Source organism: Cygnus olor, chromosome 1, assembly GCF_009769625.2.
Source record: "Cygnus olor isolate bCygOlo1 chromosome 1, bCygOlo1.pri.v2, whole genome shotgun sequence".
NCBI classification, from domain to species: Eukaryota; Metazoa; Chordata; class Aves; order Anseriformes; family Anatidae; genus Cygnus; species Cygnus olor.
The window spans coordinates 33,435,371-33,579,549 of record NC_049169.1 but is presented as its reverse complement, the minus strand read 5'-3'; the positions used below and the strand labels follow the sequence as shown (position 1 = coordinate 33,579,549).

Sequence of the window (144,179 nt, the reverse complement as noted above, 5' to 3'; positions counted from 1 at the left end):
ACAGAATAGAGAAACAATTTCCATAGGCAATATATAACTTGTTCTTATACAAGTACTGTAAAATTTGTAGTGTCTTTCATTCAAAGAGACTGACAGCCAGAAAAATGTTTCATGCTTCTAAATGAAATTCATGTGTTAGGCAATTCTTTTCAGCTTAGTGGACTGACAATCTTGATTTTGATTTGATTTTTATTCTTTATCCTAACTTACATTAGTAAAAGACTCATCAATTTTCCACTGTAAACCATTGATATTGGCGACATTAGCACAACACATTTTATAGTTCTGGCTTGTAATTGTGTAAAACATCATATGTCCATTCCCTGCCAACATAGGATTTGGCAGAGAAGCAGAATAGGCAAAGTATGGTCAGGCACTGGAAATCTGTTGTACTTTCAAGATTCCCAAGTTCCATCCACTTGTATAGGCGACCCTGTTGAGCTGCAGTCTGTTTATAGATGCCCATAGGACCTAGCTTCTGGGTACGTGTTCATATCTAAATCATGATTTCCATTAATGGAAAAAAAAATAAAAAAATCCTTGAAAACAGAAAAGTCTTTCCTTGAAAATAAAGTTAGCAAAGTTGACAAGGAATTTCTATAGGCAGAAAGAAACAACAGCAGAAAGGTGGCAAATGTATGATGTATCTTCGTTAACTGCAGGACCATCACCCTCAAGGGATCACAGTAAAAGAATATGGAGGGACCAGTATGCCCAGCAAAGAAAGTAGGCATGCCTTCTGTTCTGAGATAGTGCAGGCCCTTCTGATCTCAGGGGAAACCCTCCTAATTACTAGAGGAAAGAAGTCAGCCCCTCTCTCCTCATCTGTTGCTCTAGAGGGAACAGTGGTTTTGTCTCCAGCACATTTGAAGACTGGCAGAGGAGTAAAACAGACATCTATTCTGTGTTTATTTTGGGGATATGATTAGGTTTTGTGTGTTTTTTTGTTTGTTTTGTTTTGTTTTTGTTTTTGTTTTTCCTAGTTATTACCACACCTCACGCTTCTCATGGCCTCTATAGAAATGTTTTCTGGATACTTGATACCATCACTTGGCAGGGTTACCCCTCTCATTATATTTGCTTTATTGGTTATTTCTAGCACAAATGGAAAGTCAGCAGTGTCACAGGATTTGCATACAGCTTGCTCTTCAAGTTTAGCCTCTAACAGAATAAAAAAACGACCAACATGCAAGAAGTGATCAGAGGGAACATAGAAATACAGCCTCCAAATGCACAGGCACGCACTGCAGCTTGATAGAGGGCAAAAGTCACAGTGCAATGCAGTGCTGAGTTCCTACAATTCACAGCTAATTCAATGAAATGTTACCCATAGGCAAGTTAGATTTGTGCCACAAAAATTTCTTATTGTTTCTTTCTTTTCCCCTCCATAGTCTCCAAGAGCTGTATTTAATACTCTCGCTACACTGGGGACCTCGCTTTTAAATAGCTTTCAGATAGCCTCCCCACACTCAAAGCAAAGATTTTCAGCCTTCCCATACCACAAACTGAAGCTGTAGAACTATCACCTTTCTCATGGTCTCAGCATCTCAAGTTCATCCAGATACAAAGATGAGGAATAACAATGGTTCCTTAATTCTGTTGCCAACTCTCAACTGAAAAAACAGTCACCAAGCAAAAGTAGGATTCTGCAACCCGCAGGATACCTTCACTGTACACAAAGCATATTGCCAAGTGAAATGTTATTTCCTAGAAACTGAGAATCCCCCTTGTTCCACTGGAATTTTCTGTGTCCTTTTTTAATATTTCTTGAATAACTCTTATCACAAATAAGCATTCAGAAAGTGTCCAGAGGAGGACAACAAAGTTCATAATAAGGCCAGAAGGCATGTCCTATTAGGAGAGGCAGAGGACACTTGGGTCATCTGGTCTGGAGAAAAGGAGGCTGAGAAGCAACCTCATTGCTCCCTACAGCTTTCTGAGGAGGGGAAGCAAAGAGGGAGGTGCCTGTCTGCTCCCTTGGAACCAATGAAGGGATGCACACGAACAGCACAAAGCTGTACTAGGGGAGGTTCAGGCTGGGTAACACAAAAAATTTCGTTACTGTGAATGTGGTCAAACACTGGAACAGGCTTCCTGTAGGGGTGGTTGAACTCATGCCTTTCAGTTTTCAAGAGGCATTTGGACAATGCCCTCAATAATATGCTTTAACGTTTATGAGATCTGAGAGGTCAGGCCGTTGGACTAGATGATCTTTGTAGGTCCCTTACAAGTGAACTGTTCTGTTCCATTCTAAACATTCAGTCAATAAAGCCATTACATTCTGAAACCATAAAATGAATATTTTATCTATACAGTACTAGATTTTATGTTGGGAGAAGGTTTTTAAACAAGCATTTCTGATTTCACTGCAGCTAGAAACCTCTGCCGCTGAGTCATGGTCAGTAATACGCTTTGATTACCATGCCCCATTTGTGGCAACCTCATATTCAGAGTTAAAATAAAATGCAAGAAAACAGCAGATATTTGAAAGTCTTCTCAGGTTACACATCAGCACTTTTGTGTTTCCTCCAGTCACAGCTAATTGGCTCATTCCTCAATTCTCAAGATGAGCCTTTGGCTTTTCACTTGCACCGATTCCCCCTTTTCGCATTAAACATGTTTCTGGTGTAACTCTGTCAATTTAGACACCATGGACAGATTCAAATAAACTAATTTCCACACAGCTTAGCCTTGTGTGTAGTGTATCCTATTGACCAGACAAGAAAATGAAAGAATAATATCTATGCAGAGGGACAGAAGAGACATTTTGACTTTGTGATTATGAACCATGGTACAAATACGGGTGCAGGATGAAAGATTGTAAACAGGTAAATTAATGACACACTTGTCCTGATCCCTCACAGCTGATTCCCTGATTATTTAGTACTAGTATTACCTCAGTGATTCAAATGTCATTACTGCTAGCAATGGCTGTTTCTAACTTGCCATTCTCTTGCCACTTGATCTGTTTTGCTATAGCACTGAGTGCTGATTTATTAAATCTAATTTAAATATGTTGATCATTTAGTCCAGGCTAATCAAGTGGGTTTTTTCATAACCAGTGAAGTATATCTAAAATATGTATATAAGTATTTTTGAAAGACTTGCTCTGTGAAGGTGTCTTTTTCTCTCCACTTTTATGATAGAAGCTAAATGACTATCTTTGTTAGTTTGGATCCTCTGTGTGTCCTTAATTTAGTTTTGACAGCTAGAGTTAGGCATGACAGATTCCATACTAAAACATTAAATTGACTTTTACTCTTATATTCAGTGATCTGTTATAATTAGCACATGTAATATAAGCTTTTCTTTTTTTTTTTTTCTTTTTCTTTTTTATTCTTTTTCCTAAAACTAATTATCCTAAACAATCAGTTGCTTGGGTAATTCATCCCTCTACATTGGTCTTCCAGAGCTATGCCACCCCTTAGTGAAGTCATGCAAACAAAGAATCAGGTCCAGAGGCATATTCTGTGATTCTAAGACAGAGACAGCAAAAATAGACATTAGACAACTTCTTGCAGGAATGCCAAGGGAAAATTCAGAGCAAAGAGTAGTTCAGAAAAATGTCTCCCAAAGGTGGGACCTCCATCAGCCTAATTTCTTCTCTTACTGCTGCTCTCATCGATAACATGAATTCAGACTAATATTATATAGAAAAAGTTTCACAGTATATGAAAAGGTGCTATATTATAGCTACTTCCACAAGGAAAATCACAAAATCAGTTGTGCTGATTTAGAGCTTCAGACATATTTTTGAGAAAGAAAGAACATTCAGATCATTTTTTTACAGCACTAAAATAGGCTCCTATGAAAATTTTCTCCCAAGTGGTATTATGTATGTACAAATCTGCATATCCATCAGTGTATTATTTGTGTGGTTCTTGTTAGTAGTATTGGATAGAATGAGTCAGGACTTACCCAGACTTCCAGTTGTTTTGGCTACTGGTCCTGGCTTCACCATTGAATAGGACACATTTGTAGCTATATGGGTAGCATGGATCCCTGCTAGATTTTTCTTGCAACATAAAGGGGTTGAAGAGCACACCAATCCAGCACCCAGCCAAAGCTCAGCTCACTTCTCCAGCCCCAGTCTTCTCTTTGGGTGGCTAAGGGGAGACCTGAGTTATCAACAACATCAACAGGAGACCTGTGAGCACAGCACAGCTACCAGAAAGGTTGCCACACATCAGGTTTCTAAAAGTCACAACAAAAACATGGCACAAGAGTAAGGCAAAAGAGAATGAGGTCTTCACTAATCCCTGCAACAGCAGAAAATGTATCAAGAGGGTTTGGGGTCATGCTGGGGACAGTTGGGATTGGAGATGGACACGGAATGAGCCTGATGTGAAAGGCTCCCTTGAGATACTACAGCATCACTGTTATGCACAACCAATATTTACCCCAAATAATTAGTAGGCATTAGTTAGTAATATATATAACACAATATTTCTATAGTAATAAAAAGCTATATTAATAATTAAACGTTATTGGTATTCCTATTTAATGCAAATAATAGAGTAAATGTTACTCATCTGAGATGTTTGCACGCCTAGACAGTTCTACCCAGGACTATTTTTTAAAAATAATTGTGTTACTTTAAGGAACACAGATGTAAAACCAAATTAAGGCAATCTTGGTCCAGAACACAGGGTGACTGGCCCTCTGGTCTTTGTGCAAGACCTTACCCTGCATTACAAATACACAGCTCCTGTTGCAAATAGCAGAGTTAAACATGTTCTTTGCAAACTCTGAAACAGCTGGACCATGGAAAGGTCAAGCCTGTGTGCAGTGGGCCTTACTGAAAGGTCACAGGAGGTGCAAATATGAATCGCCTTTAATGTGGTCCACACCATTTCTTCCTTTGGAAAATACTAAGTCCCTCTGGCAAACCTCTCCCCCAACTCCCCGTGTGCAGAGCAAGCAAGATGAGTAGTCTGTACACTTCTCAGGTGGCTTTTCCCACAGGGCAGTGCTCCAAGAGGTGCTTCACACCAGTACGGGCTGCTGGGAGGGTGGTATGGCACAGATAGGTCACGTTATCTGCAAAGACATTACAGGAGTAGCCAGTGTGTCTTCTTTATCCCTTTCCTGGTTTTCTTTACATTTTCACTTTTTTTACTTTTTTTTTTTCAAAATGTGTGTGCTACTCACATTCACTGAGGCTCTGAAGACAAGTGCATTCATACAGATTAATATGACAAGATAGTGGTGTTACACTTGTTGTGCTTTACCTCATTGCCTGCAATTAGTCATGCCTCTGATTAAACGCTCTAAAATCTAACACATGGGCTGAACAGTATAAACAATAAACACATGGGTGACTAGTTCAGAATTGAGGCTCAGCTCACTGAACTCTGCTGACCGTAGTTTTTCAATCATGCAGGAGTGCCTCCAAGCACTGCACATCAGTGTATAAATAAGAAAGGGAAAAAATCAAAATAGGTAAAGAAATATTTTTCAAAATAATATTGATATTGGTGAATTCCAGGGAATTTCACTTTGCTGTTAGAATTCAGTACCCTACCATTTAAATCTGCTTATTATTTTACTAGCTGAGCGCTTTAAAATAGGAGGACAACAAGCTACTGAAGTCAGATCTTTCACTCTATTTCAGCAAAAGTACCTGAAATCAATGACACTTTGTTCAGGGAACACAAAGGCAAACAGTCTGTGGTGCCCTGTGGTGCAAACACCCTCTGAGCCAGAGCTGAGCCTAGACCTCGTTGCGGCTGGGTGTCCCAGGGCACCAGGCGCTGCAGTCCCAGCTGATCCCTGGGCATTGCCAGAGAGATCACCCCGGCATGTCCATGGCCTGGGGCTGCTCATCACAATAACATTATTCTCCTAGCAAAGATGTGCTAACCCCACAGACAAGCATCACCTTCTGCATCCTATTCTGCCTGCTCATAGAGCCACCAAATTTATTGGCCCTTCTGCCTGGTGATCGCTACCTGTCCACACAGATGAGAGGGTCTATCAAGAGGCCAGAGCAGGTGCGAGTAATGGTACGATGGTCTTCTGTTATCAAAAGAGCTATTTGCAAATGATATTTTGCATCTGGCTTACTGGAAACGCAAGGTGAGCAAAAATGTCTTTGGAAGCAGCTGATGCTTTTTGATCTATTTAACCCTGCCCAGTGCTCTATAAGCACCCTTTCTACCAAGAAAATTCCTTGTGCAACCATTTGAAAATTAAGCTCTAAATGAGCAATTGTGAACTGACTTCCCTTTTACAATAGATAGAATTAAACAAAATATGTAATTATATATTACACAACAGTATATATAGAACAAACTATAAATGGTTGCATTGAACACAGAAAAATATGGAAATAGATAAAAAAAAATCAACCCCTCTGTGTTAATTAAAGAATTCCACCAATAAAGGAAGATTAAATATATATATATATATATGTATAAACTTTCTTTAAGTGCTTACAAAAAGCAATGCAAACCGGACAAATTTCCAAACAATATTTTCCAAACTAGTAGTTGTTCTATTCCCTAAGGCAGGGAGCTTGAGAGAAGAGAAGGAGAAGACTTCCATCTGAAGATGTAACGGAGCATTTCTGTCCATCTCCAAACCTGGATGTTGGGCAGGAGCAGCTGAACTGGAGGTGGCCCTCTGCTCTTCCCTGCACATCCAGTGGCACTTACACGAGCAGTGCAGAGCATCAGCCATGAAGCCCAGCCACAGCTCTGTGCCTCGTCTTCATCCCATTGAGCACCAGTGGCAGAAGAGCTATTTATCTTTACATTCCACATTCAGTCAACAAACATGCAGCTACTACATATGGCTCACAAGTTGGCTGGACACAGATTTTAACTTCATTGTACTAGATGGAAATGCAAGCTATTTCTATGAGCTGTTTTCAGCAGCAGACAGCCACCCCACATGCAGTCACAGCTAGACTTGTTTTTTTTTTTTATTATTATTATTGAATAAGGCCCTGAAAGATAAACAACTTTGCTATTAGTGCGGTGCAATGAAAATAAAATCGATGGCAGGTGGTCTCCAATGTGTCTTGTTCAGACACTTCAGATAAACATAGGGAATGGCAGTGAGACACAACAAGTGTAGAACATAAATTAGTGGAAATGAATAATGTTGTAGATTCACCTCTCTTTTATAGACTCCTTTAACCATGGAAAAGCCAAAGTAGTTGGAGATTTATCATTTTTCTGCTTTCTCAGCTGTCAATATATATATATTTAATTGTATACAATATCCTTTGCATACTAGATAAAAACACTGAATAAAGAAAAAAAAAGGCATATAGAAGTCTAGAAATGTGAAAAAGAAGTACAACATAATATGTCTTCTGCACAGAAAAGAAAATAATAGAAAAATGTGTATTGCTATTGTAAGAGTTTATTATTGTCATCTAAAATACTGGGGAGGATGTTTTTTTGAGTTGTCTTGTCCTATTGTTTGAACATGTATTTTAAGCAACAGGCTTGAAATTAGAGCAGAATGGAAAAATAACTATTTTTGTAAGCTTTTCACACAAACAAGGACTAGCTCCATCAAAGGGCAAACAAGGACTAGCTCCATCAGTCTTTTACTGATTTATTTTATTTTTCATTGAAGGCAAAATCCATTTGCCTTTGTTAATAAGGAGATTGTAAAACACAGGAATGTTTGATTTAATATTCACTAGTATCTATGTATTTAAGTGCTGATTTTATTTCAGCATTTTACCATCAGCTATCTCAGTGTTCCAGCAAGCTATGGTTAGTCCAGCCAAAAGCTGCCCATGATGGGGATCACGAGGAGTACAGGCCAACAGTGTGCTGTGTAACAAGTTTTATCTTACCAGTTTTAAAAAGGCTTTTTTTTTTCATTTTCACAATAAGTTTCCTTGTTCTTGTACTATAGAATTGAATCGAAGTGCTATTCTTGTACCTTGTGTTATATAATATTGTCAAATCTGTTCTTTAAACTGGATCAGTCCCACTCTTCTGAATTTTCTACTTGCATTTTCAGATTTAATTACATGTCAAACAAATTTCTAGATATTGATCAAAGATTTCTTAGAGTAGCTTTTCTTCCTGTAACTCCAACTTCCAACAAGAAAGTATATACAAGTATATACAAGAAAAGTATATAGGAACACTGTTCCTTCATTTCCTTCTTTGTCAACCTGCCCAGCTTTGTGTGGGAAAAATCCCATCAAAATATCCTAGGTGTTCCACTGTCTTATATTTTTAGGAGAGAAAAATCATGACTCTAGGAAAACCATCCTATACAGGAGGGAAAATTTTCTTCTCTGAGAATTATCTAATCTAATGTTACCTTGTAAACCATTATAATAATAATAATATATATATATAAATATATATAAATATATATATATATATCCCACAGGTTTCATAAAAGACCTAGCTGCATTAACTTTTCTGATTTCCCACAGGTACAGAGCACACCCATCCAGTCAGCATACAGACCACCTATGCCACTGTGTCACAGAAATAAGTAGAAAACAAGAAAGCCCAACAGTAGTGAAGGCTACTCACATAGACAGACAGCATGTAAGACTTCAGAAGACGACACTTCTTACACCACTGCTGTCTGATGTCTGTGCAGTGTAAGCTGCAGTGGTGGCATGCAGTGGGGACACTATCAGCTCTAGGCTGCAATAGGGAAACCACTTCCAGCTTCAGGTCCCTTCCCACCACATGAAAGGATGGGACAAGACAAGAATTTATTGTCAAGAGATCAGAGAATCCCAGAACGGCTGAGGCTGGCAGAGCCCTCTGGAGCCCACCTGCTCCAACGCCTGCCTGAGGTGGGACACCCAGAGCAGGCTACTCAGGGTCACGTCCAGGTGGCTTTGGAAGAGCTCCAAGGAGGAAGACTCCTCAACCTGCACTGTGCCAGTGCTCAGGAACCCACACAGTACAGAAATGAGTCCTAGTGTTCAGAGGGAACCTCCTGTGGTTTTTTGTGCCCATTGCCTCTTGACCTGTATCTTTCAAGAAGAGTTTTCATGATTTTTATTTTTTCATATTTTTTATTTTAGTTCTTTTTCCAGTGCTACAAAAATCCTGCAAAGGCTGTAGAAGATGGCCTTGGCTAGCAAATATGGAGACAGCTACAGAGAACGTCCTGAGCATTCCCCTTTGGACCCTAGGTCACAAAGCAAAGTTTTCTTCCCTGGTGCAAGCATCAGGGTCTAGGAGAGGTTACCACAGACTCTGTCCTTCCTCTTCTAGTAATACTTTCCTTATCTCAGGGTACTTTCTTGTTTTCACATTTTTACCAGTACTTTAGCCAAAACTTTAGAATAAAATTCCTAGTTCCTGGCCAACCTGTTAGGGAAAGTAAGAAATTACTGGTAGAAATGTTTTTCTTTTTTCTGTTATTTTTGTTGTTGTTGTTCTTGTTCTTGTTCATTTGTTTTTGTTGTTGTTTTTTTCTCAAAAAAAAGGATTGTTGATGTTAGTTTTGTACCACTTTTATCACTCTTTTCTTTATGTTACCTTCAAAATCAGTGCAACTGTTTTTCCTACCACACACTTGATTACTATCAGGCTTTATGCTGAATTTTTTCTATGTATTTCCATGTATTTTCCCCTTTTTAATTCTGAGTGTACCTTGTTTTATTCTTCATGACAATATAAAATGTTACCACCTAACATTAGCAGCTAAGGAAACAGCAGATTTACTTTTTTTAATTCATTAGCAGCTACAAAATGTGGTGTTTTCTGGCCAGATTAAACACTGAAACTTTTGAAAATGTTGCAAGATCAAGAGTTTGAATTATTACTAATTGAACAGTTATGTGTTTTTTTTTTCTTCCAGAAACAATAAATCAATGTGCTTTCAGTGCTGTCCATTTAAAACAATGTAGTGGTTTTGATGAAGTCAAAGGACAGAAAAATCATTTCAGCTTGGAAAGTAAAAGATTTCACTTTAAAAAAAAAGTTTAAATGAAGTATTGTGACATGTGCTTTTGATTACTGTTTCAAATTTGCCAAATAACACAAGTTCAGAAAATCTCACAATATCTCTCATTTCATTTTCCCTCAAGACATTTTTCTATATTTTTAATTCAAAACATATTCTATAACTCTGTTTCTGTATTCTTATCCATACAATTTATTGTATGGCTATTTTTCTCCTAGCTGTTGAGAGCAGCAAAGGTTAGCTATGGATGCCAAATGAAAAGCATGGGCTCAATAACTTTATCAGGAAAATTAATTATAATTGTTTTCTTACCTTCACGCAGCACTGCATTTTGTTAGACAAAGAGAAAAGAAATCAAACAAGCTGGTGCTAGTCCCAAATATGTTTTCATGATAGAGCACTGATACCATCAGTTCCTGCAAGTGAGGTGACTGTGGTTTGAAAAGCCTATGGTCCACGGCAGAAGCTTTTTTTTTTTCTTTTTCCTTTTTTTTTTTTTTTCTGTTCTAGGAGAAGCATTTTTCCACAATGTCTCATTCTTCAAATTACTGAAAAATTATATATTTTTTTTCTCAAGTTATAAATGTACTACAATTGACATTCTGTCAGGGAGAACTTTAAACCCCATACATCTTAAATACAGCTCAGACCCTTTACCATTATTGAACAATTTTCACTCTGTTGGACTATCAAGTTTATTTGTCCTTTGCTTTCCTGATCTTGCATCTCTGTTGTCAGGTCTCATAACAAGAAGTCCAAGCAGACACTAAGTTCCATGTAGAAACTTAGGCTTTCTTCCACGAAGCCTATTTGTCCTGCTGTTGTATCCATAAGCACCTAAAGTCACAGCCTGTGCACTTAGTATCCTGAGAAATGTAAACTTTGCAAATTGCCATATAAGCCCATTTCAAAGAACTCCCAGGGGAGTTACAAGCCCAGGGGGCTTGGGAATAAGCCCATAGGGTCTGCAGATTGGGCTGAGAAGGTGCAAGATCATGGCAAATCATTATCAAGGACATCTAAAAGTGGTCTGTAAAAGTAAATGCCTGCATGAGAACATTTTTTTTTACTAATTGTGCACAACAGTGACAGCCTATTAAAATCAATTGAGTTTAACAAAAGAATTAGACCACAGCTCTTTGAATACGATACTGCATACTTCAGTAAAATGTAAGAGAGATTGAAAGCATCAGTACATTTCTGAACATCTAGCTGTGTGCTCTACTTTAATAGACCACAGTTTCCATGTACATTATTTTATCCACTAAAGCACTTTGGGCCTCTTTTGTCTGCTATTATTCAATGAGACCACTTGAATAAAAACACAAATTTGGTGACACTGAAAAGTCTTGTGAATTTATATTGATTTTTCAGAATTTTGATGTCAGAATGTACTTTAGCTAATTTCTTGAAGTGTTTTCAAAGTGACAGTTTTTGAAATGAGAAAAAAAACCCTCACACGGACTTTAATAAGAGCAGACTCTTGTTCCTTGTTACTCTGCATAGTAGCAACTTTTTTGTGATTGTAAATTCTTACAGGTTTTCCTAGTTTACTGTCTATAGCCCTATTATCTTTACAGAAGCTACAGATTTCATTAACTTGGCATGTAAGTCTCATATCTCCTTCAGCTTTGTATTGGAACAAACACAGAAGTAAAATTCATCCTTCAAGGCCTTTATTGCCTAATCGGGCTGAGAGGAGAGGGCATGAGAAAGGGAGCTTCCTCCCCACATAAATTTTCCTCTGTTCTTTTTTTCCTGTTTTCATCCACTTGCTTTCTCCTACTTTCTTCAGGTGGCTGGAGGCAAAAGTGCCTGATGCTCTGAGGTAGCAGAGAAAATGCTTCAGGTGCTTGGCAGATGCTATTTCTTCCCCCGGAGAAAGGCAGATGGCCATGGCTTTGGGTCTGTGAGACTTTCCAGGGCTCTGTGGCCACGGTTCACCCCATAGCACCTCATGGGTGACCACGCTTCTACATTGCAGCAGTGCCTGATATTGCCCCCGGGGACAAGACCTTCCCCTGAGCTCTGGGAATGCAGCTGCATGCCTGGAGCAGGAGGTAGTTCTCCCCATACTTCTGGTGTAGCTTAGGGAGGGAGACAGCTTCCTCCTCAAGGAAAGGTGTCAAAGCATCCCAGTTAAGAACCTAGAGTGAAATCACCCTCCTAAGATGCAGGTACCACCTGATGAGGTGGGGAGCACAGGGACACCAGGGACTGGACAGCCACCAGCAATCTTCCCTTGAGGGGATTACTGTTTAATTTGGGCCACACACAGTTTTGATCTAACCATTGACTGTAGTCTTGATACCATGTTCCAGTAACCTCTAAATGGGTTTGGCAGCTTATTTGCTTCAGTACCGGTCACACACAACACCATGGGCTGTTTTTAAGCCAGTCTGAGAAATGTGAGTAGTTATGTGGTAGCACTTAAGACTAGGCAGCCAGCTTATAGGTATGTGTCAGTCTTTGGATGAAAAGTCCCCAGTGATCTTTTTCTGTGTCTTTAGTCGGAAAGTCAGAAGGAATTGTAGAGGATAGTGGGTTGGGGTGTTGTTAAGCATGGGGAAGAAAAGACTGAGGGGTGAATGGCAGCAATCTTGCAAAATGTGTTAGTCCCTTCAGAGGGAAAGTGAATAAACTCTGCCCAGTGACCTCTGTAGTGAGAAGTACCATTAATGGTCTTCTAGGGCCAACAGTCACAGAAATTTTATTTTGACATCAAAAAACTCTTTCCAGTTGGAAGGATCATTAACCACTTGAAACATTGCCAGGAAGAATTTAGGTACATCTAACACTGCCCTGGGGCAAAGAGACAGAGTACATAACCTCTGAAAATCTTATTTCACTATTAATTCATTTGGTCTCAGCATTATATGTTTTAACATACAGGGGATCAGACTAGATACCTATTCTGTCCATTCTGGTCTTAGGCTCTATTTAACTATGAAAAAGAGAAGATGTTTCTATCTCTGTAATTTGACATAAAACCTGTTTCAAAAACTTATGTCTGTGCAGAAACCAGAGCAGCACCAAAACTGGTTGTCCAGAGCCTCTCCTGGCTCTGTTAGAATCATAGAATTAGCAGTGAAAGCACAGAAGGGCTGAGGCTGGAGATGGTCTAGTGCAATCTCCCTGTTCAAGCAGGACAACCTAGAGCAGCTGTTCAGGACCATGTCGAGGTGGCTTTTGAAGGTCTCCAAAGAGGAAGACTCCCCAGCTTCTCTGGGCATCCTGTGCCAGTGCTCAGTTACCCTCACAGTACAGAAGTGCTGCCTGGTGTTCAGAGGCCAATTCCCATGTTCCAGTGTGTGCCCACTGCCTCTTGTCCTGGCATTGGGCACCACTGGAAAGAGCCTGTCTCCCTCTTCTTTATTCCTGTGCACCAGGTATTTATATACAATGATAAGATCTTTCTGGAGCCATCTCATCTCAAAGCTTAACATTACCATCTCAGCCTCTCCTTCTGTGTCAGATGCTCGCATCCCTTCAAGTCCTTTTGATGGACTCCCCTCAGTACGTCCATGTCTCTCTTGCACTGAGAAGCCCAGCACTGGATCCAGTACTCCAGATGTGTCTCACCAGCGGTGAGTAAAAGAGGAAGAATCACTTCCTGCCACCTACTGCCAACACTACTCCTAATGCAGCCCAGGATTCTATTCATCTTCTTAGTGGCAAGGATACATTGCTTGTATCCTTAGTCCATAGACTTGTTCACTGCCAGGTGCAGAACTTACAAGGTTCCTTTCAGCCAATTTCTCCAGCTGGACAAAGACCCTCTGTAGTGGGTTTACATGGCAAGGTTTTGGTAGCAGGGGACTGCAGGGGTGGCCTCTGTGAGAATAATCCAGAAGCTGCCCCATGTTAGATAAGGACCAGTTTCAGCCAGCTCCAAAGGGACCCGCTGCTGGCCAGAGCTGAGCCAATAAGAGATGCTGTTTGCATCTCTGTGAGAGCAGATTTAAGAAGAAAAGGAAAAGGGAAAGGGAAAGGGAAAGGGAAAGGGAAAGGGAAAGGGAAAGGGAAAGGGAAAGGGAAAGGGAAAGGGAAAGGGAAAGGGAAAGGGAAAGGAAAAGGAAAAGGAAAAGGAAAAGGAAAAGGAAAAGGAAAAGGAAAAGAGGGGAAGGGAAAAGAGGGGAAGGGAAAAGAGGGGAAGGGAAGGGAAGGGGAAGGGGAAGGGGAAGGGGAAGGGGAAGGGGAAGGGGAAGGGGAAGGGGAAGGGGAAGGGGAAGGGGAAGGGGAAGGGGAAGGGGAAGGGGAAGGGGAAGGGGAAGGGGAAGGGGAAGGGGAAGGGGGGGAAGGGGGGGAAGGGGAGGGAAGGGGAGGGAAGGGAAGGGAAGGGGAAGGGAAGGGGAGGAGAGGGAAGGGGAGGGAAGGGAAGGGAAGTGGAGGGAAGGGAAGGGAAGGGAAGGGAAGGGAAGGGAAGGTAAGGGAAGGGAAGGGAAGGGAAGGGGACGGGGAAGGGAAGGGAAGGGAAGGGAAGGGAAGGGAAGGGAAGGGAAGGGAAGGGAAGGGAAGGGAAGGGAAGGGAAGGGAAGGGAGGGGAGGGGAGGGGAGGGGAGGGGAGGGGAGGGGAGGGGAGGGGAGGGGAGGAGAGGAAAGGAGAGGAGAGGAGAGGAGAGGAGAGGAGAGGAGAGGAGAGGAGAGGAGAGGAGAGGAGAGGAGAGGAGAGGAGAGGAGAGGAGAGGAGAGGAGAGGAGAGGAGAGGAGAGGAGAAACGAGCGGAAAGGAAAGGAAAGGAAAGGAAAGGAAAGGAAAGGAAAGGAAAGGAAAGGAAAGGAAAGGAAAGGAGCGGAAAGGAAAGGAGCGGAAAGGAAAGGAAGGAAAGGAAAGGAAAGGAAAGGAAACTAACAAAGAAAACCTGCTTCACAACAGCAGCTACGAGAGTGAGGAGTGAGAACCAGCCCTGCAGCCCGCAAGGTCACTGCAGAAGGAGGGCAGAAGGTGCTCCAGGCACGCAGCACAAGTTCCCCTGCGGCCTGTGGAGAGGCCCCTGGTGGAGCAGGCTGTCCCCCTGCAGCCCATGGGTCCCACATGGAGCAGATCTCCACGCTGCAGCCTGTGGAGGAGCCCCCGGTGGAGCAGGTGGATGTGGCCTGGAGGAGGCTGCGGCCCATGGAGAGCCCCCGCAGGAGCAGGCCCCGGGCCGGAGCTGCAGCCCGTGGAGAGGAGCCCACGCAGGAGCAGGGCGTCTGAGGGGAGCTGCCGCCTGTGGGGGACCCGTGCTGGAGCAGTTTTCTCCTGGGGGATGGACCCCATGGTACGGAGGCATGTTGGGGCAGTTCTGGAAGACCTGCTGCCTGTGGGCAGCCCCTACAGGCTCAGTTCAGGAAGGATGGCATCCCGTGGGAGGGACCCCACGTGGAGCAGGGGCAGAGAGTGACCATGAAGGACCGGCGGAGACGAAGCACCAAGGACTGACCACAGCCCCCATTCCCTGTTCCCCTGCACCGCTGGGGGGGAGGAGGTGGAAGAGGGTGGATGGGAGAAGGTGTTTTTAGTTTATTTTCTTTGTTTCTCACTTCTCTAGTTTGTTAGTAATAAGTAATAAATTTCTCTAATCTCCCTGTGCTGAGTCTGTTTTGCCCACAATGATAATTGTTGAGTGGTCTCCCCATCCTTATCTCAACCCTTGAGCTCTTTCCAACACATTATCTCCCCCTTTCCGTTTGAGGGTGAGGAGTAAGAGAGCGGCTTTGGTGGAGCTCAGCTGCCCAGCAGGGTAAAACCACCACATCCTCTGAATGACAGCAAAGCCATCTGATGGCCATTTTCCTGTCATCTGCCAGCTGGCTGAGAGTTAACTCTGCCCCATCATCCAGGTCATCCATGAAGCTGTTAAACAGTACTGGCCCCAGTATAGGCCCCTGAGGTACACCACTAGTGACTGGTCTCAATCCACCTCACTGTCTACTTACCTAACACAGACTTCCTCAATGTATCTATGAGGATGTTATGGGAGACAGTGTCAAAAGCTTTGAAAAAGTAAAGACAAACAATACCCATTGCTCCCCTCATCTGCCAACCTCATCACCTCATTGTCAAAGTCTATCAGTTTACAGCCTCAGTGCACATTGCACAAAGACCACTTAGGAAACTGAGCCCCAAAATGGCAACAAAATCTGTAGTGTTGGAGATATGTGTTGCTCTCTCTCTGGCAATGAAAGAAATAATCAAAAGAAATGTGATGAGGATGTGAAGTTCAAGGAGAGACTAGTTTGTACAAGAATGTCACAAGCGTCTTGCTTACTGCATGGGAATCAATCAACAAGATTTAGCTGTGATGATATCATGTTTCTAAAGACACCTTTTGCCAGTGGAATATATTATCATTCATTAGCCTGAAGGAGAGTGAGACAAACTTCACTGCTATTTCGGAAAGCTTTCTCTTTTCCGGGAATGCAATTGTAGCTTTATTCAATGTGCTTCTGAGTTTTTTCTAGACATCCCAGGGGCATTATTAAAAACAAAACAAAACAAAACAAAAAACACAACACATAGTAGACACCCATTACTTGAAGGAAAATGTTGCTCCTCATACAATATTGAATGAACTATACAGTCAGCCACTAAACTGCAGTATCTTGCCCACGGATATTTTATGTTATATTTAATATCCCACTGTAAAAACACCTCTTCCATATCCCATTAACGCACTTGATGTCCACAGAGTTTTTTTTAGTTTGTAAACCACTTACAATTGAAATGACAAAATGAGTTCCTAAATGATGAGTGCGGCTTTCAAAAGAACACGTAATAGTTCCTAAAGAACAGGAAGGGGATCCCAAAAGCATATGGGAGCCTAGAGGAAGCAAGTCCTTCAGAAAACCCCTTTTTAAAATTGGACAAGAATGTTTAATTTTCTCTCAAGGATAAAACATTTTTCATGCTGTCAACTCAACATATGAGCTATAAAAATAATAGATATTCTGTCATCCTGTCTGGCTATGCCCCAAAACACAAGGTTTTTAAGAAGAAAGCTACTTGGAGCTAAGGCACATATTTGGTATGAACATCCCTCAAGACCCAAAAAGTGTTTGTGAAAGAAATCCAGAAGGAATTAAAATATTATAAAGCACTTTATAATTCCATTTATGCACTCTTTTTATATATATATATATATATATATACATATATATGTTCTGAATTACTGCTAACTCAAACCAATCCTTAGTAGGAAAGCTTTATTATTTTCAAAAAATACTATTTACTCATAAGACAAATAGAACAGTAGGGGACTAAACAAGAAAGGAGACAGTACACTAAACTACTCTCTGAAGAGTGACAGTCTATTTTAAACGATTTACCAGAGCTCTATTTCCATCCTTCCACTCCCTCCTGTGTCACCCTCCTTGCATACCATGTGTCCCAAGGCAGGCAGCTGGGCAGAGGGCACTCATCACTCCTTGAGGGACTGAGAATCCAGGTGGGATTGAGAAGGGCCATGAGAGGGAACCCAAAAAAGTGCCTGTGACATGAGAATGAGTTACCATGATCCAAGCCAAGCTTAGGCAGGTTCTTCTTAGGCCTCAGCTTGGCCATATTTCACCTGGCCACATAGTTCCTGCAAATACTCCATAGCTGAAGAATGATATTATGCTCCTGAATCTCCAAAGATTCCTAAACTGGGAAAGGGATCTACTTTGAAATAACTGAGCTCTACCCAAATAATCCCAGCAGCTGCAGTTTCTCCTAAGACCCTATTTGCTTTAGCTGCTTGTGCCTGTCTTTCCCAATTATTGCAGCTACCACATACACAGCACAGAGACTGTACTTAGAAATTTAACACAAACAAATATGAGATTTGCATGACCACATGGACAGGGCAGGTGGGATTCATCTTTGGCAAAGGTTAGATGTATATTATGACCAAACCACATAGGCATCTAGACTTCTTTTGTTGTTAAAGGACAGGAATGTGTACTTCTAATGTGTAACTACATGATGTATTTTAACCATCCACATTAAGATGAAGTGAATCATTTCTCAGAAGTTCCTTTCTTTCTATATTTACCATAGAAGGAGTCCAGGTGACTAAGTCAGATGCTAAAGTTACCTGAGATAAATCCCGTCCATTTTACCTTGCTGGAGAGTTAACAAGTCTTTGTATATGGTAAACAAGGTGGTATCAGTCTACTCACATATACGTGAGTGTCTTCCATATCACTGCTAATGAGGAGAAGATTTGCTTAAAAAGAACAGGAGGGGACTTTTATCCTTTAGCATGCATTCATTCATTATCATTAATCACAAACACTAGCCTGGCAGCCATACATTTGTCTGAAACGTACTTTCTTATGCAAATATGTAACTAGTTTTCTCTGGAAAGACAAAATTAACCCTGAGGGAAAGCACATAGTTTATGCCTCATTTGTATCCAGAAACATACCTCCAAGAAACTGGGCTATGTATCTACAGTATCTCAAGTGAATAAGTGAGGTTTTGAACGGCTACTTTTTACTCCAGGATGAAAAGGTCACTGGTATCATGCAGGTAATTTCAAGCAAAAGTCACTAGAGCCATTCTACACTGTAGTATGTCTCTTTATGTGTCACAGGCAAAATACTGTAGGAAGGTTTCTAGCAATTTTAACATTTTATTATTGGTACCTGCTTTGCCCTCTTTGGATTGTGGAGTCAGCTCCTTTAGCTATCATCCATCAGATGATATAGGTTTCGGCAAAAAAACATAAAACTCACTGTGACGTTTTTGTACTTCAGTGCCCAACACTCCAGGACAGGAAAGAGTGAATGGTTGGTCCCACTGACATCCTTTCTCTTCATATCATCCAGCTTTCAGTTTCAGTCCTGAAAGTGTTGCCAATAATTTAATAGCATTTTACAACTCCATCTAAATTTCTTAGAGCTGAGACCATGGCAAGTGAGACATCAGGCCTATTTAATAAAGGGGCTGGGAAAAAAAATGGAAAAAGGAATAAAAAGGACAATTTTCTGGAATTATTTTTAAACCATTTGTTTCTGAGAATGTTCAAAGGCCTGGGTGTTTCTCTGGATTGCAAGGAGACAGAGCACAAGGCAGTAGTCTTCTGACAAGAGGACCAAAGACACAGGAGAAATTCTCTGCTTGCATACATTAGCCTTTTCATTGCACAAATATAGAGCAGATCATCATGCCCACCCACCACATTCAGTTCTTGTTTCTTTAAGCATTCACTCTGTCCATTCCCCATGCTCAACAGCAAGGGCAACCAGACTTTTTTGCTCCTCCATAACCAAAAGACAAGCTATGGAGGAAAGACTCAATGTCAGGCAAACATCTTCAAAGGGAGTAGTATGAAACCAAGGGCCTCCTGCGCACACACAGAGTGTGCACTACTACACATATGTCTGGCAGTTAAAAAAGAGAAAGGACACAGGTGAAAGCCTGGTGCTGCTAAGAAGATACCTTCTCCACCAAACTCCTGAAAGACTTGCTCTTTCCTAGGGGGTGGAAGTCATTTGGTGATGCTACGTTCAAGGCATCCTTGTCCCTACATCCTTATTTTCTTGTAATTGTATTCACCCTACACAGCAACTGCGCTGGAAAGAGCAACCCCTAACCTCTAAGAGATCTGCACTTGGTTTTCAAATGGTGTTTTCAAGAACGCCAACTAGCCAAGCCAAGTTAAGGTGGACTTCGGGGCCCTCTAGTGGCTTGGGAGAGTAGAAATTCCAAGAGAGGAATGACGGACCTCCCAAAAAGCTGGACACATTTTCTACTGGTTTTGAGCCAAAACACAAAGCAGAATTCATCCATTTTTTCCAGTAGAACTGAAAGTCTACGTTAGCCCATTTCCATGCTTTGCTCTTCCCATCAACTTTTCTTCTGTGAAATAGGACTAAACTGGATTGCCATAATTTTCTCTTTAAAATGCCGTGCTATTTTGCAAGAAATCAGGACAGCTGACTTTGTTCACCCAAAAACTTTGGAAGCCAGTGTTTTAAATATTTCTGAGATCTTTTTAAAGACCTGAAAGTGATGTAAAACTGTAGGAAGACTTAAAAATACTCAGTGAGAATCTGAGGTAGTTTCCATAGAGCCAGTTTCAGTATTGTTCACCCAGAATGTCTGAAGTTCAGGGTAAATGTCTTTCACTGCTGAATCATATGATTTTTATTTAATCTTGACAGTGTAAGAAAGGCAATAGGGGGTTCTTTCTGCTTAATTTCTGATCTTCAACCTTCTCTATAGCACATTCTGTGTAGGATTTCCTTTAGATCCCAGGTGGAAACCTATTTTTATATAAAAGCTGAGATTTCCACAGGCCTCTTGGAGCCCTGAAGGAAAGTAGCTGCTAAGCAAGACTCACAAAAAAAGTCACAGTTGGCAGCAGAGTAATTTACTGTTGCAGCCTTGCTGACAAACATATTTGCAGCATGTTTACATGCAAGCAATCTAAGGTCTTTTTTTAATCAAGGAAAATTTTATGCCATATTTACTGTTAGGTTTCAGAAGATATTTTACAGCACACACAAGCACAGGCAAAGTCATACAGACTGAGAGACAACAGAGAGGTCATGTTGTGCTGCAGCTGAGTTTATGGGCTGTACCCAGGTGACTTTCAGCAAGTTTGCCACGACCTGAAGGGCAGGTACTTGAAGACACCCCAAAAGCTCTGTTGTGGTCTCTGCGAAGGGGAAGGGCATGAACACAGAAATATCTTCAGCTGACCAGTTCTGTGACTGCTCAGTAATCATCGCAGACTCTTGAGACCCAAACGTTTTGTTGACACGATCCCATTTAGAGTCCACACACTCTCTCTTCTTCTGTGAAAGCTTGATCTCCTGACTTGGCCATGTTTCAGAACTTAGCAAGCTGTAAACAGCAGCAGACAACACATCTAGACAACACAACAGCATGTCATGCCCCTAGAAACTGTCTAGCTGCACGTACAGTCTTTTCTTAAGTATCTGAAATGAGGCCAGCACTGCAGTAGGGCAGCAGCAACTGCTTCTGGTAACACTTACCTCTGCTGAGCACAGCGTCATGCTGGTCGTCTTACCTGAAGGGTGAATCAGTAGCTCAGGAGTTCTCCCACTTGAATAAAACATTATTCAAATTGGAGAATAAACTGAGTAACTGCTTCTTTCAATTCATTTCCTGTTCAAAGCCCAGTTTCCTTTGTTGTTGTTGTTGTTCTTTTTTATTTCTTGCTGATTTCACACCAATTATTTCCCCTATGTAGATAATAAAGCACGCTTGAAAGTTAAAGCAGATTTCTATTGAGTGTGAATTTGTACCACCACAATAGCTTTTTCTGAATAATTTCCTGTATAGACAGGCTCACTGCTATTATAGGGTACAGGTAAAAAAAACCACTGATCTCTTCTGAGTATTGCATCAGATCACAGTTAAACCGACTCATCCTATTTCCTGTAGGCACACAGGGAAGTAGTCTCCAAGTGTCCCAAACTACTTTCTTGAACAAGATACAGCTTAGGAAAAGGGCTGTAGCTAGAGCACTGAAGACACCCAAAATGTTGAACAGAAGCCACAGGGCTGTGATATTTGGTGCCTTCAGCACTGATGGTGGCAGCTGTTCTCCACCTCCCACCATGCTCCCACCACTCCTTTCCTGAGCAAAACCTGAACCAAGCAGAAGATATGGCTTTGTTTACCTTACATTTGATCTGCCATCTGAATGAACTTTTCTTCCCACATGCTGTCTTAGTGAATTAGCAGTTCATCTGTAAGTCCATTCTCACTTGCACTCTGATAAGCTGGAACGAAACATACTATGAAGATCCCCAAAGGATCAAATTAGTGGAGAGTAGATTAAATGTGCAATGTTATCTATTTCTCTAATATTCACAGGGAAAGAAATGCATCTGTGGGATATTAGGAAATGTTGTGCTAATTGACATTTCAACCTGCCTGTGACATTTCCTTTTAAGCCATCCTCTAAGTCACAATGTGCTTAGTCAGTACCTGTAGCAATGTACTGTTATTGTCACAATGCTTCAAATATTTCATCTGGAGCATGCTACAAGTAAAATTATTGCATCTGCTTGATTTTTTTTCCTGTATCATTTCATATTTTTTTCTAAGTCTCTGGTTTCCTTAGTTTCACCAAAAAAAAAAAAAAAATCGTGGTAATTATTCTAGGTGGAGACCTACAAATGCTAGGGTTTTATTTTACACTTCTCAAAGCTGATTATGGCATTTAAACCTAAAATAATTAAAGTGCTAAATCGAAGAAAAGGAAAAACTTGGTGAGTAGTAGAAATGATTTCTAGATAATTGGTATATTTTTTAAAATAACTGGCATATTTCTGAATAATATCCACTCTGTATGTTCTGGTTCAAAGCCCAGAGAAGTCAATTGAAATTCTCTTTTTAATTTTCTGCTTTTCTTCTCCAAGAGTCTCTGCCCAAAGTATTGTAGTATCCATTTTCAGGGAGAAGGTATCTGGTCAACGGCCTGGTGTTTTTAAAGACCCCTGTGTTTTTGAAAGTTAAACATTTGTATTCTGCTAAGTTTACTATACAATTTCTTCAGACACATGGTTTTCTGATAGTTTCTGAGCTCCAGCACATCTGCAATATCCAGCTGGAAAACCCTGCCCAAAGTGCAGTGGCAAGTGAAACACAAGAATGGTAAGGTAGTTAAATGGAAAATAACCTAAAAATATATTTATATGCCTCTATGCCACTAGACGTGTATATCTGCAATACAGGGTGTAAGTCTGTAAACCTCACCCCAGTAAGAAATTACTCATTATACATGAAGCGTGGAGAGGGATCATAAGAGGTAGCAAATAATAGAAAGATCTCAGGAGAAAGATCATTTTATTAGAAATAATTTAACGGAGACATTAAAAATCAAGAAGAGAGAAAAAAATTAACTAGACTTTCATGCTTGGTATTTTTATAATATAAAGATGTAAGAAACTCCAGTAAAATGCTACAATTTATAATGGAGAAAGAGAAATATTTTTATTTATTTACGCATTGTTTAGTGTTAGATGTCTGTCAAAGACCTATAGCTGCCTCAGCAGATTGGGGTGGGGAAAGGATTAACTAATGACTCTGGTTACGAGAGCTTTCCATCATACTTGTGAAATGATGTTAATAAAGAGATATAAAGACTTATGTTTTAGGACATAAGGCAACTGTTAATTTGTGTGAAAAGAACAGCTACCTTAATGGGAAGTTTTTTGTGTAACTCTTTATTACCCAATGTCATGCTCCTTCCTATAAAGTACATGGCATGAGATGGTTCCTGCGCCAGAATTCTGATGGATGGCTGCACTGGGATCTTTTATGATGACCCTGCACCGTCAGAGACTAAGGACCTCACACCAGGGCAAGGTAATCCTGAGGGTATATCATCTCATCAGTTCTCTAAAATAAGGAGGTGGGAAACTGAAGCACAGACACTGGGTGGCTCATTCAAAATCACCAAAATACTTTTCACAAAGTTGTGGAAGGCTGTCTTAAAGCTCAGGTCCTCAGAGAATGTGAATTTGGGATACAGAGGACCTTCCAGCTTCCTTAAAGCAGTCCAGGGATCTGACCTGGGGTTCTCAAGAGCTGCGCTAATTTCTCAGTTCATGGAATATCTGTTTCCCATTGTTAATTAAATAGGCAGTTGTTCACGGTGTAGAAAGGGTTTCACCAAAATTAACATGGGGTAATGCGAAGGGATATGAACACTGAACACAGACTGCTTTTTTCCTTGGGTTACATTTTCTTTACTCAGTAGAAATCTTTATTTCCTTTCATACCATATCTAGATACATAATTTGGTTTACTATTCCCTTATTCTGAACCAAAAACACAACTAAAAGCCTCACTTGGGATTGCTTTCCACCTTTGGTCATCTGTCAATCACTCTAATCCTTAGGCTAGTCCTTCAAACCCTTATAAATAAGTCACAGGCATGGAAAGGTGAAAAGAAAATAGCTTGGTGTGTGTTTAAAAAGTGCTTACCGATACACTTGCCCAGTGGCATTTCAGCTCAGAGTTTTTTTTCCTCTCATTTCTCCATCTTGTGGTGTTTTCCTGACAGCTATCTATGAACTATATGACTCACCAGTCAAGAATAGAAACTTTTGAAGATTTAAGAGAAATAGAAAGTGTCTAATGGCAGACACATGAATTTTAAATCATTTCTGCCAATGAAAAGAGTGTAAAATATAGGGACATGCACACACACAAGTAAAATTTAAAAAAATTGGACAAACAATAAGATTTATGCTTTGTGCCAGGAATGGAGCAGACAGATTTTTGCCAGACTGGACTATAGAGATTACAAATCTGAATACATGACTAAAAATATACATACAGATGGGAGGGTACTAGAATCCATGTTGCTTTTTTCAGAGCAGATGGAGACGATGTTGTATTGCAACTAATATTTGGGGAAAATACTAAGCTGTGCAACTCCCATATTAAAGTGTAAGTACAACAAAGCAGGCAGTATTTTTTGTGACAGTAATCAGATGCTTTTAAAGACAATACGTTAATAAAAATAACAAACAAAAAAAAAAAAAGCAGCTGAACCACATAAATAGTTCTGTTGCTTTCTCACAGGTGCTCAAGCTGCAGCAAAACAATGACTAATCACCACTTTCCTTCTTTGTAATTAATAAGACAGTCTAATCCACTTTTTCATTTTCAAAAACACTGTTCTGTGACTCAGAGTTTTCCTATAAGCATTATGGGGTAATTTTAGGGCATTCGGAATGATATACTTACATTAAGACAGGAAAAAAAAAAGGGGGGGGGGGGGAGGAAGCTCACAAATAATAATTCGGCAGAACATCAGGAAAAACTTCTTTATAACTCTTGGATGATTAGAAAATAATCACTCACTGGAAGAAGTGGAGATGGTATCCCTTGGGACTAATTCACTGTGATGCTGAGAAATAAATGACTTAATAGGTTACTGATCCCTCTGAGTTCTGTGACTCAGCAGTTGCAATTTCAAACTGAGCTTCAGTGCAGAGTGCTGTAGAAGTATTTGAACTCCCTAAAGATTTTATAATGAGCTTTCAAAGAAACCAAGGATAGCAGAATATGGCACAGATTTGTTTTTCTTTAAATCAATGGAAAAGCCCCTTTGACCCAAGGCCACCAACTTAAGCTGTGTGAGTCCTCCCAAGTGTTTGTCGCTTGGGGGTAAAAGTGTCTCACCAATACACTGTGATCAGGTATCTCAAGTTGCTTTTCTACTTATCTTCTTAAGAACAGTATTTCAGATTTACAAACTACTTAAGACAACTGAATACAATGGGGAAATCTGACAAAATTAGTCAAGGATTCCCAAGACTCCTCTCAAATAAACATATTGATATAGCTTCTGTTCTTTTCCATCATCTCTCTCCTCAGCCTGATCATTCCGACCATCTAGTGTAATTACAGCTTTTTTTTTTTTTTTCTCTGCCAATAACAGTGCTTACCACTGAACCACTACAAGATTAAAAGACACAGCTTAAGGAAATAGCAGCCCATGCAATTTATTTGTTTTCTTTCCTGCTGCTTTTCTTCCTCTGTAAGAGAGGTCAAGATGTATTCAATATTTCTTCAGTAATTCCAGAGTTTCAGTGTTGAGACATAAGCAGTTAGTAGGAGATGCACTCTGTCAAAACTTACAGTATTTGACTTGTATTAAGGCAGCTCATTGAGTAACGTAGGATGAGAAAGAATGTAAGAAGACAATGACAGACATAGTTCAGAATAGACATACTGAATTTGATAGCTCTACAGCCATTTTTAGCTGGGGAGTAGCAGAGTTAATGAATAAGTTATATTATAAATATGATTCTTCTCTCTTATAGCCTTTTGGCCTTTGTACCTGCTAGTTTCACCTTGAATATATTTCCAGTCTTGAAGGTTTGTAGTATAAAAACTTTAAAGGTTTCTACCTTATTCTCCATTTAAATTTTTGCCCCTGCACCGAGATAAACTGCAAATGGTGGTAGGTTTGGTTACTGTTGTAGCTAGTGGGAACCTGCTTTTCTTCCTCTGGGTAAGGCAGGGCAACCCAGCCCATGCAGGTTCACCTAGCTGCCAAATCAGCCAACAGATATAGTGCAATAATGTCAACCCCCTTCCTGGCTGTGGTTGTGAATCTGTTCCCTGCCACGTAATAGGTATAGCAGTTTTATTTTACTGTTTGCCCTTCACTAAACCATGGCTGTTATCTCAATAAATTTTCAGAACACTGAGCTCTCTCAACTGTGCTCTGAATATAGATATGGGTAAAATACCTTGGAAGTGTAAACTAAATGCCTTGTTCTTCTGTATTCTGCAGTTTCTGTGGTATGGACACCAAGATAAGATATCTTCATTACCCAATGCTAGATAAAGGCTCATTCATTAATCAAATATGCTGAGTTGTGAAGTTTGTGTGATCCAACAATCACTATACATCACAGAGAATTTTTCAGAAGAAAATGAAGAACGATAGTGGCAAAATGGAGGAACAAATTGCAAATAAGCAATGGTAAAAGAAGCATCTTAACAGTAACTAAACTACATACCATATAAAAGGTAATATATATGTGTGTTAATTATACATGGAAAAGTTTTTGTTTTACAAATGCTTTTTAGCTAAATAGAATCTTTGCATATTTAATATGTTGCCGTCATTGGCACCAATTTAAAAATATGTGTGCTTGAAAATAATGAATATACTTGGTAGCTCTGTTCATATGTCTGTTTTGGAAGTGACAGTATTGATTGGTCAGCTTAGTCATATACTGGGAATATCTCTAAAATACAATAATACATTATGTACAATAACCTAAAAATATACAAAAATAAATTATATGACTCCAAAGGAAACATTTTCATTTTATTCTCATTTCCATACTGCTATTTTCAATCAGGTGGAGAATAAGTCAAATGAAATCGGCAAAGGACAGGCTTTCACTTATTACCTTTCAATTTCCATCCTTTATGAGTGCATTTTGCTCCGCAAATCTCAGAAGCATTTTAAAAGCAGTGTAGAAGACAGTTATCAGTTCAATGCAAAAAAATTAAAAACAATTATCTGAATTTTTAAGAAAACTTCTGTCTTCCTCTCCACTAACAAGAATTACAAAAAAATCCAAGAAAACAGAATGAAGAAATTCCATGAAGAGGGTTTATACATACTTTTTTTTTAATTTGACCAGTCCCATTTTATCAATCAGTCTACTCATATGCCTAAAGCCTATTTACTAAGGTAAATACCCTGCCAAATGGAACTTTCAGAGCAGAGCCAGGTGGACAGATTTGTATATCCACACTCCAAGGTTGAGCAGCATAAGCCCACACCTCTCCAAAAGAAATGACAAGGAAAGCCCCATTGACCCCTTCTCTTTTTCATAAAAAGCTTGATGACTTCCTCAAATATCACTGTATATATATTTTTACAAACTTACTGTACAGGGAGGCCAATTAATTAATTCCCTTTTTTTGGGGAGAGACATTTATGCCACATATAACAGCTGCATTTTCTACCACTTCTTGCCATCACCAGCTCTTCCAGCTGTGCTCTGCTGGGATCTTGCCTAAGGGACCTACCCTAGATTTTAACACTGTTTAAAGTCGTTAGCACTGTCCCTTGTAAATTAGGGTATTTCTGATGGTGCTACATCAGTGTGGCAAGAAAAATTTTTACTTTCCATCTATCACCATGTTCCTTCTGTTCCTTCCAGGAAGAAATTGTGCCTGTGTTGAATCTGTTTTTCTTCTTTGATTGTTTTTTGTTTTGGTTGGTCGGTTGGTTGGTTCTCTATCTAAAATTTTGTGCAGTGTACTTCCCCTGTTTTGTTTATTTGTTTGTTTGTTTCCCTGCAACACCGTCTTAGTACTCAAGAAATGATTTGGACTGAAAAGGAAAAAGGAGTAGCATACCCCAACCAGTTTTCCATTAACACAAGATCTACAAACCATTGCTCTCAGCTCTGAAGCTAAATATCCTATAGCACATCAGTCAAACCTGTGTCTCCTTTGCCTGCATTACCACCAAACAAGTTTGAACTGTCTGCAATATTACTGAAAATTTCTTGTCCTCCTGGGTGGCTCAGACTCCTCAGAAACAGTCTTTCTGATGATGATGCTGCCATTTGCTCTTTCAGCCTTTCTCACTACACTTTAATTGCCCCTTTTAAAAGCTAACTAAAACTACTGAGGCAAATTCCTTTGTATAAAACCTGCAGAATAAATGAGCCCATATAAACTGAGTTTGTCACAGAACTGAAATTTTCCCCTTCACTTTACAGTGCTTTCCTAAAATGGCTCTTCCAGCTTCTCTCTTTCCCATCTTGCTCTCTAGCAAGTCCTTAACATGATAGAAATAATTTCATACAACAGACCTAGCATCACTTTCCACCCGTAGCCTCAGTTCTGCTGTTTACAAAACCAGTCTCTTCCAGCCCTTCCCGCAGTCAGGGTGAGAAAAGTAAGTTCTGCAGCTGCTGAAAATGGTTATTTGCCATTTTGGGTACAAAGAGATAACAACAACAACAAAGTCTCTCTCACCAGTTTTCCCTTCCCTGTGGAGTTTCACATCTGAGACTTTTCACAAAAAAAAAAAAAAAAAAAAAAAAAAAAAAAAAAAGTCCTAAGCAAGGTTCCTTTCTTCTTTCATGTCATTTGTTCCTTCTGTATTTAATCTGAAATGACTGGCTGATCAAAATTGCCTGAAGCTCTCAGTGGCCTGTTCAACTGAGCATACTGCCAGGTATTGAAACTCCTGTGACTTTATTTAATAAAATAAAATTAAAACTGAAGACAAAGGCTTCAGACAGTAACTGGCTGGCAGTGACAAACTGGGATTCTGTGGTCCATGTAACAGTAGTTCGTCTCTTCCCAGCAACCTATAAGTAGTACCAGCAATTACCATCTGTAGCGATAGTCCATGCACCCCTTATATTGGAAGGAGGAAAGGGTATGTGGCTTATTACAGGAGGTGAAAATATTCTTATCTTTCTCTTATGCTCGAGTGAGACAAAAACCAGGCACTACATAGAAGTGTCATCCAAGCCCTGAAATGCCTTTTTAATATTTTTCAGTTCCTATAACTGCAGGTGATGGATTGCCGGTTATGCCCAAACCCAGCTTGACTCCCTGCATGTTTTAACCTTCTTCAGACTGATCAGGGAAGCATTTGGCTGGGATGAGGTTCCAGTCCTACAGGCGATGGGATACTTGAAACACCGAAGAAGTTTATAAACTTTTATTTGCCCTTATGGTAGAAATTGTACTTTTGTGCATATATAGATTATCCCAGAGCAATGATCTTGGAAGAATTTTGTTTTAATAAAATATCTGTTCTCTAATGAACAGAATATACTTGAAGAGGTTGACAGTGAAATTAAACTAAGAAATGCAAATGGACCTTAAGGTCTGTGCAGCAGCAAGTTACTTGCACATACAAGACCAAAATCTGGTAAACTATATATGGGGTGTCTGTGAAAAAATATCCACACATGGAACATACAAGAGACTGTCAGAGGATGATCATAAGAGATTTTTAACTTTCCTAATGAATATTCATCCCTGAAAAAGGCATGCTCATAGTAGTCTTAACAAGACAGATAGAGAAGAGGGTGGTTTTTTTGTTGTTGTTTTGGTTGTTTTTTGTTTTTTTTTCCATGATGGGATATTCATTTTCATTTGGCTAAGTAGTGATGCTATGGTTTTTTTGAACCTATGCTTTGTTAATGACCAGTTAATTAGAATAAATAAATAAATACATTTTTAATTTCAAGAAACTGGTGGAGAAATTGGGGAAAATCTGTAAGACAGGAAAAAAATTATTGAGGATTTAAAGAAAATAACTTGTTAGAACTGTATCTAAATGTAGAGAAGAAAGGATTAAGATGCACTGTAACAGTTTATAAGTATGTAAAAAGTAGCTGCAAAATGGGAAGACATGCACTGGTTCTCTATGTGCATGATAGATCAAGTTTTACTCCCCACTGTGGGCATTCAGATGTTAAGATACACTTGCCACTAGCAGTGATTTTGATGTACTGGATCTGTGCCACCCAGATAGGTTTATGAAACCATCAGAACCAGAAAATTTTGTGGAACAGAATGAACAATTATCTGTCGGGGGCTGCTCAGATCTCATTCATCCTGCCTTGACGTGCCTTCTCCTTGAAGGTCCATTGTCATACTCACAATGCTTTCTGATGTACCAGATTCAGATTCTACTTTTTGAGATTCCTCAATACTTGTATAAAAATAGGCAGGTTTGTTCTCAGGGCCTTACAGAAAACTAGGGTAACTCTGAAAACAATAAGGCCTAAGATGGAGATCAGCAGTTGGGTCTGTACAGCAGTTTTCCTGTGGAGTCTGAAAGTTGTCCACACCTTGATTCAGCATCTGCTCTTAAAGAACCAAGTGCAAAGTCTAGGAATAAAATGTTAATTAATGACCATTGAGCAGAAGGTATTGGACTTTCTTCTGCTAACAGATTACTAAAATCAATTAGCAATAAAATAAATAAATAAATAAATAAATAAAATTAGTTTTTGTTTTGGTTTGGTTTTGGTTTTGTTTTGAGGGATCTTTACACTGAGATGATGAAATATGATATAAAATAAGTTTTTCGGTATGCCACTAGATGGCAAACTAACAGTGTGATAAACATCAGACTTGTTATCACATAAATCTCTGCTTAGGCATACTGTAAAAAACGCACGCTATCTGTATGCAAATAAACAGTGGCTTAATGTGGTGCACGCTAACAGCAAACAAAGAATATTTCAGCTTTTATGTTTCAAAATAATTTGTGACCTCCCAAGGTTGGACAATGCAGATCTTGTTGGAATCACAGAGGTCTCTACAGCAAATGCTTTACACAACTTTCCTTCTCCTGCCTACAGCACAGCCATGCACCCCAGAGTTGAGCAGGATGAAATGTCAGACAGCTCCATGGTGGGCTTCATCTGGAAACATGGGGGGCTGTTCAAATAAAATTATCCCAAGGCAGTTGAAAAGGCACTGTGACATGGTACAGAGATGTAAGGAAGTACCCAGAGGAATGCTGTCAGTCTCTTTCATAAAATCAAAGAATCATAGAAGGTTTGGGTTGGAAGGGACCTTGAAGACCACCCAGTTCCACCCCCCTGCCATGGGCAGGGACACCTCCCACCAGACCAGGTTGCCCAAAGCCCCATCCAGCCTGGCCTTGAACACCTCCAGGGATGGGGCATCCACAGCTTCTCTGGGCAACCTGTTCCAGTGCCTCACCACCCTCACAGTAAAGAATTTCTTCCTAATATCTAATCTAAATTTTCCCTCTTTTAGTTTAAAGCCATTACTCCTTGTCCTATCACTACACTCCCTGACTAAGAGTCCCTCCCCAGCTTTCCTGTAGGTCCCTTTAAGGCACTGGAAGGCCGCTGCAAGGTCTCCCCGGAGCCTTCTCTTCTGCATGCTGAACAACCCCAACTCCCTCAGCCTGTCTTCATAGGAGAGGTGCTCCAGCCCTCTGGTCATCCTCACGGCCCTCCCCTCCGTTCACTCCAATGGGCCCATGTCCTGTCAGTTCTGGGAACCCCAGAACTGAATGCAGTACCCCACGTGGGGTCTCACGAGAGCAGAGCAGAGGGGAAGAATCACCTCCCTCAACCTGCTGGCCACACTGCTTTTGGTGCAGCATGTATCCCATGCATCCATTTTGTAGGGGCCTCATCAATAATATAAGCATAAAGATCTTCACGGCATTTGAGCAGCCAACACAGCATTGACTCAGAATAAACATTCATCCTTTAGATAGCATCCTGCATGTACAAACATTTATTTCCAGTATAACAGCCCAGGGAGCTATGAAACTGTGGGGAAGCTGCAAGGGTAAAGCTGTTGTAAAGCTGTTATTTAACATTTCATTTCCTTTCCACCATACTCCAGCGACCACTTTCAACAAAACCCACTGGAGAGTTATTTACGCTGAGTAAAAAGTCATTTGCAGTAACTCCAGGAAGGTATCTTCTCTGTTCTTCTGGTCAGGATCATGGCACTGCAGGTTCAGAGGGGCAGCTGTCCCACATGCCTTTGGGAGCAGTGGCAGCTATATGGACAGGCATAGCAGGTTTCAAGGGCTGCTGCTGCTAAAGCTGCTGCTGCTGCTACAGCTGCATTCTGGGGAGGTCTGCAGAGGCACAGCAATTGGGAACAGTCCACTGAAGACAAGGGAAAGGCACCAAAATGTCTCCCAACAGCTCCTTGTCATTGCACCCAGTGCTGAAATTATGTCAGCTCAGGGTGTAGTTGCTAACAGCTGGTTTTCCAGCTCAGAATATCTCTAAATTACATATTAAGCACAGGGAATGCAAAATGCTCAATAAATAAACTAAAAACTATGGAATATTGGGAAGAGAAAATGTGTTCACTCAAGCCCAAATGCAACCACATAGTGACTCAAGGACGAAACAGGAGTGGATGCTTGGAGAGAAGCAAGTTGCTTGACTTGCTGGTAAATATGTAGTTCTCTGCAGGTAGTTTGTATCAGGAGGAGAAGATGACAATGGAAACAGATATCTCCTTGGACATAAGTGATGATTTGCAAACTATGGATAAATTTGGAAAGTTCATGCCACAGTTTCCAGCCTGTTTTTTCCATAACTACCAGGCTCAAATGTCTCCCGAGTGCTCATAGGGCCATAGCTATGAACAAACACATTTGGGCCCTCTGCCTGGTGCTGATTCACAGAGTGGTTACTCCTCAACCCTTATTTTAATTATAAGCTCTCACAGGAACCCCAGTGCCAGCATATCCCAGCATTTGTCTGAACTTTTGAATAGTGTTGCTTCTAGGTGCTAATTTTCATTATTTCAGCTATCACTGAACTTAACCAAGCCCTCTCTTTGCATAAGAGGTTTTCAGTGGGGCTACTGTTTGTCTTGGGCAAAAGAAATCTACCTAGCATTCAGAAAGTGCCCTATGGCTTTCTTCATAATGACAGAATCTAAAATATTCTATTGTTGTTGTTAATATTGTTATTATTAGTCTTGGAAGTGGTTATTTCTGTTTCCCTTTTATTCACATCTGGAGGATCAAGGCAGAACCAATAGACATGTACACAAGTTTTTGGGTATACACTTTCTTTTGTAATGCAAAAAACATTTTTACAATTTTGGAGCTGCTGGAAAACTGCTCAGAAGTAAGCCACAGCATTTGCTTGCATTGCATTTTTTTCTGCTTAGCCTGTGTATTTGAGTATTAATTTATCAAGACTAGGTGTTATACTGCAAAACCTTTGCATGCCTTTGTATGAACTAGACCCTCTATTGTGTTTAGTAAGTACCTAAAGAGTTAACTAGGAGATACTGGGGATTGCAGGCTGTTGAGGGCAGCTTCCACCGCCTATTTTATCTAAGTCTAACTTCTGGAAAGCTGAGAGGCATGGGGGTACCTTGGGCCACTGGCAAAGGTTAGGTCAACCTCCTCCTCCATTCATAAGATAAAGTGGCTGCTGCAGTCTTTCCTCTCTCCATTTTGCTCCCAGTCTTAGCCCTTGTTTTGCTCCTTTCCCTTCCTTTTCAGTAACAGAAACAATCTAGACCCTGCCAGCCTCTTGTACCCCACCCTTGAGGCAGTAAAATCATTATTTTAGATATTTTCCAGAAGTCATTCAAATTGTCACATACACACAAATACCAGACTACATTAGCTGAGCTTCAGTTACATTTCGGAAAGCAATTTGATTATAACAGCTTTAAAAGACAGGACAGCCTGCAATTAGCAGAGGGTTTTTCCTAGTAATTACATTAACCTTTAGTTGAATGTTACTCAACACATCATGATGTTATTTTTATGATCCCCTACCAATGTAACCCTCTGCAGGATTTTGAACCTGTCTTGGTCAGTGGAAAATTCCATGTCCTTGCATAAATCCTATAAGTGCCTTGCTTTGGTTGAGTGCCACCCTGCATTGTGCCTGGTGAGGATTTACAAACAATGGCCTTCCTGCCTGGAAGGAATCCAGCCCTGTTAGTAGCATTTTCAGTCATTCTTTCTCTGTGCAATGAATGAAGAATGAAAAATGCAGCTATTCATAGAAGCAGTTTTGTGAGATAGTAATGGCTCAAATACTAATGTAACAGAATTTGTCACACGCTATGCTCTGTGCATTGTTATTTTCCATGGGGTTTGCTTGTCTTCATGTTTTCCAAGCACAGAATTATATATAGGGCTCAACAGAGCTCTAGAAATGTACAGATAAAATGGGTGCACGACTATAGCACAGAACAATTGAGCTGGATAAATATGCAAACATTCCTCATAAAAATCCAATGAAGAGATTAGCTGCACAAATACACAAAAGTTGATGAAAGGTGGTCTGGCACTACGAAATTCTTCTTTTACTTATTTAATCTGCATAAGTTTATTCCATATAATTGTAACCTACAATATAGTAAAAACACTAGCTTCGTTCATGTAATAGTAGCAACTTCATGAGTGCAATTATGATAACAGAATAAGACCTTGGAACAAGCTGAGTGGATAAAACATGAGAAAATTAATTTTCATTAAAAAAATTAAAAAATAGTTTTGCCCAGTTTTCCTTCAGAACTGTTAAATTGATGGCCCTCATGCAGGTCTGTGGGTAAGGAGAAAGAAATTATCACCTGAAATAGACATGTAAGGATGGAAGTAACCCTTGGTAGCTCAGGTCACCCCGGTCTGGGGACATTCTTTGATGTATCTTTGTCTCAGTTTCCAGCCAGCTAACTGGGCATATGTCTTTCTTTCTCCCAGCCTGCTTTTGTGTTCAGATCATGATACCATTGGGGCAGTAGGTTAGCTTGCTGTAGACCTCTGGGTCTGCATTTGGCAGGACTTCCAGTCTCAAAAGTACAGCACATAGATGCTTACATGCCCAAGAATCACACCACTGAAGAACATCAGAATAATGAGCAAGTGGACTAGGCAGTTCTGGAGTGCTCAGTTCTCCTATATTCAACTTCTACACTAATATTCATGAACTGTGATTAGCATGATTAGATGTGAATAATTAGATGAACTGCATCTTAGAAGTACTTAATCATGTTTTAATGACTATAAAAGAATAATCAGCTCACTTACAGTTATCTTTATCATGGATGTGTACATTGAATAACATGAGTCCCATGCAGGATGTCCTAACTGCCAGTAACTTCTGGAACCCAGCTACCCCTGGAATGTAGAAAAACCTGCAACCCAGTACAAAAATCTCAAGTTATTAATGTCAAAAAATATTTTGAAAAGACATTGAATAAGTCACAAACTCATAGCCTTCTCTTTGAAGCTTGTAATGAGCTCAATACTCTACAAATTTAAAGCTTAAGTATATCAGTTTCCACTCCTCCTTTGTAGACACACTCCTTGAGATGGAAAGAGCCTTATTCTGCCACACTTTTGCAGAAAAGAAAGGTCATTCTGTGCTGCAATGCTGATGTGATACAGGAGTGGAAAGCTGTGGGGGTTTCCCGCACTGCAGTACACCTGGGACATAGGATGACAGCTTCCATCTGGAACAATTCCTATCTCCCACCTTCCTGCAAACTGACTATTTTCTCCACCAGATTGGATACATACAAAATTCTCTGAGGTTAATTTTTGCTCCAAAGGAACGTCCTTCCAGAGCCAACCCAGGGAGTTAAACTTCTACAGAGGCCAAGTCAAAATGTCTAATGGCTGTCCCTTTGGAGTCTCTAAATTACCCTTGTCCAGACCGTCGATGGTTAGAGTATCCTCATTTCTCATTAACGTTTTCTTAGGACAAACTTTAATTCACAGCACTAAGAGTAAAATCTGGAAATTTCCAAAGCAAATAATAGCTAGGTAGTCCCAGGTAAACCTAAGCTTTCATAGGACATCTGGCTCCCCAAAATTAGCTATTTAATGTTCTTATGGAATTTGGAAGAGCAGTCTATCTTTATTTTCTATCTTTATATGAAAATGGCAAATCACCCAAAGCTATATCACAGAAAGCCTTCAAAAGGCCATAATGTTTGCAGAATTTCTATACAACACTTTAAGATATATGCTATTACATCAATATTCATTGTAAAGCTGCAGACATGGTGCTTTGGTATCCTTTCTATTTCTACAAAAGTTTTACCATGACTGTAAGGAATATTGGACTTCATAGCCTATACATAATACCATGCATAAATAACATCAAAGCTAGAACGGGCATCCATGGGATAAATTTTGGCTTGATAGGATAAGAGCAAAGTTCTTTTCAGATAATCCTGGCCAATAATAATAAATCTTCACATAAAGTTAATACGAGGCCTTTTCTTGTCCTTCCCTTCGTCTTTTCTAGAAGCAACAAAATATCAAGTTCTAACTCTCCTAACACTTCCTGGGCTAAAAGGAGTTCTACCATAAATGCTTCACTCTTCTTCATACTCTATTTTTATTTGCATTTGTATTTTTATATTTCAGAATAGTTTAGAAGTAGTCTTCCGCATCACAGATTCACCCAAAGCTGTTTACATAAAAAGAAAAAAAGCACAATTTTAGTCAATTCATTACTCAGAAAATTTGCATCAGGATCATAAAAATACATGCCATTATCCCACTAAACACCTATCGTTCCTAGATGCTCAAGTCATACTGGAGAGCACTAAAATCTTACAGCCTTGTTTAAAATACAGCTTCACTACTCTCTCTATTTAATCTTCAGAGATTCAAATCTCTTATTCAAAATCCAGTCACCATCTGAATGACTACCAAAGACAAAGTATTCTTTAAAATTTTCCAAACCTTCTAACAGATCAACATTAGGTGGCAAATTCTCTTGTTTGTTTTTTTATCCAAAAGATTGAACTACACTACTAAAACAGGTGCTTTGAAATAAATTATGGGAACTCTTAATGCTCATGGAAAGAAATGCTTATTTGATTGTCAGTAGATTTTTAAACACACTTACTGACTTCCTGCTGAACACCTCACACAACCCTCATATACCTGTGATGGGTCTCCATTTGTTTTGTTTGGTGTAACATTGTTCATGTGCAAGCACATCTGACTCTGTATTTCTTCAAGAGCCTGCTTAGATGTCTCCATGTGCAAGATTAGAGACCTAAATTCAGTCTTGCAATTCCTTGCAGTTTCAGTGCCAAATCTGCCTGGCTGCCTTGGAGCATAGGAAAGCCAAAACCGCTACTGGTTCTGTCTGGTCACACCAACATAGCTGTAGCCTCATCTGTGTGGAAAACACATTAAAAATAATAATAATAATCTGTAAAAAGCAAAGCTTGAGTGATTTTTTTTCCCCCAGGATAGATATTACTCAGTATTATCATCTCCAGTGTCTACTAAAAATAAAGATTAAATTTTGCTATGCTTAGCTAGATACTTGATATTAGTATATTTCTCAGATTAAACCAGAAGTCTTTGTAAGTACAGGGGCAACCTTGGTGCAACATACATCCTTAGATTTTCAACAAAGCCAAAACTTACAACTGAAAACTGAAGATTTTCAAAGAATGCTAAAATTTGTGAAGTTTTTGAAAATTTTTTACAGTTTTAAGAGAGAAAAAAATATTTTTTCAGCCAAAAAAAAAAAAAAAAAGATAATAATTGTAGCGATCTTCATAAAGGAACAATGAAAATCCAGAAAGCATAGCAAAAAAAAAAATTAAAAAAAATAAAATAGCAGGGATCAACTTTGAAGAGGTCCTTAACTACCACTAAGAAATTAGTTAAAACAGTCATTTTGCTGTTTCATGCTGAGTCTTATTTATAGCCCAGTCCTTGATAAGAAATACCAAAGTTCTCCCACTTTTGTCCACTTTTGCTACCAATTGTGTTTATGTGTGTGGTCACTGTTGATACACTCCAAGGCAGGCATTGCACATATCCTGATGGACTAGAAAAGAAGGAAAGTATCATGAGGACCCCAGAGGACGCCAGGGACAGCAGAGCAAGAATTGTGGCCGTGGGGAGAAGGGCTGAAGAGTTTCTATGTAGATTCTCAGTGGTGGAAACATAACCAGTGCAGCTGCCAAGCTACAGCAGCCCACACAAGCACATACTAAATGGATCCCACTCTTTCCATTCTACTGCAAACAATTATTTTTCTCTTTATCTGTATTTTTATCTCCACCCTAGCACTCATTCAGTTTTTTATAGAAAGACAATCCTTGGATAGGATTCAGATTGAAACTTTCCTTTTTTTTTTTTTTTTTCTAGACAAAGCCTTTTTACAATTGTGCAGGCATTACACAAGATCACTTTTTTCTACATTTTCACTCAAGTGAAATCTCTTTTTCTTGTATAATGAGGCATTATAAATAATTCATCACGTATAACATCTGAACTTCAGACAAAGTTTGAGAGTATAACTCTCCAGCACCCAAAAGAGGGAGCAGGATGCTACCATCACTAGTGGAATATCAGACCACAATTGGATTTTAAATGCTTATGCCAGATTAATTAAAATTTGTGGGATTTACTTATCCCCATCAGTTACATAATTTTTTACCTTCTTTATTTTTTAAATCCCATAGGGCTGGATTTTTCTCCATGGTAATTAGTCTCTGAAAATCCAAATCAGTTATAGAAACCCCCATTACACTACACAGTGCAGCCACACCAAGAGGTAAGAGCCAAACTTGCCCCAGCAAGCTCAGTTAACGAGGAGAAAGAATAGCATACAAAACAGTAGATGAGGCTAGGAGTAAGTACCAAAATGCCAAGTTAACTCTCCTACAGCTCTGCTTTTCTCTGTATTACCATTAAGATCAAGTGAGCTGCTCCTGAAAAGGCACACACATAACACATTCACCAAACTGCACTGCGACAGTGACCACCATTTGATAATCTTTGGTAATGATAAAAGACAAGGGTGGGTTACCATGCATTGATACTGCATATGTACCATCACCTTTACTTGCTTTTGCTCCAGGCCATACAGTTTGAGGTAAACAAAATTCTCTCCTGTCCAATTTCTGTTCTTTCATCTTGGAAGAGTTTCACATTGAGGAGTAACTGGTAAATAATTCTTTCAGCTTGGAAATTTTGTGGAAATTGGATACTTGGTGGAAGTTTTGTACCGTACACACCCACTCATTTTCTTCTGTTTTCTCTGCAGCTGAGAGGCTTTAGATAAATAATCAATGCTGGTCTGAAACTACTGAGTAAGATGGTCAGTCAGATAAAAGCAGGTAAACAGAGATTAACCATTTTAAATTTGAATGATTTGAAGTTTGCACATTTTCACTGCCAAAGTGGTTTTACCCTGCTGGGCAACTAAACTGTACCACAACCACTCTCTCACTCCCTCTCCTCAAAGGAAAAAGGGGAAAAAAAAATGGAAAGGGCTCAAGAGACTCAGTGGTTATCGTCACGGGCAAAACAGACTCAGCATAGGGAGATTAATGTAATTTATTGCCTATCACTAGCAGCCTAGAGCAGTGAGAAATTAAAAGCAAACTAAAAACACCTTCCCCCCGCCCACCTTCCTCTATCTCCTCCCCCCAAGTAGCACAGGGGAACAGGAAATGAGGGCTGCGGTCAGTCCCTAACGGTTTGTCTCCTCAGCTCCTTCACGGTCACTCTCTGCCCATGCTCCACGTGGGGTCCCTCCCACAGGATGCTGTCCTTCCCGAACTGAGCCTGCGGGGGCTGCCCACAGGCAGCAGGTCTTCAAGAACTGCTCCCACATGGCTCCGTACCATGGGGTCCATCGCCAGGAGCAAACTGCTCCAGCACGGGTCCCCCACGGGCGGCAGCTCCCCCCAGACCCCCTGCTCCTGCGCGGGCTCCTCTCCACGGGCTGCAGCTCCGGCCCGGGGCCTGCTCCTGCGGGGGCTCTCCATGGGCCGCAGCCTCCTCCAGGCCACATCCACCTGCTCCACCGGGGGCTCCTCCATGGGCTGCAGCATGGAGATCTGCTCCATGTGGGACCCATGGGCTGCAGGGGGACAGCCTGCTCCACCAGGGGCCTCTCCACAGGCCGCAGGGGAACTTGTGCTGCGTGCCTGGAGCACCTCCTGCCCTCCTTCTGCAGTGACCTTGCGGGCTGCAGGGCTGCTTCTCTCACATTTTCTCGCTCCCAGCTGCTGTTGTGCAGCAGGTTTGTTTGTTTGTTTGTTTTTCCTTCTTCAATCCACTCTCCCAGAGGCCCAACCAGCATCACTCACGGCTCGTCTCCAGGAAGCAGCAGGTCCCTTTCGGATCTGGCTGGAGCTAGCTCTGATCAGACATGGGGCAACCTCTGGGCTCTGCTCACGGAGGCCTCCCCTTGCAGCCCAGCCTGCTACCAAAACCTTATTACGTAAACCCAATACAACTGCCCACCTCTGAATAGTGTGAAAGTGAGTTTACTCCATCATATGTGATTACATTCCTGGTTTGGGTGTTCAGTATGGAATGATACAGTAAACATCCATATTGAGTTTACTTTATCTTGCTGCCCTTTCTCTATCTGATGGTAGCAAAGGAGACAAAATTGTCTAAAATATGTCATTATGACAAAGATAATGTCCCAGCAATAAGTCCTTTTTTTCTGGTCGTATAGCCTATTGCATGTTACAATGACAGCAGGAAGAAAAGCAAGAGAAGAACCCAAAACCCACCTCTGTGCCCTATTTGACCCCCTACTGGGGGGCTACTGTCCGGTAGCTTGGAATGCAACACTAGCCTAACAGCCAAAATATTAGTGAAGGGTGGCACTCAGCAACTACATTTTTTGAAACACCACTGTTGGTTTTGTTTGTTTGTTTGTTGTTTGTTTGTTTGTTTGTTTGAAGGCAGGAAACCATATGTTTTTCTATAACATGAAATACAGCAGTTTGCTTTTTTTTTTTTTAATACCATTTTCTTCTAATGGCTTTGCACATGTATAAACTAGGTTATTCATGTGCTTCTGAGAATATCCCTGTTCTTTTTTAAGTTATCTGTTTATTAAATGGCATGGGAATGTCTCAGAAGTATTGAAATTCAAAAGACAGATTAGAAAAAGCACGTTTCTCAAACTGAGTTTTCAGTTCATTTTGAACTCCATAGCTATAAGGTACTTTTAATAATTTCACTTAAAAGACATTTTGAGGAAATCAGAATTATTTTCTTGTTAGAAACACCTCATTCATTTTCTCCAACGAGGTGACAGCATGTCTCTTCATGTAGTTATTAAATTAAGGCCACAAGGAATTGTTGGATATGCAGAAAATAACAACTTACCTTTTAAAAAAGCCCTTTTCCCCAGAAAATCATCTAGTCCTGAAGTTAACATGAGATGAAGAACCCACCATTTCTTATGGCAGATTGACCCCAACAGTCATCAACAGTATAAATATATGTCTGCCAATGAAGATTCTTACAGAGCACAGGTAGAAACATTTTCCCCACAAGGATGTCATTGGAACAGGTTGCCCAGGGTGGTTGTGCTCTCTGTCCTTCGAGATTTTCAAGACCTGACAAGATAAAACCCTCAGCAAGCTGGTCAGAGCTCAGAGGTGACCTTGCTTTGAGAAGAAATTTGAATTAGTGACCTTCTGAGGTCCCTTCCAGCCTAAATTATCATGCAATCTTCCAACACTATAATGCTAAAATTAATTTGCCTGTCTCCAGATTCCAGGCACTAGTCTTAATTGGGCCCTTCTGAGCTGCCAGGCTTAGCTCTGCTGAATTATCTCTGCTGGAACTCTCAGTCCCTTGCCCCCAAGGAACTAGAAAGCAAGGTGCAACAGAGCTTTTAGCTTCCCTGCTCTGAGGCTTGAGGATCTGGCAAACCCATAACCAAGGAGTTTTCTACTCCTGGCTCTGCAGCTGAGATCTCCAGGCTCCTAAAATTCCTGTTGCTGAGCCTTCAGAAAAGCTCTAACCTGCATCAGTGAACAGCCCAGGTTCTAAGATGTTGTCCTTTCTTTGTTCCCCACCAGGCACACTACCAGAAATCCTATTGACCAAAAAAAAAAAAAAAAAAAGATAATTTCCAGCTATCCCTGTGCTCAACTGCAATGAACTAATTTCAAAAATATTTGATTATATTGTTTTGTTATTAAAGATGATATCAAAGCTAAATAAGTCACAGAATTAAGAATAAGGGACTCTTCAGGACATGATAGGAAATCATGCCAACCCATGAAGTGCTTTCTTGTTATAGTAGAAATGGTAAGTTTTTAAGTCAAAATGGCATAATCATTTCCATGGAATTACTAACAGGGAGTACAATTATATAAATTTCAGGTCCTTTAGTTAAGGATTACAACAGAATTCAAAACAAGGGTGGTTTTTTATTTTTTGTTTTATTAGGAAGCTAGAAAATGATAATAGGAAAAGGGGAGAATATGGAGAAAAGTTAGCATATTCTCTTTTTTATGTAGCAGACATTCTTTACTGCTTTGGGGAAATTAGTCTAAGTAAATTTAAATAAATGTTTAACAATATTTTTAAGAAGACAAGGCTGAGAAAAGGTAAATAAGTCTAGACAAAAAGTCTGTTCAATGTCATTATTCATGCTACCTGTGAAGTATATGACTTGCAGTGACCAAGCTCTTTAATCATTTGAGCATGATACAGATCTTCATTTGAATGAAAAAACTCAGTCGTTTGAACATTGGGGTGTATAATAATTACTTTCATAATGGAGAGGTTTTTCAATGTGTTGAGATTAGTTTGAAGAGAGAAATTGTTTCAGTTTGCATTTTTTATGTAGTTTGCCTTTAGTCTTGGAATAAGATATGCAAGATATCTCCCAACAGTCAGAAAGCTTCACTCAAGAAATGTGAGAAAAAATGTGATTTTACTGAAAGTACATACTATAGTTAATACTTAGCACTACTTCATTTATTGCTCTGTTAATTTCTGCAGTTTCTGCTGACAATTCAATAAAGCATTCCATGCAGCTATTGCAAGGCACAGATTTTCAGTATTAAGTTTTACATTCCAGTCATGGAGAAAAAAGTAGAAACTGCTCTATTATCCAGGATGAGATCAGAAGTGCCATAGCAACAGGACACATAGATTTGCCAGAAAGTATGTTTTTTACTGGATCAAAAAGTGATCAGGAAAACCCCTAAGTTAATGTAAGCATGAATCAGAATTAATTCACTTCCTAATTCCCACACCATTTCAGTGGTTTGACCCACCATTTCAAAAAAAAAAAAAAAAAAAAGCATTGTCATTATTTTGGAAGCTTTGTCACCCCCATCAATGATATTTTAGCCTCAAGATCATAGTTCTGATGTCACCCCTGTGCTTTACCTGACCATATATATCTTCTTTCAATAAGCAGTGAGTTTTTCCTAGGTCAGAATGACATTTCTTCTTCCTATTCTTCACTTGTAGGTTTACAACATGCAAAAGACAAGAAAAAAAATTGAGGGAAAAGAGATGGAATATGACTATTATCTAGGGGCAAGATTCTGACCGTAGTCTTTCACCATCTCTTCAAATGCTTTGCAGGATACAGCAGACAAACTGGATTTCATATAGGAAATGCTAATCATTGTCAAACCAGACAAAAAATATAACCATTTTTGTTTTCAGTCTGTGAGTTACCATGGATATCCCTGGAAAACTTTGTGCTTCGCAGTGCTATAATACTATGCCATTGACACCACAATTCAATTAGGAAATGATATCAGAAGAAAGAGTAGGTGCCTTGGGAGTGCCATCTAACCACTAAACCCTACACCATCTCCTCCCCACCAAATAAAATAAAATAAAACAAAACAAAACAAAATAATAAAATAAAATAGAATAAAATAAAATAAAAATAAAAATAAAATAAAATAAAATAAAATAAAATAAAATAAAATAAAATAAAATAAAATAAATAAAATAAAATAAAATAATAGCTTGCCCCTAATATGGTAAAAAGATCAATAGTGTAAACAAGAAAATAATCTTCACTGTGTAGCGAATCAGAACACAGTTTGGTCACGTTAATTCCTAAAGGGTTGGACTTCTAGATAAGATATAAAACAAACAAAAAAGACGGTGGTTAAACCAGGAACAAGAATGATATGTTTCATTTCTCCTTCCTTTATATTTCTAAATGGCAACTTTAGCATTTCCTCTTTTTCTAGAACTGAAGGCTACAGCATCTTGAATTCTTTTTGCTCCGTCTCCTGATGAGAGAAGTACCTTGGTTATCAGAATTTTCAGTGTTTCTTTGAAATCCTGCTTTTTCAGTCTGTTCCATCAGTATTGTTAAGACAGGAGAGATGGTTTTGACAGCAATCTTAACTAAAAAAAAAAAAGACAGAAGAAACATCAAAGAAAAAAAAAGTTTTATTCACAGAGCTTTGCCATTAATCAGACTCTTGAAGAAAACAAACAAACAAACAAACAATAAAACAGTAATTGTTGTGCTCTAGTGGATTTACGCCTGAGACTAGTAGAGTACTACTCATGGCAAGGTACATACACTAGGCAAGGTGACAGGTAGGAGGCAACATCCTCCCTAGATTATATGGAGTCCGGCTGTGGCATTCAGATTTTATAATTTTTGCAAAGTGCGTAGTAAGTGCTGATCTGGAACATGTCCTCTTAATCAGCTATGACTGCTTTATTTGAAAACCTGTACAAGGCTCCACAGTTATGGTCACAAGAACCATCAAAGACCTCAGACCCAATTTTTACCTCCCCTGACTACCAATACTATCACTAAAGGGACAAACAATGGTCACAGAGACCTGGAAGCAAGACTAAGAGCACAGCAGATGTCCCGGAACACAACTAAATAATGGACAGCTTCATCATCAATTCCAACACCGTGCCATGATTGGGAGTTTCCAGTTCAGACCACAGGATTCCAGGCTTCTGAGCAAAAAGTGAGTAACTGAAAACTCACCTATCAAGTGGCTACTAAGTTAAACAAGACTTAAAGAGAAAATTTCTGTATGATATATTTTGAGGTGCTCTGGATAAAACTAAACAATATTCACAGGGTATGAGAGAGATGAAAGATGTTCCAGAAAATCAGAAAGATGTTCCAGACTATAGCTTCAAACATGGGGAAATCAAAGCTGTGCAGTGCAAAAGTGTAAAAGATTTTGAACTTGAAACTCAGCATAGGGTTTCTGTGAGCATAAAAACAAATAAATAAATAAAAATTTAAAAATGCCCAAATCAGGTTTAAGAATTGATATTCAAGGAAATGTGGTCCAAAAAGGAGAGACTGGTTAGCACAAGTAATGAGAAGTTAAATCTGTGAGGGAATTAAGATGGTGGAGGTCATTGTTTCAAAAACTCAGACCAATGATTCAGTGAGTTAGCACCCCTGATGAGCAAACTTCTTTAGTAGGTGGTTCTGCTCTTCTCTGTGTCTCCAAGTGTTCTGGTATTGTGGTGATCAGTGCAAAGGCCGCATGGCTACTCAGCTATTGTGCTGTGCTCAGTCTTCCCCTCCTCCAAACTGGGAACAAGGCAGAGGACGAGGCAGTGCCAAGATGGTCTATTTTCATGGATTCAGGATTGCCAGAGGGAACACAGCAGAGTAATGTCTCTCAGTGATCTTATGCAGCCCTTTTTTTTTCCCAAAAATATTGTGTAGTGATGACTCCAGCAAAAATGAAGGCTACAGCAAGTCAAACCATTCACAGTACAAGATCTAGCTACATGATCTCATACTTCTCGTCTTTCTTACAACCAGTACGGAAACACCTTTCTTGCCTGACTGCAAGAACTAAGTTCAATCTCCTTGAATTTACACCATATGAACTCCCTGAAACCAGTGTGCTTTCTGAGTCATCATACGGTCTAATTGGGCTCAACCAAAAGATAGTAGAGAGGCAGAGAGAGATTTATTCATTACTCAGATTTGAGGAATGTCTGAATTAGAGCAACCAATAAAATGCTTAACTCTAATGACTGTTATTTACTCTCCTCACTCTCTCCAACCATGGGAGCAGGAATAAAATCTGAATACTAATTCTCAACTTATATGAATCATGCGTTCTTACAATATTCAGACTCTTTTTTTTCTCTACCTGTCTCTTTGGCATGCTAGTGCAAAAACAGCTGTTTGGAAGGGAAGGGGAAGACAGTTGAAAATAATGGATGGAAAGCCTTACTTTTCAAATCCGAAGATTTCATTTTCCCTACTCACATGTTGAACCCTGAAACCTTTATTCACCCTGAATGGTCTTAAGTAGCCATAGCTATTTCAGTGAGTCTTCAAGAAGAAACCCCTGTGTCAGCGTAGGTTTCTGAAACTGGCCCAGCATGGAAAATTCTTGTGTGGAAACTAAGTCAGCAGGCTGGATCTCATCACATATCAATAAGCCTGGCAATTCATTTATGTTTTTACAGATGTTTCCCAGTTGTGTCATACGTGCCATTTAAACATTGATTTAGAGTTTTAACTCAAAATTAAGTCCATGGATACAAACCAAGATCTTCACCTAAATGGTTTTTATTTTCAGTATGGATTTTGAAGATGCCAAACTGTTTGTCCAGAAAGCACAGATTTAGGAAAAATACATTATTTAAATACTACCATTATTTAAAATGGTGTGGTCTAAATGTAATATATATATATATATATATATATATATATATATTTCAGTTGCTTAATCGTAACAGAGGGTTATATGCATTACCTAGGAATCACCCTTAGAACTATCAGACAGAAAAACTTTGTTTATGTATCTTTAACAAGTTTGTTTTAAGTCCATTCTTGGATTGCAAGAGCTAGAGATATTAAGTATAGATGATGGACTTTTACATATGTTTTAATAACAATTTCATTTTAGTCATTTAAGCTATATCTATACTTGCAGTTAAGGTTGATCTTATGGCCACAAGCCTCCTATGTTTTAAATCCCGGACTTGTGCCCAAACACACATTTATTTCAACATTAGAACTTTCACCGAGTTCCAAAGAATGCAATACATTTCTGCCACTTACCTCTTACTCAGCATTTTTGAAGGATATCTTGAGTTTACTCATTAAGTATGTGGCCTTAGCAGAAAATTTCATCCAGAGGCAAACATACAGTTCTACATTTTTATCTTTCAGATTTGTCACTCATTTTTCCACCCAATTATTAGAAAGAAAATACATCACTCTCATTTTTCTTAATAAAGGATTTGTCAATATTTGGCCAAATTTGTATAAAATCTCACTCCTTTTACTAAAGTATTTTTGGAATAATTTTCCATTTTCAGTTGTAAAACAACTTTATTCCTACTACACCTAATCAGTTTCTCAAGATGATTACAACGTTTGTTCAGACAGGGAAATTTTGAGTGTTCTGTCTGCATCTACACTTCCAAAAGTATAGTGTGTATTGCACGTACACTACATTTTTAGTTCTGCATTAACTTATTTCTCTGAACTTATTGTGAGAAAATCAAAATCAAGGCAGATCTCACAGGTCTGTGAGATGGATTGTGAGAAGTAATAGCTATTTGATCTTAGAATTTTTCACTTTTACCCTTCCCACAAGATTTCTTTCTTATATGATATTATAAGAACCCTCCAACCCTCCAACCAAAAATAAAACCCAAGGACGTAAGAGATCAAGATCTTTAGCTTTATAGGGAAAGTGCTTAGAGTCATTGTGGGTAACTGATGTCTGCCAGATGCATATAGAAGTCTGCAAAAAAGGCAAGGAAACAATGTAGGAGGCAGGCACTGCAGTGAAAATAGGGAAAGAGCAGTGAGATGTGAGGCAGACAACTCCACCACTTTGTGATCCCCATCTCCCATTTCAGAAAAAGTACTGACATTGTTCAGAAAGGTTTTCTACCTATAGACAAGGACGTAAGTTTTTGTCAGTGTCAGATAGGTTTGCAATTTCTTCCTATTCAATAAAATAAAGTAGATAAAACAGTGGCAATGTTGGGTAATAACCCAGATCGGTGAGCAATTCTGGTATATCATATCACAAAAACAAGGAGTTAGAGATCGAATATCACATCATCAAATATCACAGAATATCTACCGCTATTCTGAAGCAAAATTTGCAGTGGCATGACTCAAGGTAGATAATTTTTTGGCAAAATATTCTGACTAAATTTGCTCGGTGCACATCTATGTCAGCCAAGAGAAAGAAAACACTACAACCAGCAGGTCAAATATTACCTTAGAACAAATACAGACATGCTCTAGGGAAAGAAAAATAAATAAATAGATAAATAAATTAATTAATTAAAGAGAGAGAGAGAGAGAAAATAGTCTTTTATGCAACAGGTAAATCCTTAAGGTTTTACTGGGTGTGTAGGACCAAAAGAACATCAGCCAATTGACAAAACATGGTGCAACAGCTAAAATTTCTCTTACTATCATGCTAAAAGAAACCTAGTACTTATGGTTTTAATCACTGAGGAAACTATAATTATTAGATTATCAGAACTAAAACTAGAAAATATTAAACATTTTTAATAAAGATTTACACATATTATAGATATATTTCTAGTCCCAAATAGGATAAAGTGTAATAACACCCCCAAAGGGAAAGCAGCCGGATTGTTTTGTCATTGTTTGGAATTTTAAAACTGAAGAGCAACACTGCTTTGATAAGCCATATCCACCAAGGAGGGGAAAAAGAAATCCAGAGCACCACCATGATGGGAAAAGAAGAAAGAAATCATAGATTATATCAGAAAAACACAGAAGTTACCTTCACTTTGTGTTGTGTAACTTCTGTTCTGCTCCTCACTTCCTATCAATAAGACCGTTATCTGCTTTATATTCTTCATATATCATCTTTATTAATACATTCTTTTTAAAGTAAGCAGTAATTACTGATTAGTCATGTTTGCATAAGATCTCTTGAATGAATCTCTTGCATGCTAATTTCTCTTTCTTCATAATTGCCATGATTTATAAAAATTTTGATTACCTGCTTCTTGTACATTTTTTTCCTCACAATTAGAAATTTACCTTAATGCAAAACTTGTCTCAACTATAATGTGACAATATGCCCCACCTTACCTTAAATAACCATGAGAGACAACAAATATGATTTCTTTAGTTAAAACGATTTATAGATGTGGATATATAGATATTCTTCACCTGGAAGTTGTCATAACATTGCACATTAGGCCGGCAATTCTGAGATATCAGAGTAACAATCTTTCAACTATGTCAAAACCAAACTGTAAACTGAACCTTAAATAAGAACTAGCTAAAAATTTCCATTTACTTTTGGAATTTTTGAAATGTTATCAAATTAAAAATTCAGCACTTGTTCAAATATTTATATTCTATTTAAAGCATATTTATAAAAAGTATAAAATTTAAAAGAAAACTCTTCATTAGGAGTTTACAGAAAGTTTTGTTTCTGAAATTCAGCATGTTCATTTTAGATGTATATTTTAATAGGGTATTTTAGGGTTCTTCTAAACCATTCTAACGAAACAAATTAAAACTTGGTTTTAAAAGTGCATATGTTTAAAGGGCAAAGGAAAAGAAAATTCAGATTAATTTTTCAGATTAAACAGATACTGTTTAACTCCGGAAGAAAAATTGTCTCTCTAAATATTTTAAAGAGATAGTGAGAGCAGAAACCCAAGTGCAAAAACATTCTGAAGTCCTAAATAATACTCAGAACAAAATAACTAACTTCTTGCTTATATTAGCTTGTTGGAATGCAAAGTCAGTAAGTCTTCTTCCAAGAGTAAATTGTCATTTATGGAGCAAAATTTGATGATTAAACCTATATATTAAACAACAGCCTAAGCTATCATTTCATTACAGTTCACCTAAAAAAAAAAAAAAATCAAGTTTGTCAGCATTCCAGTACAAGAGCTCCATAGAGAAAACAAGAAAGGCACTGAATGATGTGGCACCTCCACACATGACAATGTTTAAACAGACAAGTTCATGAAGTTCAGTTTTTGATTTTTTTTTAAACAGACGAGTTCAATAGAAAAAGAAACACATGAAGCTTTACTACATTAAAATATCATGTCATATAGAATTTAACAGTGGAGCAGTGGAAGATATTTAATATTACTATATAGTTTATAACAGTTTTAAAATTGGACCGTTTCAAAGGATGAGTTAATGCAAAGTTATTATCTATCTTCAAGAGGAAGAAAGTGCACTTACTCTTCAAAAATTATTTCCTCAAGACAGAGCTCTGAAGTGATTTAGGTGCACACAGTCCTTTAGTAAGATTCACTTCTAAATCTGCTAAGGACTTTGAAAATCTTCCCTTAACATTTAGCAAACAGAATTTGAACAACCTTTCTTACTTCATTCTTCTCTAGGTCAGATTTTTTAACCTCTGCAGTCACCTCCTTGCCTTACAAGGGCTTCGAAATAAGAGCAGCCAGATTCCACTCTCTGGCCACGTGTGTAGTCAGCCAAGAAAATCTTCAGGTCTAAGAGTCCAAGAAACAAGGCCCTTCTCTGTATTGTCCTCCCACATTTAAAAATAAATAAATAAATAAATAAATAAATAAAAAATTGTTCTCTGCTGTCTATAGAGACCAACTCACAATTTCAAACTCCACATTGTCCTTCCTCAACCTTTCCCTGCCTCTTTGCTACTCTTGTCTTCTGAGCAAGTCTGTAGGAAGAACAAGATGTGAATGACATTTTAATTGCTGTCTCTCACTATAAAATTTCACAGGGGAAGCAGCAGAAATGATAGTGACTGCGACAAACTAATAAGGGCCAGGACACAAGCTGCTGGCAGTTCAGCTGGGGAATCTGTGAAAAATCTGTTTTATTCTGATACCATCGGCAATAAGAGATTACTTTTCCTTTAGCTCTGCCTAGAAATAGCCTAAGACTTCCTGCTGCCAAATCTTTAAGCTACAGTGTGAAAAAAATCATATAGCTAGTGAGCCAACTTCTCTCCTAAGGCAAACGGCACACATTAACCTCAATGAGGTTTTGCATGTGAGAATTAAAGTTGTGTTTTTGCAGTGGAAAATTCCACTAACCTTGCATATTCGAAAGTGATTGTGCAGGCGTAGCAGTGGCATAACAGTGGCGGGAATGTTAAGCAGATAAGGGACAGAGAAGATCCCACTGTTCCAAAATAAGGAGGATGGCTAAGGAAAACAAGACAAGCAGTTGCAGAATCAGCAAAATCAAAAAATCACAGGCCCCTCCAGTCACGAGACAAGAAGTAAAAAAAAAGGGGGGGGGGGGGGGGGGGGATGGAGAAATTAAAGGTTGGTCAGATAAAAGTGTACATATATGATATAGTAACAAGCATCAAGTAGGTTGTGAACCTGTAGTACTCAGCCAATGAGGAAACAAGGGAGGAATCACACGTTGGGTAATAGGGGATATAAGGTTGATACACTTCTCATGCGCGCTTCTGCTTGCAGGACTCCTGCCATTGCAATCACGAATAAAAATGCTGCTTCACTGAGATCCTCTCCTGAGCCTGTGGCTGCAAATCATTTCTCACATGCACAGCTAGACTAACAGAGAGGGAAATGAAGGTTCTCCTACCAAATTCTTAGAAACTCCATGGTATGGCTGATGCACACACTCTCGAAAGGCCTGTGGCCCCCAGGGGTTTTATAACTTTATCCTCCAAGGTTCAAATCACCCCCATCCCCAAATCTGGTAAACATTCAGTAAAATGAGTGTGGAGAGTGACAGTATATCCTCCAGGATTTACTGCTCTTCTTGATTCCGGCAACATGTTTACCTTCCTTAAAAGAGGTTATGGCTTTTTGGCTTTAATATTTCACCTCCTTTAGAGGAGATGAAGCAAAGCTTCCCTTCATTTTGCTTTATTTTGTCACATCTTTGATCATTTTATATTTCGTGATTAAACAAACTGATTGCAACAGACTTAACATTTGATATATCTTCTCAAGAGTTTGAATTTTTTTCCATGTATTGATTTTTATTAACAGATGTCCTCCAACCATCATCTCCTTCCAGAGTCTTAACTACTTAGATAATAAGACTCAGCAAGGCAATTTCTTGGAAATATTTAGGATCCACTGTACTTTATTACAATCCGAGGAGCAGTTCTGTGTGACAAATCTGTAAAAATTTTTTGCGATTAAATTTCCTTTTTCACTACTAACCATATTTTGTGTTTATTATAATCACTATTGAAGATCTTTGTTAAAAATACAAATCATTGCTTACAATTTTTACACTGAGCATTTATACATCCCTTGAGTCATACTGGAGTAGTTCTCAATGCCGAGGAACTGTAAGAAGAGCTATATAGTGGTGGGTCATGACATGACTAAACAGGCATGACTGTTTCAAATGATGGAGACACAACAGAAAACGAAACAAAAAAAACAAGCAAACAAGCAAACAAAAGGGAAAAAAAGAAAAGAAAAAAAAAAAAAAGACCCTCCTTTAAAAGGGGAAACTCTAGGAGGTGATGAAACTCCCCAAACGACAAAAGTTTCCAATGTCTTGTTATCATATTCTACATTTTTTCTCTGTGATTGATTTCTTGAAGTACAGCACATTGAAAGTGTTGGTTGTGTCCAAAATCACTGGTGGTAATTCATTCTGACCCAGCCATAAATAACATCTGTATGCAGAAGAGTGGAGAAAACAGAGAAAAGTGGGGGGAGGCCCTGCTGCACCTGCAGCTGCCGTGGTGCCAGCACTGGGAGAAGAGGGACTGGGTGGGGAAGGTGAGGAGGAGCCCCACATTTAGGACTGCGGGGAGCCATGCAGTGCCAGGAGAGGTCAAGAGGGCAGCAGGGCTCGGACTGGCTTCAGTCCCCATCTCCCTGTGTACCTAACAGAGCCATTGGCCCAGGTCCACCTGCTAGACACATCAGCCTGCATCTCCCCAACAAAAACCTCTTGGTGGCCATCCAGCCAACACACCCCGCAAGCCTTCTTGCCTCTGATGGGCAGGTAGGTGCCTCAGAGGGGCCAGTGGTCATGGCTGTGCATTGCAGAGGTGAGCCTGCTGTGTTGTGGGTAAATGTGGTGGCAGAAGGCAGTGAAAGAAGCTGTGTCTCCCACAAGAGGACAAGGTTTGTAAAGCTCAGACAAAAAGAAGTTGAAACCATGTTGGGGAATGCTGAGAGATGAAAAAAAAAAAGGCAAAACTTTGCCTTTTGGAGGGGAACTAAGTGCCAGCATAAAAATCCTCATACTCTCAAACTACCATCTGGACCTGTCAAAAATCTCCTAGTTGCCATACAAGAGAGCATAAAAATAGGCCCCAGGAAAAAAAAAAAAAAAAAAAAAAAAAAAACACTCAAAATCACAGTCCACAAGAACAGATGTTCCACAATAAACTCTGCAAGTCTTGACAAAGAAATGTTGGAAGATGATGCAAGAATTGGAATGAATTACCAGCTTTGCAAGAGACTGCAGATGCCATTTCAACATGCAGAGAAAAGACAATAAGACTGATGAAGTCTCCCTAAGGTCAGAGACTAATGGACAAGAGATGAAATTGGAAATAACAGAGGAATATGCCAATGTGCTGAAAGTAAATGAAGCATGTATTCATTTAACATGTCCAAGCCGGCATAGCACAAGGACCAGTCATTTCAACACCAAAAGATCAGTGAAAAACATCAGGTCTTAAGAAGTGTGATTCATTAAAATGCCATAGAAAAAGAAAGCACCCTGTAATTGTCTTAGGCTGGATGACAAGGTCTTGTTTCCATCAAAGACAAGATCCAGAGAAGCGTAGCAGACCAACCAGACTAGGAAAGAGCTTGAAGATGTCTCGTAGAAGGCTGCAAAGATCTCACAGGAATAGACCTGGAAAGGTCCTGTCTATGCCCCTAAGAAAGCATCCCGCAGCCTAAAGCCACAAGGAAAGCTGCAAAGACTCCTGCTTTTATAAGCAGAAACACAGTATGGAGGGAAAGAGGAGAGAGACTTACACTCTCTTAACTGAATTGCTATCACATTTTTTGCATTACCACATATCCTTCATTGACAAAAATAAAAATAAAATTAAATAAAAATAAAATTAAATTAAAATAAATACAATAAATACAATAAAAACATAAGGTTGGGCCTCTAAGTACTCTGATTTATACCTGCTAGTTACTTCAGGTAGCCCAAAAAGTTTAATGCTTATAGTATCTCCCCCTGTTCTCCATGAACATTCAGGCTAATCAGATGGTATGGCAAAGGTGGTTCCAAAACCATTTCAAAGGAAGGCATCCACTACCTGAGAACCTCAGCAGGACTGAACAAGTCAAAACCAGAGGAAGAGGAACAACTACTTTCTGGCTCCTGATTGAGCTCAGATTTGATTTAAATGTCAAATTGTTCAGACCATTCAGAAAGGTGGTTCAGAAATGTTCAAAGGTATTATTCTAGACCTTTGAGACAAAATGTGCAGTGCCCTTGAAACTTGCTCACCCCAGGAAGTCAAGAAGCAGCTGAGCAGTGTCGTCACACATTTTGGACACAAGCACCTAAATTCCGCCTAGTCACTTACTGGAATTAGGTCTGATCAAATACACAGAAAGGGAACATTTTCAGCTTTCAACAAAGACAGAAATGCTGGGACAGATGATCAATGTCCATGCTTTTTCCATGCCTGATACATCAGCTTGGGTCTGATGAGTGGGTTAAGAAAACAATAGATCATACTTGTTTTCATTCAGCACCTCCTTTGGGAAACACTGTCTGCATCTCAAATGAATAGCAAATGCCGTCTGTGGAAATTCCTCTGCCCTGTATCTATTTCCCTGCTGTTCAGACCAGGGACCTGACAGAAACAAAGCTTTGGAAGGTGGAAAGGAAAATGTTGACTTTCCTGTCCTCAATTTCGTCCAAGGTCAGCCCAAAGCTGGAAGTGCACCCAGACCTAAGATCTTGAAAGGTCTCCCACATCCAAGTGTTTTGACAGTTACTGTCTGTGTCTCAGACTATGGTCTGAGTTGGTTCAACTCCAGGTGTTTCACCAAAAACCACAAGTCTTCTCTGTATTTATATTCTAAACAGCCCAATGTGTTAAAGTTTACATAGATGACATTTTGATCTGACTATGTATTTATATAGCAAAAAGCATGACAGATGGCTCCAAACAACTTAGGAAAAAGCTCAGGCTGATGGTTTAATGCTAAATAAACAAACAAGAAGTTAAGTTTATACACGTGAAAGAGGAGGGGGAAAGTTAATGAATGAAGATGTGCAGAGAGGGGCTGCTTGTCCCAAGAGCACTGGAAGGAAAAAAGTTTCCCTGGAATGGTGAAGTACCTCAGGAAAATGCATCTAATCGGGCTGCCTGTCAACAGCCTGCAAGGGCTACAGGAAGAAAACATCCTAAGAGCATGGGAAGTCACAGCCAAATACCTGAGACACGTTACAGACTCTAACAAGAGATGAACATCAAGATACACAGAAAAGAAGGGACCGCTTGAGGCAGGCGTGTAGAGACCTTGTATGTTTGTTATGGGAAGCATAGCCACAAGAAAGGCTCAGGATGACAGTAACAAGTCTCACAGCTTATAGGCTGGAGCTGGCTCGTGTCCTGCTGCTCCGGAACCTGAACACACTGCATCCTGCAGCATCCTGCAGTACTTAGGTACCTTAGGTACACTTAGGTACCGCAGGCAGTGCCAGCACTGCTTTTTAAACAGAACAGCCCTAAAGTGCATAACAATGTGACACTGGTAAAATATGATCCTCATTTTAAACATGGACTGTAGATGTCACTGTGCTATAGGAAGACATGCATTAGCAGTAATTACCCAATGCAGTACTATTAGGACAGCAGTGTATACAGTCCATCCATCTGAATTTCCAGACTGCAGAGGGGCACTCTTCATTCCTCCCATGGAAAGCGGGCTGCTGCCCAGCTGAGCCTGCAAATGCAGCGGAGCCAGCAGGAGAGCAAACCAGACAGAGGCAGACTTCAGACACACTGCAGGGGCTGGGAGCCCGCCTTTCCTTTTGGCAGTTATGCAGTGATGCTGCTGTTTAGTATCTAAAGCTCTCAACTAAAACAGGTTGTTGCTGGGGATTTAATTAATAGATATACTATAAACAGTGCACTCTACTGGATGCCTCAAAGAACTTACTGTCCAAGCAGCCTGATTTCCCCTAACTCTGATACCAAGCAGATCAGGAAAAAAAAGATGGATTTGTGTTCTGGAGCACAGATCTAGCATAAGTCTCCTCTGCAGTCAGACTGATACATAACGGCAGCTCAAAGATTTCATACATTCAGGTGCCAGCAGCAATGAAGCCACAGTCAGCCAGGTTTGGGGTGCTGTCTCTATGCATACAGCATCCTACAAGATTTCCAGTCTGTCTTGGAGCTTCCTGCAGCACTGTAATTGCTCTCAGTAGGCTGTCCCAGGTCTGCCTACAGGGCCTACAGAACTCCAGAGTTGGGTATCCAGGGAGGGCACGCACAGGAATTCCTCAAGCCAGCATCGCTGTGTGCCCACTTGGTATATCTCTGGCATTGCTAGAAGCTGTGGGACAGTTTGCAGCCTTGCCACCTCTACTCATCACTGACACATGCTGCTGCTGCACTCTTGTCTCCTGGATGGAACAGGGTGACCAGCTTGTGCTTGAATAATTTGTCATGTAGCTTTGGCCCCATGAATTTCTGATGCTGGCACACAAACCCCATTTTCCTCTGGAATCCTGCTGTGCTGGGAAAACACAGTGTGGTAAAACTTCCCTCATCACAAATCTTTTTAATGTTCTTCTCTTCTCCCATGTCTGTGTAGAAAACAGACGCCTTATTCCCTGCTGTTCTTAGTGTCATGCAGGACATCCAGGGCAACATCTCTAACAGCTGGGATGCTGCTGCTGTTTTTCAGTTCCCAATAACAGCTGAGTTCAACTGAGCCTGTCTGTATTTACTTCACAACAGGAAAGCACAGACGCCAGGAAGGCCAGTGGACTTTAGCTGGACATGTTGGGTGGCAGAGCTGTCAGGTGCACGCTGCAATGCATTCCTTGGGTAGAAGGTCCCAGGGCTGAAATATGGAAGAGGGGAAAAGGTAGAATGGAGTAATGGTAGTTGATGTTGGACTTGATTTCCATTGGGAACTGGTTCAGCTGAATGTGTTCAAGCACTGTATGATGACACTTGGGCATTGTGAGTCCAGTTCTTCTCTTGTGGATGTTGATTTGGAAAAATGCATCTTAATTTTGTTTTGTACTTGTGTGTCAAGACAACAAGAACTAGGGGGGTCAAGATCTTATTTGTCCTAAATCAACATTGTCAGTTTTAACCTATATTGGTTTTCACCTACCTTCTGCCCTGTGCCAGCCCAACAGCAGCAGCCCAAAACACAGCAGGAAACACACAACAGAAGCAGAATAAGCCAGTCCTGCTAACCTGCTCTTGGTACTCAGCCTGACTTAATCTAGCAGTATGTCTGTGTTAGTGTGCTACAGCCACTCCTGTGGCTGTATGTAGTGGTAGTGCAAACAAAAGGTATTCGTATTATAGGTTTGGTATCAACCTGCTTTTATGGACACTGTGTTTGGTGTTTTAGTCAAATATGGAGACCTGTAGGCATTTTTAGTGTAGATTTGGTATGAGGATATTGGGAAAGCAGTAAAAAGAGACTTTTCTATTGAAATAGAGCTTTCAGGACTTTTTTTTGGACAACTCTACCAGTATATTTGTACCCATTTCTTAATGGCACTGCATCAGCTGATGGTAATCTTGAATAGTTCATTAACAGTTTTCTGTCCTGCTGTTGACCTGTCATAGTGTAATTGTAGTGTTGCATGTGTGTTCTCCAAAGGGTCTCACTGTGGAGGGAAAAAAACAGAAGTGTCACCCATCCATCTTGATAGTAATTGTGAGCAGAAGGCTGCACAGAGTCACACAGTCTGGGTTTGTTTCCTCTGACTCACGGGAACTCTGAGCAAAGGCAGCTGCTGAGCAGTCTTTTAAGCTGCTTGGTTGCAGGTTGATGATAATTGCTATCAGAGAGCCAAGGGATACAGAGCTTTTATGCAGAGTTCATATACAATATGTTTAGTGGCCCAAGGGGGATATTTCTGCCCAGTGATTTTCTCTGCACATCTGCTCACTTACCTCCTCTTTGCATTCTTTTTTGCATACCTATTGCTGTTGCCAAGTCTTATTTCTCCTGGGAAAAAAAAAAAAAAAAAAAAAAGGAATTGGAAATCTCAAGAATGCTGCAGAACTAGATCACCCTTTGATGCTGTGTCATTCAAGGAGAGAGGAAAAAGAAAAATAAAATCTGTATTTCCTCACTTTGTTTGTTTATTTGTTTGTTTGTTCATTAATACCTGTAAGAGTCAAAGGTAAAGCAATTTCTGATCCCAGATTCAGGAGTACTATGAAGACAGATAGCTCTGTACTGAAAACAGTGTTAGGTGGGCTAGGGCTATTACCTCTCTTTGGAAGCCTGCCATGGTGTCAGGCACCCCTCCATCCTTCTGAGACAGAACAGAAAACTTAGGGGTCATTCTTCTAATACAAGACCTGCTTCTTCAACCCTGGTAAGACATTTGCTAGGAAACACCTATGCTAACTAAAACACAAAGGGGTGGCAAGAGGGAGAACCCCTGACAGTGTCTTTTTCATTTCTCATATTATTACAAAGTTAATTCAATTTCCTTAATTAAATTTTTACTGACAAATTTTGCATTAAATATTATGGATATAAAAGATGAACATATGCTACCCATGCAGCTCTAATCTTGGCTTCATTTTTAAGAGAAAATTTATCTCCGTGACACTGCAATTGCTGTAAACTTTAATTGAGATATACCAAAGTACTGCCTGTTGGTCACATGTTGCCATTATACAATAACCTTTTACTCCGCCACAGGGATGTTTTAACTATGTTGACTAAAACAATACAGATTACAAGCTAAAATTCAAAGGCACTTCACACAAGTATTTCAATGAAAGGGCATAAAATAAGATGCCCTTGGCTCCATGAATACTGCATTTTCTTCTGCATGCTTAAAGGCACAGGAAAATTCAGCCCCAGAAAACTCCACCACAGAAGAGTGTTTCAGCACGCTCAGAAATACAAGATGTGGCATTAGCAGTCTTAATTGCACACACAGATGAGTACCAGAGCACAGCACGCAGCAAAGCCAGTGTTTCCACCCAGAATATGTTAAATGGCATGTGAGAGTTAACCCAGGATATGTTAACTGGCATGTGAGAGTGAGTTTGCATCAAGTCACCATGGAGCACCTCAATTCACAACTGAGGCAAATGAGATGGGATTTGCAGGAGTTTTTCTAGTTTCAGCTAGTGGTAGGAAGGGAATCCAAGGAGTTCTCAGCTTCCCACTGTGTCATTGGCAAAACAGACCCAAGAAGGCCTTGGATCATCCCTGAAAACACCGCCTTGGACTTGCAGAGAGCAGAACAAGGGTTTGTCAGAACCTCTGAGGAAAGAGACTGGCCTCTGTGTTTGCCAGGTCAGACCCAAGCATCCTCCAACTCCATGATGTCAGGTAAAATGAGACAGAAGCTATGGCTATGACATGGTATCTAAAGCATAACGACAGACCAGAAGAGATTAAGTCATATAAAGAGAATGCCTCACTCAGTTATAACATCACTCAGATGTTAGACACAAAATAAGTTACCATATTAAATATACATTCGTGTGAGTTGAAATACATTGATTTGGATCCGACCACAGGCAGCTGACCCTAGAGATGGGTCTCCTTTAAATCAACATTTCGATGACCTTTGCTGAGCTACAGTACCACAGAAGGCTGTACACATTCTTCTGACTAGCATTGCAAATGGCTAAACAATTTTAATGTTGACTTTCCCTCTAGTAAAGCAGTCAGTTTTAGATATAAAAAAATAAACTTGACCTTTTCTTTCACACACTGGTAAGTAAAGAGATGATCTCCAGAGGGCTTCTTCCTAGCACTTGTATTTTTAAGCCCTGTCATGTGTAAGAGTTTGTTGCAGGCTTAAAGAAATTAAAGGGTGATGTGTGCTGTCTTCCATCAATCCCTAGTAGTATTGCCAAGAAACTCAGAAATTCATTTTTCAATCTGGAGCCTGAAAAATTAAATACTAAATTTCCATACTGACCTGCACTGTAACTGCCTCATATTAGAAATGGAACACTTGTAAAATAACATCCAGCTGCCAGTGCCTTACATTTGCCTCCAGAAACCCTAAATCTCCAAAGTCATATTTGGTGACAATTTGTTTTTAAATATTTCTCTATTTGGAGTGCAAGTCTATCAGTTGTATCATCTCACAGTATGATCAAGGCTGCTCAAGCTGAATCACATTAGATTTAAGTGATGTAGGTAATGCACAAAGCTTCACCAAAGGGTGCAGCAGTATTAGCTCATTGCAAGATCATTCAGCTTCAGTATAGATTTTATAATTATGCATCACAACATGAAACTAATGGTTATTACTGCTGGTGTGACAACAGAAAATTTTAATAGGAAAACCACAGCCTCTGGATACCAGTAGAATAAAAAATCCCAATAACAAATCAATGACAAGTTATTTAAAAAGCCAGTAAGGTTCATCAATGGTTAGACATAGCTGTGTTCTTCTGTTACACACTTTAAGGTCTATACCCATAAAATCCTGAAAGCCTTTGTCTCCCAGGACTAGAATGACTTTGGTCTATAACTAGAAGAGGACACGAGTTCTGGCAGCTTGCACATCATGGTGATCACAGTGCTTTCCCTGGGACAGACAAGGTCTGGATGCAGCCAGGGGACAACCTGGGTACCTCTGCATGTGGCAGTTCAAAAGAGCTGTCCCCTGGGGCAGCAAGTGAGGTCAAATCAGCAAACCTGCCTTGCATTCACCTAGTAAGCAGACCGAAAATGAGGTATCACATGCTGCCTCTTCAGATGCTCTCTTTTACTTGAAAGCAGGAACATTTCTTTCCAAAACTGAGCAGATTTCACTCATAAAAGTACGCAGGATACTGCTGCTGCTTCTATTTATACAAGAATTCAAAAATTAGAGTGTCCAGCTAAGACACATGAGACATCATTCAATTTTCTTCTCCCTTATGGAGCCTACTCTGTACCACTTCCATAGAGGCTGCTAATCTTGCAAGCTTAGATATGTAGGTTGCCATCGCTTAAAAAAAAAAAAAAAAAAAAAAAAAAAAAAAAAAAACATGGACAGGCTAAGGGCTGACTGCTTGGAGCCAGCAGGAGCAGGCAGTACCAATCACTGGTGCTGTCGGTCTGTCAGCTGAGCACTGCCTCTGGAAAGAAAACAGTTCACAGGAAAATCGTGTTGCTTCAGAGAAAGTTTTCCGTTAAAAATCTATTTTTCTTTTAAGCAAATATAAACTCTTCATGACCTTCACAACTCATCGTCAGTTGGATAACTAGCAGATAATCCGCAACTTAGTTGAGCAGAAATTGCCTATGTTGTGGCTGTATATTGGCGGCCAGACATTGTAGAGAGGTAATTAGCAAGGTTACTTGACTTGTTGGATGTGTAACTACCACAACTGATGTTTGAACCGGGAAACTTTTCCTTTGTCATGCTTAACAAAAGCGTCAGTGGCTGAAGACCACTTTGGCTTTCCAAAGATGGTGCAGAAATAGTCCTCCTCCAAGACTTTGTCATTGCAGTCTCATTTTCCATTTAAGAGCACACTGTAGGTTTAGAAATTGAAGTGCATTTTCCATTGTCTTGTACTTACCTCTGCAAGATTTTCTCAAATCCCAGCCATGCTTTTCCAGAAACGAGTCATGTGGATTCTGCTTTCCATTATTTATCGGCAGTCCTGGCTATCAGGGGAGGTTCCAGTTGACTGGCGGCTAGCAAACGTGACGCCCATCTACAAGAAGGGCTGGAGGGTAGACCCGGGGAACTATAGGCCTGTTAGTTTGACCTCAGTGCCAGGGAAGCTCATGGAGCAGATTATCTTGAGTGTCATCACGCGGCACTTGCAGGGCAACCAGGCGATCAGGCCCAGTCAGCATGGGTTTATGAAAGGTAGGTCCTGCTTGACGAACCTGATCTCCTTCTATGACCAAGTGACGCGCTTGGTGGATGAGGGGAAGGCTGTGGATGTGGTCTACCTTGACTTCAGTAAGGCTTTTGACACCGTTTCCCACAACATTCTCCTCGAGAAACTGGCTGCTCGTGGCTTGGACTGGCGTACGCTTTGTTGGGTTAGAAACTGGCTGGATGGCCAGGCCCAAAGAGTTGTGGTGAATGGAGTCAAATCCAGTTGGAGGCCGGTTACTAGTGGAGTCCCCCAGGGCTCAGTGCTGGGGCCGGTCCTCTTTAATATCTTTATCGATGATCTGGATGAGGGGATCGAGTGCACCCTCAGTAAGTTTGCAGATGACACCAAGTTAGGTACGTGTGTCGATCTGCTCGAGGGTAGGAAGGCTCTGCAGGAGGATCTGGATAGGCTGGACCGATGGGCTGAGGTCAACTGCATGAAGTTCAACAAGGCCAAGTGCCGGGTCCTGCACCTGGGGCGCAACAACCCCAAGCAGCACTACAGGCTGGGAGATGAGTGGCTGGAAAGCTGCCTGGCGGAGAAGGACCTGGGAGTACTGGTTGATAGTCGGCTGAATATGAGCCAGCAGTGTGCTCAGGTGGCCAAGAAGGCCAACAGCATCCTGGCTTGCATAAGAAGCAGTGTGGCCAGCAGGTCTAAGGAGGTGATTGTCCCCCTGTACTCGGCTCTGGTGAGGCCGCACCTCGAGTACTGTGTTCAGTTTTGGGCCCCTCACTACAAGAAGGACATGGAGGTGCTCGAGAGAGTCCAGAGGAGGGCAACGAAGCTGGTGAGGGGTCTGGAGAACAAGTCTTACGAGGAGCGGCTGAGGGAGCTGGGGTTGTTTAGCCTGTAGAAGAGGAGGCTCAGGGGAGACCTCATCGCTCTCTATAGGTACCTTAAAGGAGGCTGTAGAGAGGTGGGGGTTGGTCTATTCTCCCATGTGCCTGGTGACAGGACGAGGGGGAATGGGCTAAAGTTGCGCCAGGGGAGGTTTAGGTTGGATATTAGGAAGAACTTCTTTACCGAAAGGGTTGTTAGGCATTGGAATGGGCTGCCCAGGGAGGTGGTTGAGTCGCCATCCCTGGAGGTCTTTAAAAGACGTTTAGATGTAGCCCTTAGTGATATGGTTTAGTGGAGGACTTGTTAGTGTTAGGGCAGAGGTTGGACTAGATGATCTTGGAGGTCTCTTCCAACCTAGACGATTCTGTGATTCTGTGATTCTGTATTTCTGCATTGCACAATAAGGTTTCAGACATCACGTTCCGAAGGGTAGCGATCTCAGCTGGCATGAGTTTAGCCTTTTTCCTGGACACATGAGAGAAAAAGCCAGCATCAGTGACCAAGATTTTGAGCGATGCTCACCAAACTAAGCTCCCACAGACACCTCAGTAAATCCCTTTGGAAGTGTGGCATGGGCAAAGTGTCTCTTCAACAAATCCTGCTTGCCATCACCTGGAAACACATACTAAACATCGCTAACAAGTATGTCTTATATGATAAGACCTCCATTTGGTAAGAGGAAAGTTAATACATGAGACAAAGGTCAAACGTTTAAAATCCAACTTGGTCAGAGTGAGACTCCTTCTATTCTGGTATCTGGTATCTGAGATGTCAGCTTAAGAAACGCTTATTAAAAACAAAGCAATTACACAATGTTTCTTTCATGATAACACCTCCCGTTCTAGTAGTTTCGAGTTTAGAAAAAATGCTGAGCTGGAGTTTACATTTGGATCAGGATACTTAACAAGCATTGACGAGACTCTTAATCAGGAATTTGTCATTAGTAAGTCGTCATTAGTAAGTCTTGTTGACTTTCTATTACAATGAGTTGTTTAACTATACCTTAGATATGTTAAAAAATATTCACCTATATCATTAACACAGAACCCCACTGTCCACGGTAAAAGGAGCATAAAACTTCTCCTTAAAACAGAATTGTTATCTTATATTGCAATTTTTGGTAATGTTTTCCTTCTTTTTATGATACTGATAAAACTTACTGTGTTTTACAGTGCTAAAATGGGAGAGGTGGCAGTGATTGTGTGATTTCTTTCAGGTAGCTTTCCTTTATGCTTGATATATCACACTAGCATGTTTGTGTCTTTCTGTTTGGAAAGTATCCATAATGAGAGGCATCCATATGGAAGAGGGGCTTGTAGTAAACTCAGGGGCAGCTGTGGGCAGCTGATGACCAGGAAGGGAGCCTGCTGCAAAATCGGCAAAGAGCCTGGCAGGTCAGCACCCACTGCAGATGCAACATCACCATGAATTGGCTGAATTGCTCCTATAAATGCAGCACCACACAAAAGCACCTGACTTGCCTCCAGATCTGGTTTGGATCTCAAAGCAATTTGGTTGCTTTTATGTTCCACAGACTCTGATAAAGATCCTGCAGAAGCTCAGTGGCTGCATGTGGGGCCAGCTCCCACTTCTCCACCCCATGAACTTTTCAGTGAACTCTTACCAGTTCCTTGTCCTTTCTATTCCAGGCAGCTGATGTGATTCACAAGGACGCTCAGGGCTGGGACACCCAAGCACCAGGTGATTCAGCACAGGGTGTGCATGTCCATATGTCCACATGTCAGGGTGATTCCCTGCACCCAGGGCTGCCCACAGCAGTGACCCCTCGCAGTCTATGGCATGGGGTAACAATATTCAGGGACATATCGTGGCTCTGGTCAAGCTGCTGCAAGCCCCATCTGGGCTGGCTCCATGGAAGACACTCGAGCCCTTCCCTGTACACACACAAGCTGGATTTCAACATTTCTATTGAGCAGAAGATCCCAAACACCCACACTGTAAATAGCTGGCTATACGTGCTCCAGACAGAAAGGTCATTTGGCCTCAAATAATTTGAGAAGACCCAGAAACAGAAATTTTGATTTAGAACTTGGGTCTTCTGCCACTTGTCTTTGGCATGGGCTTTGGTTTGTTCTGTAGACATCAGCTGGACCTGAATAATCAAGACAACTGTGAAGAAAATGTGCTTCAGAAGTGGTAAGACTGTAAAACAGCTCTTGGTAGCAGTTTTTGTGGTGTGCACTCAAGATCGTCTCATCAAACACATATCTAAGTTGTGATAGTTAACTTTTATTTGGAAGACCTATAATTTGCTTACAATAAGCACAATACCAGTTTATATGATAAACTTATGTAACAAAACAGCCAATTTTTGGTTCAGGCTCAAGTACAGTCCGTGAAAACCGTGATCTGAATCAACCCAGCCTGCAGACAGAAATTCCAGTTTGCTGAGCCCCACTCTTTTCTGGTTTTGCAGCATGTGTGTTTTATTGCTATTTCAAATACTTTTAGTTAAATACTGAGAACACTGAGAGACTTTTCTTCCCTCTGGCACATTACACATAGTGGTTAAGTCTGCTAAAAAGAATGTATACATGCTGTGATCAATCAAAATACGTGGCAGAAGAAGGGGTGAGCATGCAAAATAACATACACAAAACATTCATGACAAGTTATACTAATTAATTCATATCATGAATTAGAATGAGAAGCAAGACAAAAAAAAAAAAAACTAGTCTGAAGAACCAGTGATTAGTTACAATCTTGTTTTCTAGAGTATTGCTGTTAAACATTTATGTAAAAAGAAGGTGATCGGAACTTCAATTCAGCAACCACTCTTGTAGGAGACCACAGTCCCCTGAGTTAATTAAAAATTTGTTGTTTTTTTATTTTAGGGGTTGACCAAAAAAAGCCAAGTGCACCAAGGGTCCAGTCATGTTCATCAGTGTATGTGCGCCTCTCATTTGGTGTTTAATTACCTGGCACAGATCCGGAAGATGTCTCAGCACTTCATCTGAGGATCCAACAGAGCTAGGTGTAGGAGACTGCTACCCAGACCAGCTCACTCCCAGCAATGTACAACCTGGGCACATACTGACTTCTTGTGGTCTTTAACTGATAACAGCTTCAGAGCTCATCCATGACATAGACGAATATTAGCCCTGTTCCAGGAGTATGGCATACAGGCAAGGCATGGCCTTTGATTGAGAGGGAGCTGGGGGCTAAAATGAGACCAGAACAGAGATTTCCTATTCCAGAAACATTTTCAGCTCTGAGAACAGCTCTGGACTTGACCTGCCAGGCTGTCATTCTTTCTTCTCAATTTGGTCTTACATCACTGCTTGAGTCTATTCTAAAATTCCAATGACAGAAGAATTAAAATAATCTCCTGGATTTTCATATCCTATATGTCTTTGGGTAGAAGGAAAGTTAATGAAAGTACCAGGCACATGCCTTATTCAGCAAAGTGACTGCTACATCATAAAGGCCCATGCCAGGGTTTGTAAACCACATTGGAAATAAGTAGCAGTAGATCCACTTAGGATGTGTTTCTTCAGCATGCTTGGTCACTATCCCAGACCATTACCTCTCCATGAGACATGGCAATTTGTCTTGACAGTCCTCCTACAAGTATACCTATCAGTAAGTAATAAAAATTTTAATTTAAGGATTGCAGCGCTGACTCAATGGAAACCACAGACCCATTTGGTTTGACTCATAAGTAGTGCCAGAGTGCAGAAAGGAACAGAGGACAACTCGGTGGGAAACTGGAAGTCCAATTAATCTCTGCTGATCAAATATAGCTTGTCTCTAGAAGAGACAGGGTTGCCTCATGAGTTCATGGGGAACTGCTAAAAAGCCTGGTAATAAGTGTGGGTATTTTCAATATTTTTTTACACACAAATGAGTAGGCCAAGAACACCACTGGCTGCCTGGTGAAATATTACTTTTTAAAAAAAAATTTTTATTTTTTTCTGGCGGTGGTAAAGAGCATGAAATCTCAAGGCCAAATTTGTCAATAAAACTTTTTTTCTTCATTCAGTGCAGTGATTTATTGCCTCCTTATACAACATAAGTCCCTTAATCCTGGTTCATATGCCATACAAGACAGGCATACGCTTCGTCGGGTAAAAAACTCTCTGGGTGGCCGGGCCCAAAGAGACATGGTGAATGGAGTTAAATGCAGTTGGAGACTGGTCACTAGTGGCGTCCTCAGGTCTCAGTACTGGGGCCAGTTGTCTTCAATATCGTCATCAGTGACCAGGATGAGGGGATCAAGTGCATCGTCAGTAAGTTCATAGATGACACCAAGTTAGGCGCAAGTGTTGCTCAAGGTTGGGAGGGCTCTGCAGAGGGATCTGCATAGTCTGGACTGATGGGCTGAGGCCAACTGTGTGCAGTTCAACATGACTAAGTGCCGAGTCCTGCTCTTGGGGCACAACAACCCCATGAAACACTAGAGGCTGGGGGAAGAGTGACTGGAAAGCTGCTTGGAAGAAAGGGATCTGGGGGTGTTGGTTGATAGCCAGCTGAATGTGAGCCAGCAGTGTTCCCAAGTGGCCACGAAGGCCAACAGCATCCTGGCTTGTATCAGAAATAGTGTGGCCAGCAGGACCAGGCAAGTGACTGTCCTCTTGTACTCAGCTCTGGTGAGGCCACACCTTGAGTACTGTGTTCAGCTTTGGGCCCCTCACTACAAAAAGGACATCAAGGCCCTGGAGTGTGTCCAAAGAAGTGCTACGAAGTTGGTGAAGGGCCTAGAACACAAGTCCTATGAGGAGTGGCTGAGGGAGGGGGCTTAGGGGAGGCCTTAATCACTCTCTACCGTCACTTCAAAGGAGGTAGTAGTGGGGTGGGGGTCACTCTCTTCTCACAAGCAACAAGTGAAAGGACAAGAGGAAATGGTGTCAAGTTAAGCGTTTTGATATTAGTTTAGATATTGGGAAAAATTTCTTCAGTGAATGAGTTGTGAAGCATTGATACAGGCTGCTCAGAGAAGTAGTTGAGTCACCATCCCTGGAAGTATTCAAAAGATGTGTAGATGTGGTGCTTAGGGACATGGATTAGTGGTAGACTTGGTGGTGCTAGGTTAATGGTTGAACCTGATGATCTCAGATGTCTTTTCCAACCTAAATGATTCTATGATTCTATATTTTAGTTTTAATGAGGATTTAAGTAAATAGATCTGGAATTCTCAATTCACATGGTATTAAAGGCATCTCTTCACCTTTTGCAAATAAGGTTTTTAAGATAGTAGTTTGTGTTCCAATTATAGGTCATCTTGTAATGTCCAAATCCAAATCTGAAGAAGTAAGTCTGCTGATAGTTTTGAAATAGTTGATCATAATGGTCACATCCTAGATTTGAAAAAGTCCACAGAAAACCTATTACCATCACAAAAGTAATTAGAGCATTCTTCACATCCCTGTGTTTGGTAGCAATATTTTTGGTTGAAACAGTTTCCTGGACAACACATAAATACGAATTGTACTTATATCTTTGCTTTGAGCTCAGATCACTGCATGTTAACAGCACAACAGTTTACAGCTGTTATCCCTCCCCGTGTGGCCAAAACTATTCTAATAGAATCCATGCTGAGAATAACATTGATTACCAGTAAATAACCAAGTTATTTTTATTTTGGTGCTAAATGAGGAAGTTATAGAACATTTGGTATTTCAGACTGAGCAGGCAAAGTGGCTAAATGCTTTATTATCCGAAACAGAATCCAAAGAGACTTATGTTTAGCATCATTAACTTTTGGTATTTCAATGTGATAATGAAACAATCTTCATTTCCAATAGATTTGGGTCAGGTTGATTGTTTCATTTTTTACATGTTGTGTAGATTTGAATCTATCAGCATAAATATACAGCTTATAAAACTACTTACCTCTTACATGGTCAATAATATCTTCTTTGGTCTTTTTCTTATATTAATTCATTATATATTATTAAGCTTTGTAAAGAAATAATTTGTAATTGAATTGGCAGAATAGAAACAGTGTAAAAAAAATACTTAGAAAGTGTCCATTTTAACATGCTAATTCTGCCAAATGAGTTGATAATAAGATTTAACTGGATTTGAAAGTTAAGAGAGACTTGGCTTAGAGGGACATGAGGGTTAGCTCCATGCAGTCATTTAGCTGTTTAAAGGGAGCCAGTATTTGAAATTTTGTCTGTACTTTTGTGATAAAACCTTTCTCTAATTTTCGTCTGTGGGTAAAAGGGAATAAAAATTAAAATTTAAACAAAAATAGCTGATGGTTAATTTGCATTAGCTTTGGATGCTGAAATTGAGTCACACAGTCCCAAAGTTTATTAGTTCAGAAACTTATGTATTAGGGCCTTCCAGAAAAATGGTCTGATGACCTGCAAGTGCTGAGAGTATAGTCAGACTGTTAAACTTTAAATCCTTATATTTTATGCTGCAGTGTGTGGACAGAGGGACACAGCAAAATTAAATCAAAGGGGTCAGGGAGAGCTGCCTTGTTGCTTCTTTCACTGATTTTTCAGTAACTGTTTCTGCCTTTATTAACTACAAAACAGATTGCACAAATGGTTGAAAATAAAAGTGACTGCCCATAAAAAAGATGTAACTAAGAAAACCCTGATACGATCAGTAGCCTTCTCAGGCCATCACGTTTGTCTGCTTGATGGATGATCAAGCCCTGTTTGCAGCTTCTAATGCCTGTTTCATATTTATCGTTCATAAATCAGAATGTCTTGGCAAATTCAAATGCTGATTCTTTTGAGACAGATGAAGAAAATTGGGTTTTGTGTTTGTTTGTTTAGAACCACTTTATTATAAGACACTGTATATATCTTGGTATATATGTCTCACTGTTATTCTATGATTGCCTCTTTATATGCCTGCATTTTTTCTCTATACCTGTGACACCCAGGTTAAGCATATCTATAATAAACTTCAAATCAATGTATTAAAACAAAGATCTCTAGGCCCAGTACATCCAGACATGTAACTGAGATGAATTGGAAATTTTTATTAGGTTTGGGGATAGAGATTTTGGGAAAACATTTAATCATTGCATTTGCTGTCCAGATACTCCTTAAAGTGAGATTTTGTCTGACTTTTGGGTATTGTTTTTTAACAACCTGAGCCAGCTAAATGGGTCTGGAAATTCATATTTTCTTTGGAGTCTTCTGAGGGCAATTAGCTGGAAAGAGGCTTCCAACAGAGGTTGGTTGCTGTTCCACAAAAGTTTCATGCTCCTCACATTGTGAAAGAAAACTGATACTTCCCTTTAACAGTCAAAATCTGGTTAGGATAGCAAGAATCATCTCTCTGTCTTGAAACTATAGGTAAGTTGCTGTAATTGCTTTGTGAGGCTTTAGTATCTTACAGAAGCAGGACTAGGTTTTCTGCCTTTCTCTTTCTCCTGCCCTTCCTTGGCTCTAATTAGAGCAGTGGTTTAAGTAGGTATCACCAAACAGAAACATCTCCTTCTAATGTGGATGGCAATTCAATAGATCTGGAAGTCAAGGGCAGAGAAGAAAAGAGTTAGGAATCCTGAGAGCTGCTGAATAGTTGGCTTCTGTCCCATTTCAGGTGCCACATAATGTTCCTGCCCTGTTCCACAGGTGAGCCAGGCGTGCACAGAAGGGGAAGAAACCTGAACTACAGCTGTCAACAGCCTGAGATGCTGAGGTGTGGAAAGGAGCCCATGCAGCAGCCGTGGTGTCCCTCCAGGAGACTCGCAGAGCCCTGGTACTTTCTGCAAGCCCCATGTCCTGACATGGCCCAGCCCAGGGCTTGCAGCTACTGCATGGCCCGGGTCCCACCAAGCAGAGATGAGCAAGCTTAGCACTTTACCTCCCGTTCCTCCAACCAGCTGACTGGATCCAAAGCCAAACAAGTCTTGGGGAACATATATCTATCCATCCCTCACTTCAAGGTTTTGCTGCTCACCTGTTTGCCAGCAATTCAGGCCCATATTCCTTGGTGTGAGCTGGAGGGGGGGATGTGAATCAGGCATTTCCTTCTCCCAGCTGTGGGAAAGAGGCTGCAAACTCCTGTGAGAGAGGAAGAAGGTGACCAATGAGGCAGTAAGATTGTAAAGCTCTTCTGATAGACTTGCCAGAGAAATCAATATTGCTTTATAACTAGTTTTTCTGGCTCCAGAAAATATATCCAGCAGCTAAGATTGTAGGCATGTACCAGCCACGGCCTTGATCCCAAGTGTCACCGCAGCACAGGCCTCCTTAAGGTTTTCTTGGGTGAGACATGGCTATGCTTCTGGATGGGACATATTACCCAGATACTATGGGACAAAGGACAGGACAGGGCCAAAGGAGTGAGCAAAAAGCCTCTCTGTTTCCTTTGAGCTTCTAGCCTGGAGAAGGTGCAAGGTCAATGTATTTCATCACCTTCCTGTAATATGTATTGAGTTTAAAAAAAGAAAGGCCACAAAAAGGTGACTTACAAATAGAGTTTAATAATCGACATTTTGGGCATGGACAGATTTTGCAATCACAGTAAACCCTAAATCTAGTTAATGTATTTGCTGCTCAGGATGGACCATATTCAGTTGTAGACAGAGGTACAAAATATTTTATTCATAAGTCTAACATGACTGGGAACTCTATCTGATTGACTGTGCTGACCTACTTTTTATGAATACCTGATCTCACATAGCTGTGCTGGCTGTCTCAAAACTGATAGTACAACAGGTGAACGTGCCTTTCTGGCCAATTCGGAGTGGTGAACTAAAGCTTTTTTTTTTTTTTTTTTGGCTCTAGTGTTTTCTTCTTTGTGTTTTACACTTGAATTAATTACAGTGATAGAGTGATTTTTCCTTTATTTTTAGTATCTGGTATTGGTCAGATTTGCTAGCTTAGTACTTGCTGAATGTAAAATACCTTCAGCATGAAACATTAAAATAATGTTGTAATTCTTTCAGCCTGAAATTGTAGCCAGATTAGCATCACCACCAATAATTTCCAAAATACATATACTTGTTCACTATACTATAAAACCACTTCCTCTCTATGATATACTATTTCTGCTGCAGATTTCATGCATTACAATTCAATATCCAGAAGGGGCAATTTCTAATCAATTAAGCCTTTTAATATTATTTGCTGGATACTGAAATTACTGTCACTTATTTGCTTCCTCTTACAAAGTAGACTTTGGTATTCTACAGAAGATCTTCATATAAAAGATGAAGCTGAATCTGGCATTCTTCTCTCCATTTTTCTTTTCCTTCTCCTAATGGGTTATTTCTGTATGCTTCTTCCTCACTGAAACACAGCCCTTTCCCTCTTTTTTTTTTTTTTTTAAGAGCAGCATGCAACGTGTTACATGCACTAATGAATTGGCATTTATAAAGCAGAATGTATACCGTATCTAAGATGACTGCTGTGAAAATGCCTGAGTTGCTGCACTCTCTAAATAGAGCACAATTATGGCATACGGTTGGAGTGCTTTTATCTGTACTGCCACTGCTGGAAATTTAACTGTGTATGTGACCTGAATATTTAGAGCTCAATGGAAAATTCCATAAATGTAGTGTAGCTTCAGAGCTCCTAGCAGCTGTTACAAATATTATAACCATTATACACTATTGCCAAATGATACATATGAAGACCCTATTCCATCCTGGATGTATTCTGTCATTTGTATTGATGCAGTATTTTAAAAGTCTCTTTGAAAAAATGTAGAGACTCTAGGCTAGCATAATAATTCAGTGTTAGTTTTTTCCTGTCTGTGTTACTCACACTTATTACTGTCTGTATGCAGTTAATGTTCAAACCTGAAAATGCAGGAAGAAACTATATTACATGTAGACCACACTTACTGCGTGCTTTTTGTTTGCTCAGTTTGATACACATGCTAAAAGTCACTACCTGGCTGAGCAAACACAGAAAGAGAGGGAGCAGCTCTTCACACTCTGAGATTTCTTATAGTGGGAAGGAGCATAGGTACAATATTTCCATGGATGCTTCCTTTCACTCTAGCTTGCTACAGCAGTACACTAAAACCTCAGAGCACAGTTGTATTATGAACTGCAGAAACACAAAGTATGAGACTTTATAAGGGCAAAAGAGAGAGCTTGCAAAGCATTATGTTTGAAAGAGCACAGTAATTTAACCAAGGTTACACATGGTGCAGGCTACTTTCCTAACCACTGATTCTTCCTGCTTCCTACTTATAGTCCAGCTCCTCTTGCTTTTATGCTGCTGAAACATGCTAAAAGACTCTTTAGGGAAGAGGGGTGAAAGCGTGGTTCACCAAGCTTCCATTTACAACCTGCTGCTATGGCAGTGCATCAGCTGTGCAAAGGGACAGGAAAGGAGGGGGGGTGTTAGTTGACATCCACCCAGGTGTCCATGAGTGCCAGGCCCAACCTCAGTAACATAAAGGTATCAAAGTTCAGGCAGAAGTTATGGCAGCTTACCTGCCTAAAACCAAATTGACTGGCAAAGTAATTCCTCTGTGGTGAGATCTGCAAAGGCTACAAATCCCATCCCTTCACCCCCAGCTGGGCAGGAGCACCACTGTCTATATCAGCCCTGACTGTCTTTGTCTACCCTATTTTTATGGTCTTCCACAGGCTCCACTATTTCTTGAGGCAACCTGTTCCAGCACTTCCCTGTCCTTGCTCTCACAAAATATATTTTTACACCTAATGTCTATCTTGAATCTTTCCTGATGCAGTATAATACCTATCACTACTCGTCTTAAAGCAGCAGAAACAGGACAGATTTTTCCCTTCCTCAGTGCAGTACTGCATGTTGCTCCTCATGGTAACCCCTCGTTAGTATTAATAAAAATCACTTCCTCAGTCTATGCAATGGCAAGAAGACAAGATTGGATGTGAGGCTCTGTTAGTAAAGATGGGAGATAGAGAAAGAGAGAAGAACTAACCACCTGTCTAAATCAGGGTAACGGCAATCTGCCCTTATGAATTGCACAGCTCTTGGCGTACTGGGATAAGTAGAAGTAGAGCTGAATTTAATCCTCTCTCCTATGGGAATGCTGCAAGTTTTGTATTTCTACAAGGAAACAGTCCTTAAGCACTACTGAGCATCAGGAGCACATTTATGGGAAACCCTTCTGAGGCTCAGTCTTAGAGAAGGCATTTGTGCAGGCCGGGTATGTTACAAGCACCTGCAACTGAACTTGTAGGAAGATCCTCCTTAATCAAATCCTGTTAAAATAGTAGGAGTGTAAGACAAACTTATGTTTAAAATAGATGGTGAAAATTGTATTATTTATTGGTTTACAATTTATTATTGTGGCCATCTCAGATTGCAATATGTTTGCATCAGATTGTCATAACATTGAAGCCTCAGCTTTATTTTCTTCATCCCTGGCTTCTTTTTGGTAATGAAAGGCATCAGAACAGGTTAATGCCATTGACCATCTCTGCTGTTACAATAATTTGCATTTTCTCCAGCTCTAAACCAAATTCTCTGATTGACCACAAATGTCAAGTCCCATTTCAAGGATCAGAGTTGGGACAAAGGCAGCACTCAGAGAGCACCTTCCCTCTACTCTCATGTCAGAATAATGTAGTCACATCTGAGCACCTTGAGGAAATGTGGTAATTCAGCCAAAGCCAATTGACCTCCAGAATTCACATTGGCAGAAGACAGAAATTTTCTGAGTCCTAAACAAGAAAAAAATGTTTGGGGATATGGCAAGGAATGTTTAACCAAAAGGATCTGGGGAAAAAAAAAAAAATATATATATATATATATATATCTTCAGTTTTTAATATAGCAAAGATTCTGTAGCATAGAAGACCCAAAATATCCCTGAACCCCTAGGTCTGATCTGTAACTGCCGTCATACTCTCAGTAGTCTTCTCAGTTCTGTGAAGTGATTTATATGAAGTCATTAAAACAACTTGCACCACTTGATGAAGCTGAATATAATTAAAATATAATGGAAATACCTTCATGCAGCAATGTACTTATTGCCATCCACCTTTCAAGAAAGGAGAGTATGTTCATGTACCAACGGGATAAGCAATCACCACCTGTACATAGAGTGGGGACTGAGAGCAAGGCAAGGATTTGCTCCCTCCTGTTACTCACACCACTCCAGGGTACAACAGAAAAGGAGCCCAAGTGCACCATGGTTGTGCACACCCAGGGAAACCTTCAGTGGCATAAGTAAAGATGGTAATTCCATGCCCACTGGCTCCCTGGGCACATGTAAGCCTCTCAAGGGGACACATGGGCAGCTGGAAATCTGTCCTGCCCTCCCTTGGTCTCAGGGAGCCTGGGCCTGAGAAGGAGGTGTCGTGCCAGTCCTAGCCTTGGGTTCATGAAAATCTCAGTGGCATCTGAGAGGTTATTTATACTCACCGAGACTGTAATTTAAAGGCACAGATCTCTTCTAATACAAAACAATTAGCGTCATCTGTCATTTGTTTTTTCCAAATTTACAGAAGTAAAGTCACCTCTCATACAACTTAAATGAGTTTTCTAAATTTCAGTATTACCAATTTTACATAATAATATGTTTGAGGCTGAGTGTATTTTTTAACTTAGTTCTTATGAAAAAAAAAAAAAAAAGTTAAGCATTTTCCATGTCAGGCATATCATTGTATTTTTATCACACTATTTTCAGTGTTTACACTCTCTTGAGAAATGTAACACAAATACTACTTTTTTTTAGTGCAAAGAATGTTAAAATTCACAGCTTTTTCCTCAGATTAATATTTTGGTTTTGCCTTGCTTATATGACCTAAAGTTTTTTCAGTGGTGTAACCTGCTGCCATCTATTCTCCTGAGGGAACCCTACTAACTCCAGCCAGAGTCACTGGACATCACCACAGAATCAAAGCTGGAGAGACTCCAGAAACCTGAACCTCAGCAGTGGCAGTGTTAAAATGTTACCAGCCTCCTTCAGGAGGTCTGGACCACTGTTTTGCCAATTCTCCAATTTAACTGGAAATCACTTAAAAGCCCAGATCCAGGATTGATGGGACTGACAATGAAGCATTTTAGAAGGAAAAAAAAATGTATTACAGGATTAATGGTTATGGGGAAAAATTTGGAAAAGGAAAAATATAATGGACTGTCATACCACAATACAGACAAAAATTATCTAAATATTATTTTGAAGGTTTTCTGATTTTAAAACAACCTGAAATTTTGCTTTTCTCTGGCTCATGATATTTGACATAGAGATAAACTCCTAAAATTTGGAATGTTTTTGTGCTTAATTCCAATACCTTGTAAAAGAAATGCAACTTATAGTTGTATTGGGATCAGTACATGTGGTGACTTCATCTGAGTGAAATTGGCTTTCATTTTAGAACAGAAACATAATGTTGTCATGTGCCATGCTATTGGGACAAACCTGGGATTTCCACAGAACCCCTTGCTTGTCGTCTCCCTGATGTCTGTTGTAATAGTGACCTTATCACAGAGAAAATCTTGTTACCTAAAACTGCTGTATCCTGCATGATTGTTTGGGTGAGGTTAGAAGGGAGGATGAGTGGCAAGAGCAGGAAGAGTCAAGGTAACTTGCAGTGCAAAATACATTACATATTGTTGATCCAACCCAGCCCAGCAGTGACTATGTGACCACGACAGCCATTTAATAGCCTAGATGAAACAAGTCAGTGCCTCACACCTGTTGTTTCCTGCAGGTCCCAGTGATGCCAAGTGGTGACACCGGCCTGGGTGACTTGGAGTACTACCCAGGCTGGTGGCCAGTCTGGCAGTTGAGCCCCCTTGGACCAGTAGTGCTGGGCTTAACTCAGAGTATGCAAGGAGGATGAGGCAACCATGTTCTTGCACTGTTGCCATAAACCCTCCAGACTGCAGTAGCAGCCAGCTAGCCCATCTGTGGATTAAGAGCCTGGCATTTTAGAGGTCCCAGCAGAAATGTGTGACATAAAAGTGATTCCTGCACTAAGGAGCTTCCAGACAAATATCTGCCCTGTACATGGAGAGCTTCATTCCTTAGGCCACCTACCTCAAGCCTTTTCCCCATTTAAAATTGTCAGTGATCATTTATAAAAATAAATATCCCATTTCATCTTTGTTGTCAGCTCCTTATTTCATATCTCAAAATCCCATAGGAATTGTTATTGAGCATGGAAGTTTTCCTGTATCTTGTGATTCTATTAATGTTACCTTGTGCAAAACAAAACAAGGAATTGAGACCAAAAAAAAAAAAAAAAAAAACTCAGAAAATAATTCCCTGTCCAGTGTTTCATGTATGTGGTAGGAATAAACAGCAGATGTCAGCAGTGATCCAAAACTTAAAATATTCACAGGGATTTTAATCAGACCCCACTTTACGGTATTCAAATTGCATATGACCACACTGTGAAGAAACTCATCAAAATATCTGTTTGGAAATACAAATATGTTTCTATGTAAAGAACTTAGCAAATTTTAAGCACTGCTCCTGGTTAGCAAGGGAAAACGTGTCTGGGTAGGTGTCTGCCTTACCTTCATGCTAAAAGATAACCAGATCCATGAGCTTCCCTTAAATTTAAAGTTGTTTTGGTTTGGGTTGGGTTGGATTTGTTTTTTAGATAGGCTTCAGAAGAGCTAGTAGTCTGGAAAAGGGCAAGTGCAAAGGGTCAAGAAAGACCTAATTAGCAATGAGTAGTTGAGGCCGAAAGACAGAGGAGATACCAGAGGGCTCCTTGTGCAAATGCCAGGTGGAGGCTCTGGATCAGGCCCGGTAGACTCCACATCTGCTGAACAAAATCTACAAACTATTGAAGATTTTCTTGGAAATTAGACTTAAATAATTTAGCAGTACTAATACACACAAGCCATGTGCACCTGTGTGATGAACTAAATGAAGATGTGGGAATTGGAGAATAGTGTCCTCCCTGTTTGGTCACCACTACTTGGAGATTAAAGGATTCCTCCTGGAGGACACGCAGCATACATCAACACACTGCCTCCCAAGTTGAAGACTTTTTCACCTTTCAAAGAAGGAGGCCAAAAAGAAAATCTTAAAATGTTCCAGAGATTACATGGATATTTGCTAGCAGCACAAAGCACAGTGAAATCCCTCGGGGTTTTGACCACTGTCACAGTTAATAAAGATAGAAGAACATGCTCCTTATATTAGAGACCAAGACTGCTTTGGTGGGATGTCTCAAATCCTGCAGTAACTTGATGTTTGCTGCAAGTGATCACTGGTGAGATTACTCCAAAGAGAAATCTCTGAGTCCCAAAACAGAAGCATGTTTTATACTAATGGTATGTGGTCCTGAGGCTGAAGAACAGCTATCACATACAGAATTTTATCTTCTTTTTTTTTTTTTTCCTTTCTTCAAATGTTCTGAAGCTTCTTCCATCAAAAACAAAAAAAATGGGAGGCTTATCGATTTTATTTCCTACAGCTATAGCTTGGTATCTAAAGATCACATGTTCTTTAACTGTTGGTAAATGGAAAAGGAGCAGAAGTGTACCCATGGTGAATTATTCAGTAAAAATGGCTTGTCTTCTTAAAAACATATTAGTACCTGTTACAAAGCCAAACTTACATCTGTTTATATTATCAGCTTAACGGACTCAGATGATTGCTTCAAAGCTGAGAGCAAAGTCTCAGCCTGAACAAACTGGCAAGATGCCCAGAGTCAACTTCAATTTTTAGCCAACACCACCACTAGTTTACACCCCGCTACCTCTCCTGTCATTCCCCAATCCTTGTTCCCTAAACGACTTTACTCTATGCTATTTTTGCAAAAAATAAGTGGGTTATTTTTATTAACTAGTAAAACAAGTTACTTTGATTCATCTCCCACCAGAACATAAGAGGTCATCAATCTTCTCTGTCAGCACAGAGATGTCAAACAAAAATTAAGTGGTGGCAAAACTGTTGGGGGAGAAAGTGGAAAAACAAACAAAAACAACAATAACCAACCAAACAAACAACCACAAAAGACAGATGAGACAGTGAATTCCCCTTCTCAAAAGAAGGGAAAAGAAACAGCTGTGCTACTAGTTGATGTTGTGTAGAAATTTCATATTTGACACAGAATCAGAGGCACTATAACTATAATACCTGTGAAGAGTTGCATTCCTTTCATTAATTTAGAGGGAAAATTTGAAAAATAAACAATTTTTCATTTGAATTAACAGTGCTTTGATCTCCACTTTTTATAATAGTAGAGACACTCAACCTTCAGACCATACACCTGAAATTAGTTATATCATTTTTTCTTTGCAGGTTACTTCAGTGCAGAATTACTGTATTCTCCTGCATTCACCTGTGAACTCATCTCCCCAAGGTGCATTCTCTCATTCTAAGTGGTGACTGACTCTTTTCCAAATAGAAGCACTGAAGACTGAATTTTCCACATTTCAACACTTTCTTCATGCACACCAGATGCTCTTACAAAAAAGCCTGAGGGATAGGATGAGCTCTATATAAGACTCTGAAGATCAGGAAATTCTGGTGGCTCCACAAATAAAGTAAAATCACATGATCTGTCTACCACAAATATGCCATATCTAGATTTTAGATGTAGAAAGTATTAACACAAACATTTCAGCTGTTCTGAATTACCTCTCCAGCAATGACAGAATAAGAGCTGGATTGAAGTATATTGGCCCAATGGACACTTCTCTACACTTTTGAATCCCCACCAGCCAGAAAACACTTTTAATAGCTGATAGGTAACATTTCAATTTTAGCGCAGTGGCAGGCAAGGGTAGCTCCAAACTGAAGAAAACATATCAACCTAACAACCTATACACAAAGGTGAGTTTTACATTAGATTGAATCTGGTATAAATATTAACAAATGAGAGAGAGAGAGGGAGAGAGAGAATTTTAATAACGGAACACTGAAGATATATAGGATTCTGGGAACAACTAAGGACAGCAAAACAACAATGCATTGTATGTATAAGTTCTTCCACCATATCTTGGTATCTAAAGCCATTTCTTTTCTTCATCTACCAGTATCTCATCTACCCTATCTGGCCAAGATTTCAGCCAACCCTTTCTCGTCGAAGACCTACATCATTTAGATACTGGGAGAAAAAAATTGAACTGCATCATCTGTCATGTTTGGTGGGCAGCTGAGGGCATTAAAAAAATAAATAAATAAATAAAGAGCTGCTTATTTTCTTTGTAGTAATGGCTTTGTAGTGTCCCAAGTCAGTTTGGCCCCTCCAGTGGTTTCACATGAAGGCAAGCAGCAGCTAGGAGCAAGACTATGTAGAGCACTTCCTCTTGATGCCCTTTCCTCTGAGACTTCCCAGGGAGGATAGGACAGACTTGGGCAGCTAATGTCCACAGGGACCCTGCAAACACCAGCACCCTTAGCTGTGTCATATGCTGCTAATAGTTCTCAGAGAACGCTGAATACCTAGGTGTGCTAAAAGAATGCCTACAGAACAGGATGGATGTATTCCCATACAATACATAAAGCAAGTATAGATATAAAACACGTATAGATAAGGAACAAGATAATGTGAAAAATATAGGGCATCAAAAGTGAAGGTTTGACACATCTATATGGTACAATATATATACACACCTATTCATCTGTGTTGAGAGCTAAGTAAAAAATGACCGACTTCAAATAGTATTTCTGATGCTTGCCAATGACAACATTACCTAGGCAGAACTTTAAATTCCCATGGAATAGAATAAGGGAATCCCCTAATTTACTGAGTGAAAATTTTTACTAAATTCCCATTTTACTTCTTACTGAATTTGTTTTGGGCTACTAAAAAGTGCTTTTCAGTATACAGTAATTAAAGATGTACACAAGTATTCTGGATAACTTCTAAAGGCAATTTTCAATAAACAAAATTTATGAATGCAGAGCTGTAATTTGTGTGCAAATAAGTGAGACTGGTCAAAAATTTTCAACCACTTCTATAAACAAGGCCATTCACGAAATGCTGAATAAGTTTGAAGTGGGTGGTTCTCTCAACAATGCTATCATACCACTTCTTAGAAGTTGCTGTCTGACCATTCAGTAGCTCCTTTATGTGCCTTTTTTTCATATCTGTGATCCCATCTGTCACAAGACCTTCCACATCCTCAAATATTACCCCTTATTAGACCACTGTAGTCTAAAAACAGATACAATATTTATGTCACATTAAATATAGGCCACATGGCAGACTGAGAGTGAAAAAGAGAATGCAGGCATGCTCAGTCACAGAGACATGACTTCATACCGAAAAAGATGCAACCTCCATCCATTTGCAGGACATACTAAAATTTCTTGCTTGTCACTTTACGTAAGTAGTTTATCAGGAAAATACATTTACAGGATTGTGCCATCCAGCCTTTCTGGATATAGACACAGGCACCTTTTTGGATTTTTCAGGACATTTGTCTGATTTTAAATATCAGCAATGAAAAGTAGAATTTAGCTCATTCATCCTTTCAGAGACATTAAGTTCTAAAGAGAACAGTGTTTTCTGTCTGGTAAAGACTTTTATTGTATCACACTCTTTGTCACAGTATTATCACATATACTTCATTTTAATAACAGATCACTGCAAAGGCATGAGCAGTTCTTTAATGTTTTGTTTTATCCTTACTAGCTTCCCACTGATTCATTGCCTTATCTAAAGACAGATTGATTCATTTCCTCCTAACCATTGCTATGGAAAATATCAGAATATTAACTGAGAGCTTCATGTACATTCAAGAATTTATTTTCACATCCTCCCTGTGGCAGCTGTTATTGTCCCTACCTATGTACTTGGAGAATTAATGCATTGAAGGACTGAAATCAGATTTACTCTAAATGCCTGTCCAGGTGCCTATTTTAAGAAAACGAGGATGAGAATATTACAGCTTCCATTCTAAGCACAGCTTTTGCAATAATCCCAAGTCAAGCACTTGTGATACAGGTTCCCCCCTCTGCAATACATGTTGTGTTCCCCTTCTTTATTTCTCTGCTTCTGGGCCCACGAAGAACCATCCTTTACTGCAAGATGTCACTGATTCAACAAAATTTGTTCAGATCCTCTCTGCCTTTCCACTCCTCTTATAATGATTTCTACCCTTTGGTCAGTAGGCAATAGGGGATTGAACTAATTATGACCCAGGAGAGAGCCAGCTAAGAACCTGAACTCAAACATCTCACTCATTTTGAGGTCATTATATAAAGAAGCTACTGCCATCTCCATCAATACTTGCAATTGCTGAATTTTTGAAGGAAGCTTGTTTTTGTCAGGCAAGGTAAGCCTGACAATTTACTTGTGCATGGGCTCACTTCATTTCTGGAACTCAATTGCCCTCAGAAAAAAGGAGTAGGTGCCAAATTACTCTGCATAGAAAATTATGGTCAGGAAGAGGACTCTGGATGACCAGAGATCCAAATCACTTGGAGGCTTCAGCTGAAGTTATGTGCCCCTAAAATGGATGAAGAATCTCAACCACGTTCTACACATAGACAAGAGTCACACTTTTCTCTGTTACATCCTTAATTGGACTTAATCACATAGCATGAAGAATATTCACAGTGTTTTTAATTAGAGGTTTGTCTATAATTATATTTCCTCTAAATTTATGTTTATTTATGTTATCCATAAATATCTAAAGATGCCTTTCTGGTCATTCTTTTATTAAGCAATATCTCAAACATCTTCAGTGCAAATATCACATGAATGGAAACTACACAATCTGTTTCATGGTAAATTCCAGAATTATTTTTGTGGAAATGAGCTATAAAGTATTAAAAAGGAACATTGATTCAGTTCAGAAACAAAACAAAAGAAAAAAAAATTGTTGAACTGACTCAGCAAAACACCATTAAAAACTGTCAAAGCAAAACCTCCATCACTAGTGTAGCAACTAGAAGTATCCTGTGGAAAACCTTTGGGTAATTTTTATCTTCAGATCTTCAGTGAGAAAATTTCAGTGGGAAAAGAACACGTTTTTCTAAGTAATCATTTTGACAAAAAATTTGCAGACACTTCTAATTATGAGCATCAGTGATCTCCATGCAAGTCAAAAATGTGATCAGAAAAGAATATTGTAGTCCTTTTCTTGATGACAGTAGATCACATTTTCTACCCTATTGATGTATATTTTATGATATCTTTTTTTTTTTTTTTAATAGACTTATGTTCTCCTTAGTTGTCCCCACCTCAGTACCTCACAGTCCTCTCCTCCTCCCAGTCCCTCATTTTCCCCTCCATCTTGCTATTTCCTGTTTCACTCCACATCTTCTAGGACATCTTTATGCAGGCCATCTTTGTACAGGCCATCTTCCAGACCATCTTTCGGGCCTTACTAGCACAGCAGATTCAGCTGAGATGGTCTAGGGGAAGACAGCTATGATGCCAGGACAAGCCCTCCACACTTTGCCAACTGCTTGCTTTGCTCACCCACAACAAATAGCAGGAGCAGTTTTAATCCCAGGAGCTGTCGGAGGATGCTTCTTTCACAACCATGCTGCCTGTCAACAGATCTCAGAGGCAACCAGGAATATCTGCAGGCTTAGATGTTTGACCACTCTTAAAACATGTCTGTGTGCTTTTTTCTTTTCTCCCAGAGCTCTGTGCAGGGAGCTTGACTATGCCACACACACACACACACACCCATGCCACCCAGTTCTGGTGGGACCACTATCGCTGTACTGGTATACATCAACAGCAAAACCTGAAAATCATGGCACATGGCTTACTTCAGTTTAGCTTATCAGGTGGACATACCTTAGTCCAGTTGTTAACATGCCCAAGTTCTCCTTCCTACTTCTTACAAATGCATACTTCTGGTTCTCATTATAAAAATAAATAAATAAATAAATAACACTTTTCTCCACAGCAGATCAGTAATCCATGGCATGCCAGGGTCTGAACCAGTACAGCTAAATTCCGCTGAAGTGAATACACAGGGCTAACACTGCTCAGTGCTTTAGATGAAAACCCAGCCTTGGCCAGAAACCCCATTTGGCTCTCTTGTCTCCCACGTCTCCTGTACCAATGCATGAAGGAAGAGACCAGCAGCCTGGCAGCTACTGAGCCCTTCCCAATGAGCCCAATGTCCACATCACAACTCACCATCCCTGTCTTTATCACAACAGGCAGCCAGTTGCCACCATTTGTCCAAAAAGTGTGAAACAAATGGTGAAGACCTATGAGAGAGCTCACAGCTCTCGACACACTGCCTTTTCCCTACCTTGGGGCATGGAGGGCAGAGGTGACACTCCAGCTACTTTTGTATAATTACTAACAACTTGACTTGCTGTTTTCCTGTTCCTTTACACCTCACAGCCATGCAAACATGTGATGCAGAAGTGGGCCTCAGAAATGCTTTAAGACATTATAACTCAGCTATTGTGTTTCTTCTGATATTGCTTCAGATTATTATATCACATCCTGCTGAAATAAGCAAAACTACAACCCAGTTACTGCTGCAGCTGAAATCTATCCCATGCTAATAATGTATCTAGTGCTTTAGTGCTTAGATCTAGGGGGAATTCAACATTATGATTTATATATATACTATATATATATAGTAAGTAACCAGATAGAGAAAACACGGTCTAGCATATCTGCTTTCCCAGGAATAACAGCTACATGTATTTTTAAATATAACAAGGATATAAGCAAAATCTTAAGGGGACATTGCTTCCAGCTGTGCTCACACTTTGCTTGACTAATGATTTTAATATTTTTATGCTTCTAATTTTTACATCTGTTTGTTTTGGGGCGTTCAGGAGGGGAGGGATTTGTACCCATTTAAAAACATTTTAAAAAGCAAGAATACTGGCCTGGAAATTCTTGGAAAGAGCTCAGCTGTGCCATGTAGAAAGGAACAGCTTTGATGTATTCGAGGAAGTGCTCCTGCTGAGCTGGCATTTTACAGTTTGTTTCTGTCCAAACCGAACTGCTCACACTGATTCATTAGCAAAGGAAACGTCTGTTCTTTGCCAGATCACACTTCTCTATGCCAAGCTAGTTTAGCCAGGCACCACTGGTTCCTGTATGTAGCATGTGTATCACCTCTTCAGCATGGTCACATATTAATGCCAGCAGTAAAGAAATACTGGGAATGGTTTTACCTTTAAAAATGATAACTTGAACGTATGGAAACAGTTGCCAGAGTTGTACATCCCAAAGATTTTCAACAATGAATTTTGATTGTTAGATATGTACCAAAACCCATGTTTGACAAAACACTGAGAAAAAAAATCTATTTCTGCATCCAACACATATGTGTTTTGGTCAGATGCAAAGCTGTGTCTGTGCTAAATGAAGGATATTTCTGATGTAAAATAAACAGCTCCCTATCTATTCTTCTGTGACACCTATGACTGCCATCCACCATCTTCAGTACATTCACCAGCAGCACTTGACTGCTGTTCCTGGGAGTTTCTCTTCCTCTGAAGAGCTTCCCTCTCTTCCCCCACATTTGGGCAAGGGAGATGATCCTAGTGAGGCCATCTTCACACACTTGAGATTCTCCTATTTTGTGAAAGATTCATACTGTAGCTGAACCCAAAAAGGGAGAAACCAAACCTCTACTTAGCAACCCTGTTTCTTAAATTTAATACTTATCGTCAGGGTCCAAATCTCCTGGTAGTGACTATACTAGCTACATATGATATTTCCTTTATATAAAGCAATAGCTTATTTTCTAATACTCTTACCAATCCAATGCTTTTAGTATTTTTTTAACAATGAGATGTGAGCATGTCAATAGAAAGAAGGGAACATCTCCCTGAAAACGTCACTGGTGTTACAGAAGAATTACAAAATACTTTGGTCTTTAAAAGATGTATCTTGTGGGAATTAAAAGTGAGAGTAGGATCCCCAGTTGGAGCGATGGGGAACCTATAGAGAGATACGACATCCCCTCTGTGTGAGTCAGAGCCCAAGAGATGCTGCATACACAGAGAAAAGCTCTTCAGCAAGTTACCCCAACCACCAATATCATCTGAGTTCACCACGTTTTTTTTGTTTGTTTGTTTGTTTGTTGGTCTTTTTTTTCAACTCCAGAATTATAACTGGTCCTGAGTAAGTAAGCTGGACGAGATTGTTTTTGAGCAGGTGCAGAAGTCCATGCTCAGTTTCTTCCCAGATCAGGGAAACCAAACTCATCCAAAACTAATTTTCTGTCTGATCTTCGAAGACTAAAGTGCATTTCTCGGTCTAGTGTTTATTTGCAAAATTATGTTAAATTATCTTGCTAAATGTGTGCATGACATAAATGCACGTTTCAGTATCTTGGTGATACAGGACTGTTTGATGTAGGGGCAAGGTGAAACTTAGCCAAGCGTTACAGACATGTGAGGAGCTGATGCCTCCCTCTAAACCTGTGATTTACCAAAGCAGATGGGGGCAAAATGGACACGACTGTGTAAGTCAGCACTTAGCGTGACAGGAACGCTCTGACTCCCAGCACCATTTCTGCATTCTACATTAAAGGAACATCAGCTAAAATAAAGAAACAAGTCATGGGAAAGGAGGCTTCCGTGGCTTCCATTGGCAAGTCCCAGAGCAGGGAAAATCTCCTGAGTGCCCTTGCTCTGCCTTTTGGTTCATCCCCATCACTGTTGTGGACTCAGCGGTCCCAAACCTCCCCCTCTGCTCTTTGCAGACAGGAGCTACAACACATCCCTGGGAATGTGAACAACTTAACCAGTTTGCTTCCTGGGAAGCCTGTGAGCCTTACCGGAGATATGGCTCCACCCAGGGAAACAAGTGTGAGATCTAGAGTAAAAGTAGCCATCAATATTCTGCCCATGGTGTCTAAAGACCACAGAGGGCCTCTACACTTGACTTCTTTTCCAAAGTTATGGGTGGCTGAAGTTTTCCAAAAAATTTATTTGCTTTAAACAAAAACTGTATTTTGCTTTAAAAATTCCTAAGTAGACTTCAAGGCAATAATCTTTCAAGAGTCATCTTTCAGGACAATCCAGGCTTGAATGTCTCTCCCCCAACAACTATAGAGAGAAAGAGACTACAATAGTTCAAGATTGTCTTTATGTGGCAACACAGTACTGTACTATTTTTTCAAGTAATTGCTTTACATGGAGATAGATTCAAGATAATATCCTCAGCAATATTTACAAGGTCTTCTAGAGGCAGACCTGTTTGCTCTTCACAAGTTTTGAGCCAAACGAAAGCTGTGTAGGTGCATTTAATGCAAACTGCTCTAGCCTAATAGCCTATTTGCTAGAATCATAACAGTTCTTGCTTGACTCAGGCCATGAGCAGAGCAAGGGAACTTCTGCCTGCAGAAGGCCATCATACCATACACTCATGCTTATTTCTCTGACTGTGAAGATGTCATGGGCTTCACAACTTACATTAATAGAAATTTGGAAAAGTATCCATTATATGAACAAAGGAAACTTTATAAGCTCTTCAGGCTGGAGGGCTAAACATACTTACTGAGTTACTATCTTCTCTATCAGGTTATACAGATTTTCTAAAAATAGGGCCATTGCAAATTCTGGAACTTTAAGAATTTATTTAAACTACAAAACTTAGTGTATTTAACTAGCTAAAGAATTAAGGACCATAATCAAAGACAGATTCACCAAAGAGCAAATCACTTTTTTAAAAATATAAATAGAAAACTTGAAAGAGCTGACATAATTTAAAACCAGATTGGACATGAGGCTTTAAAATCTTATTTTACTTTTTCTTTTTCATGACTCTAAGGAGCTGCCCAACAGAGTAAGTAGATAGCAACTGACAATGAATACTTTCACTTGCTCTCTCTTTTTACACATATAAGCAGAGAGAGAGAGAAGGTCCATGAGAATAGAATTTGAATAAACAGATTTGCCTGGCAATTACACCTCTTTTTTACTTAGTTAGGTTCTCATTTCTTCCAAGAAGCAAAAATAATGCTCTGTTTGTCTCTTTGACATGTCAGGAAATATTGATTAATCTTAAATTAAATACAAATTAGCATGGAAGTTGGCTTTTAACTGACAATTAAAATTATCTTTAGCTCTTAAATAATAACTAGTTATATAGAAGGATCTAGACAAGATGTTAAGTAATTTGAAGTATTTAAAATGCAACCACCACGCATAACCCTTCAATAATGATACTTATCTGCATTTGCTAAAGCTTATTCTTCCTCTTCCTGTGGGCATCCCAATGCCTATTCTCTTTGCATCAAGGCACATGAGTCCAAAAGATAAAAGAAAAGAAAACTAATGGTCAACCAAGTACATATAAGTGAATATGGGAGTAGATTTTCAAAGTAGAACACACTTATCATTTCCTCAGCAGAAATTGTTTGGCACCTGGCACTTTTAATCCAAATGTATGAATCTATGTAGAGGTACTGAAAGCAGTAAATTCTTCTTTTATATAATTTGAAATAAGATACTTTATAACTTACACCAATGTACAGCAGAAGTTAAGTCACAGCCATAGCCCCCACAGGAAATGGATTACGAGGTCTCAGTCTTGAGTGTCATAAGGCCTTTTTATTAGTAATTTTTTGGCACTTTAAATTACTGTATCATGTCTTGAAATGCTGTCTCTGCTGACTTATCTTTTGTGAAGGTGGTAGCTTTCATTTTCTCATTCTTTTTTTGTTTTGTTTTGTTTTGTTATGTTTTGTTTTCAACAAAATCAGGTGACCAAAGTTTTATTCATTGCAATATCCACACAGAAAATTTTGAACACATATTATGGTAGTAAAGAAATAGTTTTGTCTCTAATTAAACATTTTAAATTTTTTAATATGGAAACACTTTATAAGATTCAACTCTTCTACTATTATTAGAAAGTGGCATACACCTAGCTGAAATCTCTTTGAAGTGAATGCAATTTATATTTTTCTCTGCTATTTCAGACATCAATAAAATCAAATTTTTCAAATAATCACTGACAAAATAAGTTCTTAAAAACAATGGTGGTAAAATAATTTTTAAACAACAAAATAATAAGTTATAGAAAATTAAAAAACTTAAAATAAACTAATTTTACCAAGTATATTGAAAACAATAAAGACTTTGAATAACTCTTCAAAGAAAAAAAATCTACCTTATGTAAAATTTATGTATATGGAAAGTTAGGTTTTAAATATTCTTTTTCTTATGCAACATGTAATGTACCACTTTAGTATAATGAGTATTTCAAGTACTGTGTGCGGTTCTGGGCACTACAGTACAAAAAGGATGTGAAACTGTTGGAGAGTGTCCAGAGGAGGGCTACGAAGATGGTGAAGGGCCTAGAGGAGAAGACGTACGAGGAGCGGCTGAGGTCACTTGGCCTGTTCAGCCTGGAAAACAGCAGGCTGAGGGGACACTTCATCACGGTCTACAGCTTCCTCATAAGGGGGAGTGGAGGGGCAGGCACCGACCTATTCTCTTTAATGACCAGTGATAGGACCCGAGGGAATGGAGTCAAGCTGCAACAGGGGAGGTTCAGGCTGGCTATCAGGAAGAGGTTCTTCACCGAGAGGGTTGTCACACACTGGAACAGGCTCCCCAGGGACATAGCCATGGCACCAAGCCTGTCGGAGTTTAAGAAGTGTTTGGACTGTGCACTTAGTCATATCATCTGAATTTTTGGATAAACCTGTGGTGCCAGGAGTTGGACTTTGTGATCCTTATAGGTCCTTCCTACTCAGGATATTCTATGATTCTATGAGAAATCTAAACTTCCTTAAGTATCTTTTGTTCCTTTGATGTCAGTTTCTAATTTCTTTTACATACCAGATATATTCTTAATTTTTGTTTTGTTTTGTTTTTTAAATATCTGGGGGTTTTGTTTGTCTTATTTGTACTGTAACATTTCTGATTCAAGAAAATGATGATCAAGTATGTGTTTACATGATCTCCCAAATCAAGAGATATGTTTGAACTGCACACTAGAATCTGAACTCCACTGAATGTTTAGTTTTTTTCAGACTCCTTGACTGAATGGGCTTTTTCTACTCCAAAATCCTGAAGATTCCTTTAATTTCAATGATTGGGAATAATTATCATTAAGCTATGTTTTGACTCTTTAACTATCATTCCGATTTTGAATATCATTACTTCAACACTGACAAGTAAAACAGGTGTCAGGTCATCTCATATTTCACAATAAAATAAAGCCTGAATAACCCTAGCCAAAAAAATATGGCTGATTAATTTTACAGGCCTGTCTCTGGATTTTAAAAGCCAGTATCAGTCATTAATTGTTACAATTTCTATGGTCTCATTGGTCAAAAACTGTAAGCTAATGACAACCACAAGTTAGGGCAGTTATTCAAGTTGATGAGGTCAAGTTCTTCTGAACCTGTTTGCATTTTGTTCTTTGGAAAGCCAAGGCAGACTGATCACAATAAAATGTCGTACCAGGCTCAACTCCGTGAAAGTATAACTTAAAACAGTGTTAAATTATCACAACATGTGATTATTTTTATTTCCTCCCTGGTAGACTGGAGACTCAAACATGTTAGTGGTTTCTTCATGTTGGCCATGGAGTAGCCTGTGGCAATTCAAGCAGACTAGATGTTTGCATTGTGCTGTATCATTTAATTCCAAAGTTATTTAACCCTTTGACATTGCTGTAACACCTTGGTCAATTTTGAAACAAAGCAATTGTTTCAAAATAGAAAGTTGCAATCATTCAGTTTTAAAATTTTCAGAATAAATATTTCAAGGTTTTACAAATTCTCAGGGTATTTTTAGGCTCAAAAGTTTTGCGAACTTATAGTTAGTTTAAGCCCATCTCATATGGCATTTTCTAATTATTCTGGATCAAATACTGACTTCTCTGTGAGCTCAGAGGATTACAAGCAGCTGCAGGCTGCTTTCCACAAGTTAAAATGGCTAAAATGTCACGCTAGTGGTCATATCTAGCCTTCCCTCTTCCTATGTTTTATCCTTTAAGTCATATTCTCAGGACTGTCCAAGACAGAGAAGAATAAGGACATACCATGCTGTTGAAAATTGATTTTTTAAAAGAAAAAATGAAAAGCATACCAAACCAATAATGGCTTTGAGTCCTATTTTCTTACATTTGTTATGGGTTTCAGTCCAGGCAGAAATGGTCAGTCTTAGCTCCCATTAGCATCAACCTATCCAATAATGCCCACAATCAACCTGTGATCTAAGTGCTTTTAACCTCATACAGTTATAAAAATCCACACTGGATTTTTCCATGATGGATAACAACCTAAGACCAATACTTTACATGCCTACATGTAATTTTCATGCTTCAGATGTTAATGTGTGAATGATATTAAGGAGGAATTGGACTTTTTGTAAGTCTCTTCAGGTTTTTGGGAAAAAAAAAAAAAAGAAAGAAAAAAAAAAAAAAGCTCTGACAGTGCTCTGTCTTAAGACAGAGCTACTACTTTACAGAGTTGACCAAACAAAACCCTCTGAAAAAAAAAATTTACTTCACATATACTGAAGAAATACTTCCTAATGTTTGGCAGTCAAATGTTCCAAATTTGTGTGACAAAAGTTGACTAGGACTTTGTAGAAGTTTCTTACCTTCTGAACACACCTGTATTTGTGGGTACAGCAACAGTGAACAGGGAAAGATCACATCATTGAAGGTTATGAACATTTGTAAACAGAATATGACCTGAGAGTGCACTGACAGCCTTGAGCCTTGCATTTCTCCATCCTTCAAGTGCTTAACCTCACAACCTTAGACTTCTGTTAAGGGATGCTGGGGGAGGGGAGGGTAATGTGTTTTTCAGTATTAATTAGAAAGTCACCAAATAAAATACGGTACATCAGGTGCTTACATGGAAAATTTGACTTATGTGTGTCCAGCAGTTAATTAGCCCAATTATATATAAGGCATGGCAAATGATTTCAATTTTAATCATAAAGTCCTGCTGAGATTCCATTTCAATTCATAAAGAAATGCTTTTAACTTACAGAGTTCAGTACTGCATTTACCCCAAAAATAAGGCACTCAAACTTTATTTTTGCTTACACGGTTATAAGTAAACATATACTGTTATAATTAAAGCTAACTATTAACAGTTAAAATATAAACTATGGTGATATTGCTATAGGCATTTGAAATTTTAAAATACCATATATATATATATAATTTCATATATATATATCTGAAGTAGGATAATGCTCTGATAATGCTCAGAAATTCATACAGTTCATTCTGACTAATTATCTTCTCCAGTTCCTTCCAGTGACAATATCCCAGTGATACAGTGAACCCTTGTTTAAACTGAAAATGTTACATTTTTTATTTTACTTCAGGATTTTTTCTGATTTTGTACACATTTCGCAAGTCTAATTTAAAACACACAAACAAACAAAAACATATCTCATAAGGCATTGCAGATGATGTGATAAGTAGATGAGGCAGTACAGAAAAGCACAAACACCCTAGTCATGCCCTTGATACTCATTCTTGACAAAACATTTGCAATTTATGTGCAAATTCATCATCATTTTAGGGTTTGGGGGGCTAGGTGGTTGTGTTTTCTGCCATTATAAAATATCATCCACCAGAAAATGACAATGTCTTTTTAGATACTGTTGCCTACTTTCCTCTGGTTTACTTTCAATATTCATACAAAAAGATAGAACTTCATTTCCTTTAGACTGCTAATTTCTGGAAGGTTGTTATAGTTACCTTGTCTTGATTTTAACATCGATAACCTTGTCTTTTGTCTTATAGTTTTCCACTTTCTAGCTCATGCATTGGTAATTCAGGTAGAGATTTTAACAGGTGCACTGTAAACCCTCAAAGCATTTTTTTTAACCAGCATGCTGATCAAAACTGCCCCATCCGCCCAGGGAATGCTCAAACGTGTTCCTTTTTTCAAGAGCATGAAGCAGTTTCTGGCAGAGCTCTGTCTCGCATGCAGGGACATATGACTGAAGAAGATGCTCAGCTTTCTGCTACCAGTCATCTCTGTGCCTGATACTGCACAGCTGAGCTGCTCGTGATGTAGCTGCTAGGGTGGCTGCTTGCAGCACAGCCAACTGGAATCGTGCCAAGGGCATGGCAGCCAGCTGATGTTGGTGGCATCTCCAGCCGTGCCCCCTGCAGCTCATAGTCTTAAACAGGATGAAGACTGTGCTGCCACCCCAGTGACCCCAACTCATGTGGACAAAAGTGCTCCTGCCTCTTCATTAGAGATAGCTGTTACATAGGACTTGCCCTCTAACGCTAGCTTGCCCAGAACTCATAACTGAGTTGTGGTGGCCAGCTCCAAAGCAACGGCCATCAGCAGCTCCCACCACCACCTCCACTCACCAGGTTCTCCCCAGCAGCAGCTTATTCGCTCCCTGGCCAGGGCATCTCCCATGAGCACACTACTGCTCTTCCAGCTGCATGGCAAAGGCCACACAACCTGCCTTTAAGTGACTAAAACAAAAAGAAATGCCACCTCCTCAGACCCCCAGCTCAGACTGCTTTAGGCGTTTAACCCAGTCTTCTAGTTTGCTGGCTCTGGACCTCTGGCAGGAGCTGCCTGAGACATCCAGGAGTCAGCATTGACATAAGGTTTTTTTGCTATCCTATTAGCATGTCTGGTCTTTAATAACATTTTATATTACTTCTTAAATGAGTCTCAAGTTCAGGACAGGTCACATCGTGTTTAATATATGCTGAAACTAGAATAAATAAATTTTAAAAGATAATTCTCTTTCTCCATTCTAGACTAAGATTAAGATCTCCTGCTTTTAAAACAGTCATCTGTCTTTTCATATGATATTGTTCCAGACCATTTAATCTCTATAGTTCCTTCAGAAAACAATGTTTCTAAATGCTTAACAAAACATTCCTGGAACAAGAATTCATTCTGCATTTCACCCTTTCAGCCTCAGAAGTCAACTGCGTTTGTTGCATATGTGTTTTGTTTTGTTTGGCTCATTGTATGTTTTAGTTTAGAGATCAAAAAGTGGATCTGTACTGTAAAAATAAGCCTTGTGTGGGTCAAAAGGAGAAAAAGGGGAGAGGATGGGGAACATTTCATCATGTATGGGTTGTATCTAATGGCTTTATTAAGTGTGCTTCAGATGCTTTGCATTAAAACTTAATATAAAGAATGCTGAATGAGTGCCAAAATCAACTGCATTGTTGGATAAATGGAATCACTGCACCCAAGTTCTGATTTATTCTGACATAAAATTGCTTGCCTGCAATTAAAGGTTTATTATTCTACCCTAAGACATAAGTAAACACTGATCATAAGGATTTAAATCACCATAATGGTTTGTATAAATTCTATGATCAATTTTTATTCACCTAGTTTTATGTCTCTATCAGCCATTACAAATTCATATTAATATTGATAATTGCCACAGGCATACACTAAATGCTTTATTTTTGTCTCATCCCAGTATCGGCCTAAATTTAGTTACAGCCTGCCTGTCTTCCACAAACTGCTCCACCATTTTCTTATCCCACGATTTTCCTTTTTGTATATACCCATCCCTCTCTTCCTTTGTCCATTAAATTATCCTACCCTCTCGCTCATACGGTAACAAACAGTTTCTTTTCACACAGAAAAACACAGAATGTCTGAAAGGAAGGGCTGAAGAAGGAAATAAAAAATGGTGATAAGAGATTCCGAAAGAAAAACACAAGACAGTTTTCCAAGCGAAGGGGTGATGTACCTGCTGGAACATGTTATCTCAGAACGCTGCAACTATGTCTTATCTGCTTCTGCTGTGTTACCACATATCAGTAACCTCAGAAAATCTCCTCTTTCTAAAAATTTCCGTTTGGGCTCTGACTGAAGGTGAAATGTCCTGGAAAGTTTGAACAAAAGAAAGTGGTAGCTTTTTACATGGAGTGTAAAGAAGTCAGGCAAAAAAATAAATTAATTTTAAAGAACCAAAAGACTTAAACTTTTCCTGTTGACTTTTTTTGGTGTCGAGTTGTATTTTAAAGAGATAAATAAATAAATAAACAGACTTAGAAATACTACTTAAGCAAATGAGCAAAGTGTAATAGCTATTTACCCAAGAGGTGGAAAATGCCAAAGGTTGCATGCTTAACCTTAATTCAATGAATCTTTATTCTAACCATAGCTATTGGTCATTTGGTCAAAATAAACGATGCTGTTCCCTACCCCGTGTTTGCCTAGCTAGCACAGTTCAAGCAGAAGCCACAGTGAAGGACTGTTCAGAGATGGCCCCATTCCACCGTGCTGCCTGGAACAATTGCCCAGCTTCATCTGTGGGACAGGTCAACATTTTATTTCCTAATATCCCAGTCTATTACTGAAGCAATAGAAAATAGGAGCTTATGAAATGAAAAACCCGTAATATACATAATATAGAATAGAATATAGAATAGATGACTACACATATTCTTTGTTTACCAATAGCCCTCACAATGTGATTGTTAGTAGGGTTTGTCACAGAGTTCATGCTTCCAGGTGCAATCCTTGCTAAAAATGTTCTTCAGTGTGAAGAGATCTCTCCACAAATCTTAGCACTTTTTGATACAAAAATATATATTTATACTGATAAAAAAACATTCACCTCCTCTAGCTTATACATCAGTGGAATAATGAGTAGTAATTGAGCATATATTAATCTGTTTTCCCAAACTGCATTTCACCTGTAAGGTGTGATGGGCATAATAAATGTTTTAATTGCCAAGTCAAGAGCTAAGAAATCAAGAAATGCCATAATCAATTTGTCCATGTGTCCTTCAGTCTGTTGTTCTGCATGTTCTTAGGTATGTAGTTGGATGCATTCTTCAATTAAATGGGCACGCATTCATTTTTCCCTAGAAAAAAAAATGTACATTTTCAAATAATGCATGCAAAATATTTAATTCTTATGCAGAATCCACTTAACTTATGAATGCAATTTGTCTGGTTTTTTAGAAATTTTAGTTTTTTAGGTTTTTAGGTTTTTTTAGTTTTTTAGAATTTTTAGTTTTTAGAAATTTTTTAGTTTTTTTAGAAATTGGCCTAATTAATTATGTTAATATGTTAGTGTAACTCTGTCCCCATTCTGACATTAAAAGCATAAAGCTCCTCATGTTAAAGAAACATTTTTTTCCCTTTGAAATTGATGTGGTATGTATATTTGATTGTAGATCATAACTAGATATTTGTAAGTCTTGTTAACTTGTCTTGTCAGTGGCCTTGAGGGGGAAAAAGTAATTTAATCATATGATTTACCATTACCTGAGCAAGAAGTAACCATGTTCATATTATTCTTATGAGCGCTTCAGTTAACCCCAGAGAGACTACTTGTCTGAATCAAATGAATAGGATTAAGCTTTCTGATTGCTAACTAGTTTATGTGATGTCAAAATGGGTATTGATGTAATCTAAGGAGAGAATTTTGATTCTGAGGATTGTTCTTATAATTTAGATGACTTACAACTCATAAAATGCAAAGGTTGCTTCAAATAATGTAATGTAGCCGTTCATCCAATTCAAAAGTACATTGGTCCATTAACTAGTATTTGAATTTTGGCACTTTGACATAAGGAATGTCCTTTGATTACACTTGTACAACCCCTAACACAGGGTGGCAACATAAAGGCACTCAGTGGCCATACCTTTGCCATTAATCATAGAAAGGGATCATTTGCTATTGTATCTACTGGAGCAGTAAGACCTGGGAGGAGGTTACAGCAGAATGCACTAAACCCTGAATATTCAAAACCAAACTGAGACTTTGTCCTTTATTCATCAGATATCATAAGGTCTTGCAACATATCTTACATAACCTACAGCTGATGCTGTAATACATAAACAAATTATGTTGAGCTAAGAGGTAAAAATTGCTGCTGTCTTAACTGTGAATGCCTTTACTTCCATGCATTTGGTTTCACTCCTAAATAAGAATGACCTGTTTGGTTATTTTATTTTGACAGGTGGGAAAGCAGAGCTTTGCAGGAGTTCAGTGTCACAGATCCTTTTTCTAACACGTGCAGATGTTTACCCCTCAGGCAGAAACAAGTGCATATTCAAATTGCTGCGATTATTAAAATGAAGTCTCAACCGCAGCTTTGCAGAAGTAGTCTATGAAAGTGCATTAAGAAAAAGAAATTAAGTGCATTGTACCAGTGCCAGCCAAAGCAAGCACAAGAGTTATTTCTTCTGAAAGACATTCTGCATAAATCTCCATTTTGTTTAGCAGCTATTTTAATCTGCATTTGTAATTATCTTCCTTTTCTCTTAGTTTCCATGTCAGTACATATCCAATGGGCTGAATTACATGTAAAATCAAAATCAGGTTCCATTAAATTTCGTTTTCCTTAAACCCAAGGAGACAGTGCAGAGAATCACTTTCCACAGGGGACGTGTCAGCAGAGGGAACTGTAAATGCCAGCACACATCACCCGTGGCTCAATGTCTCTTCTCTTGTTAGCTCTGTCATGTTTTGCCATGCAAATAATTGTTCATCTTTGCTTCTCAATGTTCTTCAGGCTCTCCAGGAGTGTTGTGGCACCGAGGGCTAGGCCCAGTGCCCTCAGAGCAGCAGGTGGCAGATGGCCTTGCAGGGAACAGGCCACCTGGACACAGCAAGAGCTGACAGTCTGGTCATCAGCGGTGCCCCACAGAAGGCAGATAAAAATATTTACGTTTGTTTTCCTGCCTTCTATGTGTTTCCCTAAGAACCATGTTAACCTTTGCCAAATATTTCCCACAGTTTGAATTTGAGATTTTGAAGGAGCTCCAGGGGCATCAGTCTCAGTCTTTCTCAGGCATCATTACCTTTTCTCTTTCCTCTTTAACAAATGAGAAATACAACACAGCGAATTACAGGATTAAGCTGCTGAGGGGAAATTCTGCCAAAAGCATGGTGAGACCCACTGCAGTGCAGAAAGGAGAGGGTTCGCATGTGCCTTTGAATACATTCCTGTCATTGCTTGGCTTTACCTTTATCATTTTCCTTACAGTGCAGCTTTACACCTAAGTGCAAAGAACTCAGTAAATGTTTAGCTTTGTCTGGGATTTGGGAAAAATAACTAGGAAACTGCATTCTTTAGATTTCATCTAGTGTCCCACAAATCCTGAAGCAGGAGGTTGAGACTATAGGCCTGACAGTGCAACAGTTTGCAGAGTTGGGTTCGTACTTGGCTCCAAAGCAATGAGCCTGAGGACTTCCACAAAAATCATCTCCATCCAATGCATGGAGCGGTCCCGGACACAGTCATACCAACACAAGTGTAGGCATGCTAGCAACTAGAGGAGGGCGGAAACACCTAAGTCCATCACTTCTGACAGAGAAAAGGCATCTCATAGGCAGCTCAGCTTCAGGAATTGCTGCAAGCCCCAAGCTGAGCTGGGAAGACCGAAGAGGAAAAGAAATGAAGGAAGGTTGCAGAGCAACATCAAGCAATGAGCCTTTCCACCCCAGCTCTGCTGTGAGCATTTGTTTCAAACAACAGCTGTTTTCTATAAAGCTGACTTGAAAATTGGTGTCTTCCTACTTCTGAGAGAATTGGTCACTTCATCTTTTTACTGGCAAAAATACTTTTATTGCTTTTCATTCCTGCCAGCCCTGCAGAGCCACCTCAGCACTGGGGAGGTGAACCAGAGTCTATTTTGGCATAAACCAGAAAGAACACAGCTTGATCTCAGATCCCAGAGTGAATTTTCAGTGCTGGCAGTCAAGAAAGTCATAGTTTTATTTGTAAATTAAAAGAGAGGTCAACAGGAAAATCATTGGGTAAAAAAAAAAAATAAATAAATAAAATAAACAAATATGGAACCCTACCATGTCATTTATAGTCTCTTTATAGATGAGAGCACACTTTATGTAATGTAATTTGAGTTATAAATAATATTATCATTTGTTTCAGCCAAAAAGCTGTAGCTCATTTAATTAAAAGAATGAATGTGTTTGTGTTGTCTTACTCATTATTGTAAAATGTATCTGCAATGATATTCGATAGAAAAATCACTGCACTGGCAGGGAAAATGATAGGAAAAAAAATATTCAAAATACTTCCAGTAAGAAAGATAACTGAACATTATTTGATCTCTTTGTTCCTTTGAATCAAATTGCTGAAAATCAAATTTCAAAGAAAAAGACATAAGGGAAGAAATATGAATTGACAGATTTGACTTTGGAGTGCAATTTTAAAAATGGACCATTTATACCAATAAGTCTGTGAGAAGCTTAGTTGTCTTCTAAATCTGTTCAAGACTCAGGGTGTCCAATTCTCTTGCCTGGTGTGCAGTGCATACTCAGCAGTAAGATATACAATACTATACCAGTCTCTAAGGCTCACTAATTTGAAGCACTATTGATGGGGAATTACTATGTGATGTCAAACAGAAATATTTATTGCAAAAGAGAACCATCCTTTTTCAAATGTTGCAAATGAAAGCACCATACAAAAACAGAGATATAGAAAAAAAAAAAATTGTCACATTGTCCAGAAACCTAAGATGGCAATAGTGTAAGATTTGCGGTACTACTCTGAGCCACATAAATGCTGACATTTAATTTTTGTAAAGCTGACATGAACTTTTTTTTTTTTCAGAAAGAAAATAAGAAATGAGACTTTAAGGAAAATAAAACATTAAAAGTTATAAAACAATAATTTATGGCACCAATTCACAATATGTGGAATGTATTGTTTCTGTCAGGAGGAAAGCAGGTGGAGGAAAAGTAAAGAAGAAATATATTCTTGTGATGCAAAGTTAATAAGACAAAGAGGTGTGATCTGATTCTTAATGAATCAATGCACCTGATGAATATCTACAGCAATATGAATAGTGGGATTTGATGATTTATTTCCATGGCTCACTATTGTGGTTGTTTCATATGGGGGAGAGGTTGGGGGTGGGACCTCCTCCTCAGATTAGAAGCCAAAGTCCAAGCTCCGGTCTGTACTGGTGCCAAAGGTCATTTTCAATAAATCCAGTTATAAATAGAAACTTGGCTGTTCAAGCCAGGGATTCAAAGGCAGCTGAATGAGATGCTGGCCACACCCCTGGCTGTCACAGAAAATGGTATACTTCGGTCACACTTGTTTGGACAGCCACATAGGCAGACCTTTGGCTCACTTCTATACAGGTTTCAGAGGGTTTAGTGACCTGCATTTGCATTGACAAGAACAAGTGATGGCACAGATATACCCCTGTGACAGTTAATCACAAGGATCTCAAGCCAATGTAAGAAAATCAAAGCCATTGTGCATAGGCTACGTCCATGTACTAAACTCATGTGAATGTGTAAACCTCTGTCTTGAAACATAATCTAGCTTATTATTATTTTATAATAAATTTAGGTTGTACTATTATTTCAGTCATCTGAGGACTACACGGACATCATTAACCCTCCATAAGAACAAGGAGACAGAAAACACAGTGAGGAAACATTGCTGTAATTGAAATAAATTGCATTTGAGGTGCTTCATCGGTAGATTTCTGCATAAGATTTTTAAACATCTTTGGTAAAGAAACGTTAGTTCATTAAAAAAAAAAAAACTTCATTGTGATGAAATGGAAATATTCTCATTGATGATGAGGCCTTTGGATTTATTCAAATATGTAGAGCCTTTAACAAAATTTCTAAATTTGCTATCAAAACTATTCACAGTACGGTTAAGATTTTTACATTTCTGTACCACAGGGAGAAGACCTTCCTGAACTGTCTTATTTTGCAATAACATGAATTCTTAGGATAGATGAAGGGAGTATGCCAAGGTAACAAATAGTTCACTGTTTAGCAAAGAAGAAGAGTTTGGGAGTTCCAGCATGCCAACGGAGGCTTTGTGGAATACAGCAGTAGTTTTAATTTTTAACTTGACTGTAATTCACAGTTTCTGCGGTATCTTAGAAAAGCAAGGCTTTTGACAGTAGGATCAAATTCACTGCAGAGAATCTCTATTTGTTCAAAAGCCATTAGAAGTCTGGAAATTCAAAATAATTGAAAGTTGTTGGTAAAATAAGGAAGTGATAAATATGACTATAATCAGGTACAGCAGAAAAGTTAAAACTCATCAATATAACTTCAAGAAGATACAGTGTAGGTTAAAACAAGTCAAATCAAATTATAACATAAAGAATATCACCATAATAGGTCAACAAGAGTATATTTTTATTCTAAAAGTTGCTGATTAGTTCTGCTACAGCTGTGTGTAAAACTGACTTGTCCTGACTGATGAATGCAAAAGGGTTCACACGATATTGCCCTGGTCTGCACTAATTGATCATTTGTACTCAACATCCCACTAGCTTATATATATGTCCACAGTCATTCTAAACTTAAATGTCTATATTTTTGACAGGTCTTTATGGTCTCTATACATGTTTTTTAAGCAGTTGGTTCAGGAAAATTGCTATGAAGGTCAATTAGAATAGTATGACACAACCCCAGAGTGACTAGATAAAGGCTGCAAAGTGTATCATTAATCAAGTAAATTTAGATCATTAGTAAACCAAGTTTGTAGAACAACACTGAATATATTCATGTGATCATATGTTTGGAAAGGTTTTTTTTTTTGTTTGTTTGTTTGTTTTTTTCAGTTTCAGAATACCCATTGAAAGATTTATAGTCAAATCCTGGTGGTTCAGTTTAACCACTCAAATATTTAAAGTCAGGAAAGGCAGTAGAGGACTTACCTGTGGCCTGTAACAGCGAGGTAGAATAAGCATCACTCTGCAGATCAAAACCAATGAAGAACAAGCTTACTATTACAGGGCATTTTGTTACTTTAAAAAAAATAATTATATATATATATATAGCATTTCATTAAAATGCACCTATTTTATACTGTCTGAACATATTTTCATCTGTCTTATGGTATTAGTTGTTAACTGTACAACAAGTATTTTTTCAAGAGACCACTGATAACAGTTTGGGTCCCGTTAAAACCACAAAGTGGTTTGCTACCTCAACAGCATGTAAGACAAACTTAGGGACAGGGAAAAAGGAAAGGAAGTGTTAGAATCTGATCACGGCTTTGGTACCTTGGTATCCAATATCAGCAAGGTGAAAATGAGTTTTAGCCATACAGAAGTTATTAAAATTATATTCCTTGATATTATTTTTCATTCTCCAAATCCAGTTATGTAGATCTGAAAATTCACACAAACTTGTGAGTTTGCATGGTAGAAAGAACATCATTTCTTGTGTATCAAAGGATAAATTTCATTATTTAAGTATAAATGACAATGTACATTCAAAGGCAGAAATTTCAGCAATTTGATGACAGCACCATTTTAACCTAGATCTGTATCTGTTGGCATGTATTTATCAATAGCAAGGACACTAACCAGGGACATACTGCTCATCTTACTCCTGATAACACACTCCACCTCACCTCTGACAAACCAGAAACCTTAAAGGATAATTTGTCTGAGCCTGTTCCAAACAAGTTTTTACATGTGTTTTCTATTTAGGAAGCACATCCATGTATTTTGAGGATTTTACAAAAAAATAGATTATACTGCTTACTAGGACTCATTTTAATAATTGTTATCAAACGTACAATTTTTGCATTTTAATAGTTGCATTAATTCTTTTGAGATTTCTTTATTTATATCTGTGCCACTGGTGCTGTTTTAGGGTGCTACAATGTTTGCTTGACTTTCACATTATTTTTTCTGGCAAAAACTCTGTCATTTTCATAATTTTCAGATAACATTTTAACAGATTGTTTTAACATAGCTCAAGATTTTTCACTCTTCTTGTCTGAGATGTATAATATCTCTAACACATAATTCAGAATACTAAATAGAAGGACATGAATCTAGAACACACCTGAACAATAACTGTTGGATCTTATAATTTCTCCATCTTTTCTGGACTTTGACACTTCACAGAAATTTCAATACATTGAAGATACTTGAATATTTTCAGTAACAGCCTCTTTTCTTTCCTTGTTAGTCCCAAGAATAAGGATTCAATTCATTTATTGCTTTGTTCAGGTGGTTGTGTTCTTCACACAACTTATTCTGCTGAAGTTTTGAATGCTTAAAATATAATAAAAATCAAGTAAAAATGGCACGTGAACTCTTACAGTTTCTCTAAGACTAAAAATAATGCTTGTCAGACCCATTATTTTAGATAAACAGCAGTATTATATTATGTTACTTTAATATAGTCCTGGACACAGGTCTGTTGGGCTAGTCTGGTATTCAATACCTATTCTCTTATACTACAGATAGATGTTAGAGGGTGGCAAAGTGTTCTTATGGGAAGCATCTCTCTGTTGGCCTGCAATTGATGTTGAGGCAGAGGCAATGCTGAAGTATAGAAGAACTACCAAGATGTTTTCTGTGAAGTACAGAGCTTTCTGATGTGAAGTGTAGAAAGTAATTGCTATTGATGATTACACTGGACAACTTTTCAGAGGTTTAGGCCCATAGGTGATTCTGTGGTGAATCATGAAATTAAGTTTTTCTTAGTTTTGTTATATTCCGTGAAATAAATCCGTAGGTATAACACCCCATGTTTCTACAGACAGTGAGCATCTGGGTGCATTATAGTTCATCTTAGTATACTGGCCCTCAACAATCACAAATGCGATGTATATGTCAGTTTGCATCCAGGTGAACCACTATTTTGAACAACACCCAGTGTAATCTCTTCCTTTCTTCAGAAAATAGAGGATATCTTCAAATATCCAGTTCACTGACAAATCAGGTAGTTGATCAGTGCAAGTAGGCAAAAGTAGACTTGAGGGAAGAAGCAAGAAAGATAACCATGCCTTTAGATTAGTAGCAATTTGGTAGAACTAGCAGCCTTCTCTCAGTTTCCTTCTCCTCCACATAGTCCCCATAGACTAGATATGGGGAGGAAGGAAGTCTGCAGCCCTTGAACCGCGTACAGTTCTTGACCTGCTCACATGAGATCCTGTGCCTGGACATATAACCAAGTGATTGAAGACATTGCATGTGTCTCCAAACAAAGCTGGCCAGCAGTGATGAAAGAACCTACAGAGACAAACAAAGACAGAAAAAAAAAAAAAAAGAAAAAAAAAAAAGAGTTCTGTTTATATTCTTTACCAGTCTTCTCAGGTAATGTGAGAAAATAGGTGTTCCCCTTGTGCAAGTGAGATATAGGAAGAGAAAGTACAGTTGCTTACTATCAATAAAAGATCAAAGCAAGTGCGATCACTTACTTCACCTTCCAGGAGTAAAGTCTGTTAAGAATTGTTGGATAGAGTATAAGGAAGATCTGACAGCAAAATCTTGATTGCAGCAGGCATGGCAACCCACTGCACATCATCAGGATCTTGTTTTAGGTACTGCAGAAGTAATTTAAAGTTGATGTATATGAACAGGCAACCTGCCAAGGATTTTGGTCAAGCTGAAGTTGATGGTAATTCAGTAGCAACTTAAAAGCTTTTCATTAAGATATAATACTGGAACTTTAAGGATCAGGCCACCAAAAGAGGAGTGCCAAAACTAAACACAGAAAATGTTTATATCAGTCATAGGAGACTCACTAAAAGGATGAAAAAATTAAGAGAAAAAAAAAAAGTAATGTTGCCAATACAATGACATTTTGTTCATGCCAAGGATAGAAATCCATTTGAATAAAGACAAGTTAAATGAATACATATTAGTGGATAAAATTCAAACTGAAAAGTAAGAGTAGAGTGGTAATGAAGAGCAAATAGTCATATGTTTAAAAATGGACTATGACAGTTCAGCAGAAAACCTACTTCTAGCATTGACTGTATCCATATAATTCCTCTGGATCTCTTGTGGTGAAGAGCAGTATTTTAGCAAGATCTCAGGATGGCAGAAAGAGAAGGCCTGAAAGGGACAGGTGAGTCTGCTGGGTGGGTAAAGATTCTAGGTGACATTTTGGAGGAGCTCAATAATGTACTTGCCACTATTTTTCTCATAGACAGTTGGGGAGCTGCTTAAAATTACATTTTGAGGTAACAATCATGAGAAAATAAAAAGCAAAGTCCAGCCATAATTTATTAATTTACATAGCATCAAGCTATACTGCTTTTTATAATACTGTTTAGCAAAGTATTTTTGAAAGCCAATTTGCAATTGATAGATGTTTACCTAATATTTGTGTATATTCCTTCAGAAACGTTTGCCGTATCTTAGAAGCAGCATATCTGCAATGTGATGCAGGGGTTGCTATGGTGAGTTCACATCTCTTATTTAATGCTGTACTGAGTAAATACACATTGTAACAATCTCTGTTAGAGGTGCTATTAGTGAAGTTATGTCAGCATTTCTATCATAAATACTTGTTTTCATGTTGCAACTCGTCCAAAAGACAAAACTATTTCTAAATGAAATCCACAGATCTTTTTTCACTCTTTTGGTGTATTTTTTTCACAGCTTCAATTAGTTTCTGAAAGCCTCTGTCAAAAAAAAAAAAAAATCAGTGAGTTTGTTTCTATTCTTTTGTAGCTAGTGATTTTAATGACACTTATAGCACATTCCATTTAGAAAAATACTTAGAAAAAATTGGGGGTTAATTTTTATTTCACTGTTCCAGTCTGTGCCAGTAGGCATTCAGTCAGGCATTAATTGCATTACTTATTTTACAGCCTTTCTGTACTGCCAGAGTGGCATAAAGAGACTTTTGTGTAAAGGAGAATCAGGTCCTTAGTTCTTGTATTTAATGACTCAATTTAACTAAACGGCACCAGAAATGTAACTTGTAGACCCCAGTGCATTCTTTTTGAGCAATTATTTAAGTCATTCTCCAGGATAACATATAAGAAAGCAGTGCCTTGCCGGAAGTAGTCAAATACGTTTATCTTTTTGCCACCTGTTCATTTTTCTAATCATTTACTTTGAAAAAGAGTAAGTAACTTTCTGAGAAGATATTTCTCTATAAGATCCCCTGTGTATTCCAGGATAACTCTTGCATTATGCGTTTGTATAAATTTGTAGGCTGACCTGATTAAATGTTATCCTTTTATGAGTTTTTTTTCTTTTTAGCTGGAATAGGAAATGTCTATATTAATCAAAATTCCTCATACCAAATACTATTTCTGAGAAAAAAAAAAAAAAACTGCTACAAAAGTATTTTTAAATGCATGTATTTTTGCTCAAAATTGCAGGGATTAAGGATTTGGATGGAAAAGTCAAAATTTACAGTAAAAAATAACCTTTTCCAACTTGCCTGTGAGATCAGATAATTATATAGGGATTTGTATATGCAGTTGTATGTTGACCTTATGAAAACTATAAGTTTAAGTGGCACTGTTTCTTCTTGAATGTGCTTCATGTCAGCCAGTAAGAGTGTATACTCATTACTGAATTGGCTGAACAGTGAGGCTGAACAAACACATCTTTCCTGTAAGTCATGAAGAACACGGTTGGATGGAGAAACTCAAACAGAGCATAAATATACATCATTAGCTGGTAATAAGAAGGGAAGGATATTTTTTAAGTATTTACTCTCATAGTCAGAAAGAGAGACATGGGATGCATTTCAGATGTTGCCTTATCATAAACTGTAGAAAATAGGTTTTTACCCAACATAAATCAAGGCCATTGATGATAAAATGGAGTCAGAGATCCCTGAAGTAATTTTGACAGTGTTTTGGGGGTGTGGTTGTTTTGAACTGCTATAGGACTCGGATTTTACTGCCTAAATAGTTGTTTCGTTTCTGCAGCAACTTATAATAGGACAGATCTCAAGGTCCACAAAATCAAGTATTACAGCACAAGAAGATGAGAAATAGATCATGTACTTCGAGCCTTCTGTTGTAAGGCCTTCTTTCCAAATATAAGGCAGTATCAAACTTTACAGCATTCAGGGTCAAAATCTGCAACACTAAAAATTTAGAAAATACTATCCAGAGTTATAAATAAAGGAATAATAGAACATAATGAATTCTACAGGTTTTATGGGAGACATCTGTAAACAAAATACGACAAAAATGGGAGCCTATCAAATTTTCAAAAAAATCGTCAACATGAAGCACTTATTATTCATCTACTTTTTCTCCATGAAGATACTGTGTTCATAACTTCCATACCAGTTATTTTTAGGCTTATTCAAAAATGTTCAAATAAATCCTTCTAAGATCTCATGATATCATGATTATAATTCACGATAAAGACATGAATGAGTTTTTCACATAAGCGGATCCCAGAAAGAAGCCTTTGATCTGTCTTGAAAAAAGAAGCAAAAAACGGTGTGATGCATCATGGCAATATGCTCCAACTTCTATCATCCCTTAGGAAGTCAGTGGCTACATGTTGAATCAGTAGACACTTCCCTGTCTCCTCATAGACAATACCAACCAGAAGGTATAACCCCGAGATGACAAAGGTATGGATTATAATGTCTAGAACCTATAAGAGATGGAAAAATAATCTAGTTCCATGCTTAAAAGTCATACTAGTATAATACCATTTACTTTATGTACCACTTTTCTGAGCCACAACGGATCATTTTGAAGTTAACCATAAATTCTCATCACTTTTCTTCTATGAGAAATCTAGCACTTCTTAGTGAACTTCGGCAGTGGTTTGTAAGGCTTGTTGTTACCTGTTCTATTCCTATGACAGAAAATTTATCAGATAAATCCAGAAATTCAGCCTCATATATTACCTTTTTACCAAAAGGTGTACAGGCCACCATTCGGCCACAGATTCTATGTCTTGAAAATCATGCAACAGATAACCTTGGTAAATAATTTGACATGATTGTAGTCTGTTATTGTAAACTACTATCATGAGAAAGCAAAAATGCAGAACCACAGTCTGAGACTTTTAATCACATTAGAAAAATCAATAGTATTACCTGAGTATGTGAAGTTCAGAGAAGGAGAAGATTCATCACCTTGTCAATACTTTGAATTTCATTTTCAAATCATGGTAGGTACAGCCTTGTAAAAGATATCAGCCGACAGACCATATAAAAATTATTAAGAAATACATTAAGAATGTTTAAGAATATCACATTAAGGTCAGATGACTAATTAAAAGATGAGTGTTCATACAGGATTTTAACCAATCAAAGCATTCTGCAAGCACTAACTGATCGTCACAAAATCATTGTGAAATAGGGAGAAAATTATCCCACTTTTTCTATCATCAGAACTAAAAATCCTTAAAACTTTAAAAAAAAAAAAAAGTATAATGTCATTGCCATTGATGAGTTTTGCAAACACTAGTAGTCAAGATTACCATCTTGCTTTGATAATTCATTGCATGATTTGGATTTTATAACTACCATGGACAGTTTCTCTATACATTACTATAGCTCATTTTGCTTCAAATTATTGATTTAAAAAAAAAAAAAAAAAGACATTTTCTTAAGACTGCATCAAAAAATACACTATCTTTCTGTTTTTCTAGCAATTCATGACCTTAATTAACACTTTTGATTCCTAATATAGCTTGTTTTCTGCGATTCTTCTTTAATTTATACAACAATTAGATTTAAAAATTTAAGCACCATATTTCATATGTTAAAGGCGTTGCAAAGAAAGTAAAAAGACATGGTAAGTTAACAAAACTCAGAAAATTACACTAAATGTGAAAAAAAAAAAAAAAAAAAAAAGAGATTAAAGAAACAAACCTTTGGCTCTCAAGCCCAGCACAGGTCCTGTTAGGAGGCAGGGTTTTACCACTGCCTTTAAAACAGATTGGTGTGCAATGTTCTGATTAATTAAAAACTGAGAGGAGCAAAATTGCTGGGTGTAGCAGGAATATTGTTTTTTTTTTTAGCATTTTTTCCCTTTTACAGAAAAAAAAAAAAAAGTTATGATAAGGTTACTCAGATAGACATTCCTTTGCCAGTAATAAGAGTTTAGCCTGAATGAGTATTTCTGGATTCAGTCTTTTTTTCTGCTTTATGGTTTACTCTCCACAGACACCAGTGCAGATGAAGACACAAAGCAAATGAAAGAATAAGTGGCTGATGAACACTTTTAGTTCTGTTTGATATAGCTGTGGCAGAACTCTCACACATCTTTACAACATGATTTATTTTGTGCTTTTTTGTTGTTTCTGTTTCACTGTGGAAAACATCATTCCTGCTCTGAGAAAAGTTTGTTTTTGAGGCACTTAGTGTACCATTAAATTAGCTCAGATCTTCTTCCGTGCAAGAGTGAAGGTGATAACATGCATAAATGCTGTCCACAGGAGTAGAAAGGACATTGGATCAAGCTCCATCTGATGATTTACATCTTTAGCTAAGGGCGGAGGAAAGGAGGAGTGACACCATCTCAGCCATGATCCATTGATGATCTGCTTATTGTCACTCCCAATTCCTTTCTTTGGAGTTATGCTTGTTGCAGAAAGCAGCTCTAAGTGAGAAGGAGCACTTTGAGAAATTTCTCCAGCTAATGAAAGCCAGGTGTTGACAGGCTGAAGGGATTCCCATGCAGTCATTGGCAGAAGAAAGGCTAAAACAGAGCCCAGAAAGGAAGTGTAAAGTGTGACTGGCTCAGGAGACACAAACTTTCCCCTCTAGGTCACAGCACTGAACTTAGCCCAGAACAGGGGCAGCTAAAAAATCTCGTTATCACTAGTTGCTGCTCAGCATGCCACTTGAAATTAAATGATAGCTAGTCCAGCTGTACACATCATAAAACCCTCGTTACCAATGTCAGTGATTTACAGTTTAACATAAATCTGAACAAGATCTGAAATAAGTTGTATAACCTGAACCGGACTAACATTCTCTACACAGTAATTCTTGTCTCCTTCTTGCTGGAGTGGTGAAGCTAGAGTAGCCAGATCTTTAATATCAAGCCAAATATGGACAAGTAGGAGCTCTATACACAAACACTTCTAGAAATAGAAGTTAATTCATTTTCAAATAGAAATGTGACTGAGCAGCAGTACGCAGAGACATTGCATCTGTACAGGAATATGGAAACTTCTCACATTCCTATTTAAATAGGGTTATTGAAAGCAAATTTCTCACTTACCACATAGCACTACTTGCAATATCAAAACAAATTTTATCTTCTGAGTCTCCTTGTTTTGCTGGAATGGAGGTGGGGAGAAATCCAGTTCAGTTCATCAACATGTTTAAATAGTGCCTTTGAGAAAGGATTCAGAAGCAAATATGTACCGTTGCACTGGGCAGCTGCTCCTGTGGATTTCCAGTTAAACAAACATCTATTGCAAGGTATGTCTCGTAATGAGGTTGTTTTCTCTAAACTTTTTCTAGGGTCATGGCCATCACCTGGGAATTGTGTTTTCCAGATTTACGAAATGACTAATCAATGTTTGTGCAAAATTACACAACAGTATAATAAACAATAGTGGTGTATGAATGTGCTACACATAAAAGTAGAAAGTTAATTTCCTGTGAGAAGTGTTGGTTTCTAGATTTTAATTCGAACTCTACTTAAAACAGCCAAGAACAGTAGGTGACAAAACTTATTTTAAATACATTTTAGCGTAGGAAAAAAAAAAAACACATGAACTACTGGTGACAGCTTACAAAAGCAAAATATAAATACATCTCTGATTTAGCAATACTTGTGTATGTAATTCCAAATTATAAACAATAGACAAGTATGAAATTAAGAAGCATGAGTATTTGCAGGAATGGCGATAGTTCATTGTGGTATGGTCAAAGTCTTGTCTGGCATGTTCATTCAGTCTGCTGAGCCAGAAAAAAAAAAAAAAAAAAAATTACTAATAGGATTTGATTAAAAGAAATGCTAATTGCCTATTGGAAATCAAGAACCTCTTTTTCCTTTAATACGAGAAAGACTAATAGGCTAAAATAATTTCTCATTAAATAACATTTTAACTAGCATGGTGAATGCATTTGTTTTCAACTTCAGCAAGAAAAAACTTCCCAACACAGACATCTCTTCTGAGTGCTTTTATAACTGTATGGAGTTACAACAGGTTCTCAGCTACTGCTAAACTCCATACATACTCTGTTTCTGAGCTAGGTGCTCAAACAGCAGTGAAGTGCCTGGCTTCCCTTGCCTCTGATTTTTAGCTGCTGTGTTTGATTAAAAGCTTGATTGACAATTATCTCACCTTGACAGAAGCTTGATTACTTGGGCTATGAAAAGATCCTTCAGGCTATTTTGTAATATTTTGTGATAAAAAATTACATTTTTGTCCCACTATTTGACATTAACTCTTATTTAACTCTTATTTGACCTTGAACATCCACAACCACAATTTTTAAAATAAAGCCAAAAACATGAGGTGGTAGTGGCTGGGATGATCCTTCAATGGCTAACAGTGTTAGTCATTGGATTTGCCTGTGTCGATGAAGTTTTTGCACTGATAAAATTTGAAATCAATTTTTCTCAAAGAGTTCTACTGAACAAGGATTGTGATAAATTCTGTTAATTTAGAATTACAGTCAGAATGAAAAGCCAGCAGTAAAGGCCCTTTGATAGCAGTGGGGGATGAGTAATGGAAAATGTTCTTGCTGTGGACTTATCAGAGTGTAATTGCTAAAGGAACCAATCTTTCATTAATTGGAAAGGCAGTAAACTCAGTCAGTCACAGTGCCAAAATATTGCAGTTCAGATGAAGAATTTTATTGAATTAATTGATTTAATTGTTTTAAGTAATGCTGTTATAAGATTCACTATTAAGAAACATAATTCTCGATAAAATTTTCTGAAACATAAAAACTTTTTATGAGGCAAATAATTTTCATTTAAAAAAAAAAAGAAAAGAAAAAGATAAGACCAATTTTGATTTAAAAGAACAACTTGACTAGGTTATGTTTCACTTGAAATTATCGGTACTTGATTTTAGATATCATGGATAATGTGAAACACTTTGTAAGTGAATGGTACTTTAGTCTATGTTTAGACTAGCTTAAACATTTCTGATGGCATTTTCTGGGAGACAGAAAATTGGTTTCATCCTGTCTGCCTAATCGAGGTGTAATGGACCAGTGAAGTCTGCCTCCCGCTTTCACACACCCACCCTGAGGGAACATAATACAAGGACCGTAAGTTACCTGCAAGCTCCACAATCAGTTTAAACTGGAATAAGCAGTCCTGGCTTACCTTCCAGTCCTCACCTCTGCCTGCTTATTGCCCCTGGCATCTCCCTCTTCTGCCAGATGTTCATGCAGCCACATAGTGAGTGGGAAAAGGGCTATGCTCTGGGTTAAAACTAGCCTCTTTTTCTTCCTCCCATATGTATTTATGACTATTTGCAGTCACTGAGGAAGCAAGGTGAGTAAAAATAGTGATTGGGTCAGTGGGAAGTTGGCACTGCCTCCTTTAGCATCAGCGTTTGCCTATGTTGACTTAAGGGAGCTGTGGGACATGAGAAAGGCTCCTCTGGGGTTCATACCTAGCCGGGGTCTGTGGAGCAAGGAGCAGGAGACAGGATATGTCTGTCAGCGGTTCTCTTTCTTTCCCAACAGTGTTTGGAGTGATTGAAAAACCCAGCTCACTGGCACTAGTTCTGGTGCTTAAATTCAAAATCAGAGGGAGAGTGCTTTATGTAACCCTACATGAGCCACAAGTGCCGTGTCCTGACCACGTCTGTGTAATCTTCCTGGGTCTGTGACAGTGACAATAAATATTGACATCACCGCAAAGCCAAGCAGACCCATTTGGGAGGTTTTCATGCCACAATGAACCTGTAGTACACTTCTAGCAACATCCCACTGGTTATCAAGCCACTGTCAATCCTGACAGCACAGGATTTGTAGGGAAAGGCAGTGAAATTCATCGGGCCAAGCCGCAGGACTCAGGAGGGAACATGCACATCTCCAGGCACCAAGTCCAAAAGGCAGAGCTTGTTAAACTTTCAAATATGGTCCACAATCAAGGCAGTTCCCATAAGGTGAATTTCCTTGATTGCTGTTTGTGTTCAGAAGTCACTAGGCAGCGTTTCTGCCATCATGCTGTGGAATCAGCAAGGTTCAGGAGCCCAAAAGCTCAGCTAAGTGCCTGGAAAGCCTCTCAGCCAAGGTTCTGCACAAATTCACTGCAGTTGCAATATGAAAGTAAGGTTCTCATTACTGCTGTTTTATCATTGTTATTTTTAGCTATTACATATGTCTCCTGCAGCTTCTCCCCTTGATCAAATGCCATTATGCTAACAACCATACAGGCAAGCAATACATGACCATTTCTAACTCACTTTTTTTAGGAAAGAGTAGAGCTTAAAACTGAGGAAATCTCATTAATTAGGACTGGAAGTCTGGAAGAAGACTTCCCCATGGAGTGCCTCTCAGGATTAGGTGCAGTACTGAGAGGTAGGGGACAATCTGCTGGGTCAGGTACTGGCTACCATCACAGGAGGCTGTTGAACTCAGTGGATCAATTGCTTGATCAGAGAGGGCAAAACCTTGCAGAGTTTTCACAGTTTAGTCAGAGCAAAAGTATCTTCTTCACAAGGTAGCAGGAGGGATATAGAAACATGACAATGTAATAAACATGTTCCAGCTAGTATAATAAACACAATTTGAGGCCTTCAGAGCTGAGCCAGATTTCTCTTTTAAAAGAGGAAAAATGCACAGCCGGGCATTGTCTCATATGACAAATGATAATAATGAGCAATAACAATAACATTAATCATTGTTGTAAGTCATCTGGTGATTTTATTTTATTTTATTTTATAAACTAATAAAGCATTACAAAAAGTCACTACCATGGGGTAAGGAACACTATCAAGAGAAGTATGTGGAACTGACAGAGACAAAGCTTTCTAGATATGAAGTTTCAACAGAAAAAAAAAAATTCACATAGAGTATGCTTTTGATCTTTTTAACCCTTTTTATACTTTGCCTTTTTCATGTCTTTACTCTATCCTTCATTCATTAAACAGAAGAGGATAAGTGGCAGCCAATTTCCCTTGAGGATTGGCACGATCCTTTGCTGCTTAGCCTTGAACATACTTATCTCTATGATGTGCAAGTGAAATAGGTATGTAGTAAAGCACTTGTTTTGCAGGTGGAAGACTGGGGAACAGAGGTTGTATTAAATCCATGAAGGATATTGAGACATCTTATTCTGAGCTGCTGAAAGTTTGCCTGTGAGGTGTATTATGGGCAGACGTGCACTGACACTGCCCATGCTCAAAACCAGTCCAGCCCACACCAGTATGTGTATGCATGGTGTATCTGAACTGGGCAGACCAAACAGTGAAGAACCTTTGATTTTGTGAAGCCTGATTTGCCCAGGTCCTGAGCTGCCCAGCCCTGCCTGGGTGGTGGCCATGCCATTGAGGGCTCTGCACACCTCAGGGACCTCCCCAAGGAGAGCAGCACTGCCCAACACATCGGTGGGGGCTCTGACTGCCACCCTGCTTTCCTATGCTCTCACTGCCTAAGCTCTCCGAGAGGTATGTTCAAGAAGGCAGGAAAAGTCTGCAGCAGAATGAGGAATTCAGTTTTATGTCCTGACCTAACTGTAGGGTACCCTTCCCATAGAGACTGGGGAGAGCAGGACATGACATCTCCTCTCATTGCCAGAAGAGAAAAATGTTCTTTTGCTCTGTTGGACAAGTAATGTATCAGTTTCACCTCTTTCTTACTCATTTTAATAAGTGGGAAATCCCTGTAAACTGTCAGCACCCACAGGTCTCTGAACACATGTTTTTCCCCTCATGTAAATGTAAAACCTTTTTAAGAGTGGTACCTCATCCTGATTTCCTTTAAAGAGCTGACTCTGCTCCCAGGGTCTAAGTAATGTTATTAAGTGCTGCAAAGTATTACACATCGCTTAGACAGTACAAATAACAGTACTGTTCTCCCACAGAGTCTGCTAATGAAAGGGAATTCTGATTGTTTTCATGGACTGACTTTAATCTCATCTAGTTTATATAAATATGTTGTTATTTTTATAAACAGAAATGTAGTCATGGGATCCTAAAGATGACTGGTGAAAGTAAGTTGTCAGTGTTTGTCTTTTTTTTTTCATATGTTTTATTAAAGCTTGTTGACTACTAATGTAACAATGATCGAAATACAAACAGCTAAATCATGGTTAACACAAACATGTTCAAAGATAGACTTGACAAATGCTTGTTGGGAAGGGCTTGCCCAGTTTTTCCAGTTAAGTCACTGGTCTGATAAAAGCTGTGCCCTGTCCCCTTACCTGCTTCTTTTCCTTCACCATGGGAGCTACAAAAAGCTCCAGAAGGGAATAATCTCTTCCTTTCCCTTGACCTGCTGCACTCTAGCTGATACAAACCAGCTGGCTTCATGAGAGCTCTTTCAGCCCTTCAGGGTGTGGCCCTGAGGTGAGGAGTAGTGGTTGCACACCACACTGACACATATGGTGGCATTGGTGCACTGCCAAATAAATATAGGCTTTTCTGGAGTAGTAGGCTTGAGCAAAACTGCGTGTATGTGTTCACTATTAAATGACGAATGATGAGCTCTCCACAGTCCTGTGTGACTGCAAGTGTATTTAGCTCGTGGTACCATGGTTGTTGCAGACATCTGCTCATGCAATGGCACAGGCCCTATTAGGCTCCAGGGAAGCAGTGGCAGGCAGCAGACTAGCTCACAAGTGCTCAGATCTGAAGGGCCTCCACAAGACATGTCAGCAGAGATTGGGGGACCAGCTGGATGAAATACTCCAGCAGGTCATGTCTGAGCTGGGCTGCTTCTAATGAGTATCTCAGGATCCAGAGGTCATTGAATTTGCTGCAAAAATTAGCCACCTCAAATGAGCATAGATACCAAAATATCAAACTAGGTTTAGCTCCTTTTCACCTGGCGCATCTGGATCTGGACCTGCACATTTTCCAGATTCTAAAAGAAGCAGAGCTCCTGAACTCATCTCTGGATGCTTCTAGGGCCTGAGCCTCAGCACCACTCATTCAAGTCATATTTATCAGTCTGATGGCACATTTGAGTGCCTGCAGTCACTCGCTCACATTGGGGCAGAATGTGGCAGCAGCTATGAGAAAGCACTGGCATTCTCTTAGTCACCTTAAAAAGCAGTTCTCTGCATTTAGCAAATGCCACAGTGCAAAGATAAATTGCAATATGTAGTTCAAATTGATCAGGATGTAAGCACTTTTTATATATACCTGTATGGCAAGAGGATAGGCTAAACTGAACTAGCACTTCAAAATTTCTCTGTGAGCTATTATATTTAAAAAGCATATAAAATTGCGGTATTATCCTGTATATTATCCAGCAGTGGTTATTCACTATCTAGTGAATTCATCATTCCTCTGCCCTGCAGCTTTGTTTGCTCAGTTTCTTTCCATGTAGAGCATGGACAATATGTTCTTTCTAGCACACGTGGGCACTTCCAGAGCAAACAAGAGACACAGGCTTGCAGCGAAAATCTCCAGGTAGCCCCTGTCTGCACTCAAACAGGCTTGAAGCCAGAAATAATTGTCCTGACAGTGCAATATGTTCCCAAATGTGTTCCAAAACTATTGGAGGGTGGATTGACACCACTGAAGTAATCTTTTTTCTGTGAGGGTGTGGAACAGCAAGACCTGGGGCAAAAATGTAGAGAGGATGGTTTTGTCCGTTCCTGACATCATTCAAATAGAAAGTCTTTTTTTTTTTTTTTTCTTTTTTGCATGGTTAATCCCTCTTTTAAATAGTATAAATAATATCTATACCCTTCCCAAAGACCAGACGCACACCATCAACCTTCAAGCACCTACTAAAGTGTATCAAAGGAGCTGGCTGGTGATGGTAAGCCCACTCCAGGTGGGCTCCTGTCTCCCTCTACTGCAGTTATACAGACCCCAATGCAAATTGTCTCCTTGGTCAGCCATGGCAGGGAAGTGCCTTTTGCTAGGTGGTATGAATCTGAACCTCTCTGTCTTTACTTTCTGCTTAAAAATATTGGATAATGATAAATGCTTACACTCTGCATTGGCAGGAATCATTACAATAGGGAGATGCAGTAATGTCACAAATAAATATCCTGTGCTATACAGAATGTGATAAGCACATTGCCACAAAGCACAATAGTAAACAAATTAATATATTGTAAATTATAGCCACTGTTCTGAAATTTGTATTTATTATGAGGAATCTTATTTCTTAAACTGAATCACACGAGTTTTATTAAACAGTCTACTTTAGCTCTTCCTCAGTTTACTGTGGGCAATTGCAAATGCAGCTTTTCATACTTGTCCTGTGAAGCTCATTAGTTTCAGAGAGACTGGAATAAACTCGGGGATAAGAAGGAACTATATTTTTGGAAATGAAAAACAGCCTTTTTTTCCGAACATACCAGTTATTCTGCTACAAAGAATTTAATACATTTGCCAACAATCCTCAGTTTTGTTTTGCAAAATTTGTAAATATTATTTTAAAAGAACACTTTCATCTCTGTGTAGGTAGTTACGTATTTACAGTGTATGTGTGAAGAAGAAAAGTTTTCTTAAGCCAAAACCTGTAGTACTTTCTATGGTAAATCTCCTCAATAAATCAATGCACCATTGAGTTGCTTGCTGTCTTTTTAACCTGCTTCTGATGCATGGAGTGTTGTTTGCCTAATGTCTGGCCATGCCTCACCTAATCACATTCCTGTCATCAGTAATTTTGAAGGCATCTCTAATATCTTTACATTTCTGCGTGTGTCACTAAGCAGCTTCACAGACTCACCAAAACACTGGCTGAAAGAGACCTGTGGAGGACAGCTGCTCCAGCTGCCTCCACCAAGCAGGGCTGTCAAGAACACCAGCTCAGCCCAGACATGGCTTTGCCTTGCAAAGTCTTGAAAACCTCCAATGATGGCAACTCCACAACATCCCTGAGCAACATATTCCCAAATTGTACTACCTGTCTACAGAAAAACTTTTTCCTAATATCCATCCTGAACCCCCTGTGGCTGTTGCCCCACATTTGGCCAGTATGGCACTGCTGAGAAGAGTCTGACTCTGTCATCTTTGTAACATAACTACCCTTTAAATAGCTATAGCTTGCTATCATGTCCCCCCTAGTTTCCCCTTTGCTAGCTTTAACAAGCCTTTTTTCCCCAACTTTTTTATTCCAAAAATCCAAATGTTTTAGTGCAGCTGAATCATGTGGCTCCGTGAATCTGCAGGACCTGGGAGAGAATTCAGGGTGTTTGAGTGGCAGGAGATCACATTACCCCTCTTGGTTTTAAACTGAAAAAGAAACCTGTGAAATAAACAGTTGAGGGAGGGGGGTTGTGTGTTTATTTGTTTGTGTGTTTGTTTGATTTCCATGTGTTGCTAAGTATAAAGAATATCAAGTGTCAACTATTGCTGAAATGATCCCTGTATAAGGTGTACTAACCTTCTAGGGTGGATTTGGACTCGTATGTAGATGTGCGTATAGCGGCAGGTGCCTTGAATACGTCTCGTTTCAAAACCAGGGGTCTAAATGATGTTAAGTGATGCTAAAGCAGTGATGCTAAACCACTTTGTCTTCTAGTGTACTGGTGAAGAGCAGACAGCCACGGCAAGGTAAAAATACACGCTTTGCTTTTCTTTATAGACTGTGTGCTTCCATGCCAATGGTGATCGGGAGTGAATAAAAACTAAATTCAGAGCTCCAACAAAATCTCCTGCTCTTTCAGGGAATAGTATTTGAGCTGAAAGCAAGCAAAGACACGAGGCTCTTGTAGCAAGAGGAAGGCAATATGATTCAGAGAGCAGCAGTTACTTAAAAACACTCGCATTACCATTACTATATTTAGTTAATAGGTGAAAGTGGGATTTCCTGTATCTTTTTGAAAAACAGAAAATGCTAATAAAACGTTTAACACAATCTCATATTCTAAAATATATATATATATAAATAAATAAAAGGGCCAAATTGCAGTAGGAATGTGCTTAGCATGTAGGTAAAAGCATCTCCTGCACCTTCAGTACTAACCTGATTTCACCTTCTCTTTTTGCTGATGTGCTTCAGGCACAGGCAAGGCGGCAGCTCCTAGGGCCAGCAGTGCACCCAAGACCTGTTTTGCCTAAGTCCAGATCCTAGAAACTCCATCTCAGAGGCTAACCACTCATCTCAGACTGCTGAGCTCTATATAATGGCACTATCACCACCACTAGTGTCAGTTCCACTTGCAACCCTCTGCTCTGGAAACACCTTCTCACTTTAGCAGATTTTTCAGGGAGGCTTCTCTGGGCAAAAAATCTGCCCTCAGTCCTCAGACCTGCCATGTCTGGAATGTTTTCCTGTAAATGATAGCATGTGTTACTGCATCACGTGCTGTCTCTGAGAGGTGGTAGCTAGCCAAAGAAGCCAGAAGAAGGAACATACAATACACTGCCCACCGAGTGCTGCAGTTCCAGCTGCAGTTGACTTAGCATCCTCAGAGAAAGGGCGAACACAGGGCTGTGCACAGCAGGGAAGCCCTCCCTGGTGAGGGGCTCCACAGACACTGAGGTGACTGTTAGAGCTTGTACTGCAGTCCCACTAATTAACTGGGAAAGAGGAGATTTATTTAGCACCTTTTTTGAGTTTTGATTGAATGTAGTGCGCTTGGCTTTTCTTTGAAATTATGGGAAGCTCCTCTGATAGCAAAGTGTTGGCAGCAAAGATATGTCTCACAGAGAGTTAGCACCAGCTACAACTAGGCATGGGTAGCGCATATATCCCAAGGTATCTTTTCTTTTGTTCACTGTGTTTCCAACATTATAATCAATAATTCAATCCTATTTTTTGCTAGAAACAAGAAAATATATTTTTGTTTTTAAACTCATGCACAATCTCCAGTAATCCTAGCAAATGCATAGTTTTATTTTTTAGAAATAGTGAAAGAAAATGCAGGCACATTGAAGACATGATATAGACAGGGCTCTGCAGTCCTAAGGGTTGCAATGTGTCTCCCTTCTAGCTGAAGATTGCACATCAACATTTGCTCTGCTGTGTTTTGTTTTTTTCCCAGCAAAAGCTAACCAGTATTTTCTACTTAGGGATAGGCAGAAAGAACTGGCAATGTCAAGAAACCCAATGTTAACACAGCTGGCTCCTCTTCTGCAGAAAAAAAAAATCTTATAAGCATGAGGATGGTTTATGCCAGGCCCACCTGCCCATATGGCTCATGGTGCTTGGCATCTCTGGGGCACCAGGTGCTGGGGCAGGGGCACTCCCAGAAAACCCTGTGCACCATCAGGCTTGATGCCCCCATCCCTCCACGCGTAGAGGAAAGATCCACGAAAGCACCCTGATGTGGCCCTGGAGAAAATTATGCCTCACTGATGGGTGTTAGACATAGGTATTGATATCTGTGGTATTTGAAAAGGAAATGAACTCTCATCTTTATTATTATTTTTTTAATCAGGTTCAAAAAATGTATCCAAAGTAATTTTCACAGCTGTTGCTGATTTGTTAGTACATCTGTCCCCAAATCTCCCTGCTGTTTGTTTTATGGTTTTCGATCCTATTTTCATTTGTTTAAAGAAATGTTTTTCTCTCCCCTGTCGTTACATGAGACATCCACACAATCAACAGCACAGGGAGGAAACTGCCCGCACCCACAGCTCTGTCAGTGTGCAAAGCAAACAGGGCTCCCCTCCCAGCCCCTCTTAAAGCCCTGCACATCTACCCAAAGGTATCAGCATTTTGGTGTCAAAATGTGATTTTTTTAGGCAACTGAGAATGGCTTTAATTTATTAAGGGCACCTTTTCTGCGCCATATGCTTTAGAGGGAGAGCCTGTTTCCTTCATTAGGCTGGTTGATGCAAAGGAATATACGGAGAGCTTTGAGATTCAAAGTCCATTCAGAAAGTCTAAACCCAGAATTTTGTCCATTTTTCTAGTAGTGTGCATAGGTTTAAGGCAAGATAGGACCTCTGGCTGCAAAGCTTTCATTTCTTACTATTTGCATTGTGCTGCTTTTGGCATCTTCTGGCCTAACAGTCCTCATTATCAATCGCATTTTCATGGGAATGCAGAGCTGAAGGAGGCAAAGATTATTTTTGTTAAACTATTTGTCTGGGGCTATATTGAAGTCAGATTTTTTTAGAGGGGGAGATCATGAAATGGCACACCATGGTCTGTGGCTGTAGCAGGCCGGCAGGAGCTCCGTACTTTGCCCGGGATGGAGGCACCTGGGATGGGACACCGCAGACACAGCCCCTGGGGTGGCTGCAGCTCTGATGAGTCAACACCAGCTCAGAGGAAAACACAGCATGGAAAAATGCTGAACTACCTACAGCAGCGTGTGCTTGGGTCCCTGCAGGCTGTCACCCAGACTGAGCTAACGCGGTCTGAAGGGCTCCACGGGGACTCGTAGGAATTAAAAATTACAGGGTTTTAATCACAAAGCCTACAGGGGAGGGAGGTAAGGAAAGAGGCAGGTGGGTTTTTGTTTTTTTTTTTGTTTTGTTTTTTAATTATAGTCATTATATAATTGGATAAAAGGTTTTAAATTCTGAAGCATAGCAGTCACATCGCAGATAATGAAGTAGTTCTCCACAGGTCTATATTGCAGTTAAATGAATAGCATTTGTCACTTGACACACACCTCCACAATTGCTCTTAAGGTAAATATTTCAACTGGGAAACTAAGCCATAGGTCACCCAGCCTGGTTGAAAGCACTCGCTTCTGACTGAGCCCTGCCGCACACCCCACTGCTGTTTTGAGAGGTGTCTCTGCAGTTGCAGAGATAAGAGCCATGTGGGAGCCCTCAGCTACTTCTCCCAAACGCCATTTTCAAGGCATATTGCTACTGTGCTGCTGCAAGCTTAATGTGCATGGGTGGTTCAAAACTCAAGATTATCAAGTGAAAGCATGATTGAGCCTGGGTGAAGTGTTCTGCAGAGATGCATTTTGTAATAGTGCTAAGCTCTGAGAGCAAATAGCTCTGGTAAGGGAGATGTTTGCCCTCAGTGTGCTCCAATAAACTGATTTACCTTTCTTCTTTTTTTTTTCCCCCTTTTTTTAAAAAAGAGCTGACGCAAATTTGTGAAAGGGAGTTGTTGGGGTGTAGCAGATGTTGATTGGCTCATCTGATACACTCCCATTTGTCTTTAAATCACTGTCCAACTGCTCTAGGTTGCACATAAGCAAACTTTTCATTACAGGTGCAAATCCTAAAAGACAGAACCTGCTTAGCAAGCAAGCAAGAGAACCAGCTTGGCTCAGAGGTAAACCTAAAACTTTTTCCTTTACAATGCATGATCAATGTATTTTAGACACTGTCCACGTCTTCAAAAACTGAGAATTAGAAATGCAATTAATATGTAAATTTAAGTGTAATTTGAAGGATGGGCTCCTTAAGATTTACTGACATAGCAGTTTATGTTGGCAAGTATGTTTGGTATTTCTTCAGGAATTAAATTTAGTCTTTTCATTGTTTTTTGTTTGTTTGTTTGTTTTAATATGGACAAACAAAATGTAAGCAACCAGAGAAGTTGCAGGAGTTGTTTGAAATTGACCAGACAATTAAGAAATAAATGCTCACTTTCCTTTGGAGCCTTTGGCTGACTTCAAGGCTCTTGATTTACTTGGCTAACATTCCAGTAAATAAATGAATTTGTGGAAACGGGCTTTGCATTCTAATTGTTTATTTCACAGTGATAACACTTATTTCATTTTTACATAGCTGTGCAGACAATAACATTGTAAACTCACTGTCATGAAGATGAAGAATCTGGCAAAGTCTGCTAAATCAGATACCATGGTGGAGCTTACAAATCTTGATACTGCAAAACCCACAAAAATGCCATTAGTCATATCTGTGACCTGGCACGATTTGTCTGGTGGTGGTCCCTTCTCTAAATGTTCAAACAGCAGACCAGATGGAAATCAATAACATTGTGATATCAGATGCCAAAAAAATTTTTTTTTGAATCATCATTTTCTGAGTCATTTCTGAAAACCATTATTTAATAACAAAACAGAATTGTATTTGAACAGAAAAATAGTTGTATAGGAAGGAATAACTTTCCTCTAATAATAGGCTAATCTCTTTTGCAACCAGTATTTCCATTTTAAAGCAATACTTTCAGAAAAATATTTCTGTTTAGAAGAATGCCACAGGAAGCAGCAAATGCATCACCATATTGAAAGCCAAGTTTAAGGAATGTCATAGAGCTAAGAGATTTTTCTTGCATGTAACCAAAGAGGGAAAACGTATCGATTTTAACTGAAAGAAAAAGAAGTGATTTTTGCTTTCTTTCAAACTTACAAAATTACTCTGTAGTGAGACAAAGCTGGGCTTAGGTTTCTGCAATGGGTTTTAGGTGCCAAATTCACAATTCTGAAGCAGAAAGCATTAAACCACTGGGGAGCTAAAGCAGATGACCTTTGGCTTACCTGAAAATCACCTCATGGGAGGAGTTGTGTTCTGGCAGGGCGCAGGCCTGACTGGCCTTGGTGGCCATGCCCTGCTGTGCTGGCCCTGGCCCTGGCCCTGGCCCATGCCCATCTACCAGCCCATACAGGGGGATTGGGCTGGGAGCAGTGTGCTGCTGCAGCCAGGATTTTATTCTCAGTGTAGCCAGCTAGCACATCCCCCAACTCCTAAATAATGTCTCACAGGTTGAACGGCGACCCAAGGGCTGTGTGGTCATGCAGAGGGGTGGCAGTGGTCCCCCCTTGCTTTGCTTGCCCCTTCTAAGTACATGGGGGGCACATGTTATTGGCACGCTAGACCTCAACATCCTCCCAAACCCTTCAGTTTTGTGGGTATTTTGCAATGCTGGGAGCATCAGGAAATGGATTTCCACTGACTAAGGGACAGCTCTGCCAAGTCCTGCTGAAGATCAAAGACACTCTTGGTTGTAGTTAATGTCAAAGTTATTAGCAGGATTCAAACCTAGCGCTGAGTCTGTTCGATGGGTCTCATCCTGCCCACATTTATGCCAATGGCTTTCAGCTCACAGCTGTGCAGACCCCTGGAGCTCTACCAACTGCTCTCTAAAAAGTGACAACTGCAAGCAGACGAGTTCTCAATAGAATTAATTTTGCCACCCAAGTGTTTGCACCTTCACTGGAAGACTTTTAGGAATTCACAAATTTTTCAAAAATGTATATTGAAAATCACTGCTTTATGCAGTAATTCCACAGCCTCTTGTGATGACGCCCGTAAATCAGATTACTCACTGTGTAAATGTTTGACAGGACAATGTCCAAATGATTCTTACTCTGTAACGCATATTTCTGGTCAATTTTTGCTCCCCTTTCCAAACTGTGTTTGCTATGCTGTACAGAATTTCTTGCTCAGTCTAACCTCTATGTAACTTAACTCCTGGAAACTCTTTTGGCTTATTTTTTCTGTTTCCCAACTCTTTGAAGATGTGTATATTTTGGACTGCCGCTCCTGGAAAAGAGATTTCTCCAATGAGCACTTGGTAGCGTGCCTTTTATCAGAGCAGGGCTAAGCACAGGCAGATGTGCCTGCTTGACTTTTACACATTAGATTAAAAATAAGCCTCAGGAGCTGGAAGGACTCTGTTCCCTGGACAGGGCAGCATCTGCATTTGAAGACAGTTCAGTGAATGAAGCCACAGCTGGGAGGGTCTGGATTTTTTTTTTAATTTTGTTAGTCTCCTGGCGTTATTCATACCCCGACTGGGCAGAATCCCCGGGTCGCTGGAACGTGAGCCTGCCCTGCTGCTGCGGGCGCTCGTCGCCCTCGCTCGCACTCCCCGAGTGGCAGCAGAAAGGAGTAAACAGAGCCGCGTCCTCTGGTAGGAAATCTCCTAATGCACTCTGATATTGCTTTTCCTTTTCGGTTGTCTGCTCTGGGTGGATGGTTTTACTGAGAAGTAAGGAAGCTGACTTTAATTTCTGGCCCAGGGTCAGTTTTAGCCTCCAGGACTGGTATGTAAAGTTTGTGTTTACATTTTAAGCCCATGCATTCTAACATTTTGTCACTACAAATACATTTGTAGATGTTCTTAAGGACAGCATGTGATCAACAGCAGAGGCTAGTGAAGGTCTGGTCCTCAAGAGAGGATATATACATCCACAAATGCAAAACCAGGAAAAAGGCTATTCAATAATTGCAGGGTCAGTGCTACAGAGGGCCAGACGTGGAAATTATTAGTTACAATGTTTTCTGATATTGTTGTTATGTAGCATTGGTCTGTACTTAGCATGCGACATTTGTGGAAAAGGTAATGGATCCAGCCAGTGTGCCTGACTGTGAGGCAGAAGGTGAAGTGCCAGGAGGCTGCAGGGCTGGCTCCAGGTGTGCCAGCAATTACAATGCTACCTGATCTCTGCTCACTCCCCTTCCTGCTGTGTTCCATTGTCTCCCCAGCTGTGAAATGGAGATGTAAGGTGCCTCGAGGAGTATCTTGGGGAAGGGAAGAGTATTGTAAAACTGCAAAGTTTCTTGCAGAATGTTTTCCTCCCGAATGTGGGAATGAGCAAATGAATGTAAATGTCTCAGAAGATGAGACTAACAAGAAAGAGCTGAAATCCTGGGGGTGAAGTCCTCTTTGTAACTTTGATTTGGACATTTTCCCTCAATTCATAGAGAGAGCTGAGCATTTATTCATATGAATTTTAAAAGCAGGAATTTTTATGAGAAAGGTAAAGATCATGAATCTTATATCTGTTTAAAACCCTGTGTGAGACAGATCTCCCAGCTGTGGGACAGGTAAGGATTAGACACAGATATCCTGAAGAACAGAAACTGTTGTATCAGAACCGCACCTCCTCATTATCAAAGTAGATCATGCAGAGATTGTCGCCTTCTCAGACAGAACCCAGTGAAGGGGAGAAATCCTCAAGACATTTAAAACTGACAATATTCATCTTATAACAAATGATTCAAAACACTAAGGATTTACCTTAAGTGTATGCATGTTTTGAAGCAATGGTAGTGAAACCCTGATATACTCCATTTCTAACGGTGAGAGCTTCTGCATAGCCATCACTGGCAAGGCAAAAGCAGCAATTCCAGTAACTATTTTCTTCTGGTTCTGTAATGTTGCCAGATGCTGGGCATCCGCTGTGCATCTATTGGCCACTGCCCTCTCCACAATTTCAAGGGAGACAGAGGGGCCAAGTGCTGGCACATAAAGGAACATTATGCTTGCCCAGAATTTTCCCAGCCTGCAACAGCCTCCCCTCCTAATGCTATTACAGAGAACAAACACAAACCCAGCATTTTACACTCGTTTATCTAATTTGAGGAAAACTGTAATGAGTCCTGTTGTGTGTTGTTTGCAGAACAGAGTGTTCTGGCAGCCCCCCCATGGTAGGGAGAACCGGCAGGCAGGCGCTGCAGTGCTGTTTACCCTGAAGGAGCAAGTGTGTGTGCTGGAAAGCGCTGACCACTCTAATGGATCGCATGGAGCTGCAAAAAGTCAACATCGAGCTCGACGATCAGAGCAACAGCGGGGAAAGCCTCGAAGACAACTACACGGAGCTGGTTGATTCAGAAAAGGCTGCAATTAGGAGGTAAGCGTTTAAATGGGAAGGCTTTTCTGTTAAGGCTAAAAAGCAGTAATCGAAAAACGAGCTTCACTAATGGCATCTGGGGCTCAAAATGTTTCCTAGGTAATATGCTGAAATTAGTGTGATTGTTTAGCTAGCACTTTCCCACTGCACCAAGCCTCCCCGCTCTGCTCTCGACAGATGCGGTGCCCAGCAGAACAGGGGCAGCCCAGGGTGCCCTGTGCTGGCCACTGCCTGGAGTGACCTTTGCAGGCTCCCAGCCCTGAGCACTCGCTTGGCAACCCCCAACCACCCCAGCCACACAAACCGATGTGTAAACTGATATGCACGCAATGCACTGCGAGCTGAGCACATTCCCACCGTGCTGCAGCCATTCGAGAGAGGGGCAGCCCTGGCCAAGGCATGGGATAGAGGGCAACAAGAGAAAAAAGTTTTGTTTTTTGTTTTTTTTTTTTTTTTTTTTTTTTTTTTTTCTGGAGGACTTTTAAATATACATTGCAATGTCAAAGGAAAGTTTCCCCTAATAACAAAAGTCACTGCTTAAACAGAACGCGTGTCATAAGCCTTATCTAAAGTTTTCATATTTTTCTTTGTGTTCAGTCCATTTGCTAGTGATGACGCAGAAAGTCAGAAGTTCCTTACAAATGGATATCTGGGTAAAAAGAAATTGGAAGACTACAATGAAGAATATGTAAGTTTTATTCATTTTTAAGGGTAATTACAATTAAATCATATTGACCTGAATCATTTTCCAAACGTTTCAGTAAATGAAGTTACTCTGGAGCTTGATCAGCATAATCTTGGCTTTGGAAGAGTAAACACATTTTCTAACAGTTAGTACAGCAAACTCTTTCTGTTGTCTTGCAAGTAAAGCTGGGTCTTCCCTTCCCAAGCAATCAGAAATATTCCTCAGATCACACTCAGACTCAGTAGGACAACTGTGTTGTACTACCCAAGATGTCCAGCATGGGTTGGGGCAGTCCATTTCTAGTTAGAGGTGGGCCCTAGCTTTTATACTGCTTGTCTCCAGCATCCGTGTAAGTGAAATTACACCCATCTGCCTTCCTTGAAAGAGGGGACACTCATGTTCAACTTTGCAGTGCTGAACACAGCAGGCGCAGTGTTCCTCCAGCTCTGTAGGCAACTCCACAGGCAAATGGCAAGACAGGAAAGGTTTCTGGGGTGTGTTTGTGGTTATCTTTGCTCAACATTATTCAAAGTTATCTTGAAGTTGATGACAAAGAAAGGAATTATGTTAGTGGTCATGTTACGTATTTTATTAGGATTGTTCAAATGAAACCATCTGATTAAAGAAAAGAATATTCTTTGTAACTGCAAGCTAAAATTAAGAGCCAGATTCCCCCATCCCTTCCCACTTGGCAGCAGGTGTGACTCCCTCACACACCAACTCCTGCCTCCTGTTTTTTGTCCTCTCCACTCTCCTTCCCCCAACCTGAGCCACACAGATCTTCCTCCTTCGCACCCCACCCTGCCCCCTGACACATTTTTAGCTCCATAGAGAAAGTAATACATCCTAGTTGGAGAAAAACTCAGGAATTGGTTGAATTGTTTTTTAAGTAAATCATCTGAACTTGTCAAACCAGTAACTGGGAAATCTATTAGATAACAGCACGTTTTTCTGTAGAGGCTGGTCAGCAGTCAGCCAGCTGTGGCTATCTCACCTCAGCAGACTGTTGGCTTCGCAAGGCTCCACCTTTAAGGATCAGGAGAGCAATAGAGGGAAAAACAGCAGTGAGGACAATTAGCCCACTGCGCTCAGTAAAATGCAAGTTAGTTGTCATATCTCTTCTTGTTCCCTACAGCACCGGGGCAGAGCTTCCTTTGGCATGTCCTCGTTCAACCTCAGCAATGCCATTATGGGCAGCGGCATCTTAGGGCTGTCCTATGCCATGGCCAACACAGGAATTATCTTTTTCGTGTAAGTACATAGAGAGAAAAGTGAATAGAATACAAGCAGTGAGCTAGAGCTATTTTTTTGGGGTGGTTAGAGAGGTAAGTTAAGCTTAAGAGCCATGTTTTGTTAGCTGAAATGTTTTGTAAGACCTTCTATAATGAAAACATTTTAGCTGCCCTGCAAGGAGCCATCCACTGCTGACAAACCTTTTTTGTTTTTCTTTAGCCCTGTTTTGTTTCAGGAACACAACTGTCCATTGATGCTATGTAGTCCAAAAAAAAATAGAGGGGCAGAACTGTATATCGGTCTCAAAATAACAACAGCAATCTTGTCGGTTCAGTATGGGAATTCTACAAGGGCAATAAATCACACATGAAGTATATATTTACATCATCCTAACTATCCAATCACTATGTAGAAATGGGAGAAGAATATTTGATACAAGTCTGAAATGGCAGTAGGCTTTGAATGCAAAGGCATGCACAGATTTATTCAGATTTGGTGCTGCTCCTCTAGTCTATTTGTATTTGGTGTGCATATATGACTGCAGAGGTATGCGGCTGACACGCAGTGTCTATACAGAATGGGTTTTGATAGACAGTAACAGATAGTCTTGTGAAGTTTTTTAATCTATGGCTAACCCTGTCAAATGAGACTACAAAAGGTTTGTGGGTTTGGTTTGGTTTTGTTTTAATAATCATTTTTAATCTTAACTGGGGCCCTTAATTTTAATCCCCCTTTTAGGCTGGAATGCAGTATGACAGTACCATATGACAATAGGCCATTGTTGTACATTACTGAATTCTTAACAAGCCTTTAAATCAGGTTGTATGGCTACCTCTGTGTGGCTTCTTTCTTCTGGAGGTTGTTTAACTAGAACAGCAACAGCATTTGAAATGCTACACGTTGCTTCCAGTTGCTAAGAAACACCTCCTGTTTTTTTCCAGTAGAATCTATAACTGAAAATTAATTGTAGATGCAAATGCTGCCACTCTTCTGGGTAAGTACTTCCCAGCACCTGCACTTGAATGATTTAGATATAGGATTTACAGATACAAAAAGGGAACCTACTTCTACAAGTGACTGCATTAGAGTCTGGAAAATGTACGATTTTTTCCCCCAACTTTCTCTGAGTATTCATGCCAACCAACATACCATAAATTATCACTCCAAGAAAAAATGTGATATATCAAGCCTTGTTGTGGAGAGAGGAAAAAAAAAAAAAAAAAGGAAAAAAAAACACATTCCCTTTGCAATATTTTTATTCTTCAGGCTCTGTTCATTCACGAGAGTGGCTGAAAAAAAGGCGGATGTGAACCTAATGACATTAGCTCTGCTGGCAGTGCTAAAGAAGTTCTCTGCTGGCAAGCCTGCAGTAATGCCACGGCAACCCTATGGAGTCTTATATAGTAAAAAACAAAGGATGTCTCCACCCTGCAGCTCATTTTCTTTTCTGTTCTACTTCCATACTTTGTGCATGAGAACATTCTCTCTTCTGGTGGAGGAAGGAGTTTTATTTAAATTGCAGAACTCTGTAGGGATATTGTTACCCCCATGGCATGCATCCACTTGCCAGAGGTTCCTCTGTCGGATCATGACGTTCATGTCAGTGGGACAGAAAAATTCCATCTACTAAATAGAAGCTGACGTACATTAATTCTAATTTAGACTATGCTGGCAGCAGTTAATTTATGGTTCTCATATTGCCCAACTACTCTCGTGCTGGAAGATTTTCTACACAGTAAAGCCAAGAAGAGGGCTTCTAAAACTCAGAAGCTCCCCAGCAGCTCCCATTACATCCTCCTCTTCCATGGGGAAGGTTTCCACTGGCATGGGCCACACACCAGAAAGTCTCTTCTGCTGCCTGGCAGTGTTTAGCAAGTATCACCAGGTAGGCTTTAGTTTACTATAGCTGCACCCCACGTGTCAGGACTTGGAGACCATGCCTCTGCATAGCAGCTGCATGGGTGCCTTTGAGAAAGATGCCATCTTGGAAGGATACACTGCAACCTCAGACATTAAACCCCCCCTGTCTGTATAGCATGAACGCACAGCATGAGAGACAACCCCACTCACATGAAGTCTCTAGTGTTGACTGTCTCTCTTGGAGAAGGAAACATGGTCTGGAGACCATCACCTGACCCCTACAGCTATGTCCCCTCTTAGACTATAATACATTTACAAACTTAGCCATCAGTGTCTCCCATATTTATACAAAACCTTGCATTCAGTGGAATAAAAGGTGTGGGTACAACCTCCTGCTCAGCCATGGAGTAAGGTACATCAGTAGAGTAGGAATTTCCTAGCTCTGTCGTGTTGTCATCATGTCCCCTTCTGCCCAACACTTGTGCAAGCTGACAACAAGATGGTTGTGGTAATAAGATATGCTGCCCATAGTACTGTGCCCTAAAAATGTCATACAAAGCTACAATCTTTGCCAGTATTTTGTGAGAGGGTGATAGCTGAAATCACTTAGTGTGCAAATGTTATGTAGAAGGAGTATGTCAGTAATCAGAATTGACAAAGGGAGGCACCAGTACCTTTAAGCAGAGTAGGCTCGAAGAGAATGCTGCAAACTCTCCAAAAGCAGGTTTTCCAGTGTCATGCCACATTTTAGCATCATGGAAGATTTCTTATGTAATTTGCAAAGAGTACATTTAAAGCTAAGCTCTACAACTTCACGATTACTTGATAAAATGGCAGAAGTCTAGGCATAAGTTGGCAGTGAAGTTGTCACACAGTTCTGGATTTGTTGGGGTTTTTTGTTGTCTTTTTTGGTTGGTTGCTTGCTTGCTTGCTTGTGGTTTTTTTGTTTGTTTGTTTGTTTAAATCTGCATTACTAGAGGGATTTAAAGGAGAGGTCAATGAGCTGGTAAGAGACCAAAGACCTGACTCTTGCACAGAGATCTGTTTACTTTAGTTGAGTCTTACCAAGATGTAAAAATTTGAGAACAAGCATACGTTCAAATTAACTGAGTGTTTCTGATGTCTTACATGGGATTCTGATTTCTGTTTTGCCTTGCAGAATTCTGCTGCTCAGCGTAGCAATACTGTCACTCTACTCCATCCACCTCTTACTAAAGACATCAAAAGAAGGAGGTATGAGGATCAGCTTGTGACTGACCAAAAGTCCCTACTACATGCACGTTTTTTACCTTGGAATGCAATTCATCAAGTTTACCTAATGTAGTGGCCCATGTTTACTTTTATTTTTATTTTTTATTATTTTTTCAGGCTCATTAATATATGAAAAACTGGGGGAAAAGGCGTTTGGATGGCCTGGGAAGTGTGGTGTTTTCATTTCAGTTACGATGCAGAATATTGGAGGTAAGGGTAAAAAGTTTTTAGAAAAATGTTTTCTACCCTCCAATGCTTTTCTACAGAAAACAAGTACTTTCTCTCCTCTCTCTGAGTAAACAGCATCAGAGATGAGAAGGGTACAATATGCATTATCTTTTTAATACGGAAAGGCAGGAGGAATTCTTCTTGCTTTGTTTTAGCTATCTGACACTTCAGTGCCTGGTGAAAGCTAGTTGCCCGAGATCTCTGCATGAGCAATGCAGACACTTCAGTGATGACTAACCTGGCTTGTCCATTTCTCTTCATTGACCATGGCTCAGACAAGACATCTTCCTCAAGTCAGAAAAGATGAATCCCACCTAAAAGGAGAAGCCCATGGCTCTGACTTCTCCAGAGAAGAAAAACTCTTCAGTAATTCATTTTCCAAATAAATTCTCTGCTTGAAAACATATCTAGACTCTGATCTCTCCAAGATGTTGAGTGGTTGAGAATGATCGTTGAAAGTATTCATCCACAAGGATACTTCCTGTGAAATATCTATCAAGTAACCTCCATCCTCTCAGAATGGAGACCATTTACTTGCAGGCATAAGTAGCAGGTGAAGGACTGCATGTTCAAGCACCAAAGCTTATTTCCTTTTAATACCCAGGGAGAAACCCTTATAGGAGACTGGAGAACACTATATTAGAAAGCTTAGGGGAGTCTGTACATATTTTCCAGATTTCTTCAGGAGAGGTAGTTGACATAAGTTGCATTAGTATCATTATATATATTATCATTGACTAATAATGTATTATTAGTCAATGAAACATATATCTTTTTCTGGTCTCTGTCGTGGAACTTGGAATGTTTTGCAAAGCTTTAGTAACAAATTTCTACTGTCGTTTTAGAGCAAATTTACTACCCAGACAGAGGTGGTTCATATCTCTCTACTGAAACACTTTCTGATTGTGTTCATAAAAGGTCTTATTCCATGGTCTTCCTTTCCTTCCCCAAGCCTGGATATCAAATGTGGTTGAACTGAAGGAAGAATGTTTCCCTGAGAGAGAGGAATAGCTGTTCCTGTAGTCCAGTGGTTTTCAACTTACTGTCTAGGTTGATCCATAGGCGTCCAAGGAACTCTCTGTGGCCAATGTAAGATAACTTTTAAAAAGCATGCCTTCTGCAAGTAGATTTCAATGAGATATATAGAAGTCGACCCTTCTACCATGAATCTTGAAAACTAGCTTTTTAGATATGTGGAGTAGAGAGATGGAAGAAAGAAGCTGGAAATAGACGGCACAAGGGAGACAAAGAGGTTTTGAGGAAGTGACAACCAAAGTTACTACAAAAAGTAGATGGATAGTGTCCACCGGAAAAACAGAGCAGAAAAGCAAAAGAAAACTTTGAAAGTGTAAATTTCATAACAGTGACTAGAGTATGTTGTTAGTTCTGTAATGACTATTGTATTCTAAGGCTAACTGCTAGACATCATTCAGGACATGTTTATAAAAGAACAATATCAAGAGAACATACCTTTTCTTTATTTGCTCTGCTATTTGAACAAAACTCATTTCTCCATTTTTAGCAAAAACTGACTTATTGAAACTGTATGCTTTTCATATAGCATCAATGTTTTTTTAAACAAATTATTTTGTTGGAATTACACTGTTTTCCCTGAAGGTGTTTGCTTGTTTTTCAGCAATGTCAAGCTACCTCTTTATTATTAAATATGAACTTCCTGAAGTGATCAGAGCATTTATGAAACTCGAGGAGAATTCTGGGTAGGTACCTTTGTCCAACCAGACCCTTAGATGAAAATTTTTCACTTCAGTGTCAATGATAATTTTTTTTTCTTTTTTTTTTTTTTTAATTCCCTGTCTTCAGAGAATGGTACCTAAATGGGAACTACCTCGTTATACTTGTAACAGTTGGGGTTATTCTTCCCCTCTCCCTTCTAAAAACCTTAGGTAAGGTTAATATCCCACTTAACCTCTTTTCTTATTTCTGTTAGGATTGTGAATTTATATGCTGCTGAACTGTATATTTTTTCTTGCTTCACAGGTTATCTTGGTTATACGAGTGGTTTTTCGCTGACCTGCATGGTTTTCTTTGTCAGTGTGGTAGGTTACTGTTCAGGACTTGTCTCTAAGCAAATACAGAGCCTGTAAACTGCGCAACACTGCTAAATCTCTTACCATAACAATTTATTGTGGATGTTAGAATAGCACCTGCAAGTGAATCAAATCAACAAGGCTAGTGCTGAACGAAACCAGATTTAAAAAATCAGCCTAAAAAGCAACAGTTGAAAGGATGAAATATAAAGCAGGGCAATGACAGAACTAGAGTAACAACAAATACTCACATGAGAAGCAGAAGTGATAGCACTTTGTTTCTTGCCCCCTCTCTTTCTCCTCTCACTTCTGTGTGTCTATTTTTATTCCTGTTGGCTTATCATGGGTATAAATGTAATCTCTTATGGTAGTACTCTTCTGATGACATTGTCTACTCTTTTGCAGGTAATCTTCAAGAAATCCCAAATACCCTGTCCTCTCCCCATCATGGAGCACGGGGTTGAAAACTGGACAGCCACCAACCACACAGTGCCAATGCACCTGGTCATGTTACCAAATGAGTCATTCAGCTCTGGTGTGAATTTCATGATGGACAACACAGCTGGGCACATGCCAGGCCTTGAGGAGCCGAGAGATACCTCCCCCAGAAGTGGTGTAGAATATGAAGCACACAGCGACAGTAGTGACTTGTGTCAGCCCAAATACTTTGTCTTCAACTCACGGGTAAGGGAGATCCTGTAGAATTTGTCTTTTGCCATTTGTACCACAGCTAAACTGCTGCCTGCCAAAAGTCAGAGATATAGCAGTGACCGTTCTTACTAATGGGAGCTTTATTTTACAGACTGCCTATGCAATACCCATCCTGGCATTTGCATTCGTATGCCACCCTGAGGTGCTACCAATATACAGTGAACTGAAAGAGTAAGGTTCTTAAATTTTGTCCCATACTTCCAGTTAACCATAGCAGAGATCACTTTCTACCTGTTCTGCCTTGATTGTTGGTGTGTAGACACCCACCCGCTAATGATTTATTGTGTGCCATAGTAAATAGATATCGGCTTTGCTTTCACCTAATATACCAGTGACAAAGAGCCGCTGTTCAGAGAGACATGTTGATCGATATTTACTTAGGAAAGAAGGAGTCTGGACAGTCCTTTGAATGACATGAAATATACTGGGGAATTTGGCTGCACAACAGACAGCGCTGAAACAGAGAATTCTGGATTCTAAAAATATCTTAATCAGTTCTGCGCCCGGGTCAGCTGTTGCTTACTTTTAAAGTTTCCTGGGATGCCATTGGTTTGGGTGTCTTACATAGACTCTTAAGCTGGCCCATTTTGATAATCACATATCAAAAATCAAATACATTTGCTTAAACTAGCACTGAGCTGACAGTTGGGAAGGGCTAAAAAATTGCACTTGTCCAGCAACAAGAATTACCTTACAGGAGGTTGTGCTGCAAAACTCAAGGAGACCAAGATCCATTGCCTCCTATTTTAATATGTTTAACCTCAGAAGTAAAAATTCTCTGATGACTCGGAATTTGCTCTCAGGCACCATAAGCTGAAGATTTTCTTACAGAAAATCTTTAACCAAGGGATCTCTAAAGAAAGAATTTGACCTGCAGGAGGTTCTTAAACCTGCAGAACAGCTCTCTGTAGATATAAGGGCATGTTCATACAAAGCTGGCTGAAAGTTCTTGTCTCATTATTGTTACCAGTCCTGTAATTTTAATCTCTCCATATTTGATTTAAAATACACTATTTGAGATTGATATAGAAATAATGATGTATAGAACATGGCCCATCTACATGTTGTCACCAAGTAAATAATAGAAGTGAAGTTTCTATTGAAACTTTCTATTGAAATTTTCATTTTTTGTGCTGTTCTGCACAGAGCTGTGAAGCTTCAGGAGATCTGTATAACTCACATACTTGCTATGAACTTACTGCTCCTCAGAGTACTTCTTGTGCAAATAGAGACTTTGTAAGAACAGCACTGTTACTCTTTCTCTCCTACTTCAGTCGCTCCCGAAAGCGGATGCAGAATGTCTCAAACATCTCCATCACCGGCATGCTCATCATGTATCTTCTGGCTGGTCTCTTTGGATACCTTACCTTCTATGGTAGGTCAAAACCCTGTTCTCTCCAGAATTTTCCCTCTCATTTTGAGTCTGGAAAGATGGATTTACCACATGGAGCCTCAAGTGTTCATGTGTTTTCTGTGGGGCTGGATTCATGCACAAGCATTATCCAGAAATAATGTGCTGTCTGTAACCTCCTGCATAACTGGTGAGACTTATCTGGCTGCCAGGCCACAAGCTCCTCACCCATCCTGAGTCTCAGGGCTACCTACAGTGGGAGCAGTTGGTTTTGTGAACACAGACAGCAAGCTGCCTTAAACTTGGCTCTTGCAAAGTCCAGGAGTAGCAAAACCAAAAATACTCTAATGTTCAACAGCTTTACACAACACTATTAAGAGCTACCCACCCTGGCTCTGACGCCACTAATTCAGCCTCACCTGTGCTGAAAAACAGGTGCAAACCATTCTAGTGTAAAGAAATAAGGATGAGCAGGACTAACTGGTAAGTAAACAGAGTAGCCCCTATATTAGCACACCAGTTTATGCAAACAGCACCTCTTTTTACCTTGTTGATTCCTCTGTTATGGCACAGAAGTGAATGACACAGCACAATCTGCACCACACTGCTGTGGTGAGACGGCTGGGACACTTGGGTGGAGGTCCAGGGATCTGTTCCCAGTTGACTTATTTGTTTTCTGTTTCGTAACAGAGAAATTATTTTTGCCTCAGGTTCCACACCAACCTAATGACTTTGAGAAAATCATTTGAGATGCTGGAGTACAAAAGCATCACCTCACAGCTGTGTTACCCTCATCGTCTCTGAATGATGGAGTTGCATCAGTAATGCTGGGAAAATTCCTCTTTCGTGCCCAGCCCGTAACGTGGATCTGATGGCAGCAGCTGGGCCAGAGCTAATCTTGTCGGGCTGCAGGATAAAGATTTCCCTTTTGCATGTGCAAATACTGCTTACGGCACTCAACTCCTCTCTGTTTCCTTTTTGTAGGAGAAGTCGAAGATGAGCTACTTCATACATACACCAAGGTGTACACCTTTGACACCCTCCTTCTGTCTGTTCGCCTCGCAGTGCTGGTGGCTGTCACCCTGACTGTGCCCCTTGTCCTTTTCCCTGTGAGTAACAGAGCTGCTGGAGCTGAAATCAGGGCTAGCAAGTATGCACTAACTGTGGGTACTTAGGATAGGTTAACTAACATTAAAGAAAAGCAGGCCCGAGTGTTGATTTGGGAGGGTCAGTTTTCTCACATGCAGCTTGCCCAGAGCAAGAACCTTAGACAGCTAGGGTTGCAAACTTTGAAAGACTGAAATAAATCAGTCTTTATAAATAAATCACAAATAAATCAGCAACGACTGCTCTGGCTCTCCCTGGCTCTCCGTGTGCTATATTTAACAGAGCAGCAGTGTGCGTACTGAGGACTGGGGATGTAGTCAAACCACCTACAAGATTTCCTAATACAGACATATGCACCTACTACAGCACCCAAACTAAAAAGGGTGCACGTGGCTCAGACCATGATTGTCCTTCGTGCCTTCCTCCTGCTGCTGTGCAGCTGGGGAGAAAATAGTCAGTGCTGGCCAGTGAGTTCTGGGGGGCTGGCACCCCATTTGGTGCGGCAGACACCAGCCCAGCACCACACTGCAGGCAGGTTCCTGCTGATCTGCATCATGGCCTGGTGCTTCTGTCTGCTAAGAGATAATCCACTGTCCCAGATGCAAACACGAGCTGTGCATACATACTGCTTCCAGGCTCGCTGGCAAATACTTAACAGCAGTGATCACCATTCAAGTTTGCCTGAAAAAAAAAAAAAAAAAATGCCTTGGTCTAAAGCACCCACAGTGATCAGTCCATCTAGCTTAGAGTGCTCTGATGCTCTGCCCCAGATGTCACATTTAAGCCAATGACTTAAGTGCTTAAATTTGCCTTAACTAGCTGAGAACCATTCATGGGAAAACAAGCTAAGCATTGCAAAAGCCTCTATCTGTCAGATGCAGTATTTTGCATTTTTAGCTCTCTGCATAATTATTTTTATATCCAAATAGTGTACAAAGGCTTAGCAGTTACATACCACAGCACTAATTGTCCTATTAAAAAAAAAAAAAAAAAAAAAAAAAGAGAGAAAATATCATTTTCTTTAAAACCAGTATACTAAACAACTTCATATGGCCCATCAGGACAGCCAGCTCAGCATTACTAGTAATCTAATTACTCCAAATAAGCAGTATAGTTGTATCAACTGCTTTTATTATGAACTACTACATTTGTATTTTCTTAATGTGGTCAGAGTTTATTCTCTCTCCCCTCCTCCCCGCCCCCCCGCCAAAAAAAAAAAAAAAAAAACACATTCTATTGCTATCAAAAAAAAAAATCAAGTATATGTCTATGTAGCGTTAGTCACTCTAAAAACCATTAGTGACTGTAAAATTTCAGTCTGATAGCTTCATTTCGGGGGTAACATCACAGCAGGAATAACGCACAGGATGCTGACAGCAAGTGAACAAGAATGCAGGCAGTGGTTCTTCAGAGGGGTGATGCGGTTTTATACCAACTGAGGAACCAGATAAAAGTTTTGCAATCTGCCTTCTTCTTCATAACATGTTGTCACATCAACCTGAAAAACATAATGTGCAAAATTCATTCTGTGTTTCCAAATGACAGGCTCCAAGTCCGACAGAACTCCATACACTTACTGAGTTGCCAAACTCATCCAGAAACTGCTTTGTTTTAAAACTACTAAAAAGAAGTTCGTTTTGAGGTTTTTTTTCCGGTGTAAGAACACTTTCTTTTCAATCTCTACCTTCCAAGTCTTCTAAGCTTATCAGAGTACTTCAAAGTAAGACTATCTCCTACCACCAAAGGGGTTTGCAGCTGACCTTTTTCCTACTTTCCATCTCTGCTGATGGGAAAGAAAAACCTCTTTCTTGTGTGAGAAAGTGAAGCAAAAAGGATCCACTGCAACAGCTTTAATACATATATAATATTATATATATAATTTCCAAATGACATTGCAAGAGATGCTTTTACATATGTATATATTCATATGTATATGTGTATTTTTAATGTAAGTAAAACAAAAGCTTGCTCTTTCTCTCAGAAAAGTAAATTGCAGAACTCTTGTGGGATTTTCAGAGGGATCAGGTTCTGGAATACAGAAACCCATATATTCCACGTATTTTTTGCCTGCTGATTAGTATTCATAGTGGGGGCTTCTTTGAGTTGTTTTTTTTGTTGTTGTTGTTTTTGCTGATACCAGCATCTTTCAGTTGAACAGATTTCATCTCCCTGATTTTACACCCTATTTACTTGTCTTTCTTCTACACTGCAAATATTTGAGTTTCTGCACTAAATTCTGAACCCAGTTCTCAAAGACCTAAGCCAGAGTGAGATTTACATAAAGGGAGTCAAAGACTGAAAACACATTTCTTCGGTCAGAATTTCTCACAGCAAAAGTAACCAGCATAGGTCATTAAAACAGCAAAGATAAATTAACTGCTGTTAACTGCTTTCCCTGATGGTTTTCATCTTACAGGTCCGTTCATCTATCAGTGCATTGCTGTTTCCCAAAAGACCATTCAGCTGGATAAGACATTTCCTGATTGCAGCAGTAATTCTTGCTTTTAATAACCTGCTGGTGATTTTCGTCCCAGCTATTAAAGACATCTTTGGATTTATCGGTAGGTTTCATAAATACATTTTGTTTACTGTGCTTATCCTTTCCACAACATATTTACATTTGTGGACTGAATGACACTCTCCATTTGGGTCTTACAGTGGAATAATATAAACGCAGACTTGATTTTGTATCAGCTAAAAGGGACATAGGAATTCCCAAAGAGCTGACAGGCAAAGCTGAATGCTATCCACCTTTGTTGCTAACTTGCATGAAGAACAAGGAATTCAATAAAGCCAGTATAAAAACTGATAAAAATTGGTTTGTCCCCACTTGGCCAGCTCACATGTGGACATCTGCATCACAGGCAGTGACTGCCTACTTCTTCAGCCTTGAGCACTCAAATAAGTGCTTGGACATCTCTATGCTGCCCTCGAGGCTGGGCCTCAGCAGACGAATGAGACCACAGGACTCCAAAGAAAACGGCCCAAATCAGACCCCCTTAAGCCCACTGAAATTATTCCCTAACCAGAGAGCAAATTCTTCTGCAGCCTGGAATCGAAGCTATGTGGGCTGTGGGTGGCCACGGGAGAGCTCTGTATGAACACCCCACATCCTGTTACACCTTGCAGGTGCACCATGCCAGCTGTGCATCACACAGCATGGCACTCAGCTCCACTTTCTCTTCCAGGTGCTTCTTCTGCCACCATGCTGATTTTCATCCTCCCCTCAGCCTTCTACCTGCGGCTTGTTAAGAAGGAGTCCCTGAGGTCTCCCCAGAAGATCGGGGTAAGGATGCTGGCAGCAATTGCAAAGGAAGGATGATGGGAGGGTGTGTGCTTCTCACTGGCCACAAATCCTAGGGCTTTGACCTGCAACATCTGGCAGTTGATCACAAATGGCCGGGGCTCACACCAAACACAGGCCGGGCAGTGTTATTCACAGTAGCAGAGAGAGCCAGGCCGCACAAACCAAAGAGTTTAGGGCCCCACTGCTAGTGATAAACATCAGTAAGGGGCTAGGTTAAAGTGTGTCTTTTATCACTAGAAAAAGGCATTTAGTTAATCCAGTCTAAGCTCTAGTTAACACCTGCACTTGTATAAATAATACCTAAACAGTGCATAAGGAGCTGTAGGTCGGCGCTGGAAGACCAGCTGTGGATTAACAGGAAGATCTGAGGTCAAGGTTAAGAAGGAGGTTGTACTGCAGAGATAATGCAGTGATAGAGATGTGAGCTCTCCACTGAGAAAGATTTACGTACCTACAGGAGATATGTATGAAGGTCTATCATTTATACGCAGAGTGAGTTTATGTCGCACTGGACTGCTGCAGCAGTACCTTTTATCCTTGCATTAATGCTCACATTAATAGCCATCTGCACACTTAACAATATCACTGAGGACATGTCCTTTGAAAAATTAATCAGAAAAGATATTGGTGAAATATATATGCAGGCACATCATGTAAGCAGTACATATGCACATCTGTATATACATCCACAGAAAGCAAATTAATTGGGATGGAAGAATTTCTATTGGTACATAATGAAAGTATAAAGGAAAGGTTTATTATCATAAAATGATTTCTGAAGACAACTTTTGGAGCACTATCATTAGAGAGAGACTTTGAATATTTGTTCATGCCACTTTGTTCATTCTTTGTGTTTCTGTGCTAGGTACATCTAGAATTTCATACCCTGCACTAAGACCACACACAATATTCATCTTTGTGTTGTGAGGCAGAATATTGTTAAGTGTGGACAGATTAGGGTAAGCTAAAGCCCCACTGAAGCAAAGGGGAAAAGTAAGCATCTGGATCATTTTAATATACACAGAAATGCCTTCAGAGAAGAGAGATGGGCTTACCTGTTTATCTAATGAGGATGAAAAAGATTAACTCTGAAGCTGTTCTTGATGGCAGAAACAATGAACATTCACTGAAAATTAGTCAATTTTTAAAGGAAAAAAAATATTAATCAGTTATATTTTGTATTATTATTCACATTAACAAAACTGTGGGGGTTGTGCTTTTTTTTTTTTTTTTTTTTTTTTAAAGATTTGGTCTTGTAAAGTCCAGCCCTTTTAGACTGAAATTCTACATATAATTAACTTGATGCACATAGCCCTGTATGGTATTACTTATGTTTAGTCCCAGAGAACAACCCAAATTCAGGCCCTGGGTGTTATATAAATGTGATTTCCATGGAAAAGTCTGTGAACCATCATCTGCTCAGTCACTTTGTTCACTAATACAACTTTATTTTCCAATTACAGGCTCTAATTTTCCTTATAGTTGGCATAATCTTCATGATTGTGAGTATGACTCTCATTGTAATGGACTGGATTTACAACCCACCGAGTTCCAGACACCACTAACCTGTGGAGATAACCAAGTGCTTTTTATACCCTCAATGTTTGTATTGTGTGCTCCAAAGGACACCTGAATGGGACTGTTATTCCTAGCTAGTAACTGCCATATTTTGAAGACAGTTTCTGGTAAGGTCACTAGAACCCAATGGAGTCTGCGTCATCCTTGTCACTAAGGACTTATTTATGCCTTAAGAACCTGAGCTTAGCATTTCTGGCCAGGTTAAATGAAATGTGTGGTGTGGATGCTTTCTATTTTCAAAACCCAAATAAGAGTAACTGTATATATAGTCCTCAACAGTAGCTTGGTCCTGCTCTTTTCGACCTCTCCCATTACATTAATAACCACAGTTCCCAGAGCACTGAAAAGGCAATTAGCCAGAAAACCAGCTGGTGCCTTGTTTTGTACCCAAAGCACATAGGAGCAGTTGCCCAGCTCCAAGAGAAAGGGTACAGTTTCTGTAGGGGATCAGAAAGGTGACCGCTTCCCACTGATCAGTCTATCAGAAAGGTGACAGCTTTGGCATGGCTTGCCAAAGCACCGTGGACAAAGCTGAGCATCAGATATGTTGCCCAAATTTGTCGCCCTCAGCATGTGATGGCTGCACTTGATGATAAAGTTCTCTTGCACAGGAGCCCCTGTGCTGGGGCAAGTGCTTGAAGAGCAGCTGAGCATTCGTGTTTTGCTGTGAAAGATGCCTGTGCTGGAAACGTCAGGCACTTCTGGAGTGGATTTTTTGGTTTTCTTTAATATTTTTTTTATTCTTGTGTGAGATCGCATCACTGAACAAGTTGCATCCTCCATAGAAACTTGTCTTCCATTCTTACGGGAATTTAAGGAGACCACAAGGTGTGGCAAAGCACCCTATCCAGTATTGTTCAGTACTTGTCTATTTGATAAACATTCAGTGCAGGAAACTGTAATTTGCTATATATATAAATATATGTATTTATGTATATAATCCTTTGTTTTCCTCCAGTTATAAAGATGTTACCCTATGGTACATGATTTTTGCTTTTTTTTTTTTACGTGTCCCTGTTTTCATAGCCACACACTTAATATCATTTTGAAGAAAACATTCTAGGTTGGTGGGTTTGTAAAAGGTTCATTTTTATTCAGCAGTGTTTGAAATATACCTGTCGCAAACCCTATCCATTACCTGTGTAAAAACAAATTCAGATGTTTACTACTTATATTACAATAAATTGCAAGATGTTTTCCTCTTGAGAATTTTAATATGTGCATCAAAGTTCTGTATTACCACTGTAAACCACAAATTTGGGTAACTCACTCTGTTGCTGTATCTCAGCTTGGCTATGCATATGCCAGCATCCAACAGCATGCATAATTAAGCAACAGCATGTGAAGGAAAAGATATTACTGATAATCTCAAGTGTATCGTGCTATGCAGCTGTGCAAGAGAGAGAAAAAAAAATGTGAAGTTCCGTGTTATAAGGATGTTTAATTAGCACTCAGTACCCTCCAGACTGTAATTTTGTCTGTGCTGTGGGGTACCCACTCTACATATACACTTTGTACTATTTTTCTCCAAGGAAGAATAGTCAGAGAGGTGACACAAGCTCCATAGCAGAGGGAACAAGTGGGAAGGTGCGACTGTTGGGTTTAACATGGTTACTCAAATCCAGGCTCCTGTTATTGGAGCTTTCATTTTCCAACTTAGAAATCTGTTGCATGCACGTGTGAACTCTGAAAGCCAAAGAGTGCACAAAAATTATCTCTGCACACTTGTCAGTTTCACACAAAATCCACTCTGTGTGTCTATGTATGCGTGTACCTAAATGTGGGTACACATACAGGTTGACTGGAAAAGCGTATTAGAGACGTGTTCCATGCCAACTACCATCTTTCTGGGTGCTATTTTATGTTCACTTGAGTACTGTATCCTTAATACACTGAGGCATGCTTCCTTGGGAATGCTGTCTGGTTTTGCATTTTTGAAAGAAAAAGGTTCCAATAACTATTTTAAGAAGATTAATACCAGTAATGTTGCTTTATTTCTGAGGAGACTTTTACTGTGGACTAGAGTTAATAGCAATACACCCACACACCTCTCTTTCTGTTGGAGTTAGTGAGTTATGTGAATGGAAGGACTAAATTGCATCTGCATTTTCATTTCAGAGCAAAAGTACAGTACATGTAGTCTGCAGCTGCATGTGGAAACTGAGGAATTCATGTAGCTCACCTAAAATATATATGACCTCAAGAAAAGTAACAGAAGGACCATGGGACAATGGCACAAGTCACTACCTTTCCATGGCACAAAGCTATTGGTGTCCGGGTTAATGGTAGCGAGTCTGCAAAATGTCAGATATTGCAGTTAACGTGTTGCTCACAGCAATGTGCAGCTGCTGCTCATGGTGGGAATAAGGCTGGCGTTGCACAGTAACTTGTTAGCACTGCTGGGAATGGTGGATGTTGGAGTTTCTTGTTTGTTCTGTCATGTTGACAATGAGGACTTTTATTACAAAACCATCCACTAATGTACAATAAATGATTTGTTCAAGGACTTCAGATCTTTTTCCTTCTGTTTTAGGGTAGCAAGAGAAAGAATATTTGGAAAATCAAGCAGAGACAATCTGGTAGCCTGAACATGAGCATCACTAAACCTGTATGCCCTTTTAGGAGAGAAAGGTGTGTATCCACCAATCTGCAGATGAGCAAGAGAGCAGATATGGCAGCCCCTTCCTATAGTAACCCTGTTACGTACCCTGTTTTGTACCTATTCATGGAGCAGTACAGACATCACCGGGCAGAGAATGGCTGGCATTAAAAGTGAGGTTGTCTGCACGACACCGAATGTGTCGCTCTTTGGAGCAGGGGATTAGCCGGGATACGCAGCACAACAGCTAAGTATAGCCGCTGCTGGGAGCGCACACCAGATGGTACCGCTCTGTATTAATGCTTCCTATCGCTGCAGCTGTAGGTTTTCCTGCCGTTACATATTTGTCTGGTGTATAATTGTAGCCCAAAATATATGGGTCTACCCAGCACCGATGAGCTCATGTGAGAACCGCATTCCCCACACCAGCTAGCCCTCACTCACAGCCTGCACACTAGCCAAGGGGCACTGTAGACCCAAAAACTTGTTAAATTCCCACAGCATGAATGGTACCCACATTGCATCCAAGGGCTGCCCTCAGCACCCTCTCACCTCCCCTCCTGCACCATCAGCCTGGAGTCCATGCTGCTGCCTCTGCCTGCCCTGCTGCTGGTCCGGGGCACAAAGCCCTCCTGGATCTTCACCCTGTGGTTACACATCCTTTAATTCTGCTTTGCTCTGTCTTCATGTTTTGTGAGCTGAAAATTCCTTGTGTCAGGAA

General features: G+C 39.7%; 1 protein-coding gene and 1 long non-coding RNA gene across 4 annotated transcripts; one reads left to right on the top strand and one right to left on the bottom strand.

Annotated features, from left to right (window-relative positions):
* Window positions 1-101,122: 101,122 nt before the first annotated feature.
* On the bottom strand, window positions 101,123-122,888 carry LOC121067414. The gene is made up of 4 exons (XR_005818285.1): window positions 122,402-122,888; window positions 109,160-109,326; window positions 107,023-107,107; window positions 101,123-104,620 (listed from the first exon to the last, which is right to left on the bottom strand). It is a non-coding gene; the product is annotated as an uncharacterized LOC121067414 (long non-coding RNA).
* SLC38A4 (solute carrier family 38 member 4) lies at window positions 109,226-142,063 on the top strand. 3 transcript variants are annotated; one of them, XM_040551879.1, is made up of 17 exons: window positions 109,226-109,362; window positions 121,168-121,230; window positions 125,270-125,500; window positions 126,098-126,188; window positions 127,321-127,436; window positions 130,438-130,511; window positions 130,647-130,739; window positions 132,394-132,475; window positions 132,579-132,661; window positions 132,756-132,814; window positions 133,211-133,489; window positions 133,608-133,687; window positions 134,791-134,891; window positions 135,852-135,976; window positions 138,391-138,535; window positions 139,163-139,260; window positions 140,745-142,063. In XM_040551879.1, the coding sequence occupies exons 3-17, from the start codon at window positions 125,382-125,384 to the stop codon at window positions 140,844-140,846; spliced, it is 1,647 nt and encodes a 548-aa protein (XP_040407813.1). In that variant the 5' UTR covers window positions 109,226-109,362; window positions 121,168-121,230; window positions 125,270-125,381; the 3' UTR covers window positions 140,847-142,063. The 3 variants fall into 3 exon arrangements, with proteins under 3 accessions (XP_040407813.1, XP_040407797.1, XP_040407804.1); XM_040551863.1 differs by lacking the exon at window positions 109,226-109,362 and having other exon boundaries at window positions 121,117-121,230; XM_040551870.1 differs by lacking the exons at window positions 109,226-109,362; window positions 121,168-121,230 and adding an exon at window positions 123,215-123,777.
* Window positions 142,064-144,179: the final 2,116 nt, after the last annotated feature.

Coding starts and splice junctions, on each gene's coding strand:
- SLC38A4 (XM_040551879.1), top strand. CDS start 125,382: ATGGATCGCATGGAGCTGCAAAAAGTCAACATCGAGCTCGACGATCAG. Junction 130,512..130,646: donor AAAGACATCAAAAGAAGGAG/GTATGAGGATCA, acceptor TTATTTTTTCAG/GCTCATTAATATATGAAAAA. Junction 139,261..140,744: donor GGTCTCCCCAGAAGATCGGG/GTAAGGATGCTG, acceptor TTCCAATTACAG/GCTCTAATTTTCCTTATAGT.